Source organism: Pelmatolapia mariae, linkage group LG10_11 (genome assembly GCF_036321145.2).
Source record: "Pelmatolapia mariae isolate MD_Pm_ZW linkage group LG10_11, Pm_UMD_F_2, whole genome shotgun sequence".
In the NCBI taxonomy this organism is placed as follows: domain Eukaryota; kingdom Metazoa; phylum Chordata; class Actinopteri; order Cichliformes; family Cichlidae; genus Pelmatolapia; species Pelmatolapia mariae.
Window position 1 is genome coordinate 35,226,217 of NC_086236.1, and position 144,179 is coordinate 35,370,395.

The 144,179-nt window shown below is 42.1% G+C and overlaps 4 protein-coding genes and 1 long non-coding RNA gene across 5 annotated transcripts; 4 read left to right on the top strand and 1 right to left on the bottom strand.

Annotated features, from left to right (window-relative positions):
* The first annotated feature begins 235 nt into the window (after positions 1-235).
* Positions 236-8,804, top strand: LOC134635384 (matrix metalloproteinase-18-like). Its single transcript, XM_063484770.1, has 11 exons — positions 236-334; positions 433-680; positions 769-917; positions 1,186-1,314; positions 1,405-1,458; positions 7,249-7,356; positions 7,459-7,588; positions 7,686-7,819; positions 7,902-8,061; positions 8,155-8,258; positions 8,695-8,804. The coding sequence occupies exons 1-11, from the start codon at positions 236-238 to the stop codon at positions 8,802-8,804; spliced, it is 1,425 nt and encodes a 474-aa protein (XP_063340840.1).
* Positions 8,805-65,048: 56,244 nt separating this feature from the next.
* LOC134635385 (collagenase 3-like) lies at positions 65,049-74,666 on the top strand. The gene is made up of 11 exons (XM_063484771.1): positions 65,049-65,077; positions 71,834-71,900; positions 71,999-72,240; positions 72,329-72,477; positions 72,779-72,907; positions 73,028-73,189; positions 73,292-73,421; positions 73,519-73,652; positions 73,735-73,894; positions 73,988-74,091; positions 74,557-74,666. The coding sequence occupies exons 1-11, from the start codon at positions 65,049-65,051 to the stop codon at positions 74,664-74,666; spliced, it is 1,416 nt and encodes a 471-aa protein (XP_063340841.1).
* Positions 74,667-78,831: 4,165 nt separating this feature from the next.
* On the top strand, positions 78,832-88,044 carry acat1 (acetyl-CoA acetyltransferase 1). The gene is made up of 12 exons (XM_063487331.1): positions 78,832-78,960; positions 82,024-82,071; positions 82,157-82,274; positions 82,456-82,551; positions 82,810-82,910; positions 83,127-83,270; positions 83,355-83,505; positions 83,597-83,692; positions 84,086-84,199; positions 84,928-84,992; positions 85,963-86,120; positions 87,650-88,044. Exons 1-12 carry the CDS (start codon positions 78,910-78,912, stop codon positions 87,768-87,770), a joined length of 1,263 nt encoding a protein of 420 aa, XP_063343401.1. The 5' UTR covers positions 78,832-78,909; the 3' UTR covers positions 87,771-88,044.
* A 2,268-nt stretch (positions 88,045-90,312) lies between these two features.
* On the top strand, positions 90,313-101,821 carry tmprss2 (transmembrane serine protease 2). Its single transcript, XM_065471708.1, has 14 exons — positions 90,313-90,327; positions 90,530-90,683; positions 93,379-93,495; positions 96,328-96,420; positions 96,547-96,663; positions 96,749-96,878; positions 97,419-97,535; positions 97,627-97,667; positions 97,971-98,139; positions 98,800-98,963; positions 99,064-99,159; positions 100,819-100,961; positions 101,047-101,199; positions 101,780-101,821. Exons 1-14 carry the CDS (start codon positions 90,313-90,315, stop codon positions 101,819-101,821), a joined length of 1,551 nt encoding a protein of 516 aa, XP_065327780.1.
* Positions 101,822-119,090: 17,269 nt separating this feature from the next.
* LOC134637016 (uncharacterized) lies at positions 119,091-121,135 on the bottom strand. The gene is made up of 3 exons (XR_010095046.1): positions 120,988-121,135; positions 120,573-120,649; positions 119,091-119,295 (listed from the first exon to the last, which is right to left on the bottom strand). It is a non-coding gene; the product is annotated as an uncharacterized LOC134637016 (long non-coding RNA).
* Positions 121,136-144,179: the final 23,044 nt, after the last annotated feature.

The window sequence follows — 144,179 nt, forward strand, 5'->3', positions numbered from 1 at the left end:
AACAGGAAACAAGAACACTACACAAAGACGCAGACTCGACACTGAGAGACAGACAGAAAAAGACACCTAAACCCACACATGAGAACACAAATCCTTATCACCAATAAACAGAAACTCTAATAATAGACATCATCATAACCACAACAAGAGAACAATAAAACAATCCCAGATGCAAAATAAACCAAAGCATAATAAACTCAAAATACTGGGTCCAACGGACCCAGAACCGTGACATATGAGGTCTCTCACTGGGTATATTCTGTTCAGTCTGGCGACTGCAGTTCTCTCTGTGCCGCTTTCTGAAGTTTCTGTGGAAGATGAAAGTTTTGCAAAGGTATGCATATGTTTCCTTTGCTTGTCCTATAATTGTAACACAAGTCCTACGACTATGGAGTATTAAGTATATCATTCAGATCTCATGTTCTTTGACAGAACTACCTGAAGAAATTCTTCAACCTCACAGAGGAGGAGGGTCCAGCTGTCAGAAGGGGCATCAGCCCGTTGAACAAGAAGCTGGCTGAGATGCAGAGATTCTTTGGTCTCCAGATCACTGGGTCTCTGGATGCTGACACTTTGGCCATGATGAAGAAGCCCCGCTGTGGGGTTCCCGATGAACAGGTCGCTCGTTTCTCCACTTTTGGTAACAACCCTAAATGGCAGAAACGCAGCCTCACATACAGGTGAATGATCTAAAGGCACAACATAACACACAACATGAGAAAATGTGACCACATTAATGATTTTCTTGAATATTTCTTTATCCTGCAGGATAGAGAACTACACACCTGACATGTCTGTGGCAGAGGTGGATGACTCCATAGAAAAAGCTCTGCAGGTGTGGGCTAAAGTCACTCCACTGAGGTTCACAAGGATCTACAGCGGCATTGCTGATATTAGGATCTCCTTTGCTCGCCGGGGTGAGTGCAAATTAATTTCAGCAATTGAAGATGCTCTCAGATAACATCAGTATTAAAAATATATGTCTAAAACAATAGAAAATAGAGTATAGATAGGTTACTCAGAATCAGAATACTTGGATAATCCCATTATAGTTTATTACATAGAGTTGTTTTAGTTTGATTGTTTGGTTATAATCCGCTTGGAGACAACTAATTACCAAATATTTCATGTCAATGTATACGCAAAATGGTTCGTCAAATTTGTCTCATTTGTCTTATTTAATAGCACATGGTGATTTTTCCCCCTTTGATGGGCCCGGTAAGACTCTCGCCCACGCCTTTGCTCCCGGTACTGGCATTGGAGGTGATGCCCATTTTGACGAGGATGAAACTTTCACGTTCCGCTCAAACAGAGGTGGGCTGGACATGCTGTGATTTTACAAAATAACTGCATTATCATACTGAGTCCTGTAACCAACCTGTCATTCCATGTTTTCAGCTTCAGGCGTCGTCCTCTTCATTGTCGCCGCCCATGAGTTTGGTCACTCTCTGGGCTTAGGTCTGTCATGATCCTGGGTCCTTTTGACCCAGCGTTTTGTGTTTTTCTATTGTGATTTTGGTTCTGTTCTTCCTCTGTTTAGTGTTTATTCAGTTCTGCCCATGTGTTCCTGTGTTTAGTCCGCGTTTCTTAGTCTGTGTCCTTGCTTGTGTAGTTCCTGTTTTATTGTGAAGGTCTGTGTCTGATGTCAGTGTGTTCTGTTTACGTTTTCCCCTGTCTCGTCAGTCCTGATTTCTCCCAGCTGTGTCTCCCTTCTGTTGTCCATTCCCTGATTACTTCCCTGTGTATATTAGCCCTGTGTTTGCCCCTGCTCAGTGTCGCGTCGTACCCTCAACTAGCTGTGTGTTTTGCCTCTGTGTTTCCAGTGTTTTGGTCTCCAGCTCCAGTTTAGTATTTCTGTTCTCTAGGGTTTTTGTTTGCTTTTTGGTGAGTTTAGTTAATTCAAGGTTTTTTCCCAGCAATAAAGCTGCGCTTTAAGTTGAACCCCCGTGTCTGAGTCCTGCATTTTGGATCCACCTCTCCTGCCTGCCTGCCACACAGCCAACCATGACAGAACGACGCGACCATCAAATGGATCCAGCAGACTCACTGTTCCTCGCGCAGCTGTGGAATTATTGCCGGGACGTTATCCACGCTGAGAACACCCCCAAGAGACTCATTCAGGTTGTTTTTTTTGACAACTTTCTGTCTTCCACCCTTTGTACAGCCAGCTTTTTGGACATTAAAAGACTAACTCAAATAATAGCAGCTCTGCGAGCCAGGTGTTGCTTTGAGCTGTTTGGCATGGGTGGTCCAGGCAAGGAAGATTCCACGGCCCTTCTGGACGCCCTCGCAGCCTGGTATTCTCAGCGTCAGCATCTTTTCCAATCAAGACTAACCAAATCCTTCGATCCTCCCGTCAGTAAGAGACTGCATCCTCACTGTCCTACGCAGCCACTCTCCACTCAGTCTCCAGTGCCTCCAGTGTCACCTGTAGTTCAGTCTCCAGTGCCTCCAGTGTCGCCTGTAGTTCAGTCTCCAGTGCCTCCAGTGTCGCCTGTAGTTCAGTCTCCAGTGCCTCCAGTGTCGCCTGTAGTTCAGTCTCCAGTGCCTCCAGTGTCGCCTGTAGTTCAGTCTCCAGTGCCTCCAGTGTCGCCTGTAGTTCAGTCTCCAGTGCCTCCAGTGTCGCCTGTAGTTCAGTCTCCAGTGCCTCCAGTGTCGCCTGTAGTTCAGTCTCCAGTGCCTCCAGTGTCGCCTGTAGTTCAGTCTCCAGTGCCTCCAGTGTCGCCTGTAGTTCAGTCTCCAGTGCCTCCAGTGTCGCCTGTAGTTCAGTCTCCAGTGCCTCCAGTGTCGCCTGTAGTTCAGTCTCCAGTGCCTCCAGTGTCGCCTGTAGTTCAGTCTCCAGTGCCTCCAGTGTCGCCTGTAGTTCAGTCTCCAGTGCCTCCAGTGTCGCCTGTAGTTCAGTCTCCAGTGCCTCCAGTGTCGCCTGTAGTTCAGTCTCCAGTGCCTCCAGTGTCGCCTGTAGTTCAGTCTCCAGTGCCTCCAGTGCCGCCTGTAGTCCAGGCCCCAGGGCCACCAGGTTCACCCGTTCACTCCACGCAGGGAGGAAGTCTTACGTCTTCTCAGTGTACTTTTCAGGGTTTAGCCGCCGTTGGTACAGTTTGCCACTCCAGGGCTTCCCCAGAGGCTAGGTGTCAGGCCCCAGCTAATTCTGGACCCCTGCAGTTTAAGCAGCCCCCTGAGTACCACCTCATGTCAGCGTTGCCTGGGCGGAGCCAGTGCTCAGTGCATTGTCAGTCGCCACTGTGTCAGCTAGTGGCCTCCATGACTGCTGGCTTGGTCATGGCTTCTGCTGGAGGGTCCGAGGGACCGCTCCGGCCTTCGTCTCTAGTCTCCGCTGGAGGGTCCGAGGGACCGCTCCAGCTTTCGTCTCTAGTCTCCGCTGGAGGGTCCGAGGGACCGCCCCGGCCTTCGTTTCGTGTCTCCGCTGGAGGGTCCGAGGGACCGCCCCGGCCTTCGTTTCGTGTCTCCGCTGGAGGGTCCGAGGGACCGCCCCGGCCTTCGTTTCGTGTCTCCGCTGGAGGGTCCGAGGGACCGCTCCGGCCTTTGCCTCGTGTCTCCGCTGGAGGGTCCGAGGGACCGCTCCGGCCTTTGCCTCGTGTCTCCGCTGGAGGGTCCGAGGGACCGCTCCGGCCTTTGCCTCGTGTCTCCGCTGGAGGGTCCGAGGGATCCGTCCGGCCTTTGCTTCCTGTCGTCGCTGGAGGGTCCGAGGGATCCGTCCGGCCTTTGCTTCCTGTCGTCGCTGGAGGGTCCAAGGGATCCGTCCGGCCTTTGCTTCCTGTCGTCGCTGGAGGGTCCAAGGGATCCGTCCAGCCTGCAGCGCCTCCGTCTCCGACGTCCACGCCGCCGCCAGCTGCAGCGCCTCCGTCTCCGGCGTCCACGCCGCTGCCAGCTGCAGCGCCTCCGTCTCCGGCTTCCACGCCAGCTGCAGCCTCTTCATTCACGCCAGCTGCAGCCCCTCAATCTCCGGCTTCCACGCTGCCGCCTGCAGCGCCTCCGTCTCCGGCTTCCACGCCAGCTGCAGCCTCTTCATTCACGCCAGCTGCAGCCTCTTCGTTCACGCCAGCTGCAGCGCCGCCGCCTCCGGCTTCCACGCCGCCGCCTGCAGCGCTTCCGTCTCCGGCTTCCACGCCAGCTGCAGCCTCACCGCCTCCGGCTTCCACGCCGCCGCCAGCTGCAGCCTCACCGCCTCCGGCTTCCACACCGTCGCCGCCTGCAGCGTCTCCGGCTTCCACGCCGCCGCCAGCTGCAGCCTCACCATCCTCGCCTGCTGCAGCGCCTCCGTCTCCGGCTTCCACGCCGTCGCCTGCTGCAGCGCCTCCGTCTCCGGCTTCCACGCCGTCGCCTGCTGCAGCGCCTCCGTCTCCGGCTTCCACGCCGTCGTCAGCTGCAGCCTCATCATCCACGCCAGCTGCAGCCTCATCATCCACGCCAGCTGCAGCCTCATCATCCACGCCAGCTGCAGCCTCATCATCCACGCCAGCTGCAGCCTCATCATCCACGCCGTCGCCTGCTGCAGCGCCTCCGTCTCCGGCTTCCACGCCATCGCCTGCTGCAGCGCCTCCGTCTCCGGCTTCCACGCCGTCGCCTGCTGCAGCGCCTCCGTCTCCGGCTTCCACGCCGTCGCCTGCTGCAGCGCCTCCGTCTCCGGCTTCCACGCCGTCGCCTGCTGCAGCGCCTCCGTCTCCGGCTTCCACGCCGTCGCCTGCTGCAGCGCCTCCGTCTCCGGCTTCCACGCCGTCGTCAGCTGCAGCCTCATCATCCACGCCAGCTGCAGCCTCATCATCCACGCCAGCTGCAGCCTCATCATCCACGCCAGCTGCAGCCTCATCATCCACGCCAGCTGCAGCCTCATCATCCACGCCAGCTGCAGCCTCGTCTGGTCCAGCCTCAGAGTCTCCATCCTCGTCTGGTCCAGCCTCAGAGTCTCCATCCTCGTCTGGTCCAGCCTCAGAGTCTCCATCCTCGTCTGGTCCAGCCTCAGAGTCTCCATCCTCGTCTGGTCCAGCCTCAGAGTCTCCATCCTCGTCTGGTCCAGCCTCAGAGTCTCCATCCTCGTCTGGTCCAGCCTCAGAGTCTCCATCCTCGTCTGGTCCAGCCTCAGAGTCTCCATCCTCGTCTGGTCCAGCCTCAGAGTCTCCATCCTCGTCTGGTCCAGCCTCAGAGTCTCCTTCCTCGTCTGGTCCAGCCTCAGAGTCTCCTTCCTCGTCTGGTCCAGCCTCAGAGTCTCCTTCCTCGTCTGGTCCAGCCTCAGAGTCTCCTTCCTCGTCTGGTCCAGCCTCAGAGTCTCCTTCCTCGTCTGGTCCAGCCTCAGAGTCTCCTTCCTCGTCTGGTCCAGCCTCAGAGTCTCCTTCCTCGTCTGGTCCAGCCTCAGAGTCTCCTTCCTCGTCTGGTCCAGCCTCAGAGTCTCCTTCCTCGTCTGGTCCAGCCTCAGAGTCTCCTTCCTCGTCTGGTCCAGCCTCAGAGTCTCCTCTTCCTCGTCTGGTCCAGCCTCAGAGTCTCCTCTTCCTCGTCTGGTCCAGCCTCAGAGTCTCCTCTTCCTCGTCTGGTCCAGCCTCAGAGTCTCCTCTTCCTCGTCTGGTCCAGCCTCAGAGTCTCCTCTTCCTCGTCTGGTCCAGCCTCCGTCTCCTCTTCCTCGTCTGGTCCAGCCTCCGTCTCCTCTTCCTCGTCTGGTCCAGCCTCCGTCTCCTCTTCCTCGTCTGGTCCAGCCTCCGTGTCCTCTTCCTCGTCTGGTCCAGCCTCCGTGTCCTCTTCCTCGTCTGGTCCAGCCTCCGTGTCCTCTTCCTCGTCTGGTCCAGCCTCCGTGTCCTCTTCCTCGTCTGGTCCAGCCTCCGTGTCCTCTTCCTCGTCTGGTCCAGCCTCCGTGTCCTCTTCCTCGTCTGGTCCAGCATCAGCTTCATCCGCGCCTGCAGCGTCAGCATCAGCTTCATCCGCGCCTGCAGCGTCAGCATCAGCTTCATCCGCGCCTGCAGCGTCAGCATCAGCTTCTTTGGCTTCCGCAGCTGCCACGCGGCCGCCCGGTCCTGCCTTGCCTGGTCCGGCCTTGCCTGGTCCGGCCTCAGCCTCGCCTGGTCCTGCTGTGGCAACTCTGCTGTCAGAGCCAGCTCGACCTGCGCCTCCTCGCCTTTGTTGGCCGCTTTTCAAGCCTCCGAGTCGGCATCATGGCCGTCGAGGGCGGCCCCCTGAACTGTTTGCCCGGCGCCGCCGTTGCCGTGCGCACGGTCGGCCGCCTGAACTGCTTTCCCCTTGGCTCCTGTGTTGCCGGCCCCCGGGCCGGCCCCCTGAACTGTGCCCACGTCGCCGCCGCTGCCGTCCTCACGGCCGACCCCCTGAACTGTGCCCACGTCGCCGCCGCTGCCGTCCTCACGGCCGACCCCCTGAACTGTCTGGGCTCCGGTGCTGTCGGCCCCCTGGCCGTCCCCCTGAACTGTGTCCACGTTGCCGTCCTCACGGCCGGCCCCCTGAGGTGTTCTGATTTGGACTGTTTTCTTGAGCGCTGGTGTGTTTCTTTTCTTTTGGTTTTGGGACTCGTGTTTTGTTTTTTGCTGTCTAGTGCACCTGTTTTGTTTTGCTCCGAGCCCTCCGTCCTGGACCCCCGCCGCCCGCCCTGGTCGGGTTTTCTGTTTTTCGGGCGGTTTTGTTTTTCTTGTTGGGCTGTCTGGGGCCAGCCTTCGAGGGGGGGGTACTGTCATGATCCTGGGTCCTTTTGACCCAGCGTTTTGTGTTTTTCTATTGTGATTTTGGTTCTGTTCTTCCTCTGTTTAGTGTTTATTCAGTTCTGCCCATGTGTTCCTGTGTTTAGTCCGCGTTTCTTAGTCTGTGTCCTTGCTTGTGTAGTTCCTGTTTTATTGTGAAGGTCTGTGTCTGATGTCAGTGTGTTCTGTTTACGTTTTCCCCTGTCTCGTCAGTCCTGATTTCTCCCAGCTGTGTCTCCCTTCTGTTGTCCATTCCCTGATTACTTCCCTGTGTATATTAGCCCTGTGTTTGCCCCTGCTCAGTGTCGCGTCGTACCCTCAACTAGCTGTGTGTTTTGCCTCTGTGTTTCCAGTGTTTTGGTCTCCAGCTCCAGTTTAGTATTTCTGTTCTAGTGTTTTAGTTCTCTAGGGTTTTTGTTTGCTTTTTGGTGAGTTTAGTTAATTCAAGGTTTTTTCCCAGCAATAAAGCTGCGCTTTAAGTTGAACCCCCGTGTCTGAGTCCTGCATTTTGGATCCACCTCTCCTGCCTGCCTGCCACACAGCCAACCATGACAAGGTCATTCCAATGTCCCTGGTGCTCTAATGTACCCAACATACTCATACAGAAACCCTGACACCTTTGTTCTGCCTCAGGATGATGTTAAGGGTATTGAATACCTCTATGGTGAGTACTGAGGGTCTGAATATTGCTTTGGTATTGCTGCTCGTTTTGACCTTTGGTGGATTGTGAAGCAGGGGTTCCCAAAACGTATCTTTTAAATTTTAGGTTCAAACCCTGGTAACGATCCCTCTGTGGTTGATCCCACACCTCCCACTACTCCTGATGCCTGTGATTCTACCATGGTATTGGATGCTGTCACAACCCTCAGAGGAGAGATTATCTTCTTCAAAGACAGGTTTCAGATATGCTCCACAGCAGAGTGCTAAAACATCTAAATCCACAGCTTAGTAATGATTGTTTGATGGCTTATGTCTGCTTCTATGTATTATCAGCTTCTTGTGGCGTAGACTCCCTGGGAGCAGGACTCCTCAGCAAAGCCTCATCAGAAGCTTGTGGCCTAGTGCCCCTGTGGACATCGATGCTGCGTATGAGAGCCAACAGTTAGACACAGTGTTTCTGTTCAAAGGTATTGGTTTGTCCTTATCTATCTAAGAAACACATTCCATATTTTAGAATCTAACTTAAGCTTTTTTACTCATTTTCTACAGGTCGTAAAGTGTGGGCCTTCACTGGCAACCAGCCCGTGCGGGGCTACCCTAAAACACTTACTGCTTTTGGTCTGCCAAAAGGAGTGAGGAAAATCGATGCTGCCCTTCATGATGTAAACTCTGGCAAAACTCTCTTCTTTGTAGGCAATAATTACTTCAGGTGAGTTGAAAGTTTACCAGTTCCCATTTTCACTGTGAGCTACTCTATACTATTAAGGTTAACTGGATCAATCTATTTTCTGTTTTTCTTCAGTTATGATGAGGCCAGAAAGACTATGGAGCAGGGATATCCCAGACTGGTGAATCAGGCCTTTACAGGCCTGACCAGCAATGTTACGGCAGCTTTCCAGTACAGAGGTGAGTGGTCCTCACTGCTAACCTGAAATTAGAGATTTTAAAAAAATGTCTTGCCAAACTGAAAGGCATTTTCGCACTTTTAACATGACAGCAGACCAGAAGCAGCTTTAAAACTCTTTAACATTTTTTAAACTATGCGCTCAAGTGGAAAACTGAAAAGTGACACCTAATTCATAACGAGTCTAATAACATAACCTCCCTGAAACTACAGTTAAGTATTAAGTACTGAGCTTAGAGACAGTAGTAAGTGGAATTTTTTGGCAAAGACTGCTGGCTGTATTTATGCTTTAAGCTAAGCTAACCTTCTTTTAGTTTAGTATAACCAACACATGAAAGCAGTGGCCTCATGTACATCGTTGAATTAAGACAATGTATTATTTTCGTGAACCATTTCTTTAACTAGTATTTAGACTAACACTAAGCCATTGTTCTGCAGGTTTCACTTACCTCCACAGTGGACCCTACATGTCTGAGTACGACCTGGGGACTGGGAAATTGAATCGTGTGTTGAGGAACAGTTACTTCCTGCACTGCACGAACCTCTAGACCAGTCGGTCTTTGTTTTTACAGTATGTAGTAACTGTGCAAACTAAGACAAAAAGCTGTGAAATCTCTAAACAAAGCGTATAGTATTATTCAAGTACTTCATTGACATTTTTTAAAGTGCACTTTTCTCAATTTCTTTTTAAATATATAATAAAAGTGGGGCTTAAGGAGTCGGTACTGTGTTCTATAAATATATGATCTACACATCCTTGCCTCTGCTAAATTATTTTGATCCCAGATGGACACAAAATCTTTGCCCTTGCCCGAGTAATTCATGGTACTTTGCCAATAATTAGAGCTAACATGAGATTATTTTAGTGCTGCAATTTTTGCTGAAACAAAACTTTTTATACTGGAAACAACTAAATTAAAAACTGATATTGGTATCCTGATATGACTGAACACCCTCTAAAAATGTTGAGAATATTAAAGAGAAATTGAACCACTGACCAAATCTTATTATGTTAAAGGGGGATTTAATACTGGCAGATTAGTAGCATTGTGCTATAACTGCAGAAGGTATGAGATTGATGAGCACTGCATTAACTAATTAATTTTTAACAATATTTTATTGACCTTCTAAATGCAGCTTCAAACTTGTTTTATAAACTTGTTTTGCTGTAATTGCTCTAATGACTTCATTTTGAGAGCAGCAGTCACTAATAGACACACTAACTGACTTCCTTGTCTGTAGACTGTTGTTTCTTAACTATGATATGAAAACTGACTGTATGAATTTTAAATAACTGATGGTTACATGTCTTATTTATATAAAAACTGAACTTTATTAAAACATCTCATACTGTTTGGTTATTATATCCAATATAAATGATACACACGCACACAATATTATAAGTACATAACATGGCTTCTTGGCATAACAATACATACAGAGCAGAATATCATGGTCCTGGTCGTTGATCCAGTGCTTTGTGTTTATGGACTTCTTTACTAATCATTATGATGTTTCCAGGGTGAATCATATTTATTTAGTTTTTCATGTATTTATTTGATTTTCTTGTTGGAAAAAGAAAAAACAACCTTTGCTTACCACACAGCCAGACCCTGACACAGAAATGCTGAAATGTTGACAAAGTGTGTACATAGACATAGACTTTTTCCAGACTGAAATCAGCATGTTCTTGTTGATGAAGTGAACATGCATGAACATGACGTAAATTCTTTTACACGCAGATCTAAGGAATATATCTCCCCCTATAGACACACACACACTAACACGTTCCTGTTGTTCTGAATAGGCCTGTTCAGACACTTGCAGGAATGCTTTATTGTAATGGTGGTCTTATTCACAACACTGACACTGAATATTTCCATAAAAAATATGCAACTAGCTCATTATAAGCATTTAAAGTCTTTTCCACAGCATGAAAACATAGCTGCTAATAATTTTTTTTTTTTTTTTATTGCCACTGTACAAGTTTATTTACATTGCCACTCTGTACATTTCAGACATATCAGGCAGGGGTTTACATTAAAGGCATAGTTTCATCCAACAATATTCATTTTGTCGCAAAAATGTGGAATAGAAATAACTGTTTACATTGTTTAACAAAGCTTTATGTCCTAGAAACAAACACCCTGCAAAAAAACCCCCCCCCCCAAAAAAACCACACAGCCTGGCTGTTCAGTTCAGGAAACAAATGCTGTATAACACATATGTTTTGGAAAACACATGCACTGAATACATGCTTCGGCCAAAGAAAATAAATTTTTATCTATCATGGAACATTGATGTTGATCTCATTACAGAGATGTGAAGTTTTTGTTTTTTTTCTTTTGTTTGTTTTTTTCTTTTTCCCTTCTTTCTTCTTCCCCCTTCCTTCCCTTCCTTTCCCTTCCCAAATCAGACAACAAAGTATATATCTCATTTACAGTGACAATTTTTTTTTCTTCTTTTCTCTCCTTCCCCCTCCTTCCCCTTCCCCTCCTTCCTCTCCCCATCCTTTTTACATAAAATATAATTACCATTATATAAACAATCATATATTTATGTCTGTACATATACATTTAGATGCCTAAATAAGTATATACAAAGGAGGGGAGAGAAGAAAAAAAAAACTAAAACAAAAAAAAACAAACAAAAAAACAAAAAACAAAAAAAACAAAACAAAAAGAACAATACACCTGCCCAAACCAATATATATAATCTTAGAGCTGATATGGGAGGAGGCCATCCCTCCCAGTTTTACTTATTAAAGTAATCTATAAAGGGTTGCCATATTAGGTAAAACTGTTTAACATTATCTCTCAGTGAAAATGTAATTTTCTCCAACTGTAAATGATACATTGTGTCTCTTAACAAAGCAGAGTGAGTTGGGGGGGCTTTATTTTTCCAGTTTAGAAGTATAAGGCGTCTTGCAAGCAATGTTATAAAACTCAAAACACAAACTTGTTTATTATTTAAGTATTTAACTGTAGCTACACCAAAAAGTGCCATTACTGGGTCTGGGGGGAGCTGTTTTTTACAAATATCAGACAAAGTTTTAAATATTTTAGACCAGTAGATGGCAATATTAGGACATGTCCAAAACATATGTGACAATGAGGCAGAATTCTGGCCACATCGATCACATCTTGAGTCCGCTCCTGGAAACATCTTTGAAACCTTCAATTTAGACAGATGGAGCCTATGTAGGACCTTAAATTGTAGTAATCCGTGCCTGCAGCAAATGGAAGTGGAGTGAACCAGTTCTTGTGCCTTAGTCCATTGTTCTTCAGTGATGTTAATACCCAGTTCTTCACTCCAAGCGTTTCTCAAGTGGTCCAATGTAGTTGTACTGTCTATTTGCAAAAGTTGGTTATAGATCTTAGAAATAGCTCCTTTCTTTAGCGGGTTCATTAGGAACAGATCATCTGAAACTAGCTTTTGTGGTTCATTGGGAAAAGATGGAAACGTTTCTTTAATAAAATGACGTATTTGTAAATACTTGAAAAAATCTCTGTTTTCTATGGAAAAATTTTTCTGAAGTTGTTGAAACGAAGGAAAAAGGTTGTCAATAAACAAATCCTTGATTGTGTGTATCCCTTTAGAAGTCCATAGCTGGAATGTTGATCCTGAGAGCAATGTATATGCTTGATTATGAATTAATGGTGTAAAAATTGAACATTGACGCCAATGGAAATACCTTCTAATTTGAGACCAAATTTTTAGTGAGTTAGATACTACCGAATTTTTATATTTATGTTTACTCATATCTGAGTTTGAATGAACCAACGATTTAAGAGTATTAGGGGAAAAAAGTCATACTTTCCATCTGTTCCCAATCAGGTCTATTTTCCCCGCCCCAGAATGACATACAACGTATATTACAGGCCCAATAATAAAACTGAAAGCAAGGCAACCCCATCCCTCCTGTAATCTTAGATCTTTGGAGAAAAATCTTTTTTATTCTGGGTGTCTTCTTGTTCCAGATAAACTGGGAAATTAACTGATCTATTTTCTTAAAAAAAGTTTTTGTGATCAATATTGGGATACATTGAAACAAAAATAAGAATTTGGGTAAAGTGCTCATCCTAATGATATTTATTCGGCCAGCAAGTGAAATGGGCAGTTTAGACAGTCTTTCCAGGTTCTGTTCAGTTTGATGGAATAAATTAATAAAATTATGTTTGAAAAGGCCAGAGAATTCACGGGTTACAGTTATTCCAAGATATTTGAAGGTATTTGAGATTGTAAAAGGAAACGAGGTCAATGTGGCGCTGTCTAATTTTTTTAAAGAACTAATAGGAAACAATATGCTTTTTGTTAAGTTGATTTTGTATCCAGAAATTTTCCCAAATTCAGTTAAAACTGTCATAATTTTTGGCAATGATTTAGTAGGGTCAGCAATATATAACAACAAATCGTCTGCATAGAGAGATACCTTATGTTCTACACCAAATCTCCTTATTCCTTTATAATCCTTTGTAGAGCGTAATTGAATGGCGCGAGGTTCTATAACAAGTGCAAATAGCAATGGGGACAAAGGGCACCCTTGTCTTGTAGAGCGGTGAAGGAGGAAGGGGCTAGAAATTATATTATTTGTGTTAACCGAGGCTTGAGGTTTTGTATAAAGCAGTTTAACAAAGGAGATATAATTAGGGCCTATGCCATACTTTGATAGGGTCGAGAAGAGGAAATCCCACTCAACCCTGTCAAAGGCCTTCTCTGCATCTAGTGAGAGTAGTATTTCAGATTCAGATTCAGATTGATCATGAGTATTCTGTGTATATATAATATTGAATAGCCTTCTAATATTAAAAAATAACTGTCTATTTTTTACAAAACCCGTTTGGTCCTCTGACACAACTGTTGGGAGAACTATCTCTAATCGCATAGCCAAAATTTTTGCCAATATTTTATTATCTATGTTCAATAGGCTTATTGGTCTGTACGAACCAGGTTCCAAAGGATCCTTACCAGGCTTGTGAATTAGAGAGATAGTGCTATCATACATGGTTAGGGGTAAGCATCCTTTAGTTAAAGCTTCGTTATATACCTCCAAAAGAACGGGTGAAATCTGTTCGCTAAAGGTCTTATAGAATTCAATACTATACCCATCTGGACCGGGGCTTTTTGAGCACTGCATACTTTGAATGGCCTGATTTATCTCCTTTAATGTTATTGGTTGTTCTAACAATAGTTTGTGTTCTATATTAATAGATGGAACTTGAATAGAATCGAAAAAACTTTCGATTATGTCTGGATCTTTTTTTAAGTCTGAAGAATAAAGTGCTTTATAATATTCTCGGAATACGTCATTAATTCTCTTTGGGTCAGTTGTTAATTGTCCTGCACTAGTTCTTATTTCTGTAATCAGTCTTGATGCTGCAACTTCTTTAATTTGCCTTGCTAGTAAACTACCTGTTTTTTCCCCGTGTTCATAGTACTTATGTCGAAGTTGTGTAAGTAATCTTATTGTGTCATTTGTATAAAGCAATTTAAGTTCTGTCTGCAATGAGACCTTCTTTTTATAAAGTTTGGATGAAGGAGAAATGGCATATTCATTATCTATTTCTAAAAGTTCCGTTGTTATATTTAACTCTCTTTCTTTTCGTTGCTTATTCCTATAGCTACTCATTGAGATAATTTGGCCTCTCAAGTAGGCTTTTAATGTGTCCCATAGTGTGGATCTCGTAACTTCAAGTGTGTCATTTATTGAAATAAATAGCTTAATTTGATCCTTTATTTCATTTACTAAAATGTTATCTAACAGCAAGCCATTATTAAATCACCATTTTGATGCAGTAGGTCTATCTCCTATTGCTAATTGTAGCAATACTGGACTATGGTCAGATAAAACTATTGCCTTATAGTCACAGCTTTGGGTCTGTGTAAGAAATCTATAATCTATTAAGAAAAAGTCTATTCTGGAATAAGTATGATGAACAGAAGAGAAAAATGAAAATTGCTTAGAGTTTGGGGAAATAGCTCTAAATGGATCTATCAGTTTATATGTCTTCATAAATTCCTGGATAGTTTTCGCAGATTTTGATTTAGATGCTGATCTTTGTGATGATCTATCAAGACTAGGTTCCAAAACAAAATTAAAATCGCCGCCAATTATCAATTTATGGGTATCCATATTAGGTAAAGAGGATATAAATGATTTAATAAATTCTGCATCATCAACATTAGGGGCATAAATATTTGCTAGTGTAACCTGATTGTTATAAAGTTTCCCTGTAACTATGATATAACGTCCACAAGGGTCTGATAATACTTTTGACATTATGAAGGGGATCCCTTTTTTGATAATTATGGCGGCACCTCTATTCTTAGCTGTAAAGTTAGAATGAAATACCTGCCCAATCCATCCTCCGCGTAGCTTCTGATGATCCTGATTTCTCAAATGGGTTTCCTGCAAATATCCTATATCTGTCCCCAGTTTTTTAAGGTGTGCTAAAATGTTGCCCCGCTTAACAACACCATTGAGTCCTTTACAATTCCATGACACAAAATTTACTAGGTTTTTATAATTATCAATAACCATTATTTAACTTGTAAATAAAGATTTGCAACCCAATTAAACCCTTTTTTCTCTCCTTTTTTAATAAGATGGCCTCCAAACAAAATACAAACAAAAGTGCAGGTGAGAACCCAAACAAAAAACCCCACTGAAACAGTCCCTGCTCCCTCTCTGCTCCTCCCTGACCAAAACGGTCCAACAGAACTTGGACAGAGAGGGGACTCCATACAACAAAAGTATTTAAGTCTCAATTCAGAGAGAGATATGAACATCTGACTTACCACTAAGCTCCAAAAAAAAAAAAAAATTATATTATTCATATCCAGTTTAATTTTGATAAATTTTTGATAAAGTACACTCACAGTAATAATAATATTAATTATAATAATAATAATAATAATAATAATAATAAAATAGATAAATAAAAGGAAAAAAAAAGTAGTTCAGGCTCTGCCATTGACCTTAATCCCTCTTATGATGGTTTGCATACAAGGAAAGATTACATTGGTAAGAGAGTAAACATCATCTTATAACTTAAATTGCCTTTATGTTAATCAATTTAAATATTAACTATAAATTTACTTGCGAACACATACTAACTCTTTTTCCTTCTATAGACGTATGCGTTCTCTCAAAACAGAACAAAGAAAGGAAAAAGTTATAAGAATATCCTCAACAGTCTAATAACATATTTTACCTGAATGAAAGTTTATCAACTCAGTCAGTGAGTGTTACCATCCAGTAATGTCTTTCTCGATCAGCTGGTCAGCACCTCCTATTCAGTTTCATCTTCCGATGTGATCAGCTTGTTGGACAAGACAAATTTCTCCACCGCTTGTGCATCGGTAAACGTGTGTCTGGAGCCATTTGCCATAATCACCAATTTGGCTGGATAATACAGGCTATATTGGATGTCGGCGCTGCGGAGTTTCTGCTTCAGTTGATTGAAGGTTGCTCGCATCCGCCCAACCTCAGGACTTATGTTGGGGAAAATATGAACTGGAGACCCGTCGAAGTGTAGGTTTCCTTTATTACGAGATAATCTCAGGATCTTCTCCTTGTCTGTGAAGTAATGCAGTCGGATGATAATGGGCCTCGGTCGTTCCCCGCTACGTGGTTTGGGGATAAGGCTTCTGTGAGCTCGATCAATAACAATAGGGGAATCAAAGTTGTCTGCTCCGAGGACCTCCGCCAGAAACTTTGCAGCAAAATCGGTGATGTTATTTGCTTCTGCGCCTTCTGCAACACCAACTATTCTGATATTCTGTCTGCGACTTCTATCTTCTAAGTCAGTGCATTTTTCTTGTAGCTTCTTATGGTCTGCCTTTAGAGACATATAGGACTTTTCCAATGTTGTCAGCCTGTCAGTCGTATCACTCAGGGACTTCTCCATCTCTTTCTGTGTGCTCGCTGCCTCTGCTTGCATAGTGAACAGCTGTTCAACTTTTCCCATAAGTTCGTCTCGGGTGGCTTTAATGTCTGCTTTAGCTTCTTCTCGCAGCACAGATATGTCACTGCTGATTCCTTTATGCATACTAGCCAACTGGATTTTAATGCTGTCCAAGCTATCTTCATACGGTTTCAGTCCTGCACGTATTTCTGCACGCAGCGTTCCCACAGATATAGGCATTTCTTCCCCTGTTTCCACGCTAGCATTAGCTTTAGCTTTAGTTGCTTCACCATATTCCCCGCTCGAGATGGTCGAATCGATATCTATGGTCTTTTGTGTGTATTTTCTGGTCTTCTTAGTATCCATGTTAGCGTGGCTTCAGCTAACCAAGAATTAAATAGTCTGGAAAATGCAATATTTAGAATTAATAAGCGGAGCTGAACGCACTCACTACTTCACTCCATGCGGCCGGAAGCGGAAGTCACATAGCTGCTAATAATGATAACAATCTGACCTTTGCTGAAGGTAAGCTTGTGCTCCATATTATAGTGAATACTTGCATTATAATTCTTTAAATGATCAGATAATGATCAGCTTGCAGTGCAGGGGATTATATGCCATTTTGCATGAAAATACTTTTGCATATTTTCAAATATGCTGACAACGTATTAACGGACTCATTGCACTCTCTAACCTAGTCTGAAATAGTTAGTACCAGCAATTAAACTATATGTTTTAAAATGTTATTATTTTAAGGGAAACATTAACCTAACCAAAGACACAATGGCATAAATTAGACCTCCCTCTTCTTTGATTTCTTCTTTGTACTTTCCTGCCAGACAAAAAAATGCATACTGGAAGCAAGGAAACAAAACATAAGGAGTGAGGGGATGAGTGAAAACACAACAAAGAGCAGGATAAAGCGATATCAATTCATTAAAATCCTGAATTGATATTTAAATATAAATGCATTTCACCAGAAATGCCAGAATCTCAGACTAAACCTCACAAAACTATTTCAACAACCGCCAAACAGTAAATGAGAGAAGGTAAATGGATTCCGCAAAAAGACGTAAACACAAAGTGTGGACTCGATGCATCAGAATCAGTGAGATGTCGGCTTTCTCACCCGACGGCACGTACACAGACATGCCATCGGGGCTGAAAGCCGACACCTCACAGATTCTGATGCTGTAGGTTTTGTCTCTCCAACCAAATTTGACTGAACCAGCAGCAAAAGTGTGTTGATATGTAGATGTTCATGTAATGATAAGGTTTACCAACAGGGGGCACTGTATTTAAGAAAGCTCATGAATGCCTCCAGGGGAGCACATAAAAGAAGACTGGTCTGTGGTGTGACAGAAGAATGGTGTTAATAAAATGTTTGGAGCAGTAGCTCGCAAAGCATAAGTGGATGCTGTGTTATTTTTAACAAGCTCTACGAAGACAACACATGGTACCAGGAGTAAAAGTGAAAGAGTGGAAGCGATAGCAGTTCAAAGTTCTGTTTGAGATGGAAAGTTTGAAGCCACCGGAAGGACTGAAACTGGTGGGGAATGTGGACAGCAACTGGCAGTGTTTTAAGCAGCAGTTTGAGCTGTACATGGCTGCCATGGGACTGGACTCTAAACCCGATGCCAGGAAAATTGCATTGCTGTTCACGGTAGCTGGTCCTCAAGCCATTGAAGTCTTCAACACGTTTGAGTTTGGGGAAGTTGGTGAAGTTGGAAGTTGCTGCTTATGGCAAAAGATGTTTAAAATGCAATGGAAAAAATCATTTTGCCAAACAGTGTCTGTCGAAAGCCAAACCCAAATCGGTGCATTTAGTTGAAGAGACTGACTTAAGCGAGACTTTCTTTGTGGGCATGGTGTCACTTGGGGATGTAAAAAGTGAGCATAACGAAGCAGAAGACAGTGAGAGACGCTCAGATTATGAAGACACGTGGATTGTTTCACTCCCAATACAAGGAACTTTGGTGATACTAAGGATTGATACAGGTGCACAGGCAAACCTAATCAGCATGACAGAGATCATTGCTATGAAACCAAAGCCCAAAAGAATAAAGAAAAGAGTACCTCTGAAAGACTACAGTGGGAAGAATATTGAGAGCAGTGGTCAATGCAGACTTAAAGTGAAAATAAAACACAAAGATTATGATGTATTGTTTAATGTTGTACCAGAGGGTCGTGAATCACTGCTGGGTGGCGTGACATCCAAAAGATTAAACCTAGTAGAAAGAGTGTACCACATCAGCTGTGCAGAAGCAGCAAGTGGACAGCGAGGAGCAGTTGACTCCATTGTACAGCATTATGAGGATGTCTTCAAAGGTTTGGGTTGTCTACCATGCACTTACAGTATCCAGCTGAAAGAGGATGCAAAGCCAGTGATCCATTCACCACGTAGAGTCCCAGCTCCACTGAAGGACCGTTTAAAGAAAGAACTGAACAGGATGTCGCACTTGCAGGTCATTACAAAAGTGGAAGAACCAACTGAGTGGGTAAACTCAATGGTGTGTGTGGATAAAAGGAATAAAAACAATGATTTGAGAATATGCATGGACCCTGGCAATTTAAATCAAGCCATAAAACGTGAGCACTACCAGATACCAAAGCGTGAAGAGATTGCAAGTGAAATGGCAGGCGCCAAATACTTCTCAAAGCTAGATGCAGCACAGGGATTTTGGCAAATAAAGCTAGATGAGAAAAGTTCAAAATACTGTACTTTCAATACACCTTTTGGCAGGTACAGATTCCTCAGAATGCCATTTGGCATAATCTCAGCATCTGAGATTTTTCATCGTGCCATGGACAACATGTTAGAGGGATTACAAGGTGTTCGCTGTTATGTTGATGATGTGGTTATTTGGGGCTCCACCCTACAAGAACATAATGAAAGACTAGTGAAGGTGCTGCAACGGATGAGGGAGAATGGATTAAAGTTAAATCGTGATAAGTGTCATTTTGGTGTAAAGGAAATAACATTTTTGGGAGACAAATTCTCTGCTGGAGGTATTGAGCCAGATGAAAGAAAAATAAAAGCCATTGCAACCATGCCACGCCCAACAGATAAGAGAGGTGTGCTCAGAGTGATGGGAATGATAAACTTTGTTGGAAAATTCATACCTAACTTGTCAGTGAGAACATCAGCACTAAGGGAGTTACTTCGTGATTCCATAGAATTTAAATGGACAGCGAGGCATGAACAAGAATGGAATGATTTAAAAACCACACTGACAACGCGCCCAGTGCTTGCATATTATGATCCAACTAAGTGTCTGAAAATCTCAACAGATGCCTCCAAGGATGGGCTTGGAGCTGTTTTACTTCAATCTGAAGAGGGGAGCTGGAAACCAGTTGCTTATGCTTCTAGATCCATGACTAAGTCTGAAACCAGATATGCTCAGATTGAGAAAGAATGTCTTGGGCTGGCATATGGACTTGATATTTTTCACTGTTATGTTTATGGTCTTCCTACTTTTACAGTTGAGACAGATCATCGTCCTCTTGTGTCAATCATTAAGAAAAATCTAAATGAGATGTCGCCGAGGATTCAACGTCTCGTGATGAAAATGCAGAGGTACAGCTTTGACTTGATATACACACCAGGCAAGCATTTAGCTTTAGCAGATGCACTGTCACGAGCATCACAGGTGTGTCACGCAAGCTCCACTGAGAAAGAAGTAGATGATCATGTTAATATGATAGTGGAGTCTCTGCCAGTGTCTGACGCAAAGATAAAACAAGTATGTGAGGAGACAGCTGCAGACAGGGAGCTGCAAATGGTGATGGAAAATATCCAAGGAGACTGGCCCAAAGGGTCTTGTTCAAAGTATTATCATGCTAGCTCAATGTGGTAAATGGACTGCTGTTGAGAGGCAATAGGATTGTGATACCACATAGTCTGAGACAGCTGATACTTCAAATAATACATGAGGGACACCTGGGAATAGAAAAGTGTAAAAGAAGGGCTAGAGACACAGTGTACTGGCCTGGTATTAATAAAGACATTGAGAACATGATCGGAAAGTGTGAAACATGTAACAAGTTTCAGAGCAGACAGGCAAGAGAACCCATGATGATTCCTGATCTTCCTACAGCGCCTTGGAGGAAAGTAGGAACAGATTTATTTCATTTTAATGGGAAAGACTATCTGTTGGTGATAGATTATTACTCTAACTTTCCTGAGATTGCTCTGCTTACAAGTACAACTGCTAATAATGTGATCACACATGTGAAGTCCATCTTTTCCAGGCATGGAATACCAGAAACTGTCATTAGTGACAATGGTCCTTGCTATAATTGCAAAGAATGGCAGAATTTTGCAAGAGAATTGTCATGATCCTGGGTCCGGTTGACCCAGCGTTTTGTGTTTCTCTTTTAGTGTGATTTTGGCTCTGCTTTTCCTTTGTTTAGTGTTTACTCTGTTCAGCCCGTGTGTGTCCTTGTATGTGTAGTTCCTGTTTTATTGTGAAAGTCTCTGTCTTATCTCAGTGTGTTCAGTTTACTTTCCCCTGTCTCGTCAGGTCTGATTACTCCCAGCTGTGCCCTCCTTTTGTGTCTCATTCCCTCGTTATCCTTCTGTGTATTTAAACCTCGTGTCTGCCTCTGTTAGTTGCTGGTTCGTCTGTGTTGCTCCCCTCCGTGTTCTCGTGTTTTTCTCCCTGCATCTCCGTTTCTCGACCCAAGGTTTCAGGTTTGTTTGTTAGCTCTTCCCAGTTTAGGTTTTTCAGTTCTTGTTCACCTGCCTTTGTTGTTTGTGCCCACGCGTGTAAATAAAGACTCACCTGCACCAGAGCTGCCGCCTTTTGGGTCCTCTCTATAATCTCCACACGCCTGCCACACCGGGCGTGACAGCACGAACCAGCCACCATGGACCCTGCGGCATTCAATCCGTCCGAGGAGCTCCAAGATGACATCACCTATAATGTGGAGATCCTCCTCGGGAAATGGCTGGAGAACCCTCCGTATGACCTTCGCCGCGCTGTTGAAAGCCGGCTTCAACGGCTCTTTTCTGGCCTGCCATGGCTTTTGGAATCTCTTCCTCCGACCATGAAGGCTTTTCTCCGGCGCACACCTCACCTTCTCTCAGCCACTCCTGCCTCGCTGCCCGGCCCGTCGGAGCCGTCTGCGGGGAGGAAACGCCGATCGCGCCGCCGGCGCGCCACCCCACAGCCGGACGTCCGGACTTCTAATTCGCCGGCTGTGGTGAGTGAGGACTCCTTTCTGTTTTCGGACTGCGTGACTGTTCATTCTGGGGCTGTCTTTTGTGTGGCAGATGATTTTGGGAACAGTTCATTGCCTGCCCCGCAGCCACTCTCTGCGCAGTTAGCTGCCCCGCAGCCACCCTCTGCTCAGTTAGCTGCCCCGCAGCCACCCTCTGCTCAGTTAGCTGCCCCGCAGCCACCCTCTGCTCAGTTAGCTGCCCCGCAGCCACCCTCTGCTCAGTTAGCTGCCCCGCAGCCACCCTCTGCTCAGTTAGCTGCCCCGCAGCCACCCTCTGCTCAGTTAGCTGCCCCGCAGCCACCCTCTGCTCAGTTAGCTGCCCCGCAGCCACCCTCTGCTCAGTTAGCTGCCCCGCAGCCACCCTCTGCTCAGTTAGCTGCCCCGCAGCCACCCTCTGCTCAGTTAGCTGCCCCGCAGCCACCCTCTGCTCAGTTAGCTGCCCCGCAGCCACCCTCTGCTCAGTTAGCTGCCCCGCAGCCACCCTCTGCTCAGTTAGCTGCCCCGCAGCCACCCTCTGCTCAGTTAGCTGCCCCGCAGCCACCCTCTGCTCAGTTAGCTGCCCCGCAGCCACCCTCTGCTCAGTTAGCTGCCCCGCAGCCACCCTCAGTGCAGTCTCCAGCGCCCCCAGCGTCACCCTCAGTCCAGGCCCCTGTGCCGCCTGTAGCCCAGGCCCCTGTGCCGCCCGTAGCTCCAGTGCCGCCCGTAGCTCCAGTGTCCCCCGTAGCTCCAGTGTCCCCCGTAGCTCCAGTGTCCCCCGTAGCTCCAGTGTCCCCCGTAGCTCCAGTGTCCCCCGTAGCTCCAGTGTCCCCCGTAGCTCCAGTGTCCCCCGTAGCTCCGCCGCTCATTCTGTCGCCAGCCTCACACACTCACCTTTTGCAGGGAAAAAGTTTGTGTTCCACCCAGGGAGTTTCTCGCACCGTAGCTGCTTCAAGCACCGTAATGCACTCCAGGGCCTCCCCAGAAGCTAAGTTTCACCCCCCAGCTAGTACTGGACCCCTGAGGTTTAAGCAGCCCCCTGAGAACCACACCACGTCAGCGTTGCCAGGGCAGAACCAGTGCTCAGCGCATTGCCAGCTGCCTTTATGTCAGCTGGTGGACTCTCTCCTTCGTGTCTCCGCTGGAGGGTCCGAGGGACCGCTCCGGCCTTTTCGTGTCTCCGCTGGAGGGTCCGAAGGACTGCTCCGGCCTTCGTTTCCTGTCGTCGCTGGAGGGTCCAAGGGGCCCGTCCGGCCTTTGCTTCCTGTCGTCGCTGGAGGGTCCGAGGGACCGCTCCGGCCTTTGCTTCCTGTCGTCGCTGGAGGGTCCGAGGGACCGCTCCGGCCTTTGCTTCCTGTCGTCGCTGGAGGGTCCGAGGGATCCGTCCGGCCTTTGCTTCCTGTCGTCGCTGGAGGGTCCGAGGGACCGCTCCGGCCTTTGCCTCCTGTCGTCGCTGGAGGGTCCAAGGGATCCGTCCAGCCTGCGGCCTCTTCGTCTCCGGCTTCCTCGCCGTCACCTGCGGCCTCTTCGTCTCCGGCTTCCTCGCCGTCACCTGCGGCCTCTTCGTCTCCGGCTTCCTCGCCGTCACCTGCGGCCTCTTCGTCTCCGGCTTCCTCGCCGTCACCTGCGGCCTCTTCGTCTCCGGCTTCCTCGCCGTCACCTGCGGCCTCATCAGCTTCGTCTCCGGCTTCCTCGCCGTCACCTGCGGCCTCATCAGCTTCGTCTCCGGCTTCCTCGCCGTCACCTGCGGCCTCATCAGCTTCGTCTCCGGCTTCCTCGCCGTCACCTGCGGCCTCATCAGCTTCGTCTCCGGCTTCCTCGCCGTCACCTGCGGCCTCATCAGCCTCGTCTCCGGCTTCCTCGCCGTCACCTGCGGCCTCATCAGCCTCGCCTGGTCCAGCCTCCGAGTCTTCAGCGGCCTCATCAGCCTCGCCTGGTCCAGCCTCCGAGTCTTCAGCGGCCTCATCAGCCTCGCCTGGTCCAGCCTCCGAGTCTTCAGCGGCCTCATCAGCCTCGCCTGGTCCAGCCTCCGAGTCTTCAGCGGCCTCATCAGCCTCGCCTGGTCCAGCCTCCGAGTCTTCAGCGGCCTCATCAGCGTCGCCTGGTCCAGCCTCCGAGTCTTCAGCGGCCTCATCAGCGTCGCCTGGTCCAGCCTCCGAGTCTTCAGCGGCCTCATCAGCGTCGCCTGGTCCAGCCTCCGAGTCTTCAGCGTCGCCTGGTCCAGCCTCCGAGTCTTCAGCGTCGCCTGGTCCTACCCCGTCGGGGTCCGCAGCTGACCGGCCACCTTCCAGGCCACTGGCCAGGCGACATCGCCGTCGTGGGCGGCCCCCGGACCGCCTCCGCCTGGGTCGCCGCCGCTGCCGTCCTCACGGCCGACCCCCTGAACTGTGCCCACGTCGGCGCCGCTGCCGTCCTCACGGCCGGCCCCCTGAACTGTCCGGGCTCCTGGGTTGTCGGCCCCCGGGCCGGCCCCCTGACCTGGGTCCACATCGCCACCGTGGCCTTCCGCACGGCCGGCCCCCGGACGCCTTTCGCCTGAGTCGCCGCCGCAGCCTTCCGCACGGCCGGCCTCCTGAACTGCTTCCACGTGGCCCCCGCTGCCTTCCGCACGGCCGGCCCCCTGAACTGTTTGGGCTCCGGTGCTGTCGGCCCCCTGGCCGTCCCCCTGAACTGTGTCCACGTCGCCGTCCTCACGGCCGGCCCCCTGAGGTGTTCTGTTTTGGACTGTTTTCCTGTGCTCTGGTGTGTTTCCTTTTTGTCTTCTTTTGGTTTTGGGCTCGTGTTGTGTTTTCTGGTGCTCCTGTTTTGTTTTGGCTTCGGGCCCTCCTTCCTGGGCCCCCGCCGCCCGCCCTGGTCGGGTTGTTTTCTGTTTTTGGGCGTTTCTTGGTTTTCTTGTTTTGGGCTGTCTGGGGCCAGCCTTTGAGGGGGGGGTACTGCCCAGCCAACATTTATATGTGGGGCCCATATGGTTTGGAAATGGGCTGAAAAATGGGCCCCATATAGGATTGTCCGCGGGTTCCGTAATGGCCCCATATTAAATGCCCATATAGGTGTTATATTGGTAAAATCTGGGATCTAAATGGGCCCCAACTGGGCAAAGTACACAGAAACCCACCTGGGCCCCATCTTTCAGGTTTTTGTGGGTACCATGTGGGTACCACAAAGGCTAAAAAGTGGGTTTTAAGTGGGATTGTCCGCGGGTTCCATAATGGCCCCATTTTATAAGCCCATCTCGGTGTTATATTGGTAAAATCTGGGAACTAATTGGGCCCCAACTGGGCAAAGTACACAGAAACCCACCCGGGCCCCATCTTTCAAGTTTTTGTGGGTACCATGTGGTTACCACATAGGCTAAAAAGTGGGTTTTAAGTGGGATTGTCCGCGGGTTCCATAATGGCCCCATTTTATAAGCCCATCTCGGTGTTATATTGGTAAAATCTGGGACCTAAATGGGCCCCAACTGGGCAAAGTACACAGAAACCCACCTGGGCCCCATCTTTCAAGTTTTTGTGGGTACCATGTGGGTACCACAAAGGCTAAAAAGTGGGTTTTAAGTGGGATTGTCCGCGGGTTCCATAATGGCCCCATTTTAAAAGCCCATCTCGGTGTTATATTGGTAAAATCTGGGAACTAAATGGGCCCCAACTGAGCAAAGTACACAGAAACCCACCTGGGCCCCATCTTTCAAGTTTTTGTGGGTACCATGTGGGTACCACAAAGGCTAAAAAGTGGGTTTTAAGTGGGATTGTCCGCGGGTTCCATAATGGCCCCATTTTAAAAGCCCATCTCGGTGTTATATTGGTAAAATCTGGGAACTAAATGGGCCCCAACTAGGCAAAGTACACAGAAACCCACCCGGGCCCCACCTTTCAAGTTCTTAGTGGGTACAACATGAGGAAAACATGAGCTAAAAAGTTGGAATGGCATTATCAGTGGGTTCTGTAGTTGCATCTTACTTCTAGTTTGAATTGGCTAATTTCTGGCACTGAGTGGGCCCCATGTAGTAAAACACTCACAAAATCAATTTTTCAGACAGCTAATACGGGTTCTGTGACACAAAGACACCAAATGTATTAAAGCTGACCACAAACAAAAACTAGTTTGTAAATAAAACCATTTCAAAAATCACGAGGGTACACAAAACAACATTTTTCACATTTATTTTATCCAACAACTGTGATTTTACGTAACTGTATTCCAAAGTGCGTAAACTTTTAAAAAACTAGAAATGTCAAACTACATCAAAATTCCTTAGATATTTGGAACTGTTGCAACAGTGAGAAAAAGTCAGATGGAAAACTCAAAAGCTTATCTTGAATCAGCAGGGTTTCTTTTTTTGTTTTTTTACAGAGCCGTAAGTCTATTTTGTACCCTTGCAGCCCTCGGTCCTCCTCTGTCTTTAGCTCCAGTGAACCACTTGGAGAGAGCCTTCTCTGCTTCTTGCAAGTTGACTTTTGATGTTAAATAATTCTTCAGTGCCTCTGCAAATGAAGAAGAAAAATGGGCAAGCCAAAGTAAAGTTAATCTTAGCTTACTTAATTTGGTGATGATTTGCAAAGAACAATGTTTATTTCACTTTATTGCCTCAAAATATATATACAAATTGCATGATAACCAATCTCAGTTACACTTTCAAACACTTTATTAAAAAAGTTTAGTTTTCTAAAGTTCAAATGTCTCAAGTGAAACTAACTTACCATACACAACATTAAAAAGACGTAAATCTCTGAACTTTTTTTTCCCATGTCGGCCAAGCATGTTGTACTCCACAGCCAGCTCAGGTCATATGAGGAATTTCATCATCCTTCTTGTGGCATCGTCTACACTTGTTCCCCCTGTATCTGCTACCATGGCAACCTGAGGGGAACATACAAAAAGGACAGATTAGATAATGGCATCTGGTTAGGATGCCTCCCTGGTGAGGTGTTTTGGGCATGTCCCACCAGGAAGAGACCCAGAACACCCAGGACATGCTGGAGGGACAATGTTTTTCGGCTGGCCTGGGACTGCCTTGGGCCAAGTGCCTGGAGAGAGCGAAGTCTGGGCCTCTCTACTTAGTACCGGATTGGGTTGAGGGGCAGCAGCCTAAGCTTAAGATAATGGACCGGAATGGAGGATAAATGGACGCTTTACATATTACTTAATGTTCACTGTGTGGTGATAAAAAAAATATGGTAGTAAACACAAGCTAAACTAAAAAAATTAATTGCGGTTCCTTAACCCTTTATCCCCAATAATGTTACGCAGGATAACCGGAATTATATATTGTTTTAGCTGTAAAAGTGTCATAAAATCAGCTGTGACTGTGTGTGCTTTTGTCCCTTTTTTCAGTATTACTACTACTTTACACATCTGGTAGGTTTTTTTCCTCTACTGTATACTATATGAATGTAATCAAGGATTAATAACAGAAAAATTTTTTTTTGAAATTTTGCCATTTTTACTGAAGGCAATCAAAATGTACATGAATAAAATATTTAAATTAGTCAATTCAAATTAATAACTCTAAAACACTGAACAAAATCAAGTATTTGACCCTGTGGTTTATTTTTGGACATCTCTTTTCTTCTAAAAGTCCAGGCGTGTTGGGCCCCTGGTAGAGCTCAGGTTTGGAAAAACCTGTCGCTGGCGACTTTTTGGGGGCTGAGGGTTAAAATAAATATGAATTGGCCAAAATTTGTATAAACTATCATAGCAGAACAAAAGTAAAAAAAAACTTTATCTGTTATCAGAATCAAATATTTGATTAGAATAAAAAATTTAACTTTCTGGAAGATTTCTCGTTACATCTGTCACAAAAGTAACAACATCTCAGAAAAGAAACATGATAGCAACAGAAAAATATAATAGCAGTGTGATGTGATGGTCCCTGGCCAGATTTATACACATATTATAAGCCCTGTGACACAAAAACCACTGAACTCTGACACGCACAGACTGTTTTCCTTCTTGGTAATGAAGAAAAATGCTGGTCTGGTATGTAAAAGGGAATTTATTCTTCCAGGACCTGAAGCTCCGTAATGCAGCCCTCCAACAGCCAAACCTATCTGTTGTCTGATTGTCTTGATGCATGCTCAATCATCCAGGTAAGTAAATCTCCAAAAGTTGATTCTGTTCATCTGGACGTAGCACTTTCAGCATTTTCTCCCACTGAAAACGCTACGTCCAGATGAACAGAATCAACTTCTGGAGATGTTCTCTGATTGGATTGTTTAATTGGTGATTGACATGAAATTGACCAATCAGCTGAAAGGAAGAAAAATAGGGTCAAAATTTGGATGTGTAAGTATAAATCCACACACAGCCAGGAAAGCCGAGCGCAGAGTTGTTTGTAGCACCAATTCAGCCAGAGTGGAGCCAGATGGATTTTCCATCCATCCACACTGTAAAGTCTATAGACCAGCAAGTGATAAATTAACAGTGTTGTTGGTATTTTCTAAAACAGTTGTATGCAATAGGAATTGCTGTTTATAGTCCTCCTGTATATCTGCATGTTGCCTCCCAATTAAAACCTGTGATAATGGAGATTCAAATTCATGTCATACTTACACCAACAGTTATCAAGTATCCGGAACGACCTTTACTGATGTGCTTAAAGGAAAATTGTTATTTCCATGTATTTTCCTGTTCTGCCTTCAATTTTGAGGACTTCCCCCCACATTTCTAGTTGTGACAGTGCACTACAACAAAAAAATCTGCTGTGATTTACATTTGTTGAATGAGCAATTTTGTAAAATAGTCTATTTTTGTATGCACAGTTTACAAATCTGTCCTGTACAGCATGGACTAATTGCATGCTAAAAAGTTGTTGCTTAAAAATAAAACAATACATTTTTAATTAATAACATCAGCAGAAAGCCTTGTTATTAATTAGATGTACAATTTCTATAGAATACGAAACAACTCAGTTCATTTTTGATCATATCAATACCAGCATATTACACAACTAGTGATGGATTTCCGGCTCTTTTTAGAGAACCGGCTCTTTCGGCTCGGCTCACTAAAAAGAGCCGGCTCTTTGGGCTCCCAACCAGCTCTTCAGGTTGTTTTGTTGCTTTAATTAATTTATTATAACCAACAATATAAAATTATGCACAAAAGGAATTACTAATGTAAAAAAAGAAACGTGGTTGTATTTATATATGTTTATATATAAATATATACGGTGGCTCCTTGAGACAAAACACGTACAAACCCTAAAACACATTTCTAGCGTTAACTGAACTTCCAAAACAGAGCTACCTAGATCACTTAAATTACACAATTGAAAGCATATGTGTATTGTTTGTGTATTTATACACAAGCACTCAAATATATTCAAATAATTCCAAAAACTGTTCATTTACCTGTTACTACCACACACCAAATCCGGTCGTTGGTACTTCCTGGCTTGTGTAGCCACTAGGTAACAAAAGCTCAACACTGTGCCTAGCATCCTGGAGCACTTCTGTTGTGTTTTGTAAGTGCTTCGGAGTTTGTACGTGCTATGGAGTTTTTACGTGTTTTGGAATTTTTTTACATGTTTTGGGGTTTGTACGTGCTTTGTCTCTAGCGGGCACCGTAAATATACTTTTATTTATTCTCTCCACATAAAATGTAATAAATAAATCATATAATACAAAAAACAACTATTTACATTTCAACTTTTAACTATTTACATTTTCAGCTTTTTCCTTTTAAACAAATTTAAAGTGAAACAACTGCAAACCACAACACAAATATAAATTAAAATATGAAAACAAAAAGAAGATGCACATTCTCTGTCATATGGGCCTGCATGAATAAACTTTCTGAATCCTTTATCATCCGCAATTGAAAATAGTTGTGGATGATTACTATACCTTTCTAACGTGACATTGTTGTCCCTGGCTCTCTTTCTCTCTCTCTCCCTCCCGCTCTGTTCCTGTGCTACTGCTAGTGTAACTACCGCCCCTCCCCCCTCTTCCCAGCGCAAAGCACAAGGCTCGGGTGCGGAGTGAAGCGGAAAAAAGTGCGAGAGAGAGGGTGAGAGAAAGAAAAAAAAAAACACGCTCGCGCTGTTCACTTCAAAGAGTCGGCTCTATTTGCCCTTTCGTTTCGACCAACACATCACCAACAACTATGATGAAAAACGCTCATCTGCTTCCATCACGATCAGCTGATTAACATTGAGCTGCTGCAGTCAACACCATCAAACTAACTTAGTGTTTAATGTTATGTTATTTAATGCTTTTATTTTTAAATCTTTACCAGAGCTTAAAGACTGTAGATGTTCACACCTGGTGTTAGAAAACCGAGCTCACAGCAGTATTTTTTTTTTTATAACAGGAAATTTAAATTTTTATTGGTTACCGTGTTTATTACCACTTTTATCAGTAATGTACTTCCTATAAAATATAGATTTGATAAGTTACCGGTTTATTGAAATCAGCTAGTGAACACATCGATCACTTTATTGAACTACATGCCTTGCACTCTTGTGAGCTCTGGTTACTAGCAACAGGTGTGAATATTTGTAGTCCAAAACGCAGATAAAGATTAGAATAACAAGGCAATGCAAAATCAGTTTAATGCAGTTTGCAGTAGCAGCTCAGATGGAAATCAGCCAATTGTGAGGAGAGCAGAAGACCAAAACTGTCAGAGTTGTGGGACAAGTGAAGAGAACACTGTTGGCATTATTGTTAGCATAAAAGATGGAAATTTAAATAAATGTTAAATTAAATTTTAAAATTGATCATTGCCTCCTGTGCATATGCATATATATATATATATATATATATATATATATATATATATATATATATATATATATATATATATATATATGTAGTGAATACCAGTAAAAAAAAAAATGAAGTAATGCACCCCTTTCAAGGATGCACCAAAGACCATCACTTTTCAAAAATAATAATAATAAGTAATACAAATAATATGAAAGTTACTTACATGTTAAAGATGGTGCTTGTGATCTTGAAGAATCTAAACGTGATAAGGAAATGAAAGAAAGTGCATGAGAAAAAAAAATACAAACATTTTCGTTTTTTCCCAGGATAATTCAATATAAAAGATTCTCTTACTAATACACAAAATGAACAGTGTAATTAAAAGTTTGAAAGGCACTGCATGTGGTTATATGGTAAACTGACTAATTCAAGCAGCAAACACTAGCAGTGCAAAAATGTATCTAACTAGCTGACAGACTTTAAAGTCACAGGAAGATATATCAAAATGGTGACTTATGCCAGAACAAATGTCTTGACAGACATAATTCCTAAATTCCTTTAAGTAAAAAATTGATGACATAGTAATAAGTGGTCCCTAGTGGTTTTCAAATTATTACATGGCTTGTTAATTTTTTATTAAATTATTAAGAAGCCAGATGACTTCAAAACATTTACAAATTACTATAAAGCACTATCCAAACTTCAAAACAAGTGGCAAAATCTCCAAATTAAAAGTACTCGCAAACTATAAAAATTTGATTATACTTAAAAATATCCAAAAACTAATTTAGTGGATTTTTTACCTGCTCAAGAATACATTAAACATGCACTATTTAATTGAAAAGAACAAATTTTTTGTACTTTTAGAAAGAATTATTAAATATTTGGGGATACTAGCCATAAAGAGGGTCTCGTACATTTACGGGCATCTAATTTCCTGGATTTAATGGTTTAAAAGTTTAATAGGTCTTTGAACTTGATAATAAAATTGAGTCCATTATTAACAAAAAGAATTAAAAAAGAGCAAAAAAAAAAATGCTTAATATATAATAATTGTTTTAAACTTAAGCTTTGTAAGTGTAGCAGATTTCATTATGTCTGTAATTTTTTATTTAGCCCCACAGTAGTAAAAGCCATAAATGGGAGTTAGATTTATTACTAGTATTTTTACACAGCATTCAGCTATAGTAACATGTTCTGCATTTTCCTACTTCACCATCTGATCTGAACAGCTGCACTCTCTTAATTAATTAATAACCTAACATTTCTCAGTAACCAATAACTAGATGGAACAGCACAGTATCTAAGAGATCAGACAGTGTTTGAGCTAAAGAAGCTGTGTGTTTCTTTTGGGGGCTTTTTGCACACTGATCCACCACCGTTTTCCTATAGTACAATGCATATCTGGTAACATTACCGTAAACGTGACCAGTAGGTTCACGTTCAGATCAGAAAACTGTTTCAGCTGCAGGCATCTACTCCTGTAATTTAAACAATCACCTCATACACCTCATGTTTTACACCCCTATAAGGTGAGCTTGCTACACTGCACATGAATATTACGTGACATGGTATGACTAGCTCATGTTCAAACATTTAAGATACTGTTCAGCCATTTTGTTTACTGGGTAGTGCATAATGGCCAAGTTAGCTGAGCGGGAATCCACTAAAGCCAAAAAAATAATATATATATTTTTTAATTAATTACAAAGACCTTATAGGAAAGCCTAAGAAACAGTTGCAGAAGCACAGAAAAAAAAACTGCCGTGTATGTTATAATATGTAAATTCAAAAACTGTATAGAGAGAATGGCAATGAAAACAGAATAAGATAAGATGAACTTTTTCGAGTAGAATATAGGCAGTAAGAGTTTTGTAATTAACTTTAAATTATGTTTGCCAAAGACAATGCAGTAAATTAACCCAGTTCTACCTGCTAGCTAAAGATGTTATGCTTCTCCCCCTTATACCGTTTAGGACGACTATAGAAAGTTACTAAAATAACCATTGATGAAAACGTAGAAAACTTTAAGTATTTACCTTTGTCATAGTTTTCGATTCTTTGGTATCCTTTTGTCCTCCACGTTCTCAAACACCAGGCAGAGAAAACGCCAACTGACGAAAGACCGCGAAGACTAGACGCTAGGCGGTGCAATCTGCTCCTCCCTCTTTTTAAACGAGCCAATAGGAGCTGCTCACATTAAAAACAACTTTATTTAAAAAGTCATTTTACACCTGATACAAAAATTTTCATTCAAGTCAAACAATGCACAAGTTTAAAAGAACAATTTTATTTATTTAAGCATAGGGATGGTTAATATGTTTAAAAAATTAATACATAATATTTATCAAATAATTGTCACCCAAATCAACATCATAATAAAAATATAATTAATAAAATATATAATAATGATAAGAAGAATAATAACAGTTTACCTAAAAGCTCTTCTAACATTAGACTGCTTTTGAAAAGTTTCAATAGTGTCAATACACCATAAGGACAAAGGAGTTTCACAGTTGAAGTGTGACTGCTTTAAAGACCCCATTCCCTCTCCTTTCCACTAGTTCAAAGAAAATATAAATTATTTCTGGTTATATAATTTGAGATCACAAGTTTGAAGAGTAACATTTTAACAGATCGGTAATATACTTCAGGAGCTTTACTGGATCTGATTAACCAAAACTTCCAACTTCCATGTAGCTAACTGTCTTTTCTCTAATACAGTAGAGTGTCTCTGATCTACTAAAAATCCTCAATTGCATGTTTGCTCAAGTAAATAGTCTTAATTGTTTGAACAACCAGTAGTCCTTAATTTGCAAATGCCAAATCTGGATTTTGTCTGTGTAATTCACTTTTATCTTAGGTTTTTTAGTTGTATTTTTTGCTTTTCTTTTTTTCTACTCTTGTGTCCGTTTTAATCACTTATTATTGCTGCTGTGCCAAGTGAATTTACCTAAGAAGAATCATGAAGTCCTTATTTTATCTTATCTGAGCCTCACCATGCAGAGCGCTGAAAGTTCAAATTAAGTACTTAAAATGAAATCTAAAATTAAAAAGTAACCAGTTTCAAACCAGTTATTTGGAATAGTGTGCAGAGTGTTTTGAGTAACATTGAATGTTCAAAAACATCAAAGTTCCTATAGTCTCACTTGACAGCTGGGTTGTAGTGTCTGATAACACATAACATCTTGAGGTCTCAACGTGGACTTTAAGTACATTCGTTAGCCAAGGCTAAATACTGAGAGGGTCAAAAATGAAGGGTAAAGAACATCTGACTGTACGTAAGGATAGCAAAAGTGATGGACTGAGGTTGTGCCAAATATGTTAAAATTAGGGTGATTCGTTAGAGAATGGTACCCCATGGGTGCCGTCTGCAGGTTATAAAAGAAAGTTATGTTCATACTTTCTTTTGAGATTCTTTTTACAATTTGACTTTCAGAACTCCCTGGGTTGTGTGCAATCTGTGATGGGCTTGTTTGGAATAAATCCTCCTTTATTCAAATAACACTTTCTCAGGCTCTTCACAGAAGAAGAATCCTCACATAAGCATGTGCTACCATTTTGAACCAATGTACACATTTACCATCACTGACCCAACTAGGACCTACATTGGATGCCCACCCATATGGATTTAATGTTAGAAACCCATGTGGGTCCCATATATACTAAACAATCTTGAGCCCATGTAAAATATATGCCCATATTAACTTAACATAACCCATTTGGGGCCCACATAGACATGTTTTCAGGGTCTGACTTGCATTTGCCCATGTGTGACACATATAGTTTGACCAGGTGGGCCCCACCTATGTCATCAGTACCAAAAAATATATACTGATTACCTAACTTTGCCCCACCTGGGGCACACAGCAAATGCTTTTCTTTAAATGACTGTGTTTGCCCATGTCTAACCCAGGTGAAAAACCCAAGTGGGTCCTACGTGTGTTTCCCATTTTGAACCAAGTGAAGTGTTTCCCATGTTTGACCCAGCCAGGACCTACTATATGTTTCCACTTGGTTTTGCCCATATGACTTTCATGTGAGAAACCCAAGTGGGTCCCATATATACTAAACAATCTTGAGCCCACGTAAAATATATGCCCATATTAACTTAACATAACCCATATGGGGCCCACATAGACATGTTTTCAGGGTCTGACTTGCATTTGCCCATGTGCGACCCATATAGTTTGACCAGGTGGGCCCCACCTGTGTCATCAGTGCTAAAAAATATATTGACTATCTCACCTTTGCCCCACCTGGGACCCACATAGACATGTTTTCAGGGTCTGACTTGCATTTGCCCATGTGTGACCCATATAGTTTGACCAGGTAGGCCCCACCTGTGTTTTCAGTGCTAAAAAATATATTGACTATCTCACCTTTGCCCCACCTGGGACCCACATAGACATGTTTTCAGGGTCTGACTTGCATTTGCCCATGTGTGACACATATAGTTTGACCAGGTAGGCCCCACCTGTGTTTTCAGTGCTAAAAAATATATTGACTACCTCACCTTTGCCCCACCTGGGGCCCACATAGACATGTTTTCAGGGTCTGACTTGCATTTGCCCATGTGTGACCCGTATAGTTTGACCAGGTGGGCCCCACCTGTGTCATCAATACTAAAACATATATTGATTACCTCACTTTGCCCCACCTGGGGCACACAACAAAAGCCTATCCTTAAATGACTGTGTTTGCCCATGTCTATCCCAGGTGGAAAACCCAAGTGGGTCCTACATGTGTTTCCCATTTTGGACCAAGTTAAGTGTTTCCCATGTTTGACCCAGCTAGGACCTACTAAAAGTGCCCACTTGGGATTGCCCATATGGGTTTAATGTGAAGAACCCAAGTAGGCCCCATACAAAAAGCCCAGTTTGAGCCCATGCCCACATGGAACCCATCCAGCCCGAGCAAAAACCAGGTGGGGCCCATATATACATGTTGGCTGGGTGTCATGATCCTGGGTCCGGTTGACCCAGCGTTTTGTGTTTCTCTTTTAGTGTGATTTTGGCTCTGCTTTTCCTTTGTTTAGTGTTTACTCTGTTCAGCCCGTGTGTGTCCTTGTATGTGTAGTTCCTGTTTTATTGTGAAAGTCTCTGTCTTATCTCAGTGTGTTCAGTTTACTTTCCCCTGTCTCGTCAGGTCTGATTACTCCCAGCTGTGCCCTCCTTTTGTGTCTCATTCCCTCGTTATCCTTCTGTGTATTTAAACCTCGTGTCTGCCTCTGTTAGTTGCTGGTTCGTCTGTGTTGCTCCCCTCCGTGTTCTCGTGTTTTTCTCCCTGCATCTCCGTTTCTCGACCCAAGGTTTCAGGTTTGTTTGTTAGCTCTTCCCAGTTTAGGTTTTTCAGTTCTTGTTCACCTGCCTTTGTTGTTTGTGCCCACGCGTGTAAATAAAGACTCACCTGCACCAGAGCTGCCGCCTTTTGGGTCCTCTCTATAATCTCCACACGCCTGCCACACCGGGCGTGACAAGAATATAGCTTTAAACATGTCACATCAAGTCCTCAACATCCACAGGCAAATGGCAAGGCTGAAAAAGGAGTGCATATCATCAAGCAGCTTCTGAAGAAGGCTACAGACAGTCAATCAGATCCTTATTTAGCTCTGCTGAGCTACAGGACTGCTCCTCTTGACTGTGGTTTATCCCCTGCAGAACTGCTGATGAGTCGTAAGCTACACACAACTTTGCCCTGCTATGCAGAAAGCAAGCAGAGTGAAGAAATTATAAAAAAGCAAGAGCATCTGAAATGGCAACAAAAACAGCAATACGACAAGGGAACAAGAGCACTAGGATTGCTTGCAAAGGACGATGTAGTGAGAATCCAAGATCAGAATGCATGGAGCAGGAAAGCCATTGTTCTTCAGGAAGCAGGTCCGAGATCATATGACGTAAGAACTGAAGAAGGTCATGTGTTCAGAAGTGACAATCAACAATACAAATCCAACATTCTCCCCTTTCGGCAGTTATGCTAGAAAAGTCCCTAGTTATGAATACCTCATGTCTGACAGTGTTAATGCAACCATTTTTATACGTACACAGTTTGACAAATGTATTAGCAGTTATCCAATTTCTCATTAATCTCATTCAATGGTAAACTGCATCCTACAAGTGAACAAATGAATTGTCAATGATTAAAGTAAAAAATTAACATTTTCAAGATCACTCCAGCTTGGTGGTGCTCCTCTGCAAGACATGTAAATCGCATGTCTCTCTGCAGAGTGGTTTAAGTTCTGCAGGGCGTCATAAATGTCTCTTCCAGTTGTTTCCATCACTGTCCATAGGACCAGAGTCCAAATGTATGTAGAATAGAAATTCAAACATACCAGTTGGTTTTGTTGTTTGTCAACGTGGGTCTCAGTTATCTTGAAAGCTGCAGGCCTCGTCAGCACACAAGTTTTATGGCCTCTGTCCTGTGGGGGATATTTATGACTCCTCCATTGTCCATCCTCTGCAGGAAAACCCTCTGTGGAAAGGGTGCTGGATCCAGTTATCTTACTGCTGTTATGATCCCAGCAGTCTTCAGAGTGTCATCGTATGCACAGTACAGTGACACAGCATTAGGTGATGTTCATAGAAAACTGCTGTCATCACCACCATAGCTTCTGGTTCCTGTGCTTTTCACAGAATCATGATGCCATCCTTGGACTCCCTCTGTCGATGTCGATGGATGGCACCAATGTTCCCTCTAATTTTTCACGTGTCTGAGCGAACACACAAACTCCCTGAGCGATCCCTTGGACCACTGTGAGCGACATCAGACGTGTGCACTGTGGTCGCGCCGGCATCTAATCCATCCAAGTTACATGGTTTATTAAACTAATCAAATTACAGCATTTACATTTATGTTAGACTACTTTTAATTAACTGCTTTAGCCCACTTACAATGAAAATGTAAAAAAAATCTAGTCATTGACCTGTGCAGTATGTTAACATTGTTGGAAGTAAAAAGAACTTGAACTCCAATTTTGAAAACACAACTTTCTTTCTTTCTTTTTTTTAAAAAAGCTCTGACTTGTATTATGAGTATGAGTCTGTGGTCTGGGAGAGAGTCCTGTAACTCTCTGTCTGCAAAATACAGGATACAATGACCAATGTTGGGCAATTAATTATATAGTTACTTCTTCAAAAAAGTAACTCAGTTTGGCAAACAACAAAGATTTTTGCAGCTATTTTTTTTAAATGCAGCCAAGGCGTTTTTAAATAAACATTTCAAACTATTTACAGAACAATCAGCTGTTCTGCATCAAATTTGATGCCACACAAATTATTTGTGCCACTCCAAAAAATAATTTCTGTCCCCTGTGAGATAAAGGAGAACAACAGCCTGATACCTGCAGGCCTGACAACAGGAGATGTATCACTCCTGTAACACCTGTAACATTCAGTACTCGCCTCATTGTTCTGACACACACAGCAAAACTACACTACACACTAACTACACAAAATATGCGCTAAACGTCGCAAATCTCTCACATATCAAAGCACTCCTAAAACTTCCCCCCGTTTCTTAACAACTAGATGCGACGTTGCCATATCATTTTTTGATTGGTCGACATGGTACTTTTTTGGACGAATAGGAAAGGGAGAGGGGGTGGAGTTTGTTTTTGCTCACAGGCGGAGAGCGCTTTCGAGGCTTTTTTCTTATAAAACGCCGTTTTTACCGTTTATTCCCGCAGTAAATATAAACAACGATAGTATTCAGGAAGAAAACCAAACATTGCATATATATTTCTTTTATCATAACTCTGGTTTTATGTGGCCTATCAACACAATTTAAAAACTGGTATAAAGTCCACACTTTTTCCGTCAATTGTTCCGTCTGTCCTGCTCACATCTCCAATGGTTGTACACGTTGTCATTAACGTGGCTTCACTCCACATCAGCCACGCCGCTTTGCTAGCTAAAACACCGGTGTCAGCACATAAGGACACTGTCATAGCCTGTCAACCACGTTGATTAGCTGCGTATATACGAATGTAAATCGCATTATTGGCTGGACTATGGGATAAGGTGGCATCGTTCTAATACAATATGGGAGCAGCCAGTCACTCACTGACTAACACTGCAAAACAGAATTGTTAAAGTATTAATTTTAATTTCAATTCAGGTTAATTTTTTTTGTGCGCAACACAGATTTTCTGTGCGCAGAGACCGTGCCAGCAGTGCGCAATTGCGCACGTGCGCAGCTTAGAGGGAACATTGGATGGCACGCTCCCCTCATCCTTCAGGTGCCCGTCTGTCATCCACAATCTCCTCTGTTGGCCTCTGGAAATCCCCCTTGGCAAGCTCTCATTTCAACGCAGCTTCGTGGTCCTTGCTGTGGCTCTGAAGTCTGATCTCATGACAGGCCCCAAACAGCTCGACCTTTGACCTCAACCACTGCCTGGGCTGTCAGCTATGCCTGGAATGGTTCTTGCTTCTCACTGGGCCTCTGAAGATTTCTCAGGAGATTCCTTTCAGCAATACTCTGACTGCTGCACCTGTATTTCCTTGCTAGGAGGAAAAACTTATATCTGGAAAGCATGTCAATCATCATCAAACCACATTCTTTAGTTCAGTGAACTTCACTTATAGGCCATTAAAGCCTCATCTAAACATGGATGCACCACTTGTATAGGTTTAATACCTGTAAAAGAACTGTTAATCACACAAATCACTGCAACAATCATAAAAACATAGTTTAGAAAACATAGAAAACATAATTTCATGTAATTCATGTAATTCTGGAATTCATGTAATTCTGGACCACTCCTCTTGATGCATGGACACTCCCATGAGTCAACTCATCAAAACCAGATTCCTGTCTGAAAGAAAAAAGTTAGCTAGATCACGTCCCAGGCAACATCAGGGTGTCACCTCCTCTTGAGCAGCACCCTTCGGACCTACAACCCTGCAATAAAACATGTTAGTGTGTTTTGCATATTAAGTTTGCTTAAAACCTGGCTCCGCCTGGAGCCTGCATACACACCATCATGGCCTAGAAAACAAGATCTGGAAGTAAAATCAACCTTCACACTTGTAAACAATTGTATCATAAGAGTAATAAAGCACTCAGCATCAACAGGACAAGTATCATGTGCAGGTTTTCTCAAATCAGTAAACTACAATTATTGCCATAATTTGCCTCAGACATGGATCATCCCATGTACTCAGTTAACATAAATGTAATCGGTGACTTCTCTTAAGCAAAGTCACTCCACTCATCTATAACTAGGAGCTCAATAGTGGCCAGCTAAGAAGCCCCATACTAAACTATTCCATAAACACTGCGTCTCTTATTTGCTTTCTCATGTCACTTGTCTGTTTCTGCTGAATCCTCTACATGCACTCTTAGAAAAACAAACATTAGCAACACACATAGACAATCCTGGTGGTCAGACACAAGTTGACAGGTTCCAGAGGTGCTGTAAAAAGACCATAAAGTTAACCCTGCTGTAAAAAGAATGACACTGGTTTCAACACAGGATGTGTTTCACACTATTTTCACATTTTCCCAAGGACACAGTGTAATAGCATAATCAACTCATAACCTATAAACACAGTTTCTTCACACATAAACCCAGAAATCCTGTAGTAGAAAAACATTAACTAGTTGTCCTGTTATAAATCACATGATCAAATCACATGAAGAACTGTAATGCTGTAGAGAAGAAAATGCAAATGTTAGTGTTGCGCAGGTGTATACACACTTTGTCACAGTTACCTCTGTGAGCAACACAAGGTAGTGAATAACACCCCCTGGTAAATTCACAGACACAGAAAGTGGCATTTAAAGGGTTAAATCATCACACAACCTCGAATGTTGCTGTCATCTTTCTGCTCCTGTAAAAAGAAACACAAATAGATTCATCTGCACCTTTGTCAGGTGGGGGTTAACTTCGCACAGTGATGTCAGTCAGTCTGTAAGCTTCTGTCAGCTTTTACCAGTCAGTCAGTTTTTTCTCTTTCACTCATTCATTCATTCTTTCTTTGCTGATAGTGGAAACTATCGTCGTATTTTGTTTCTACTATCAGCAAAATGACGTCATTTCAAAAAGAAAAAGAAGCTTAGATCGGATTACCTCGCTGAATCCTTTTGGACAGGAACTTACTTTCTAATTGTCCCAGATAAGTGGCTTTCTCCCAAGCCCATTTTAATGTGGAGAAACTCACTTGTAACAATTTTCTCGACGACGTGTCGTATAGCGCTTCTGTTCTAATCGTGCAGATCTGCTCAAACAGAGATTATCAAACAAAACTTTCAGTGCACTGTGAAAGTATCAAAATAAAAAAGGCCTCGTTCAGTCATGACACATGCTCCTCATCTCAGGAGGGTAAATCATACTATTGGCATGATTTATCATACCATCATACTAATTGGCAGGCTCAACTTCACAACAAAAGAAAAATCATCAGCTAGATTAATTCCAAACCATCCATCAGCCACACACCACACAACATAACCCTAATATGTTATTAGATATGAGTTTAATCCCCAGGTCTGTGCTTTTCACTCATTTAGGCCACAGATCCATTTTATCCAGTTTTTCTTTTTTTTTTCCGTCATCATAAATAAATATATTTATTATATTTTAAATTTATTGTCTGATCACTGGTTGTTCAAACCAGAATCTTTTTCCCACAAAAGTTAAACTGTTGTCCTGTAACCTAGAGAGTTAGTTGTCAGCATTGGATACACTCAGCATTTAATAACAAGTGTCTGTTAAATTTACACTGTTTTAACACTGATGAGAGATAACAAGCTGATCTTCATTGCATGTGTGTTTGTGTTAATAGGCAGGTTTAATCAATGTCTGTGGAGCTGCATCTCCAGCAGGGCATGTTCTTAAAGCTGCCTTTCCTACACACTTCTCTGCTATTATTTGATCATTTTGTAACTAATGTGCTATGAGTCCACTGATCTTTGCATCACTTCTCATCACACTAAGTGACTTGGACAAGATGATAAACAGACTCACATGCTCAAGATGTTGTCTAATCTTCATGGGCTCTCTTGTGTTTGTGTTAGTAGGGTTAATGCATATTCTGCTTGTGTGTGTGATTTTGTATATGTTTCTTTTTTGCAGTGTTTCAGATTCCTTCTCAATTTTCCAACTTAAGCAGTCAGTTTTCTTTTCCCCAGGTTTGCTAACCCAATTTTGATTTCCCACATTAAACAACAACCTTCCTCTGTGTTCTCACCTGTTGTTTTCTACGGTGGCCCTGAAGTGCAAACCACAAAAATAAATCACAAAACGCACAACAAATTGAAAAGCGCAAAAACAAATTGAAAAGCGCAACAACAAATCACTTAACGCAAAAACAAATCACTTAACGCAAAAACAAATCACAAAACGCACAACAAATTGAAAAGCGCAAAAACAAAGTGAAAAGCGCAACAACAAATCACTTAACGCAAAAACAAATTGAAAAGTGCAACAACAAATTGAAAAGCGCAACAACAAAAACCAAACCGGAAGAGGTAGGTACCAATGCTGCAACAACAGGCATCACTGATTGGATGATGGATCCGGTAGCCTTTTGAACCGGAAGTTGTTCTGTTCGGAAGTTTGGTGACTGCTCTACCAACTTTTTTCCACAACTTGGACAAAACATGTTGGCTGTATCCCAATTCAGGGTCTGCAGCCTTAAAGGCCGCATTTTAAGGCCGATTACGTCACAGCGGCGCGCCGAAGGCTGTCCCAATTCAAAGGATGCTCGAAATGCGGCCCTGAAATGCGGCCTTCATTTCCCTGAATTTTAAGGCTGTGGCGATGTAGACTTCGTGGCCCAACATATCCCACAATTCATAGCGCGGCAGTCACTGTGGATAATTTTGCCGCAGACGGCAGAAGCGTAGCGGCCGAAGAGTAAACTGTTGAACGTAAGTACTGAATATTATGTCACTTTTTTATGTGCAAATGTTTAATAATGAGGAACATTAAAACATTACTGTTGGCCACATGTCGGCAAAGTTATTTGCCATTAGAGATGTTTGTACTTTCAGCGTTTACTTGGTTTTAAAGCCTTTAAAATATAATAATACAATAGCTGACCTTAATCTTACAGAGAATGTGATGATTTTATGGATAATTAAAGTCAGTCATATATCCACAAACACAACAAGCTGAAAGTCAGTGATGCTGCTCGGTTTGCAGTCCTGATCACGGCACAAGCAGGATTCACTGCACTGTTAATGTTAGCTATGTTATATTGCTGCCTCTGTTCGGTGGTGTCGAGCCAAACGGACTTTAACGTGTGTTTGAACGAGCTGACGGTTCACTCGTTAAGCTGAAAGAAAGATGCTTTAATCACAGGAGTCACACATGTGTCCACTGTACCATCTGGGAACTCTTCTTGTTTAGCACCTGTAATAACACAAACACTAAATCCTCCTTCTCTTGTGCTGTTTTGTAGCAGTGTATACACCTGAGACTGTCACCTGTCTGTCTGTCCTGCACTCTCTCTCTGTTTCTTTCTCTCTGATTGTGGAATAAAAGTATGAACATGTATTTATAAGTGACACTTGTGTTTGAATCCTGCAGCTTATCACACATTTGATTTCCATGTGTGACGACTGCAAGTGTCCAGAGTGAGGACAGACTGAGGGACCCACTGCTGCACATCATCTGTGAGGCTTTGCACCCCTGATGATCCACCAGGACAAACTCAGCAGTGTGTGAGGAAGAGGAGGAGGAAGAGCCAGCAGCAGCTGACAGATGGAGAGAATAGACAGACTGTTCCCTGTTTGTCAAGGACTGCTCGAAAAATTTAAAATAACTAATTATCTGTCCTGAATCATTATTAGGTAATGTTCAGATAATTTGATCATTCCAGTGTTTTCAGTGTGGGAGAAAGTACTCAGGGCCTTCAAGTTACACACTATGAAAGGCAGCAACAAGTTTAATATTCAGAAACCTAAAGTATGTATCAGCAGCAGAATGGAGCTAAAAATAAATGTTTGTTTCAGTTCTATGAAGCTTTGAGTATTTTGGATTAGTAGCACTGCTGTGTTTGTTGCATCATATTGCTGTAATTGTTTATATGCTTTATATATTCTGAGCTAAGTTGATCTATAGTGTTACATCATATTCTATAAGGATGTTATGTGTTTGTATACTTTCTGCCCAGTTTGACCCATTTAGCAGAAGTCAGCCTGTTTAAGGCTCTGATATCTATTCTGTATGACTTAAAGCAGTTATGACATGGTCTGATTTTCTCACCCAATAAAGGAATATTTAATATATCAGTCTACTCTTCATTCTATCAGAAACAGTTATCACAGCTCGTACATTTTCTTTTTACACATATATGTAAGCATTGAGCCAAATGTAATAATGCCAACATATCAGACGAACAATATTTGTCTCTTATATATAATACATCTAAATATACACTGTCAAAGATACTTGTCTTTGAGTGAAGATTTAAGGTGATAGGACATATAAATAACTGCAACTTGAATCTTTACTGAAGCTCAGTATTAGACACAGAGTTCACTCACATGAATTTCACTCACATGTGCTGTACCAGTGTACCTGCACATGTGATGTGACAATAGAAGTGATTTGATTTGAGAGTTCAAACTCACTGCTGTAATAACTTCTGATTAATATAATAACTATAATATTGGCCATATCATATTTACACTGACTTTAGTCTCATGAACAACATTAGCTAATTGTTATTTACTAGCTAATCTCAAATGACTGTTCAGTACAGAAATGAAGGCCAACAATCATGTTTTACAGTCCTGTGGTCTCAGCCTCAGATACTTATTAAATCACACAAAGCTCATGTAGAAACAAACACACGAACGAAATATGTTCTCCTTCATTTCTGTCAAAGCTGTATGAAACGTTTCCAGCGGTTGGTGTTATGGTTGCTAGGCAACCTGGGCAGCGCGACGGAGGCTAGACCGTCCCATTTCACAAGCCTCGCACTTCGGCCTTAGCGGTCTTTGAGTACGCGGCCCTTGAGGATCGTTGAGGCTGCGTACTTTAAGGCTGCAGACCCTGAATTGGGATACAGCCGTTGACTGCTCTTTCTCATAACCACGTTCGGCAGAACAACTTCCGGTTCAAAAGGCTACCGGATCCATCATCCAATCAGTGATGCCTGTTGTTGCAGCATTGGTACCTATCTCTTCCGGTTTGGTTTTTGTTGTTGCGCTTTTCACTTTGTTTTTGCGCTTTTCAATTTGTTGTGTGTTTTGTGATTTGTTTTTGCGTTAAGTGAATTTGTTTTTGCGCTTTTCAATTTGTTTTTGCGTTAAGTGATTTGTTTTTGCGCTTTTCAATTTGTTTTTGCGTTAAGTGATTTGTTGTTGCGCTTTGTGATTTGTTTTTGCGCTTTTCAATTTGTTGTGCGTTTTGTGATTTGTTTTTGCGCTTTTCAATTTGTTTTTGCGCTTTTCAATTTGTTTTTGCGTTAAGTGATTTGTTGTTGCGCTTTTCAATTTGTTTTTGCGCTTTTCAATTTGTTGTGCGTTTTGTGATTTGTTTTTGTGGTTTGCACTTCAGGGCCACCGTAGTTTTCTCCCACTTCAACAGTCCAATAGCCGGCAGTTCTTCTTCAGCTTTGTCCTGTGTTCCACTGTCTCTTCTTGCCATTTTACTCCGAAAGTGGCAAATGTCAAACTCCAACAGTCTCCTCAGTTCTCCTCAAACATTCTTTTCACAAGCACAGTGAATTTGCAGCTTGTTGGAAACACAGTGCCATTCATCCAATCAGTCAGGTTGATGGGTTTGTTTTTCTTCTCCGATGCTGTTTGTCCACACTGCTGCTGCTTGCTGGGACTCTTTGCTCAGGACTTTGCTGCTGTCTCTTTATCTGCCATGTTATTGCTCTTTGGAGCTGCATTCCTTGTCTTCAGGGAGGAGTGAGATCTCGCTTGTGAGGTTGAGGGACACATGGTGCTGTAAATAAGTCAGCCAGAAATTGGCCTGAACGTTTCCAATGATGTTAGACTATAACTTTCTTCTGACAGCTGCATGTGGAAAATTGATTCAGGTCTGCTTTACACCTGAAAGTGACAAACTAAGACATTTTCATTATTATTAACCAACACACATCTCTCTCTCTCTCTCTCTTTTTTTGAACTCTCCTTTCTTAAAAGCAGAAAATGAGATTGTAGTTGTTCTTGGCTGATAAACACAAAACCTTTTCCCTATGATTATTTTTCATCTACAATGTAGATTTTTTCTCTTTTTTTACTTTTTTTTTTTTTTTTTTTTTGCATGGTGACCTGCTGAATCACCGCTCTCACAATTGGAGGCTTAAAAGTTACTTTTACACAGCGCACACACACACTGCGGCGTCAGGCACATTCACACTCACTTTTTCATCTGCATAAATAAATCACATGGCTGATGATATGTGCCATGGTGATCCATAAGTATGATCACAAGTTTATTTAATTATTTTTCAACCCAACGAAACAAATAAACAAGAACATGATGCTGATGCTATGAACACTCCACACACATGAGTCAAGATACAGGAAAACTACATATATACATATATGCTGCATACAGAAATGCTGCATACTCCACTTATCATAGTTATCATAGTTCTGTTTCTCTCTCTTTGATGAGTTCCCAGCCAGCTCCTGATCTGATAATGTGTAGCTTGCTCATCAGCTCAGAAGAGACCGCAACGCAAGGTATTCCCTTTCCCATGCTCCTAGGATGTGGGGGTGAATGCCAGAACACTCTAAAGAGGAGTGAACGCACCCCCCTCTTCATGCAACACAGACCTCCTAGGATGAGACATTCTTTCAACATGCCATCAACTACATACTTCTAAACACAAATGATTACATGCAGCATTCTACCATAAGTAAACTTATATTATTAAAAGATTATACTGACCACTAAGTACAATTTTATATTGACAAGAAGGAACCGTCGCAACTTGCTGAAGAAAAGTGAAGTGGTTTCAGAACCTGTATTGAGGAGGTCAGAGCGTAAGGTCAAAAGACCAGTTAGGCTTAATCTGTAAAACTAATGAACTGGATTTGTTTTTATCTTATATTCTGATGGTGTTAAAAAAACAAAAAGCTGAAAAAATATTAATGAAAAAAAAATTATTATGTGTATATGTTAGTTTATAAGACCTATGTTGTATATAATTCAGAGAAAAGGGGATGTGTTGATATGTAGATGTTCATGTAATGATAAGGTTTACCAACAGGGGGCACTGTATTTAAGAAAGCTCATGAATGCCTCCAGGGGAGCACATAAAAGAAGACTGGTCTGTGGTGTGACAGAAGAATGGTGTTAATAAAATGTTTGGAGCAGTAGCTCGCAAAGCATAAGTGGATGCTGTGTTATTTTTAACAAGCTCTATGAAGACAACACAAAAAGAAGATCCAAACTACCCTTTACATTTCGCTTCACATAAACATTGTCATGAATTCCCTCTTTCTTTTGCTGTTTTGCTTCCACAAAATCACACTTCCTGCACAGCTCTCTCTCTCTCTCTCTCAGTGTACTTCAAGAACAGTTTTCCATCTCAAATCTCTGTTTTCTGCATTATTCGCTTGCTTATTACCCACCAGTCTACTGTTGTTTACAGCGCTGTTGGCCGCTGTTTTTTTTGTTTTTTTTTAATGACTGCCGACAAGAAAGGCTCATTTCTGCTGTTCAATACCGAAGAAATTTAAACTTTTTTAAAATTATGCCAAATTTTGTTCTGCTGCAGAATATTTTTAAGGTTATCTGCTATAAAAAGTCAGGTCAGGAAAATCTCCTTCATGATTTTTTTTGGTTTTATCCTCAGTTACTTTGATACAAAGCCATCTGCTGTAATGCTTACACCTCTGATGAAGTGTCGGTACTGATAAATGATCAGAATTATAATATTTCTGACTATCTGAGTCAAAATTGAAACGAATTGAATCGAATTAAATCGAATCGTTGACTGCTGCAGCAGTCCCAGCATCCTCGCCTGCAGCAGCAGCTTCCTCACCCACAGCAGCAGCTTCCTCACCCGCAGCAGCAGCTTCCTCACCCGCAGCAGCAGCTTCCTCACCCATGCCTGCAGCGTCATCATCATCATCAGCCTCATCCATGCCTGGTCCAGCTCCGGCTCCATCCTCGCCTGGTCCAGCCACCTCATCGGCTTCAGCGCCGCCTGGCCCAGCCTCCTCATCGGCACCCGCTTCGCCGGGTCCGGCCTCCGCTTCAGCTTCAGCCTCGCCTGGTCCGGCCTCCGCATCGGCACCCGCTTCGCCGGGTCCGGCCTCCGCTTCAGCTTCAGCCTCGCCTGGCCCGGCCTCCGCATCAGCTTCAGCCTCGCCTGGCCCGGCCTCCGCATCAGCTTCAGCTTCGCCTGGCCCGGCCTCCGCATCTGCTCCAGCCTCGCCTGGTTCAGCTTCGGCAGCAGCTTCGGCCTCACCCTTCTCCTCGTCCTTGCCTGGTTCTGCTGGCACGCCGCCATCCAGTCCACGTCTGGCACCTCATCTTCACTGGCCGTTTTTTAGGCCGCTGGCTGGTCGTCATCGCCGTCGTGGACGCCCTCCTGAATGCCCTCCTGAACGAGGTTGTCGCCGCCACCGCCTTCCGCGTGGTCGGCCTCCGGACTTCTGTGGCCGCCACCGCCTTCCGCGTGGACGGCCTCCTGAACTGTTTGCACGCCACCACGGCCTTCTTCGTGGACGGCCTCCTGAACTGTTTGCGCGCCACCACGGCCTTCTTCATGGCCGGCCTCCTGAACTGTCCCATCCTGGCCTTCTGTGCTATCGGGCCCCAGGCCGGCCACCTGAACTATGTTTCGGACTCTGCTCCCCTGTGAGTTTTGTGAACGTTTTGTTTGGGACTCTAGGGCCTCCATTTTGGCCCGGTCCCTCCGTCCGGGACCCCCTACCGCCCACCCGGGTCTGGTGGTGTGTTTCTGTGGCTGTCGGGAGCCAGCCCTTGAGGGGGGGGTACTGTCATGATCCTGAGTCTGTGACTCAGTGATTTTGTGTTTGGTGTATTTATTGTTATTATTTGTGGGCTGTTTTGGGATGGTTTGTGTTTTGGATACTGGGTTTCTGGGTTTGTGCTCCCTCTGTTGGTCCCTGGTGTTAGTGTTCCCCTGTCTCGTCAGGTTAATCAGGTCCAGCTGTGTCTCCCACCTGTGTGTGATTTCCCAGTGTCCCTCTGTGTATTTATAGTGTGTGCCTGCCTGTGTTCCTTGTCGCGTCGTCTGTGTTCATCCTCTGTGTCACCCTGCGTGCTCTCCCTGCTGTCCTCCCTGCTGTCCTCCCTTCATATTCAGGTTTGCTGCTCTTTGGTTTAGGTTCTCCCAGTTTAGTTCATCCTTAGTTCTGTTTTGCCATCTCCACTTTATGTTTGGTATTCTTAATAAATCACCCTCACATCTGAATAAGTACTGCATTTGAGTCCTCCTTTCCTCACTTCACACGGCCGCTGCCCCGAGCCGTGACACATAACCTCCCACAAATAATTCCAACAAAAACATAACAAATGTAAGCTTACACTGGGAATGAACTTGTTTTAATTTGATTTCATTGCTATGAAAAATTTACAATTTACAGTGATAACACGGATCTTGACAAGAAAAAGAAATAATCCACATTATATACAATGTCATCATGCCAACAGCTACACTCCCACCAAATCACACAAATCTTTACGTGGGATTTTCCTAATGAAATAGTCTCTGCAAACAAGAATTTCTACTTATCAACAAAGAATGTCTCGTTATCACCTCTTTGTCAGGTAACTTCTAGCAAACAACCATTTAGTCTGCTTCTAAGAGTAACCACTCTTTCAACAGGTCTCTCAAGAAAAACTGTTTTAGCTGTGGGGCTCCCTCAGTGGCGGTCCTAGACTGTTTGGCGCCCCGTGCAAACACAGTATGCATTGTATGGACATAGCAACCAAACAGCCATCATAATTCGTCATACAATGAGAACAGGACAAATCAACAATTGACAATGACTAATTAATATTAAAATCTGTAACATAATGTATTGTTTGGAGTTTAGTCTGTTACTGTTACTATTTTTACCATTTCTTTTTGGAGCAACTGTAACCCACATAATTTCCTTAGGGATTAATAAAGTATTCTGATTCTGATTCTGATTGTTTCAGGATGACCTGCCATTGTCCAATGACACATCTGCTTACCTCGATCTTTTGCTCGTTTCTCCTCCTCTTCTTTTCTATTTTTTCTAGACTGAGCACCTGATGGTTTTGAACTTTTCTTGTCCATCTTCCATTGGTTTTAATTTTGCACTCCAGTATGAACACAAATCCCCCAACCCGAGGATCGCCACAACATAACCTAATAGACCTACACCTTAGTTCACAGATTGACTTTGTCTAAGGTGTATTTCTGGGATTTCACACAACCCAAGATTCAAATCATAAATACATAATGGGCTTGGATTTACATCATATGAATGAAATGTGCTCTATTTGGAAGCAGCCGGGCCCCTCCCCTTTCGACGGGTTGTGTGTGAGACTTGAAATCATCAAACTGTAAATTATAAATTTTAAATTGTTATTGATCCCTTTACCCCTGGTCCTAAAGTGTATATTTATTTTCTTACTCTTCTTATATTTATTGTTTGTTTACTTGCACTGCTGTAACTGGAGCCTCGTCGTCTCGTCTCTCTATATACTGGACTGTATGTAGCGGAGATGACAGTAAAGTTTACTTTGACTTCAGCAGCAAGCAGGAGCACCGAGGGCTCTCGCGCTCACTTTTCGCGTATAGAATTTCGAAAAAACATCAGTGCAAATTATAAGTCTGTATCATGATGTCTGGTGTTTTCGTGTTTGTTGGTTTATTTTTATTTTGTTTTATTTTGCGAGTTGGTTATTAGATGCCGCTCCAGCCAGCCAGAGAATCCCCCGCCGCCCTGCCCTCTCCTCCCTGTGCCGCAAGCAGCAGGCGCACCTCGCAAACGGAGGGCACCCTTACTCCCAGCAAATGGGCGATAGAAAACCGATCGGTGCCCATGCCATTCCCAATATGCGCTGGCTGATGTCGGGGCAGCATGAGTACGAGCAATTTTTTTTTTTTTTTTTTTTTGCCGATGCCTGTGATGCCGCCCCCCCAACACGATGCCGCCCCGGGCAACCGCCTGTGTCGCCCGTATCAAAAACCGCTACTGGGCTCCCTCCTTTGTCATCAGTGTATTATCACTGACGAGCAACTTTATTCTCCTCACTTGATTATCTGATCCTGGATAAACTTCTGTGACTCTAGCCATCTTGCACTCATTGCGTGGTGCCAGATCATTTTGTAGAAGGACAATGTCGTCAACCTTGATGTTCTTTCTGTTCTTCCGCCACTTTTGTCGCTCTTGTAAATTTAGACAGGTAAACAAAAGACCATATCTTTTGAGAGTCTTTCTTTCTTCCTTAACATAGATTGGACCAAAGGAGTCCATGCCAACGTAAGTAAAAGTCAGTGTTGTTTCTGTCCTATCTTGTGGCAAGTCACCCATTTTTTGCTCTTCAGTGGATCTTCTGTACTTCCTGCAGGTCACACAATAACAAACAACAAAAATATGTGATGAAACTGCACTGCTGCATCCCAGGATCCACCAACCATTTGCTCGCAGTTCGTTCATTGTCATTCCACGTCCTTGATGATGGATTCTTTTGTGAAAATGCTTGATTAGTAAAGCTGCTACGTGGCTATTCTTTGTCAGAATTGCTGGGTGCTTCACATGAGGGTGCAATGTGGCTTGACTTAAATGTCCTGCCACTCTTAAGATCCACTTAATACCGGCGAAGGTAGTAGATTTTCTCCGGTCTTGAATGTTCTTCTGGTCAATCAGCGTTTCAAAGGAGATTTTCCAGTCACTGTATTTCAATGGATCCCCACTGAATACTGTAGGTTCAGGAATTGGAATTCGGTTGGCACTTAATGCTCCTGCCAGCACTTTGACGAGTTCTGCAGTACTGTCATTTGAAGAAGTGGTCACAACTTGTGGTGCAGGAGGCATACACTGGGGCAAAGAGCCTGTGGCAGCACAGACTTTATTATCCACTACAATCTCAGGTTGCAGTATGTCCTTTTGCTCTTCCTCTTTGTCATTCTTTTGATCGTACACCAGCATTCTCGCCCTTGCTGCACTGAGATCCTTCATTGCCTCCAGATGCTGTAATTTCCTCTGTTTTTCCTCCAGAGTCCTTTGTAGAGCTACGTGCTCTTCCTCTAGTTGAGCCTTAATTTTAGCTTCCTCTTCCTCTCTCTGTATTCTTTGTTTCACCTCTTCTCCCTCTCTTTCTAACCAACGTTTTACTGCTGCTACCTCCTGCTCAGCTATCTTCTTCTTAGCTTCAGCTTCTAGATGCTCGATTTCTAACTGTTCTTTTTATTGTTCTTGTAATTTGTTTTGTGATTTGTTTTTGCGCTTTTCAATTTGTTTTTGCGCTTTTCAATTTGTTGTGCGTTTTGTGATTTGTTTTTGCGTTAAGTGAATTTGTTTTTGCGCTTTTCAATTTGTTTTTGCGTTAAGTGATTTGTTGTTGCGCTTTTCAATTTGTTTTTGCGCTTTTCAATTTGTTGTGCGTTTTGTGATTTGTTTTTGTGGTTTGCACTTCAGGGCCACCGTAGTTTTCTCCCACTTCAACAGTCCAATAGCCGGCAGTTCTTCTTCAGCTTTGTCCTGTGTTCCACTGTCTCTTCTTGCCATTTTACTCCGAAAGTGGCAAATGTCAAACTCCAACAGTCTCCTCAGTTCTCCTCAAACATTCTTTTCACAAGCACAGTGAATTTGCAGCTTGTTGGAAACACAGTGCCATTCATCCAATCAGTCAGGTTGATGGGTTTGTTTTTCTTCTCCGATGCTGTTTGTCCACACTGCTGCTGCTTGCTGGGACTCTTTGCTCAGGACTTTGCTGCTGTCTCTTTATCTGCCATGTTATTGCTCTTTGGAGCTGCATTCCTTGTCTTCAGGGAGGAGTGAGATCTCGCTTGTGAGGTTGAGGGACACATGGTGCTGTAAATAAGTCAGCCAGAAATTGGCCTGAACGTTTCCAATGATGTTAGACTATAACTTTCTTCTGACAGCTGCATGTGGAAAATTGATTCAGGTCTGCTTTTCACCTGAAAGTGACAAACTAAGACATTTTCATTATTATTAACCAACACACATCTCTCTCTCTCTCTCTCTCTCTTTTTTTGAACTCTCCTTTCTTAAAAGCAGAAAATGAGATTGTAGTTGTTCTTGGCTGATAAACACAAAACCTTTTCCCTATGATTATTTTTCATCTACAATGTAGATTTTTTCTCTTTTTTTACTTTTTTTTTTTTTTTTTTTTTTGCATGGTGACCTGCTGAATCACCGCTCTCACAATTGGAGGCTTAAAAGTTACTTTTACACAGCGCACACACACACTGCGGCGTCAGGCACATTCACACTCACTTTTTCATCTGCATAAATAAATCACATGGCTGATGATATGTGCCATGGTGATCCATAAGTATGATCACAAGTTTATTTAATTATTTTTCAACCCAACGAAACAAATAAACAAGAACATGATGCTGATGCTATGAACACTCCACACACATGAGTCAAGATACAGGAAAACTACATATATACATATATGCTGCATACAGAAATGCTGCATACTCCACTTATCATAGTTATCATAGTTCTGTTTCTCTCTCTTTGATGAGTTCCCAGCCAGCTCCTGATCTGATAATGTGTAGCTTGCTCATCAGCTCAGAAGAGACCGCAACGCAAGGTATTCCCTTTCCCATGCTCCTAGGATGTGGGGGTGAATGCCAGAACACTCTAAAGAGGAGTGAACGCACCCCCCTCTTCATGCAACACAGACCTCCTAGGATGAGACATTCTTTCAACATGCCATCAACTACATACTTCTAAACACAAATGATTACATGCAGCATTCTACCATAAGTAAACTTATATTATTAAAAGATTATACTGACCACTAAGTACAATTTTATATTGACAAGAAGGAACCGTCGCAACTTGCTGAAGAAAAGTGAAGTGGTTTCAGAACCTGTATTGAGGAGGTCAGAGCGTAAGGTCAAAAGACCAGTTAGGCTTAATCTGTAAAACTAATGAACTGGATTTGTTTTTATCTTATATTCTGATGGTGTTAAAAAAACAAAAAGCTGAAAAAATATTAATGAAAAAAAAATTATTATGTGTATATGTTAGTTTATAAGACCTATGTTGTATATAATTCAGAGAAAAGGGGATGTGTTGATATGTAGATGTTCATGTAATGATAAGGTTTACCAACAGGGGGCACTGTATTTAAGAAAGCTCATGAATGCCTCCAGGGGAGCACATAAAAGAAGACTGGTCTGTGGTGTGACAGAAGAATGGTGTTAATAAAATGTTTGGAGCAGTAGCTCACAAAGCATAAGTGGATGCTGTGTTATTTTTAACAAGCTCTATGAAGACAACACAAAAAGAAGATCCAAACTACCCTTTACATTTCGCTTCACATAAACATTGTCATGAATTCCCTCTTTCTTTTGCTGTTTTGCTTCCACAAAATCACACTTCCTGCACAGCTCTCTCTCTCTCTCTCTCAGTGTACTTCAAGAACAGTTTTCCATCTCAAATCTCTGTTTTCTGCATTATTCGCTTGCTTATTACCCACCAGTCTACTGTTGTTTACAGCGCTGTTGGCCGCTGTTTTTTTTGTTTTTTTTTAATGACTGCCGACAAGAAAGGCTCATTTCTGCTGTTCAATACCGAAGAAATTTAAACTTTTTTAAAATTATGCCAAATTTTGTTCTGCTGCAGAATATTTTTAAGGTTATCTGCTATAAAAAGTCAGGTCAGGAAAATCTCCTTCATGATTTTTTTTGGTTTTATCCTCAGTTACTTTGATACAAAGCCATCTGCTGTAATGCTTACACCTCTGATGAAGTGTCGGTACTGATAAATGATCAGAATTATAATATTTCTGACTATCTGAGTCAAAATTGAAACGAATTGAATCGAATTAAATCGAATCGTTGACTGCTGCAGCAGTCCCAGCATCCTCGCCTGCAGCAGCAGCTTCCTCACCCACAGCAGCAGCTTCCTCACCTGCAGCAGCAGCTTCCTCACCCGCAGCAGCAGCTTCCTCACCCACGCCTGCAGCGTCATCATCATCATCAGCCTCATCCATGCCTGGTCCAGCTCCGGCTCCATCCTCGCCTGGTCCAGCCACCTCATCGGCTTCAGCGCCGCCTGGCCCAGCCTCCTCATCGGCACCCGCTTCGTCGGGTCCGGCCTCCGCTTCAGCTTCAGCCTCGCCTGGTCCGGCCTCCGCATCGGCACCCGCTTCGCCGGGTCCGGCCTCCGCTTCAGCTTCAGCCTCGCCTGGCCCGGCCTCCGCATCAGCTTCAGCCTCGCCTGGCCCGGCCTCCGCATCTGCTCCAGCCTCGCCTGGTTCAGCTTCGGCAGCAGCTTCGGCCTCACCCTTCTCCTCGTCCTTGCCTGGTTCTGCTGGCACGCCGCCATCCAGTCCACGTCTGGCACCTCATCTTCACTGGCCGTTTTTTAGGCCGCTGGCTGGTCGTCATCGCCGTCGTGGACGCCCTCCTGAATGCCCTCCTGAACGAGGTTGTCGCCGCCACCGCCTTCCGCGTGGCCGGCCTCCGGACTTCTGTGGCCGCCACCGCCTTCCGCGTGGACGGCCTCCTGAACTGTTTGCACGCCACCACGGCCTTCTTCGTGGACGGCCTCCTGAACTGTTTGCGCGCCACCACGGCCTTCTTCATGGCCGGCCTCCTGAACTGTCCCATCCTGGCCTTCTGTGCTATCGGGCCCCAGGCCGGCCACCTGAACTATGTTTCGGACTCTGCTCCCCTGTGAGTTTTGTGAACGTTTTGTTTGGGACTCTAGGGCCTCCATTTTGGCCCGGTCCCTCCGTCCGGGACCCCCTACCGCCCACCCGGGTCTGGTGGTGTGTTTCTGTGGCTGTCGGGAGCCAGCCCTTGAGGGGGGGGTACTGTCATGATCCTGAGTCTGTGACTCAGTGATTTTGTGTTTGGTGTATTTATTGTTATTATTTGTGGGCTGTTTTGGGATGGTTTGTGTTTTGGATACTGGGTTTCTGGGTTTGTGCTCCCTCTGTTGGTCCCTGGTGTTAGTGTTCCCCTGTCTCGTCAGGTTAATCAGGTCCAGCTGTGTCTCCCACCTGTGTGTGATTTCCCAGTGTCCCTCTGTGTATTTATAGTGTGTGCCTGCCTGTGTTCCTTGTCGCGTCGTCTGTGTTCATCCTCTGTGTCACCCTGCGTGCTCTCCCTGCTGTCCTCCCTTCATATTCAGGTTTGCTGCTCTTTGGTTTAGGTTCTCCCAGTTTAGTTCATCCTTAGTTCTGTTTTGCCATCTCCACTTTATGTTTGGTATTCTTAATAAATCACCCTCACATCTGAATAAGTACTGCATTTGAGTCCTCCTTTCCTCACTTCACACGGCCGCTGCCCCGAGCCGTGACACATAACCTCCCACAAATAATTCCAACAAAAACATAACAAATGTAAGCTTACACTGGGAATGAACTTGTTTTAATTTGATTTCATTGCTATGAAAAATTTACAATTTACAATGATAACACGGATCTTGACAAGAAAAAGAAATAATCCACATTATATACAATGTCATCATGCCAACAGCTACACTCCCACCAAATCACACAAATCTTTACGTGGGATTTTCCTAATGAAATAGTCTCTGCAAACAAGAATTTCTACTTATCAACAAAGAATGTCTCGTTATCACCTCTTTGTCAGGTAACTTCTAGCAAACAACCATTTAGTCTGCTTCTAAGAGTAACCACTCTTTCAATAGGTCTCTCAAGAAAAACTGTTTTAGCTGTGGGGCTCCCTCAGTGGCGGTCCTAGACTGTTTGGCGCCCCGTGCAAACACAGTATGCATTGTATGGACATAGCAACCAAACAGCCATCATAATTCGTCATACAATGAGAACAGGACAAATCAACAATTGACAATGACTAATTAATATTAAAATCTGTAACATAATGTATTGTTTGGAGTTTAGTCTGTTACTGTTACTATTTTTACCATTTCTTTTTGGAGCAACTGTAACCCACATAATTTCCTTAGGGATTAATAAAGTATTCTGATTCTGATTCTGATTGTTTCAGGATGACCTGCCATTGTCCAATGACACATCTGCTTACCTCGATCTTTTGCTCGTTTCTCCTCCTCTTCTTTTCTATTTTTTCTAGACTGAGCACCTGATGGTTTTGAACTTTTCTTGTCCATCTTCCATTGGTTTTAATTTTGCACTCCAGTATGAACACAAATCCCCCAACCCGAGGATCGCCACAACATAACCTAATAGACCTACACCTTAGTTCACAGATTGACTTTGTCTAAGGTGTATTTCTGGGATTTCACACAACCCAAGATTCAAATCATAAATACATAATGGGCTTGGATTTACATCATATGAATGAAATGTGCTCTATTTGGAAGCAGCCGGGCCCCTCCCCTTTCGACGGGTTGTGTGTGAGACTTGAAATCATCAAACTGTAAATTATAAATTTTAAATTGTTATTGATCCCTTTACCCCTGGTCCTAAAGTGTATATTTATTTTCTTACTCTTCTTATATTTATTGTTTGTTTACTTGCACTGCTGTAACTGGAGCCTCGTCGTCTCGTCTCTCTATATACTGGACTGTATGTAGCGGAGATGACAGTAAAGTTTACTTTGACTTCAGCAGCAAGCAGGAGCACCGAGGGCTCTCGCGCTCACTTTTCGCGTATAGAATTTCGAAAAAACATCAGTGCAAATTATAAGTCTGTATCATGATGTCTGGTGTTTTCGTGTTTGTTGGTTTATTTTTATTTTGTTTTATTTTGCGAGTTGGTTATTAGATGCCGCTCCAGCCAGCCAGAGAATCCCCCGCCGCCCTGCCCTCTCCTCCCTGTGCCGCAAGCAGCAGGCGCACCTCGCAAACGGAGGGCACCCTTACTCCCAGCAAATGGGCGATAGAAAACCGATCGGTGCCCATGCCATTCCCAATATGCGCTGGCTGATGTCGGGGCAGCATGAGTACGAGCAATTTTTTTTTTTTTTTTTTTTGCCGATGCCTGTGATGCCGCCCCCCCAACACGATGCCGCCCCGGGCAACCGCCTGTGTCGCCCGTATCAAAAACCGCTACTGGGCTCCCTCCTTTGTCATCAGTGTATTATCACTGACGAGCAACTTTATTCTCCTCACTTGATTATCTGATCCTGGATAAACTTCTGTGACTCTAGCCATCTTGCACTCATTGCGTGGTGCCAGATCATTTTGTAGAAGGACAATGTCGTCAACCTTGATGTTCTTTCTGTTCTTCCGCCACTTTTGTCGCTCTTGTAAATTTAGACAGGTAAACAAAAGACCATATCTTTTGAGAGTCTTTCTTTCTTCCTTAACATAGATTGGACCAAAGGAGTCCATGCCAACGTAAGTAAAAGTCAGTGTTGTTTCTGTCCTATCTTGTGGCAAGTCACCCATTTTTTGCTCTTCAGTGGATCTTCTGTACTTCCTGCAGGTCACACAATAACAAACAACAAAAATATGTGATGAAACTGCACTGCTGCATCCCAGGATCCACCAACCATTTGCTCGCAGTTCGTTCATTGTCATTCCACGTCCTTGATGATGGATTCTTTTGTGAAAATGCTTGATTAGTAAAGCTGCTACGTGGCTATTCTTTGTCAGAATTGCTGGGTGCTTCACATGAGGGTGCAATGTGGCTTGACTTAAATGTCCTGCCACTCTTAAGATCCACTTAATACCGGCGAAGGTAGTAGATTTTCTCCGGTCTTGAATGTTCTTCTGGTCAATCAGCGTTTCAAAGGAGATTTTCCAGTCACTGTATTTCAATGGATCCCCACTGAATACTGTAGGTTCAGGAATTGGAATTCGGTTGGCACTTAATGCTCCTGCCAGCACTTTGACGAGTTCTGCAGTACTGTCATTTGAAGAAGTGGTCACAACTTGTGGTGCAGGAGGCATACACTGGGGCAAAGAGCCTGTGGCAGCACAAACTTTATTATCCACTACAATCTCAGGTTGCAGTACGTCCTTTTGCTCTTCCTCTTTGTCATTCTTTTGATCGTACACCAGCATTCTCGCCCTTGCTGCACTGAGATCCTTCATTGCCTCCAGATGCTGTAATTTCCTCTGTTTTTCCTCCAGAGTCCTTTGTAGAGCTACGTGCTCTTCCTCTAGTTGAGCCTTAATTTTAGCTTCCTCTTCCTCTCTCTGTATTCTTTGTTTCACCTCTTCTCCCTCTCTTTCTAACCAACATTTTACTGCTGCTGCCTCCTGCTCAGCTATCTTCTTCTTAGCTTCAGCTTCTAGATGCTCGATTTCTAACTGTTCTTTTTATTGTTCTTGTAATACTTTAAGAACAGCTTGACTTGCAGCAACATCAGCAGCAGCATCTTGTCATCTTGCAGAAGACCTGCTTGAATGTACTGAGGTGCCTTTCAAAATGGAAGCAACAGAACCTGAGTTGCAGGTGCTTGAATTAAAGAGAGAGCCTGCTTCTGGCCAGTCTTGCTCCTCCTTTTCTGGAGACCTTCCATACAACCTACTTGAGGCTCTGGATACAACAACTGCAGAAATCTCTACACAACGATCCACTCTACGGCGCGTGACCTGGTCTGGAGCAGAGATCTTTCGTAGCTCTTCATAGACACGCTGGACATCTGCAGAAAGACCTGTGACATCACTTATAATATCATTAAGCAAGTCCTCAGATAAGGTCTCTTTTGTCTGTGATAAGGGTTGTCTTGCAGATTTAACTCGTGTTTTCCATTTGTCATATATATAGTTAAACCTTTGCTGGAGTGCTTTAATTTTCTCATCTTGCATTTCTTTGCCTTTTTCTGTTAGAGTTCTGATTCTTTTGCTTGGTCTTGGCTGCTGCACTTCCTCTTGCTGAGCTTCAGCACCATACACTTGACGCTCTTCAGGCTGATCTTGAAAGTCTGCACTGTCACTAAACTGAACTGTAGGCTCGCTTGGTTCTGACATTTTACAGCACTTCTTAATCAACCCACTTAGAAATAAGAAATGTAGATGATTAACCAATCCTCAGTGTTTAACACTTACTCATATGTAAATGGCAAAAACATAACACAGTTCAAATGGAAATGCTATCTTACAAAAATACACCTGATAATAAACTTCAAAACAGTTCAAAAATTTCCATCCAAAACCTTCACTTATTGCTTCCCAAATACACTTTTACCTTAAAATCTTCAAAATAAAAAGAACTGTAACTTACACACCAAAACAAAATGTACTATACACCACAGAAGTTATCAATCACAGTATTCTTCAGCAATGTTCGCAAAAGTCCCGCACTTAACTTAAAGACTTTCCTTAAAACACTGCCCTTTAATACTTGTGCATGTGTTATATCACCATATGCATATAGTACTTTCTAGCTTATCTGCCAGTTCTTGTCAGCTCCGCTGCGCTGTAGACACGTAGCAACAAGCCCGCTGATGCTTTGAAGTTGCCGCATCGTCAATTAGTGGCCGCTTGCGTCGACAAACAGTTCAATTTTTCATAATTCCCTCGAAGCACAGGCAGACGCAAGTGGTTTTCTGTCACTGGTTTATTTGAAGACTCTCCAAATATACAATGTCACTGTGGTGAACACAAATGTGCTACCACATTTTGGTAAATTTTATTATTTTTAAGGAAAATATACGCCAGTAATTAAGACAATTATTATTTTACATTCATTACGTGTAGTCCATAAAAATTGAGGAGAGTAAAAGTGATAAATGATAAGCGGAACTTTTGACACTGTAGTCGTTCGCCCGCGGTTGCCTAGAGCGGACCAACTTCCTGTCCTCTCAGACGCAATTCAGGAAAAGGACAAACGACAAGGTAGCCAAAGAACAATCCTCACTAACAATCAAACAACTTGCCGCCCAAGTAGAGACTCTAACTAACATGGTCGCCAGCCTAATTAAACAACAGGAGGCAAAGCCTTGCCAGCTGTCCCCACAACCACCTCCCAACCCGCTGTTCCAGACCCCAGCCAACCCCAACAGACCTCCTCAAAAGAAAGCGTTCCTTTGTCCAAAGTGTACTGAACAGAACTTGCAGGACTGTAGCCATTGCTTTGTATGCTGCGAGTCAGGACACCGAGCAGTGGGATGTTTAAAGTGGACCAAAACTCAGGGAAACTGGAATCGGTCTCTGTCGAGGGACAGCCAGAGGCCGGCGCAGAGTCACAGTCCCAGCCAGTAAGGTCCTCCTCTGCACAGCTCACCACTGAGTGTGCAAGACGTCGTAGTAAGCTAAAAAGAAAGCAGTCAAAGCGAGACCAGAGAAAGCAACAGGTAACCTCTTGCCAAAGTTTTACACCAAACAGCTGTAAAGCCCCCCTAGTTGGAAAGAAAAGCCTCCTCAAGTGTTTGATTGGTGGCTATCCAGTGACAGTGTTATTTGATTCTGGCTCACAAGTGAGTTTAGTGGACAGACAGTGGGTTCAGCGGTTTATTCCTAACTATCAGGTACGACCACTCCAAGAGCTGTTAAATGATGGACTTGACGTTTATGTGGTTAACGGACAAGCAGTTCCTTATGATGGGTGGGTCGAGCTTACAGTCACTCTCGCTGGTCACGAAGATCCCAATCTTACTGTGCAAGCTCCATTCCTTGTCAGTAAGCTGTCACTCCCTCAGCCCCTCTTGGGAGCGAGCGTGCTTGGCGCCATTATCCAAACACAAGAGTCAGACCGAGAGGCCAGTGCTTTATTGTATAGTCTCCTACGCAAAGCTTTTGGTACAGATGAAGAGCAAGTGATGGCTATGGTAAACTTCATACAAGCACCACAAAGAGCAGGATGTGATCCAGCCGCAGTGAGAATTGGGAAGAGCAATGTGACCATTCCTGCTGGAAAAGCAGTCCAAGTGTGGTGCAGAGTACCCCAAAGTTTTGACATTTGTGACCCCCTGGTGCTGTACGAACCCGACGAGAACATTGCCTTGAGACACCTGAGTGTTGGGGAAGGGCTCCTTGAGATCAACAACCCTCAAAGGCCATTTGTTAAGGTCCCCATCTCTAACCACTCCAAACACGAAATAATTCTACCGAAGAGAACAACCCTGGGTACTATCCAACATGTCGCTAAAGTTATTGAGACAGACCGACCCACAAACACAATCAGAGCTGACTCAACCCACACAAAGCCCCATCACCACAGCTGAGGTAAGCGCAGCCACCTCTGTTTCTGAACTGTCCACTGAGTCATGGCTGCCACCAGTTGATCTTAGCCACCTGAGTCCGGACCAACAGAAGTCAGTTGAAAAGGTGCTAAGGGAAGAGTGTGAGGCGTTCTCTCGTAGCAGCACAGACATTGGCTGTATCCCTTCACTACAAATGGAAATCAGGCTCAAAGATGATACACCAGTCCAGAGAGCCTATGCTTCTATCCCTAAACCCCTCTACAGGGAAGTGAAGGAGTATATTCAAGAGCTGATTGTCAAGGGATGGGTAGTGAAGTCACAGTCGCCGTATGCTGCTCCAGTCATTTGCGTAAGGAAGAAGGATGGGTCTTTACGTTTGTGCATCGATTATCGTCTCTTAAACAACAAGACTGTGCCAGACAGGCACCCACTTCCCTGGATCCAGGATCTCACAGACTCGCTAGGTGGTTACAGCTGGTTGTCGATCCTGGATCAGGGTAAAGCTTATCATCAAGGTTTCATCGCAGAAGGCTCAAGGTACCTGACGGCATTCACTACCCCGTGGGGCCTCTACGAATGGGTGAGGATACCCTTTGGACTGTCGAATGCCCCAGCAGCCTTCCAACGGAGCATGGAAGAAATGCTTGACACCCTCCGAGACGAGTGCTGTATCCCTTACCTTGATGATGTGCTTTGTTTTTCCAAGTCGTTCGACGAACATGTCCAAGTGTTACAGAAAGTCCTCCAAGCCCTACAACGGCATGGTGTAAAGCTAAAACCCGAGAAGTGTGAGCTGTTTGGTAAAGAGGTTCGCTATGTCGGCCGATTGGTATCTGCAGATGGAGTAAAGGTGGACCCCAAAGATACTGAGGCAGTACAGGCACTCAAACACAAAAGGCCACAGACCGTCGGAGAAGTCAGGCAGCTTTTGGGATTCCTAAGCTATTATCGGACGTATGTGCAGGACTTCTCACGCATAGCCGAACCGTTGTATGACTTGCTCCAAGTCCCGTCCAACACACTGCCACCAAAGCCAACTAGAGGCAGAGCAAAACACACTCAGCAGCCTTCTCGAGCCCTGATACAGTGGAACAAAGAACACCAAGAAATCCTCCAGCGCTTGATCGACATGCTCACTCAGCCACCAGTGTTAGCATACCCTGACTTCACCCGCCCTTTTATATTGCACACGGACGCATCCCAGAGAGGCCTTGGTGCTGTCCTATATCAGAACCAACAAGACAAGATGAGAGTGATTGGGTACGGGTCTCGCACGCTCACACCTGCTGAACAAAACTACCACTTGCACAGCGGAAAACTAGAGTTTCTCGCCCTCAAGTGGGCAGTTTGTGACAAGTTTAAGGATTACCTCTACTATGCTCCACATTTCACCATTTTTACAGATAACAATCCCTTGACATATGTCCTCAGCACAGCAAAGTTCAACGCAGTCGGGCACCGTTGGGTCGGACAATTGGCAGATTTCCACTTCGACATCAAATACCGGCCAGGAAAAGTAAACATTGATGCAGATGTGCTGTCACGTTGCCCACTTGACATTGAGAGGTTCATGGAAGAGTGCTCAGAGGAACTGTCGGAGGAAGCCGTATGTGCAGTTTGGGAAGGGAGCAGAAAAGCGAAGCAAGGAGACGTAGCATGGATTGCAGCCCTTAGCCTCGCCACACCAAACCTACCCATCAAAGAACCCCTACAGTCAATCAGTCATGACCAACTTGTACAATCGCAGAGAGCAGATCCAGCAATCGCTAAAGTCATTGACATGGTAGAGAAGGACATAAGACCAACGGAAGATGACAAGGCTGACGCTAACACAAAGAGACTGTTGAGAGAGTGGAGTCGGCTGCACATGGAGCGAATATATACTGGTTGTTGTAGACCATTTTACCAGGTTCGCACAAGCATATCCCACCAAGAATAAGGCCACAAAGACCGCAGCAGACCGCCTCTTCAACGACTACATTCCCAAATTCGGCTACCCCTCCAAGCTCCACCACGACCAGGGTCGCGAGTTTGAGAATGAGTTATTCAAGTCCCTAAGAGAACTCGCAGGCGTTGGTCATTCAAGGACATCCCCCTACCATCCCCAATGCAACCCTACTGAAAGACTGAATCGCACCCTGTTACAGATGCTGCGTACACTGGGAGAAAAGGAGAAACAAAATTGGAAGGAACATCTACCCCATGTTATACATGCTTACAACTGTACCAAGCATGAATCTACTGGCTTCTCTCCGTACTACCTCTTGTATGGTCGACACCCTCGTCTTCCAGTGGACCTTCTCTTTGGTCTCATGGCAGAAAACAACACTGAGACACCACATGGGTATGCAGGAAGATGGAAAGGGAAGATGACAGAAGCATACCGCATTGCAAATGCAAACAGTCAACAGTCAAGTTCCAAAGGCAAAGCAAACTATGACAAAAGGTGCAAAGGAGTAATGCTACAGACAGGAGACCGAGTACTGGTACGAAACCTGAGTGAAAGGGGGGGCCCTGGCAAACTGAGACCCTACTGGGAGCAAACGGTCTACATCATGAGGGAGCAAGTGGGCGACAACCCCGTCTACAAAGTGAGTCCAGAGGCGGGAGGCCGTCCTGTTTGCACCTTGCACAGGAACTTGTTGTTGCAAGTAAACGACTTGCCAGTGGACATTATCCAAAGTCAGGCTACAAGACCACACAAGAGAAACAAGAAGTCCTCCGGAAGACCAATGACACCAGAGCCGAACCCTGACACAACTGACTCGGAAGAGGGTGAGCCACTCTACTGGCTTGGTGTACCCAGATATCCTCGAGAGAGCCATTCTCCAGTCACACCAGTTCCAAGTGGAGCGCAACGGAGCTCCGGTCCAAGTGAACTAAGACAAGTCTTAAGGGCTCGTGTCCAACCTGGAAAAAAAAGTGGCATGGTTCTGGAAGAGGATCTAATCGTGTTAAGAGACCCAGACCTACCTCAGCTAAGTGACGATCAGGAGATGCCTCAGGTTCAAGAAGAAGTTGACGTCACTGAGTCCAGCCCTGATCCAGTAGAGGTTCCTGACCCAGAGCCGGAACCCAGGGTGGAGCCAGGGGATGACATCCATCCAGAGCCACCGCCTCATCTTAGGCAGTCCAACAGGCAGAGGCGTCCCACCACATTCTTCACCTACCCGTCCTTGGGTCAACCAGCCTATCAGGCTCATCCTGCGGTGAACACCATCAACGTCCAGCCTTCGCCATATCCCTCCCTGTACTACCCTCCTCTCTACTCTCAGCCCCTCTACCCCTCTCCCCTTACCCCTAGCCCTTACTTACCTGTTTCATATGTTGTTCCTTGCTATTGAATCGAACAGAAATCTCAAGAAAAAGGATGCCTGAAGGTTAAGGACACCTGGGCAAGAGGAATATTCCAGGGACTTCTGTAAAGAGACTTTGTTAAGTTTAAAGGTTTTTTTTATAATTCAAGTTAAGTGTCAGGAGCCACTTTTGCTGTTGGGGAGCGTGTGGTGAACACAAATGTGCTACCACATTTTGGTAAATTTTATTATTTTTAAGGAAAATATATGCCAGTAATTAAGACAATTATTATTTTACATTCATTAAGTGTAGTCCATAAAAATTGAGGAGAGTAAAAGTGATAAATGATAAGCGGAACTTTTGACACTGTAGTCGTTCGCCCGCGGTTGCCTAGAGCGGACCAACTTCCTGTCCTCTCAGACGCAATTCGGGAAAAGATACGAGTGCTCCTGTGATTCTTTCTCTGAGACTCTACCTTTATTTTTACAGGTCAGTATCGTCTTAAAAAAATACAGTGTATGAGGGCTTTGTGCCTCGTTCTACTTCGGTGTTTACTGAGAGTTATGCTGACACCGCCGATGTAACCTTAAGTGGGGTTTAGTTGAAAGTTACTGAAGCACGGCACCGCAGCGGCGGTAAAGCCGAGCCGCGCAGCCCCAAGTCTCGCGAGAGTTACCGCGAGAGTTCGCCAGCCCGCGGGATGTATTTAAACCTAGTAAACTTCATTTAACAATCAAATATGTGTGTGTGGTGCTCCAATTTAACTGTAAAGGCCCTGACATCAGATTATTGGAGTTTAAAGTATCTCATATACACTTTATGGTTCAAGTAATGTGGAAATGTTAGGAATAAGCTAAGATTGCATGTACATTTATGTTGTTACATTGCAAAGTAATACATTCAGGTGTGTTTTGTCTAATTTAGTAAGATTTATGCATTTATATCAGATTTGTGGATAAGCTATTTTGAGTTTGCCCTATATGTGAGAAAGAGCAATAAGACGTTTAAGGCATTGTATGATATCTGCACTGCTGATGTAAATGAGTGAAGGAATAGTGTAATTAACAGTGTAAACTGGAGAAGTGTAATAACCATAGATACATATATTTGCCAAATGCCTTTTATTTACCTTTTACAGTTATTGAGCATATCTGACAAGTGAATGCACTGAATGTAAATTATATTTGTTGATCTGAAATAAGAGACGCAATTCGGGAAAAGATACGAGTGCTCCTGTGATTCTTTCTCTGAGACTCTACCTTTATTTTTACAGATTTGTATTCTTTTTGTTATTGTGGTCTTCACACCTGGGACCCATAACATCATCATGCCAACAGCTACATTATTAGTCAGATTACATTCAGCTGTGTGCTCACCGGTCTCTCATTATCGTCCTCATTAGTCTGTGTATTAAAGTCATCAGTTATTTTCAGCTCATTGTCTTGTCATTGATGTTGTCACTGACATCGTTCCCATGTGTGTTTTCAATTCAGCCAGCCATTAAGTCATCCAGCCAGTCAGCGTTCGTTCATGTTCTGTTCATGCACTCACTACAGTAAACTTCCATATCCTGCATTGTAAGTCCTGCATTTGGGTCATCTCTTCCTCGCATCCACACACGACCCCTAACAGAAACTGTCAAATATGAATCTGAAAATTGGGGAATGTGTTAAAAATGGCTGTTGCTGCCTCTCAAGCCTCCAGAGTGGTCTACCAATGCCTGAAGTGGGAAGAGCATCAAGATAGATAGATAGATAGAACTTTATTAATCCCTCAGGGAAATTCAGTAGGGACAGTAGGTTCAGTAGGTAGGGACAAACAGTTTTGAAATTGTACCCAAATCTGTCTTTTGAAGAGTTTGTTAATAAGTTTCTGAGTATGTTTAATAATGGTTCTCGACACAATGGTTCAGATTATTTACAACTTTTTTCATTAACTTTCTCTGGCAACCACGTAGAGCAAATCAGCCTTTTCCTATTCGAAGCACCTTAAACACCCCTGGTTCTCGGTCCTCACAGACTTAGTACTCATAATCCCAATATCTATTGTTCTAAGGATTGTATCTCCAGGCAACACATTTTCCCTCCCAAAAGCATAACATTTTGTGCTAGGTGACAAATCGTCAGTATATTACGCCTTTGGCCACCCAACACGTCCCTATATTAAAATGAGGAAACATGAGAACTGTTTGGAATGAATCTACACATGTACATTTATTTTACTTAAAGCGCTTTGGAAAACACTATCTAACACAATTAAGGTGGTGGTTAAAATTAAGGATAAGGTTAGGGTAGAGCTGGGCGATAAAACGATAACGATATGTATTGCGAAATAACTTTTTCTCGATAGAAAAATTTAACTATTGCGATAGACCTCATCTCTCTCTTGCTCTCTTAAAAAAAGAAAAGAAGAACAGCCAATCCAAATTAAGAAGCGCAGAGCCGAACCAATCACAGCCGCAGCGTCACGTCACGTGACTTGTTACGTACAGCACAAGTGCCAAGCCGCACATTATTATTATTAGTAGTAGTAGTAGTAGTATTTCGTAGTGATGTGTTGGTTGCGAACGAAATGGCTCTTAGAGCCGGATCTTTGACGTGAACGACGCGAGCCGGCTCCTTATCGCGACCCGTGGGGTTTTTTTTTCTTTCTTTCTCTCACCCTCTCTCTCTCTCGTACTTTTTTTCTGCTTCACTCCGCACATGAGCCTTGCGCTTTGCGCTGGGAAGAGGGGGGAGAGGCGGTAGTTACACTCGCAGTAGCACAGGAACAGAGCGGGAGGGAGAGAGAGAAAAAGAGAGCCAGGGACAACAACGTCACATTAGAAAGGTATAGTAATCATCCACAACTATTTTCAGTTGCGGATGATAAAGGATTCAGAAAGTTCAGAAAGCTATACAACAAGGAGAGATTGAAAATTTCCTTTTAGTTCTCAGTTTATTTGATATTGACAAAAGTTAGTCAATTTTGTCTGTTCTTCTGTAAAACGAACTAAGATTTATTTTTAGAATTAATATTTTGTTTCTAAGTGGAATTGACAATTTAGTAGTCTGTTTTGTTTGTTCTATTTTGAAACTTAAACGCTTTAGCGGCTGCCTTTTGTGTAGTTTGCAATATTTGCCTTTATTTATCTGAAAAAGTCTCATGTTCCTTAAGTACATCTACCCTGTTGAACTTATTATGGGAAATAAATAGTAAAATCAAGACAAGCTGCTGATTATTTCACATTTTACTTGTGAGCAACGGCACATTTAAATCTTACAAATATAGTTATTTGGCTTATATCGTGATATATATCGTTATCGCCTGAAATGAAAAAAACATATCGTGATATGAAAAAATCTTATATCGCCCAGCTCTAGGTTAGGGTTAGGCCTGGAATACACGGCTGGAACGTGTGTTACTGCGGGAGTGTCATTCAATTAGATTTCATCCACAATCCGGCACATTACATAGGAAGGCGGAAGGTCACCTTTCGCATTCCCTGGAATGCCTCGGGACGTGACAAATCGTCTGTATATTACACATCGGGAGTGAGAGCGGGCTGCCCTAGGTGGAGTATACATTACCATCTACTTTTCCTCAGATCCACCACTCCTTTGGTCAATTCCTCCATTAGAGCCAAAACACCTGAACCCCGTCCCTCCATGCCTCAAGTGTAGCACAATCTTGCAGAAGTGTTTGACAAAGCTTGGTGCTGGGCTCTTTTTCATGGCAAAGAAAAAATCCCGGTGACAAACAAGTACCCCTCACCCCTCCTGTAAACTGAATTGGAACCCCAAGGCAACACCATTTTCACTAAACTGGACCTTCGTAATGCCTATTACTTGGTAAGGATTAAAGAGGGAGACAAATGGAAAACAGCATTCAAACACATCTTGCGCACTTTGAATACCTTGTTATAGCATTTTGTTTAACCAGTGCTCTGGCAGTTTCCCATTCCCTTGGAAATAATGTGCTTCAAGACTTCATTAATCACTTTGTCTTTGTTTAGTTTGATGATATTCTCATTTCCTCTAAGACCCTCCATGATCATTAAAGCCATGGCTGTTTGGTCCTCTAGCACCATCTTAAGAACTGGCTCTATGTTAGCGGTGAGAAATGTGAGTTTCACGCAGACTCTGTTTCATTCCTTGTTTTCATTGTGGTAAGGACAACTCAAATCTGACCCTGTAAAACACCAACTTTCTGTAGTGCAGTTTTGAGATTCCTTTCCAGGCGCCTCAACTCCCACCCACACTGTCAAGTAACCTCAATAGGTCGCCTAATAGGGTGATGCAAAGTCTCACAATGGTTTCACCTGAAACCTGTGGTGATAATGACCCACGCCTTTTTTCACACATTGGTTCAAAAGGGTTGGCTGTGTACAAAAAACATTTGTTTACAAACTGAGAAACTGGGATCGAATTATACTGGTCCCTTTGAGTTGACTCTATCATTACTCCTGTCTCTGTCCGGTTGAAATGACCACAGAACAGGAAAATTCACCATGTTTTCCATGTCTTGCAGTCTGGACCAGTCCATTGGCTCCTCACAATTTTGAAAGTTTCTTTGCCTTGCCTGCAAAATAGTATGTTACCTGCTTTTCCTGTGCTCAGATTTGATTGGCAGACCCATGGATACAGATTTGTGAGCAGCCTGTTGTCTGTATGTAAACGTTTGGAATTGAAATGGTTTGGATTCCAAGGAGAACCCAGAGGGTGACTAGAACTCTCACTCCTGTTGTTCATTTGGATATTGTAGTTGAAAATTAACTTTAAATAAATACATGGAACTATGACCTGGAGCCATTTGAGTCCTGCCTGTTGCTAGAACCTCGATGCAAAGTGGTGAGTTGTTCAACTGGCTAGTGTCGATGGAAGGAAAGAGCATTTTTTCTGATATGATGAATGGTGAAATGTTGAATGGTGATGGTGAAATTTGAAAGATAATTTTCACACTTTGGTTTTTATTTATTGCCAAATCCATGCCACATCTTTGTTATGTCTGAGATATAGCCTATTTTTAGCCATTTTGACATCTATCATTCCAGGAACTAACATCTGTGAAAATTGTTGATAAGCTGCCAAAATGGAAATGTCTGGATTTGTTGTCTCACTGTCTCACATGCACACTGTTCTGTTTAAGGGTGTGGATCTCTGTTTATCATTATAGACTGCCTTTTGTTAAACCTGCTGAGTCATTGAAGAGTAAATGAACTATTTGATGGCACACCTGCCCACATACACCTGACTGTGAAGATAGACCCGATGTTTGAATCATAATCTCTGTTTGGAGGGAAAATATGATGACTACTCATATAACGATGTGGTTATCAGCATTGTTTTTACACACTGTACTGCAAAGTTACCAAAGCAAAAGCCAAAAGGGTGTATAACAATGAGCATCAGCTTTTGATGTCCATTCAGTCGTCTCAGCATGGTCTGGAATTTTTTCTTTTTTTTGAATACTTCATTACCTCATTACTTTAAAAGGCAGCAGATAGAGAGTACTATTCTTGAGAAGGAGGAAGAGTCCCTGAAGTGTTTGGGTAATTTCAGTCATGACAACTCAACATTCAGTAGTAAAAGATCTTCTGCCTGCAACAACCTCTGTGATTCAGTCTCTGTGATTCATGCATCAGATCATCAAGCTGCAGTAACAAGTCATAGGTTGAGTTATCAGTTCCCATCAGGTTCAGCTGCAATCACAGTGGACAAACTGGCTTTTTAATGAGGTTTTCTGACTTCTCGAACAGAAGCATAAACATTGTAAGAATGCTGGAAATAGGTACTGTTACTACAGTAGGGTAGTGTATTTTGAAGCCTGTTTCTAAATATGAGAAATTTAAAAAAAGTGACAATTTCAGTTTCTAATAGTAAAAGCATGAACACTTCAGTGGTATAGAATTACCACTGAAGTATGATTCACAAAATACTTATGACGTTTAATGAATTTGCCCCAAATAAGGTTAAAAAAAACTCTGGTACTTTTTTTCTTGCTGTCATGCAGTCAAAATCCTGACGAGTCTCTGATTCATGTCACAACAGCACCAATATATATATATATAATAATGAAAATGCATACTTTCTTTTTTTGGTTCTGTTGATGCATTATAAACTCTTTTGTTTTCCAAGACAGTCATCATGCCCCACTACCGGTGGACCTTATACAAGACTTCTTGTAATCCTTATACAAGATGATTACAGATGACTGACGCAGTCGGTGTTAAAATCTGTTAACATCAGCTCATTGTGTAATGGAGTGTTGTAATATTGACCCATATAATTGCCCCAAAATAGATACTCATATATGCAGTCATGGAGACACAACAGAAATGATCATCTTGTGGTGCATATTTAAGCCATAAAAAAAATTTTCAGAAGTGTTTCATTTTATGTTTTCTGAAAAAATAAAAGAAGAAAAGAAGAAGGACCTAATAGATACTTAATAGATACTTTTTCATAACAGGCATTAACTGGTCATAGTTTACACATGTACTAGCTGGGGTTTTTTTTTAGCATTGTTCTACCATTGTTCAGTATATCTAAGACACAATGAAAACGATACTACCATTAGTGTCCAATACTGAAAAGAATGGCAGCACTGTTGTGCACCACATGCAAAATTGAGAGTAAACAGAGGGTTTGTTGACAGCACGATATATCTTGTTTGGGTTTGGCCTCAAGGCACATTGCTCATTTATCACTAGAAAAAATAATCTAGGGGCTGCCTTTTGTGATGATAACAACAAATAACTTTTGACTCGTGCTAAACCGCCTTAAGCAAAATTGACAGTGTCTCTTGTAATATAACTTCGAACAACATGCAAAATTAGGAAACATATTCAAAGTAAAATGACAAATATGCAATAAATGTTTCATCTCCCTCCTGTTTAAATACATAGAGACAATATTGTCTGAATGAGTATCAGCAAAACACTGATGAAGAAATACACTAGCATGATCCTACAATGATATGCACAACAGTCAAAACGCACTGGTTTTATTATCCCTTACTGTTTCACTATTAACATAATATTTGGTTTAAAAATCTGTAGTTTTGGTATGTAATGCTTTGTAATGTGTCATATCATAATCACAGAGTTGATTTGGGAATTTTCTATCTGTGTTGATCTTCTCCTCAGTCATGTCATCCTAAATATAACTATTACTGAGTCATCAGCTCAAGGAAGTAGTTGCTCAACACACCCACTCTACGTTACTTCCACTCCACAGCCTATATAACACCAGACTTCAGTGTACACACACAAGTCAAAACAGTGAAGAAGTATGAGGTCTCTCACTGGGTATATTCTGTTCAGTCTGGCGACTGCAGTTCTCTCTGTGCCGCTTTCTGAAGTTTCTGTGGAAGATGAAAGTTTTGCAAAGGTATGCATATGTTTCCTTTGCTTGTCCTATAATTGTAACACAAGTCCTACGACTATGGAGTATTAAGTATATCATTCAGATCTCATGTTCTTTGACAGAACTACCTGAAGAAATTCTTCAACCTCACAGAGGAGGAGGGTCCAGCTGTCAGAAGGGGCATCAGCCCGTTGAACAAGAAGCTGGCTGAGATGCAGAGATCCTTTGGTCTCCAGATCACTGGGTCTCTGGATGCTGACACTTTGGCCATGATGAAGAAGCCCCGCTGTGGGGTTCCCGATGAACAGGTCGCTCGTTTCTCCATTTATGGAAACAAATGGCAGAAACGCAGCCTCACATACAGGTGAATGATCTAAAGACACAACATAGCACACAACATGAGAAAATGTGACCACATTAATGATTTTCTTGAATATTTCTTTATCCTGCAGGATAGAGAACTACACACCTGACATGTCTGTGGCAGAGGTGGATGACTCCATAGGCAAAGCTCTGCAGGTGTGGGCCAAAGTCACTCCACTGAGGTTCACAAGGATCTACAGGGGCATTGCTGATATTAGGATCTCCTTTGCTCGCCGGGGTGAGTGCAAATTTTTTTCAGCAATGGAAGATGCACTCAGATAACATCATTATTAAAAATATGAGTCTAAAACAATAGAAAATAGAGTATAGATAGGTTACTCAGAATCAGAATACCCTAAAGAAATGATATACTTATACACACAATACCTCTAATCGGCATTATATTGTATTACATAGAGTTATATATGTTTTAGATTGACTGTTTGAATCCACTTTGAGATAACTATTTACCAAATGTTTCATGTCAATGTATGCGCAAAATGGTTTGTAAATTTTGGCTTGTTTACCTTATTTAATAGCACATGGTGATTATAATTCCTTTGATGGACCCGGTAACATTCTCGCCCACGCCTTTGCTCCCGGTGATGGTTTTGGAGGGGATGCCCATTTTGACGATGATGAATATTTTACGTTCCGCTCAAACCGTGGTGAGGTTTTCACTTATCATTTTTTCCTTTTTGATCTTTACGTGCTGTGATTTTAGAAAATAACTGCATTGTCGCACTGAGTCCTGTAACCGACCTGCCATTATGTGTTTTCGGCTTCAGGCGTCGTCCTCTTCATTGTCGCCGCCCATGAGTTTGGTCACTCTCTGGGCTTAGGTCATTCCAATGTCCCTGGTGCCCTAATGTACCCAACGTACTCATACAGAAACCCTGACACCTTTGTTCTGCCTCAGGATGATGTTCGGGGCATTCAGTACCTCTATGGTGAGTACTGAGGGTCTGAATATTGCTTTGGTATTGCTGCTCGTTTTGACCTTTGGTGGATTGTGAAGCAGGGGTTCCCAAAACGTATCTTTTAAATTCTAGGTTCAAACTCTAGGAAGGATCCCTCTGTGGTTGATCCCACACCTCCCACTACTCCTGATGCCTGTGATTCTACCATGGTATTGGATGCTGTCACAACCCACAGAGGAGAGATTATCTTCTTCAAAGACAGGTTTCAGATATGCTCCACAGCAGAGTGCTAAAACATCTAAATCCACAGCTTAGTAATGATTGTTTGATGGCTCATGTTTGTCTCTATTTATTATCAGCTTCTTGTGGCGTAGCTACCCTCAAAGCCAGACTCCACAGCAAAGCCTCATCAGAAGCTTGTGGCCTAGTGCCCCTGTGGACATCGATGCTGCGTATGAGAGCCGACAGTTAGACACAGTGTTTCTGTTCAAAGGTATTGGTTTCTCCTTATCTATGTAAGAAACACATTCCATATTTTAGAATCTAACTTAAGCGTTTTCAATCATTTTCTACAGGTCGCAAAGTGTGGGCCTTCACTGGCAACCAGCCCGTGCGGGGCTACCCTAAAACACTTACTGCTTTTGGTCTGCCAAAAGGAGTGAGGAAAATCGATGCTGCCCTTCATGATGTAAACTCTGGCAAAACTCTCTTCTTTGTAGGCAATAATTACTTCAGGTGAGTTGAAAGTTTACCAGTTCCCATTTTCACTGTGAGCTACTCTATACTATTAACGTTAACTGGATCAATCTATTTTCTGGTTTTCTTCAGTTATGATGAGTCCAGAAAGACTATGGAGCAGGGATATCCCAGACTGGTGAATCAGGCCTTTACAGGCCTGACCAGCAATGTTACGGCAGCTTTCCAGTACAGAGGTGAGTGGTCCTCACTGCTAACCTGAAATTAGAGATTTTAAAAAAATGTCTTGCCAGACTAAAAGTCATGCCACTGTCATTCTAATTTCCACACTTTTAACATAACAGCAGAACCAGAAGCAGCTTTAAAACTCTTTAAAACTCTTTAACAGTTGCTTAAACTATACGCTCCAGTGTAAAACTGAAAAGTGACACCTACTTCATAATGAGTCTAAAAACATAACCTCCCCGAAACTACAGTTAAGTATTAAGTACTGAGCTTAGAGACAGTAGTAAGTGGAATTTTTTGGCAAAGACTGCTGGCTGTATTTATGCTTTAAGCTAAGCTAACCTTCTTTTAGTTTAGTATAACCAACACATGAAAGCAGTGGCCTCATGTACATCGTTGAATTAAGACAATGTATTATTTTCGTGAACCATTTCTTTAACTAGTATTTAGACTAACACTAAGCCATTGTTCTGCAGGTTACACTTACATTTACAGTGGACCCTACATGTTTGAGTACGACCTGGGGACTGGGACACTGCACCGTGTGTTGAGGAACAGTTACTTCCTGCACTGCACAAACTCCTAGACGATTCGGTCTTTGTTTTTACAGTATGCAGTAATTGTGCAAACTAAGACAAAAATCTGTAAAATCTGTAAACAAATCGTACAGTATTATTCAAGTACTTCACTGAAAATTTTTAAACTGCACTTTTCTCAATTTCTTTTTAAATATATAATAAAAGTGGGGCTTAAGGAGTCAGTACTATGATCTATAAATATATGATCTACACATCCTTGCTTTTGCTAAATTATTTTGATCCCAGATGGACACAAAATCTTTGCCCTTGCCTGAGTAATTCATTGTACTTTAACAACAGTTACAGCTCACATAAGATAATTTTATTGATGCAAGTTTTGCTGAAACAAAACAAAACTAGTTTATAGTGGAAACAACTAAATTAAAAACTGATATTGGTATCCTGATATGTCTGAACACCCTCTAAAAATTTTGAGAATATTAAAGAGAAATTGAACCACTGACCAAGTATGTTAAAGGGGGATTTAATACTGGTAGGTTAGTAGCATTGTGCTATAGCTGCAGAAGGTATGAGATTGATGAGCACTGCATTAAGTAATTAATTTTGAGAATATTTTATTGACCTTCTAAATGCAGCTTCAAATGTATTTTCTCAACGTGTTTTGTTGTAATTGCTCAAATGACTTCATTTTAAAAGGAGCATTCACTAATAAATACACTAAATGACTTCCTTGTCTTTAGACTGTCGTTTCTGAATTTTAAATAACTGATGGTTACATGCAATGTTCCCTCTAATTTTTCATGTGTCTGAGCGAACACACAAACTCCCTGAGCGGTCCCTTGGACCACTGTGAGCGACAGCAGACGTGTGCACTGTGGTCACACCAGCATCAATCCATCCAAGTTACATGGTTTATTAAAATAATCAAATTACAGCATTTACATTTATGTTAGAATACTTTTAATTAACTGCTTTAGCCCACTTACAATGAAAATTTAAAAAATCGTGTTCATGACCTGTGTAGTATGTCAACACCATTGGAAGTAAAAATAACTTGAACTCCAATTTTGAAAACACAACTTTCTTTCTTTCTTTCTTTCTTTTTTTCATAAAACTCTGATTTGTAGTATGAGTCTGTGGTCTGGGAGAGAGTCCTGTAACTCTCTGTGTGCAAAATACAGTACATAATGACCAATGTTGGGCAATTAATTATATAGTTACTTCTTCAAAAAAGTAACTCAGTTTGGCAAACAACAAAGTTTTTTGCAGCTATTTTTTTTAATGCAGCCAAGGCGTTTTTAAATAAACATTTCAAACTATTTACAGAACAATCAGCTGTTCTGCATCAAATTTGATGCCACACAAATTATTTGTGCCACTCCAAAAAATAATTTCTGTCCACTATGAGATAAAGGAGAACAACAGCCTGATTCCTGCAGGCCTGACAACAGGAGATGTATCACTCCTGTAACACCTGTAACATTCAGCAGTCGCCTCACTGTTCTGACACACACAACAAAACTATTGACTACACTACACACTAACTACACAAGATTTGCGCTAAACGTCGCAAATCTCTCACATCTCAAAACACCGCCATCACTCCTAAAACTTCCCCCCGTTTCTTAACAACTAGATGCCACGTTGCTATATCAGTTTTGATTGGTCGACATGGTACTTTTTTCGACCAATAGGAAAGGGGAGGTGGGGGGTGGTTTTGTCTTTGCTCACAGGTGGAGAGTGCTTTCGAGCGTTTTCCTTATAAAACGCTGTTTTTACCGTTTCTTCCCGCAGTAAATATAAACAACGATAGTATTCAGGAAGAAGACCAAACATTGCATATTTTTTTATCATAACTCTGGTTTTACGTGGCCTATCAACACAATTTAAAAACTGGTATAAAGTACACTTTTTTTCCGTCAGTTGTTCTGTCTGTCCTGCTCACATCGCCAATGGTTGTACACGTTGTCATTAACGTGGCTTCACTCCACATCAGCCACGCCGCTTTGCTAGCTAAACACCGGTGTCGGCATATAAGGACGCTGTCATAGCCTGTCAACCACGTTGATTGGCTGCGTATATACGAATATGAATCGCATCATTGGCTGGACTATGGGATAAGGAGGCATCGTTCTAATCCCATACGGGAGCAGCCAGTCACTTACTGACTAACACTGCAAACAGAATTGTTAAAGTTTTAATTTTAATTTCAATTCAGGTTAGATTTTTTTTTTTGTGCGCAACGCAGATTTTCTGTGCTCAGAGACCGTGCCAGCAGTGCGCAATTGCGCACGTGCGCAGCTTAGAGGGAGCATTGGACATGTCTTATTTATATAAAAGCTGAACTGTTTAAAAACATCTGATACTTTTTGGTTATTATATCCAATATAAATAATACATTCTCACACAATATTATAAATACATAACATGGCTTCTTGGCATAACAATACATCTGTACGGAGCAGAATGTCATGGTCCTGGGTCATTGATTCAGTGCTTTGTGTTTATGGACTTTTTGACTAATCATTATGTTTCTAGAGTGACTCATATTTATTAGTTTAGTTTTTCTTGGAAAAAGAAGAAAAAACAACCTCTGCTTACCACACAGCCAGACCCTGACACAGAAATGCTGAAATGTTGACAAACTGTGTACATAGACACCCACCCACCCACACACCCACACACACACACACACACACACACACACACACACACACACACACACACACACACACACACACACACCTGCTACCTGCTGATGAAATACCCTGATGTCCTGCTTCAAGGCTTTTCAGACTGAAATCAGCATGTTCTTGTTGATGAAGTGAACATGCATGAACATGACGTAAATTCTTTTACACGCAGATCTAAGGAATATATCTCCCCCTATAGACACACACACACTAACACATTCCTGTTGTTCTGAATAGTCCTGTTCAGAAACTTGCAGGAATGCTTTAGTGTAATGCTGGTTTTATTCACAACGCTGGCACTGCATATTTCCATAAAAAATATGCAACTAGCTCATTATAAGCATTTAAAGTCTTTTGCACAGCATGAAAACATAGCTGCTAATCATGTTAATAATCTGACCTATGCTGAAGGTAAGCTTGTGCTCCATATTATAGTGAATACTTGCATTATAATTCTTTAAATGATCAGATAATGATCAGCTTGCAGTGCAGGGGATTATATGCCATTTTGCATGAAAATACTTTTGCATATTTCCAGATATGCTGACAACGTATTAACGGACTCATTGCACTCTCTAACCTAGTCTGAAATAGTTAGTACCAGCAATTAAACTATATGTTTTAAATTGTTATTATTTAAAGGGAAACATTAACCTAACCAAAGATACAATGGCATAAAGTAGACCTCCCTCTTCTTTCATTTCTTCTTCGTGCTTTCCTGCCAGACAAAAAATGCATACTGGAAGCAAGGAAACAAAACATAAGGAGTGAGGGGATGAGTGAAAACACAACAAAGAACAGAGAGGGAGAAAGATGCAGACAATATATACAGGTACCAGATAAGGATGGAAGAAGGAACAGGTGGGAAAACATCTGACACTAATCATAGGGGACGTATATGGGAAGTGAAACTGAACGTAATACATATGATGAGGGACTATCAAAATAAAACAGAAAACCAACACCGAGACACAGACTCAGACATACCAACTTGACACAGACAAAAAGGAAGACAGAGACAGGATACAGAGGGACCAGTCAGACATGGGGACATGATTGGGGAAACAGAAGATAAATAGACTACAGAGGACAAAATATATGACGAGAGAAAATAGCAATGCACTTGTAATACACACACCCCAGACTTAAATACAAGAACCCAAACCTCACACAAAACTCAAAATACTGACTCAAAGTCCCTGGACCATGAGAGAATCAATTTATATTCTACAGCCATTATGTTGTACGATCAACATTTTCTTCATTAAGCAGAAAAGTTTCCTATTGGCACTTAAATGAATAAACAATAAACAGTGGAACTGGAACCTGTGAAATACTGTAAAATAAAATATTTATTTATATTTTTTAAAAATTATCAAAGTACATGTGATTATTGTTTGTTGATCTTAAAAAATATATATAACCCAATATATTTTATTTAAGCAATACACGTTGGATGTTGTGGATGAAACTACAATAACTACAATGCTTAGCCAATGATGACGTAGGAAGCACACCTCCTCCTGTGATTGGCTGATGCGTTTATTCGTGCGCTGCTGAAGGTGAAGCGTTAGTCAGTTCTGTGTCTCAGTCCAAAATGTCATCCAGTGGACTTTTAACCATGCACGCTCAAATCTGTAAACGTCTGGTAAGTGATGGGATGTAAAACTGTCGGCTTAGGTTTGTGGTCACGTTGTTGTAAGGCACAGGAAGGCTAGGCTGGCAGCACAGGGCCCTGGTTAACTTCATGTAGCTGTGCTAACCTTGCTCTCTGTGTGTGAGTAGCGTCCTTGGCAAGTTAAAGTAATGCAAACACCTGAAAACGTACTGTACTTGTAGCTGGTTGGTCAGAGCACTTTAAAGAAGCAGTAGTAGTATGCTTTACTGGCTTCAATACAGTCGACGGTGTACCAGAAAGGACTAGTTGACACCAAAACAGGCTAGCTACAGCAGCAGCTGCAGCTAGCTTAGTTAGAACTCAAAGCGCCCACAAAGAGTACCATTGAAACTCTAGCTCCTGTCACTTCATTAGGCAGCTGATATTACCTGAATACCTGCCTTTGTTATCATATCCAACATATTTTTCACGGTGACAGTTTTATTCTAGAGCTTGATTCTAACGTGTGATGTTCGGGTCTGTGGGACACCTTTTCATTGTTTAGTAGACGTAAAGTTATTCAGATTTATCATTATTTCAACAACGGCTAATTTTCTGTGAAGAACATATAAAATAACCCATTTTTAATGATCTCGCACTGTAATCGTGCTTGACACGTTTCGCCCCAGTTATGACAGATGGCTTAGCTGCTGCTTCTGGACAGGTGAAGCGGCAGGATTTGGGTTTTTTTGTTTTTTTTAAATTTGTTTGTTTTTTCCCCGGGACGGAGTCATGTGCGCTGGTGCTTGTAATTATTAAGTGAATGTTTTTAATCAAGACAAACGGGCACGTGCACATGTAAGAAAATTAATACGAGATCTGTCATTGTTATTTATGCTGTGGATTGAGAAGACTAATATAGAGTATTCATTCACTAAAACACCAGAAAGTGCAATTGAATAAATATGATTTTACTGGAATTATTACTTGCTTATGCAAGTTTTTCTACTTTTAACAGAAAATTATATTTGCTGCATCAAGTGCCTTCACACAGTCTAACATCCTGCGCATTCAGAAACTCATTATTTTGACTGTAGTAATGAAACCAATAAAAATTAAAGAATTGTTGTGCTATTACTATAAAATGATATTATTTGTTACTATTTGTTAATAATTGTCATTACAAATGAGTCCCTGCCATCAACAAACAAAGAAAAACTTCTTTCTTTTTTATTCCCACTAATACTCTTGGTGTAAATGTGTCATAACAAACAGGAGAGCTGCATGCAGATGCAATTTCAGTGTAATTAAAACCACAGACTCAGACTGACACGTTGCAAAAGTTCAGGAGCAACCTCTTAACTGTGTGGTGTTTGCTTAGATTCAAAAAGGTATCTAAAACATCAGAGCTGCTTCTAGCTTTGTTTGGCAGTGTGGAACAAACCTGATGATGGAAAGTGTCAGACGACTAAAACATAAACTAAACACATCCAAACTCTTTTTTTACAAAGCTGAGGAGGTGACTTGGAGGGAAAAAACCAGGCCAACTCAGTCTGAAAGCTGAAAACCTGTGTGGCTGTCACAATCAATATAGCCCTCGTTTGTCTGTATGTTTAATTCTATAAATTGGTTTAAGTAAGTACTCTGCTCTTTACAGTCACAGCTTTTTGTCTGTAACAGTCTCAGTGTTTTTCTTTCCCTGTTTGTGTGGGATTTAGCCACTATAACACATGCTGTTATCATAACTATCAATAGCCTGATATAACAAGTGCCCTTATTTAGACTTGTGCAGCACCTGCCTGCGTTATTGTTTCACAGAATAGGATTATGAGACTGTGACAATAGTTAAAAGTGGCCAGCAGATGTCACGGTGGAGACAGGTGTCAGAAAGTTTTAAAGCCTCGATACATTTGAACGTTTTAGTGTTTCACAAAACCTCACCTTGCCCGTTTCTACTACGTGGTGTTCTTTTATTGTGTGTCTGTGTATGTGTGCGTACATGTGTGTTTTGTGTTTCTGCTCCTGCTTTGTCCAAACAAGGTTCAAACATTTCAGTCACCTTCATCTGTCTGTTCCTGCGTTCTTGTAATTCTCCATATCGTTGAAAGGATTCTCTGATTGGGGAATTTCAGGACTTTTAGACAAGAGACAAAATTTGGAAGATAACAGAGAGGAAGAGTTTTCAGAACATGAGTCATTTTGCCTTTATTGGATAGAACAGTGCAGAAAGTAGACATCAGGGCAGGGCGAGAGTGAAGGGGGATAACACACAATAAATGATCTGGGGCTCTAAATTCCGTACATTGGTCACTTCCTCAGCCAGGTGAGCTAAAGCAGCACCATCAGTTTAGAGTCTGAAAGTGAGCACGAATACAGGATTTGACACTGAACACTTGCTCCAAAGCAAACCTTTGGATATCAAAAATTATGAGACTGAATAGTGTCCTCGCCCAAGAATGAGCCATTCAGCTTGGCTGGTAGCATGGTGCAACCAGGGCCAAGACAAATGGTGGTCCATTTGTGGAGGGCACCAAAGCTGATTTTTACTCTTCATCCTAGATCCCATCTACAAATGTACCAATGTCAGTTGATGTTCCCTGATTTGATCCGTAGCAACAGAAAGACGAGCTGCAATGTGTGTGTCAGAGATGGACAGCAAGTAGTACATATGTAACACACACTGTTGTATAGGCTAGCACAAAAAGGCTGCTTGTAGATGAAATGTCAATCTTTTGAAAGATATAAATGTCAGTAGTGATGACAGTTTGCTGCCTTTATATTTGATTCATTTTTCTATTTCTATTACATATTATGACCAAAAATCAAACAGCATTTTATTCATAAATGGGCTTCAAAAGAAGTAAATGACCAAATATTAACCATATATATGGTCTATATTACTTGGACTTGGGGTAAAATAAACATCTGTTAAGTACTTTTAGATACATTGTTATGGTTGTATTGGATAAAAAAAAATCCCCTAAATGTGCTGGGTCCATCAGACCCACAAATTCTTTTGGACTAACAAAGGTCAGACACCTGTCATAGGCATTATATCAGCTGAATACTTATGTTCACTTATTATTTATAACATTTATGATCTTGTCACTGTAGGCTCACAAGTATCTGTCAAGAACCTACACATCTCATCCTTCCCTCAATGTAAGTACTATCACTGAGAGCCTGCACGGACAGTTAATCATCTGTAGAGCACAATAACATATATACACTAAATGTATTGTCTTAGGAAGTCGTCATTGTCAGCGCAGTCCGCACTCCAATGGGATCCTTCAAAGGCAGCCTAGCTTCAGTTCCAGCCACCAAACTGGGCTCTATTGTTATCAAGGGGGCCATTGACAAAGCAGGTATGTTCGGCCACTTCCCATTCACTGCTTGGAGGGATCCACTTTCCTCTGTTGCTAGATCAACATCAGCTGGTGCTGTGTCCAAACAATAGGTTGAGTTATCTGTCTCTCACGAGTGGGAACAGGGCTGCATCAAAACTGAGGCAGCTGTGCATGTTCAGTACGTTGCCTTTGTGTTTAGGAATTGCTCCAGAAGAAGTGAAGGAAGTCTACATGGGCAATGTGCTTCAGGCTGGCGAAGGACAGGCCCCCACACGACAGGCCTTGCTTGGAGCAGGTATGACCACTCGGTTATATTTAACCCACAATATTGATACATCTGTGCTGCCTTGAAGGATATTTTTGAGTCTGCAATATGAAGTTTTCCCAGTTTCCTGAGCTAAACACTGTTTTTTGAGTATTATCTGTTGTTGACACTGGAGGCAAATTTGCTGCAGTTTCAAATGTGCATCCAAGCAGAATCCAGAGCTGGTGAGAAGATGTCTTCATCTAATTTCTGTTTTAGTAAGAATGATGTCTCTGATTGCCTCTACAGGATTGACCCTCAGCACACCAGCAACAACCATCAACAAAGTCTGTGCCTCTGGAATGAAGTCCATCATGATGGCAGCTCAGAGTCTAATGTGTGGACATCAGGTATTATCAGCATTAAATCTGCAAGGTGTAACAAAACAGATTCTTCTCAAATATTGCATCTTTTGCTATCATGCTAGTACTCGATCACAGATGTGATCCTGATAAATGCATAAATGCATGTGTTTATCAGGACTGAAAGAAACTTTTGTTTATAATGGGCTATTCTGGCTTTGTAATGCAAATTACTCTGACTATAGTTCTATATGTGTGACTTAGGATGTGATGGTGGCAGGAGGCATGGAGAGCATGTCCAATGTACCTTATGTGATGGCAAGAGAGACCCCATCCTACGGAGGAGTGAGGATGGAAGACCTCATTGTGAAGGACGGACTCACTGATGTCTACAACAAATTCCACATGGTGATCCTCATGTTCTACTTAATATTGGAAAATTATAAGGCCTATATGCATTTATAGCATTATAATATTGTTGCTCTCTTACAGGGTAACTGTGCAGAAAATACAGCCAAGAACTGCAAAATCAGCAGAGAGGAGCAGGATGCGTACGCCATCAACTCTTATAGCCGCAGCAGAGCAGCGCACGAGGCCGGTGTGCTGGCAAAGGAGATAGTACCTGTTACTATTCCCCAGAAAGGTACAGGAAGATGGGAATACCATGCTTGTCTTGGCCCAGTGACTTTAATTAGTGTTATTGCAATGCTAATGTTGTTGATGGGGTTTTGCAGGCAAACCTGATGTGGTGGTGTCTGAGGATGAGGAGTGGAGACGGGTCGACTTCAGCAAAGTCCCCAAACTGAGGGCTGTGTTCCAGAAAGAGAACGGTAACGATGAGTTATAGAGCAACCTGAAGCTGTGTGAAGCAGCCACATTTTTCTTGCGCTTTAACACTAATCAAAATAAAACAAAAAGATTAAAAATTAGATTTTCTTTATTGTTTTTAAATAAGAAGTGTAACATCAGACAAATACAGTGTGTACTGGGCGTGATCAAAATGCTGTGGGAATCAGGTGTGTTTTATAGATTTTTTTTTTTTTTTTTTAACAGACACACACATAAATATGTTTTTATTAAAATAACTTAAAAAAAATTGTACAAGTTGTTCTGCTGCTACAAGAAATGTTAATAACAGTAATGTGGTTGCTCATCTGTGCGTTATTAAAGGTGTAATTTATTTTGATGCGTCTCTTGTTGTTTTTTTATTTTGCTGTTTTCAGGTACGGTGACAGCAGCCAATGCCAGCACACTGAACGACGGAGCTGCAGCTCTTGTTTTAATGACAGCAGATGCAGCAAAAAGACTCAATGTGACTCCACTGGCCAGAGTTGTTTGTAAGTTTTTCGTGGACGCTTGCTTCATGGAGAGCTTTACTGTTGGCTTGTTCTTGGTTCGCACTCCGAAGGTGAAGAAGGAGGCAGTGCCAGTCGATACTGCTGGAAAAAACAAAAAGACAGTGTAAAACCTAACCCCAATAATTACCTGACACCATATGATCAAGTACTTGGTGTCAGTGGGAAAGAAAAACATTTAACAGGAAGAAACCTCTGGCAGAACCACATTGACTGCTCTTTTTTTTTTTTTTTATGCTTTTCTCAGAGCATTTAGAATCACAAGAAAACAGCAAATAAGTTTAAGCACTGATATTCGTTAGAGGCATCTTTAAAAGAGAGTTATTGCAAACCCAAAGGCCAAATGGCTCCAAATAGTTGGACCTATATAAAGTGAAAAGAACTGGGTGGATGCTGACTTGATACATTTGACCATCATTTGTTCCAGTGGTATCTGTCCAACTATCTTCATTAAAGTAGCAAAAATCTGTCATAAAAAAATCTTCTGTTGTAAAACCGTTAGCTGGCTTTGTTGAGTTGATGTTTTTCAATGCAGCCATTTGAATCTGACACCAGTTCTTCAGCATTTGTGTATATCAAGTCACCGTGGTAAAATGAACTACTTCTGAAATGAAACTGTCTCTTGTTTCCTGCTTAGAATATCTTTGGATGACTTTTGGTTGCCAAACAGTTCATATATATCTGTACATTCTCTGATTTGTTTTACACAGCTTTTGCCGATGCTGCAGTTGCACCCATTGATTTCCCCATTGCTCCTGCATTTGCTGTACCAAAGGTGGGTTATGAGCATGTAGTCTGGCACTTACATTTTCTAATAATGTTGCAACAATGACACAACCCCCAAAAACATGGTTTTACAGATGGAGGCCACCAACAGTTTTTCCCTCCTCTTCTTTTGTTTTTTCACTAGTTTGATGAGACTAGTCCTCTATTAGGCCAGTCTCTGTATCACCTTATGCTTTTAGTAGTATGAGGCAATACTTGGACTTGGACAGGTAGACCAACTCTGACAGGATGACACATCGACATCTGCCATTGACAGAAGGCTTTCTGTGTCTCCCAGCACAATTTCAAGAGCATGGAGATTCGAACAGACAGACAGTTGCTTTAGGATAGCTGGACTGGGCCATAGAAGGTCCTTAAAGCATCATCAGGACTGGTATCTGCCCCTGTGTGCAAGGAGGAATAAGATGAGCACTGCCAGAGCACATCAACAACTCGTGTAGGAGGTCACTAAAGAACCCAGAATAGCATCTAAAGAACTGCAGGCCTCACTTGTTCCAGTCAAGATTACATAATATAGGAATAAGCCTGAACAAAAATGGGAGAGTTCCAAGGAGGAAACCACTGCTGACCAAAATGAACACAAACTCCCATTTTTCAAAAAACTATCTTGATGATTTTGGTAAATACCCCAAAACCTTTGGGAAAATATTCTGTGGACTTGGGAGACAAAAGGTGAACAAAGAATTCCTCCCAGTCCAATCTGAAAGGCTCATCGTCAGTTTTCACAAATGCTTGATTGTGCTTCTTGCTGCAAAGGGTGACACAACAACACAATGACATTATCATTTAGAAACTGCATGTCGTATTTACCTGGGTTATATTTGTTTTGTGATTACTAAAGATTGTTCATATTTATATTTTTAGGTTAAATTAAAAGTATGTACAAAAGCATAATATAATAATTATTTAGACCTATATATGTGTATGACTAGACCCGTGTGTGTGTGTGTGTCTGTCAGGTGCTGGATGCAGCGGGGCTGAAGAAGGATGATATTGCCATGTGGGAGATCAATGAGGCCTTTAGCGTGGTTGTGCTGGCTAACATCAAGATGCTGAACATCGACCCAGCAAAAGTCAACATTAACGGGGGAGCTGTGTCACTGGGACACCCCATTGGGTAGGTGGCGCAACAAAATGTTACAACTTGGCTTTAACTCATCTGGTTCTTCTCAAAAGTATTTTTTTCTAGTAAATGTGTTTACATTTGTCTGAAATATTCAGACGTGGCCCATAATATTGCAAACAATACATCATAACTGTTTCTCTTTGCAAACAAGAAACCTGGCAAGTAAGACGTGTGACAGCCCTGCTAACCTTTTTGGCTTTGTCAGAGTTAATTATTTAACTGGAGCAATGCTTAACCACAGGTGTGTGGATATTCTCTAAGCACTGACCTTAGCAATTGAGACTTTGTTGACTATGCTTAAAAAGCCAGCTCTGTGCCAACAAACCACTTAATTTAAATTAACTCTGCGAAAAAGTGTGCTCAAATGTCCAGCCTGAATTATTCTAGAAGCTTGTCAATGGCTACCAAAAGTGCCATGGCTGAGATTAACTTGCTAAGAGACAATAGGTGTGTATGTATATATTTGAGCCTGTGTGTGTGTGTGTGTGTGTGTGTGTGTGTGTGTGTGTGTGTGTGTGTGTGTATGTATGTATGTATGTATGTATGTATATATATATATATATATATATATATATATATATATATATATATATATATATATATATATATATATATATATATATATATATATATATTAGTTTTAAACATGTATAGATGAGAGAAAATCCAAAATAAATTCAAACCTGTTTACCCAATTTATTGAAAGTCATTAAAGAAAAATCATTAAAGAAAATCTTAGAAAAATCATTCCACTCTGGAAAAAGAACAGTCCAAATTAATCATTCCCAAAATGACTATTTATGTCAGGCTCAGCCTACGCTTAAAGCCGCCGAGGTGTTCGATGGCAAGGCTGACGTGATGCCACTGTTATGAATGAAATTTGCCACAGTCCAATAACTCCAGCCGTACTTATCTTGTCCGTTTAACATCTTTATTGCATTCCATTGGTTGTATTTATTGTTCAACAGTTTTCTTTATCCAACCTCATTTATCATAAATCACATCAGCGCGGCAGTCACAAACTGTTTGCTTTTTCCGATCAAACAACATCTGACACTAATTACGTGTGCCTACCTTAAATACAGTCCCATGAACACACCATACTGTAAAACACAAAATGTGACCCCGAGCGGCACACATAAGGTAACAACACAAAACATGGCTCCTACACCACGAATGAAACGAGAAAGAAAATAAATTCTATTAATCTTGTAATCTACAAACATATGCTTTATTTGAATGTATATTGTGCGTTTGAATTTGTTAAATTCTTTTACTGTTTCTGGTGACATGAGTCTAATCATGACATACAAACATGTAGGCCTCACCTGTAACCGCCAGATCTTCTGGAATCGGCGTTGCTTTGTTAGTCAGCATGTGTATCACTCAAAGCACTGAGACGGCAGGCACTGTGAGAATGTTTGATTTCTGTGCACTTCTGTAGTACGCCATGGCTTTTTAAACTTAGAGTAGAAAAGAAAGTGAATAATATCGCCCTCCATTTCTCTTTCCTCTGTCAGGATGTCTGGTGCAAGAATTGTGGGTCACATGGTGCACAACCTGAAGTCTGGTCAGTACGGGCTGGCGGGCATCTGCAATGGAGGTGGTGGCGCTTCTTCTATTCTGATCCAGAAGCTGTAAGAAGACCTGGCAAGAAGCTTCTGTTGCTTTAAGAGTGTTGAACTGTGCAGTGACTGTCTGCTGGTTCCAAAGGACTCTCACATCTATAAGCTCCTGTTAATTGTGAAGAAAGAATCTGTTACGTTAATGTCAGCGGCCTTAGCAAACAGCAACACGGGATTCCTTTGATATCATGACTCCAGTGTATAAAACACTCCTCTTGTTTGAGAACACGTCTTGTGCAAAAAATAGAATAACATTTAACTCTGGTTAAATAAATAGTTTTTTGAAAGCACTGTCTTGTTATTGGTCTGTTGTGAGCGTGTGTATTTACGGGGTAATACTACAATTACCAGTTTGTGTTGTTTTTCAAACTGGCCACTAGATGCCGCAACTACCTTTCTTAAGTTAAGTTGTTCTTACACTAGATACATAATGTGCCAGAGGTAAGCGATAACATTGACTGTGCTCTGTTAGCTGTTGCAGATAATACAGCCAATGTCTTTTTAACCTTTTGAAATTGGGGATTAAAGGATCAGTTTGCCTCTTATTATAAGAACTGCACTTTTCCCCCTTCTTAAATATCCCCTGCTCAATCTTTAAAAAGTTCTGAAGGTGGGAAACAAACAGTAATGATAAAACATGAATTAATGTAAAATTGGCCACATGAAAAGGGACCGTCCAGAAGGAATCTGAATGCATTGTGGTGCCAAAGAAGTTTTGCCTTTCCAAGAACAGCATTAGAATCTTTATAGGCTCCTCTTGTTTCTATTTATTTAATCATTTCTTTTTGTGTTATTTTCAGATATTACGTTATATGTGGAATAGTATGACAAAAAAGCTGCTTGACAGATACCATTTTTGATGGCTAAAACATATGTAAATATTCATAAGGTAATCCATAGGTTCAAATAGACAGAATTTCACCCACAGAGTTTAGTGGACTCATGTTTGTGGGGTGCGGTTTAAGTGTAGTGTTGCTGGAAAATGTATCATGTTTTACCCCTGTGGGTGAACACCTAGTCAGGATATGTTGCTCAGTAAAGGTAAGTTTCATCAAAACCGGAGGAAGGAGAGTGCAATGAGTGGTTAGCTTTATGCAGGATGTTTTGTTTCCTTTAATTAGCTTGTACTTGATGATCCCTCATTATCCTCACACCCTTTCAAAGTCGGTTTAAGGTTGTGAGTGTGTCATTTAGACATTATGTACCACCACCGTGTCCTTCATGACCGCCATCTTTCTTTCTCTAGTTTGCATTCCTGACAGTTGGCACATTCATACAGAGTTACATATTAACAGGGTCTGAAAGTCCTTTGTCCATTGCTTTTTAAAGTCCACTTATTTAGACGTCACAAATCAAACTCAGGGAACTCTTTGCTTTGACAGGACCGAGATTTACACTTGATGTAAGTGCATATATTACATCTTTTCACTCCATTTTAAATCTTCATGTTATGGTTAATAGAATAGAAAATAGACTGGTAGGAGAGGGAGCTTTGATTACCAAAACACGTCCCTTATGCAAAAGAACTTAAGCTTGTATGAGATGCACAGGATTGTTACACCAATCTGCAAACCTCGCAGAAATATATATAGAACACTGTCTTTCATCCGTACTGAAGTATGGCGCTTTCTAATGGGACTGGTATTGTATCAAAAGCATTGTTTGCATTTGTCTCAATCCGAACGTGTGTATTTCAATCTGTGTGGAGATTTGTGTTTGTAGCAAAAGCTATATGTGAAAAAGTAAAACTGGATGACTGTAACTTATGATTTGTATGTTGTTGTTGGGTTTTTTTTAACCCTAGAAAACCAATGGGGTCGGCTCTGACCCCATGGGTTCTCCAGGGTTAAGAGATTCGAGCTTTAATACTTTTGAACCATTCATACTCACAGAACAGACATGAATCGGAAACACACACACAGATATTTGTACGCACACAAAAATCTCCTCACAGATTGGCATACACTAATCTGATTACACACACAAGGATTGGAATATGCACATGTGAATTAAGATATGCCCAATTGTGTGTAGAGCACCACATGCTGGGTGCGCACACAGTGGGAAAGGGCGTGACTCTGGTTGTTGATTACATTCGAGGCAAGAAATAAAATGAGACAGAGAGAGAGAGAGAAACAAACGAGTGCGGTAACAGAGTCAGAGAACTGAAGGAAACTTTCAAGGTGAGAACTAGTAAATAATTCTAAGTAATTTAGCTGTCCTGGATCACATGATACCTTCATACCAAAGTAAGATGAGCAAGTATTCATTCAAAAATATTCTCTATTCAGTTTAAATCTTATATGTGAATAACAGAAAAGTGTAAACGAGTATTTGTTTCATTTTAATATGTGTGTGTTATTTTTTTAGCTTCTTATTGTGGGGCCAAGCTGTTCAGTTTAATGGAAAAAAAAACAAATCTGCAAAGATGTTTGAATGTTTTGTTCTAATACCTGTGTGGCACCTAACAACTAGTATTTAAATGTTTTAAACTTTTACACATCACTTTTCAGGTTTGACAGAGTTCCTCTTCTTCAGGCAGTAAAACTAGTTTCACTATGAATAATAATCAGGTAAGGTCAGTTTCACAGTAGAAAGGTAACATTTTTGAAACACCTCAGGCGTTATTGTCAGGTTGTTATTTGACTGAACAACATATACAAACATATGCTCTCAATTTTATAATAATCTAACAAACCGATGCTGATGAAATGATTACCTCAGTGATAGGTAGAGCAAATAAATTCATCTTTTTTTTTGTCTGTATATCTCCAGGTGAATGGTCCCATGTATGACAACCAAGTGTTTAAACATGAAGAATATAGTCCTCCTCCATATTCTGTAACACAGCAGATCCCCAGCCATTCCTCCATCAACCAGTATTATACTTCAACACCCGGAATACCAGCTAATCCAAGGCAAACAAAAGGTATTGGAATATTTGATTTGACCAAGGTTGTCACTTGGCAAATATCCATCTGGAAATATGTATTGCACATTCACAGAATCATTAACTTATTTTTTGTTCCACATTTTAAATCCACACATATTAAATAAACCTAAATAATTAAAATTATTTCCCTGATCAAATGAATACAGTTTCAATAGAGTCTTTTCTAGAGACACAAGACAACGTGGCTAAAATAGTTTTAAACTGTTGTTGTCTAAAAGTTGGCAGGCAAAAAAGCCGTGGCGACTGTTACACCAACTGATGAATTTATTGATTAACTGTTTTTTTTTTTTTGTTTGTTTTTTGTTTTTTTTTAAACCTGTCCCGTTTGGTTCTTTTGCCATCAGAATTATTGTCTAAAGGCGAAGAAAGATGCCCAACGGATTTACTTTACCAAATGGACCATCCCAGCCTTGCCGTAATGGTCCATTTGATTTACCTTTTATTGTTTATTTTATTTTATTTTATTTTATTTTTTTACTTGCTAGATACGGGACAGGGGAAAAGAAAAGGGAGAAAGAAAGAGGGGGGAAAAAACAAAACAAAACAAAACAAAAAAAAACAGCGGAGAAGAGGGACGGGGATAAAGGGCAAAAAACAAAAACCAACAAAATAAGCAGACAAAAAATACATATATCGATCACCTGGATCACCTGTTGAGAAAGAAAAAAGAAAACAAGCAGAAGAAAACGAGAGTAATAGAATAAACAACATCACAATGATATATGGGAATATAACGCTAAATACTTAATATTAAACATTATTGTGCAGCACGTAAGATCGACAGCGCACAGTGTGCTTTGAGGTAGGAGCCAAAAAGGGTGTAGTTTGTGTGTGTGATCACCTGTGTGTACACCTGTGAGCATGAGCGCGCTTGTATTTAAAAGGTTCCTTAATGTAATGATCTGCTAGAGGGTGTGGGGGGCCACAGTCCCATCCTCCAGGGCATGAAGCAGGTATGGAGGAGATCAAAACTCCAGACATCCAGAGGCCCCCAGAACACAAGAGACCAAGGAAGACCAACAGAGGGGCAGCCGCGCCACTGTCCCAGAAAGAGCTGAGGAGAGTCCCAGATGAGGGATCACTCAGCAGCCGCGGAGCAGAAGCCAGGGGGGGTTGCAGTGACGTGCCCGTGAGCTCCGCCGGCAGCCAGCTGTGCCTGAGTGACCGAGCCCCAGGCCGAGAGGCCGAGGGCACCCCACCCCCGAAGTGGCCCGAGCGAGCCCCAGGTTCCAGGCCCGGATAAGCAGCCACCAAGGAGTGAGCCGGTGTGTACCCGGACGCCCACCCCCGGACACAAAGAACCACCAACGCATCGATGTCTGAGGGCGTCTGCCACCGGCAGGGGAAGTGGTGGGGGGAGATAGGCCTCCAAACCTTGGAGGGCCTGAGATGTCCCCAGAGAGGTGGCGTCTGATACCCAACCTGACATATAGACACAGACATACAGGCACACTCAAATACAAACATCCATTCCCACCCTCATGCTCTCATAGGCAATTACTCCACACTCAACCAACGTGAAGACAGACATAAAGAGACGCTGTACACACAATCACACTCCCCAAGCGTACTCTAAGAACCGGGTCTAGGTACCCTTGCCCCTGGAGGGGGAAACTGCACCCAGACCCAGGTGGTGTTACCCTTTTCCCTGCAGTGGGGAGAAGCAGACTGCCCCGACTCCGCAGCAGCAGGGAGGCCCCACACACCAGACCCCAGTCGGACGGCCAACTCCTCCTCCTAGCCCCCCCGCTCCAGCAGGCCGCAGAGACCGGGGGTGTGAGAAGACTCCAAACCTCCCTCTACCCGCTCATATGTAGTGTTGATGTATATGTGTTCTAAGGTGCAATTAAAACCCAGGAGGGCATGGAGCTACCTGCCAGAGAGCAGCAGGTAAGCGCACAGCCCCTCCTGATAGCCCTCAATGTCTACGTGTATTTAAAATTGAGAGGTGGGCAACGACGCCAGGGGTGAGGTGTACACCCTGATGGTAATTTGGAGTCCGTGTTGTGAGCCCACCCCCAAGATCCTATATGTATGTGTTATGAGAGTGTGAGTAATGTGAATGTCTAAGTTGTGAGATAAAATTGAGGCAGAGGCAGCCAGAAGGGGACAGAGGGGGGGATGCCTCCTCTGCACCCTGGTGACACACCCCTACCCCAAGGCCCTGCATGTGTGGGTGATTGTGGTGGAGCGGGAAGAGGGAGGCAGCTGGAAATGGGGAGGGAAGAAAGGGAGGGGCAAGTGACCCCTCCCTGGGGCCAGCTCCCCCGCTGACCCCAGTAGGCACCCCCATGCTCTGCGACCCGCCAGGGAAAGGGGGCCCAGGCCCATCCGGACCAGGGCCCAGTGCAGCAGCGCCGCCCGGCCCCACAGAGCCCGGGACAGCCCACCCGACCCCACTACAGAGAAAACTGCACCCACCCCATCATCCACTCATCTTCCAGACTACACAAGACAATAGACGCCCAGGCTGAGATCTTCCTCCACCTCTCCTATATCTCCCCCTCCTGCAGAGAGAATTCCTGAGGAGAGGAAAGCTCCTGCAAGATGTGACAACCTCCCCCACCAGTTGAAGAGTCCCCCAGGTGGCTCGATGCACTGGCGGCGCCCTGCGCCAGGACTGGGCCCCCATATACCCACCCGCCCACAACCCCAGCAACACACCAACCAGGACCCGAGCCCCCGAGGCCCGGCCAGGGTCCCAGCCCAGAGACGGAGCGCCCCCAGAACCTCACGCCCGTCCCTGACCCCCCTCAGGGGCAGCCAGGCTACCAGGTCAGTAACCCACGTTCGTCAGCACAGACCCTCCCCTAGCCCCGCTGCACGCAGCCACGAGGAAACCGTCACCTAAGAGCCAACAGAGCCCTTAATTGGCCATGACCGCTACCCCGGGTTGAGCCCCCCAAGGAAGATGCTCCTGGGGAACCCCCCGACGCCCTAAGCCTGTCCCTACCCCCACACCAATCACAACAGTGAAGGTGGGACCAAACTATGACCCCCCACCCCCACTAGGTGATGGAGCTGATCAAAGGAGCCCAGAGCAATTGATCTGATGTGGTGGCAGAGGCTGTATCAAGACTAATGTAATCTAATAGATAATTTCTATACTGGTTAGAATTAAGATTATTTTTATTTTTCCAGTTCATGAGGACTGTTTTCTTGGCTATGCATAGGGCAGTGAAAACCATGTGGGCTATATTCTTTTCTGAAGTGACATTATCTAAGCTGCCCAACAAACACACTAAAGGAGAAGTTGGAATGTTACATTTCAGACACTTCGATAAGTCTTCACATATCTCACGCCAAAATTTCTGAACTGGTGGACAGAACCAAAGAGCGTGGATATAATTGTCCGGTGAATTGGTTTGGCAGTGTGAGCAGTTGTTGGTAGACGTAAAGCCCATCTTGAACATCCGATGACCTGTATAGTGCACTCTATGTAGTATTTTGTATTGAATTAATTGAAGACTGGGATTTCTAATTAGATGAAAGGTTTTTAAGCAAATCTGAGACCAGAAGTTTTGGTCTAAGTTAACTGATAAATCCGCTTCCCATTTTGCAATAGGAAGTGATATTGATTCATCTATTTTAGAAAGCATTCTGTATATTTTGGATAGTAATTTGGGGGTTTTAAGAGTAAGAAATTGAACCACACTTGGTGGTGTTTGTAGTTCAACTTGACCCGGTTTAAATTTCTTCTTTACTATGGATTTAATTTGTTGATATTCTAAAAATCTTTTCTTGTTGATCCCATATTGTGTAACTAGTCTGTCAAATGAAATAAATTCTGTTCCTTCTAGTATATGTTCTAAATATTTGATTCCTTTACCACTCCAATCTGAAAAGTTTATCATATTATTGTTTTGTAATATGTCAGGGTTGTTCCAGATAGGTGTACGTTTGCATGGGATTAATGAAGACTCTGTCAACTTCAGAAACTCCCACCATGCTGTCAGAGAGGAGCTAATGTTGACGCTTTTGAAGCATTCATGTCGTTGAATGTTTGAGCTGATAAATGGTAGATCTGAAATCTCTAGATTATTGAAAAATGCTTGTTCTACATCTAGCCAAGGTTCATCTAAGAGGGTATGTTTTAGCCATCCTGAGATAAATTGGAGCCTGTTGGCTAAGAAGTAGTGCTGAAAGTTAGGTAGTTCTAATCCTCCTTTATCCTTGGTTTTTTGTAGTGTTTTTAAGCTTATACGTGGGGGCTTATTTTTCCAAAGGAATTTGGACATATATGAATCTAGAGATCTGAACCAATCTTGTGGCGGTTTAGTTGGGATCATTGAGAATAAATAATTTATTTTTGGTAAGACCATCATTTTTATAGCGGCAACCCTTCCCATGAGTGATATGGGTAGACATTTCCACCTAGCCAGATCGCCTTCTACTTTCTTTAAAAGATTAACTGATTTTGAAGTCGAACTTGAAGACTTTTACAGTGTTTCCACAAGTTAAATATTGTGCCAATTTTAATATGCAGCATAAAATAGGTAACTGTAACTTCCTCTTAACCACTAGATACTCAAATTTCAGAAAGCGGACACTGAACTTTCCAGACACACCTTTCTGAATATGAGTGCATTCATAGAGAGTTGCAAACTATAAAAGACATGCAAAACAAAACAAAAAAACATACAGAGTGGAGTTATACTTTTGCATAAAGTTTACTTATATAGTGCAATGCAGAAACTATTCATATTAATTGAAATGTTTTAGTTTCATAAGCTCAATAAAACTAAACTCTAAATATTAAAGTTAGAAGATGTTAAAAGCAAAAGAAAAGAAAAAGTAAATGATGTGTTTATTTACTTCAAGAATTTTGGTTTACAATGTTTATATGAGCCTCAAAGTAAGTTAGCTATGTTTATGACTCTTCTTTGGTAGAGGTTTATTGCTTCTTGTTGACTGTTTTATGGTTTACATTATTATAATATCACAATTGTCATCTGTCGTCACAGTGGCTGTTTAGATTTCTAAAGCATGGGCAAAGTGCAGTTGTGTCTTGTTTGTGACTGCACATTAATGATTGGGATAATTATACATTTATACAGCTCCAAATCACAACAACAGTCGCCTCAAGGTGCTTTATATTGTAAGGTAGACCCTACATTAACACATACAGAGAAAAACCCAACAATCATTTGACCCCCTATGAGCAAGCACTTTGACGACAGTGAGAAGGAAAAACTCCCTTTTAACAGGAAGAAACCTCCGACAGAACCAGGCTCAGGGAGGAGCGGGGCCATCTGCTGCGACCGGTTGGGGAAAGAGAAGGAAGACAGGATAAAGACATGCTGTGGAAGAACGACAGAGATTAATACCAAGTATTATTCAGTGTAGAGAGGTCTATTAACACATAGTGAGTGAGAAAGGTGACTGAAGAAGAAATACTCAATGCATCATGGGAATCCCCCAGCAACCTACGTCTATTGCAGCATAACTAAGGGAGGATTCAGGGTCACCTGGTCCAGCCCTAACTATATGCTTTATCAAAAAGGAAAGTTTGAAGCCTAATCTTAAAAGTAGAGATAGTGTCTGTCTCCCAAATCAACAGTTTTTCCATGAATTTTTACAAATTGATACAGGATTGTCTTTTTTTAATCTTGGCCTTCAGGAAGAAAGAAATGTCACTGGAAGTACATCCTGGGTGCATTTCTGTGTGTGACTGTTATCCTGGCAGTGCTCGGACTCTTGCTGTGGTACTTCGGTAAGCTGATTTGAAGACTGTGCAGCTGCATAAAATTATTTTTATAATTTAAGTATTGTAATGTGGTATGATTCTGCATGCTCTTGTATATATGAGGTACACAGTAGTAAATGCATGTGCTCACAGTATACTACCAGTGTCTACTGGGGAAGTCGTGTGGAAAAGGTGGGATGTGTCTGAGCCAGACCCGGTGGTGTGATGGAATCATTGACTGTCCAGATGGAGAGGATGAATCTCAGTGCTGTAAGGCATTCAAATCAGTGTCTCAGTCTTCCACACAGTTATTTAGTGTACGAATCTATTTTTTAATAGACTTGATGTTTCACAGTTCGCCTCCAAGGGGCCAACTCCATGTTGGAGAGTTATTCATCAAGCAGCCAGACCTGGATGCCCGTGTGTGCTGACAACTGGGATGATAACTATGGAAGAACTGTGTGCAGACAGATTGGTTACAGCAGGTGCTCATTGTCCTTTCCCACTGACACACTTTTGCAATGTGTGGTGTAAAAAGCTCACTCATATTACATGACTCGTGATTTGTATTGCTGCTGGACCTTGAATAATTTCCAAACTAAAGCATTTTTTAAAAATTACATACAAAAATATTTTCTTGGATTAGATATTATAGATATTATTTTGATATAATAATGTGTGCGTCACATTACTGTAACTCCTCAGCCCTTTGACAAAAATGATAAGGATCATTTTGTAATTTTACACCTGGTGGCCAGTATGATACTTGGGTGATAAAGTGTTTGTTTTTTTTAGTTGCACAGAGCTACTGCTTACCTGTGGAAACAATGGATGTACTTAGTTTTTCCACCCACTGAGACAACAACTAATATTCTTTTGAAATGACAAACATGCAGTATTGATTAGTACATATTTTTCAAAGTTCTAACTCAGAGGGAGTGTCCTTGCGTGACATGCATGTATGTGTGAGTACAGTCTGCTGGTCTCATCTCCCTGTCACATGTGTCTCTGTATGTGTCCCACAGAGATGATTATTTTGCCTACAGCCAAACCAGTGCAAGTTCTTTGGCCTCCAATGGATATATGAGGCTGAAGTCCGGAAGTAATAGTGGCTCACTAATACAGTCACAGCTCACTCACAGGTATACACAACCACATATCACTGAGTGATCACTTCATACACACCACAGCATTTATAAAATGTGCTGTTTTTTTCATCCTTTCACTTTGCAGCTTACTGTGCTTCTCCAATGCTGTCACACTTCAGTGTATTGGTAAGCTACTGTGTTCACTGTGACATATGTGAAATAATAACGTAAATCCCCAAAACTTGGTTCTATTTATCTGGACGTCGTGTTTCAGTGCAAGAAGCGTTTCGTCACTTGGATGAGTGATGAAACGTTTCTCACGCTACGTCCAGATGAACAGAATCAAGTTTTGGAGATTTCCTTACTTGGATGAACAATCATACATCAATGTAATCATTTAGTCTGTCCATTTGTCTGGTGCTACAATGTCTGAATTGGTTCAAAAGCTTGAAAGTCAGTGAAAGTAACATTGAGCTCCTCGGTCTTCAGAATGTGGCAAGAGTTCAGCAGCTCCGAGCAGTCGTATTGTGGGTGGCACAGAGGCTGTAAATGGAGCCTGGCCATGGCAGGTCAGCCTCCAGGTTTTGGGTCAACACAGCTGCGGAGGCTCCATTATCAGCCGACACTGGATCCTGTCTGCTGCACACTGCTTTAAATAGTGAGAGCTTCTATTCTCTACTTTCTTTCACCCGAACATGTCATTGTGCTGTGAAACAATAGCAAAAACATAATCCCTTTGACGGAAGTAATCCTGATTCAAAGAACTACCTGTGTGTGTCATATTTACAGCTTAATGACCTAGGTGTGCCTTCAAAGACAAAGTACACAGGATATATGGGAATTTTACTTTATTGCAATATATTTATTCACATGTTGGTAGAAAGGTTACTGTGTCACTGATAGCAGTGAAGCGCGTGACATATTATGCAAGTTTAGTAGGTTTGTCTCCTTTTCGACAACAGGTTCACTTACTGTGTTTCTCCCATAGAAGACATTAACATTAACTATCTTATTTCAAGTAGGCCTAAGGTTTGGCCACGCAGCTTTGACAACCATACATTCAATTAGATGATAAAACTGTGTAAGACTGGAACTGCCAAATTGTTATCATACAGTGTCCTCAATTTCTCAGTAAGAGCCACCTTTACTTTTTATGTCGAGTCTCCAACTATCAGTTGTCGAGTTCTCCACTCAAGTGGAGGATTCATAATGGATCAATAGTGACCTCGTGTTCATCTTTTATCTACAGTGTTATCCACTTTTGACTAATATTTAATAAATCCACCATGCCCATTTCACCTTGTCTTTTCCTTGGCAGTTACTCTTCTCCTTCATTGTGGAGGGTATACTATGGGGACGTGAACTTGGAAAACATGTTTAATAGCAGAGTTCAGAAAATCATCAACCATAAAGATTTTGACACAAGAACTAATAATTATGACATTGCTCTCCTAAAGCTTGATACACCTCTGACTTTTAACAGTGAGTACTTGGAAGTTAATTTCACATGTTGATTTCAATGATACTGTGATTATGTTATTGCAAATCCAGCACTCTAAGGTGATACATGCTTATGCCTCAGATAAAGTTCGGCCGGTGTGTCTCCCCAATGTTGACCTGAACCTTTCTGCTAATCGTCAAGCATGGATCACAGGATGGGGAGCATTGCAGTCAACAGGTGAGGCAAAACCATAACTGAATATGTCAAACCTTCAGTGTGTAGTTTAATGAAGAGGTATTCTGAAGAAGAATTTAACCCTCTTCACACAATACCCGGTAATGACAAAGTCCAAAAAAGGTTTTCTTGAATTTCTTGTCAAGTTATTAAACATAAAAACCAAAAACATAACATATACATAGGTACTAACAGCCTTTACCATAACACCCAAAATGTAATTCCATTGTATTTATTTATATCATTTATTTATTTACATTTATTTATTTAAACCATTTATATAGCACCAAATGTTTAATATTGTAAGGAAAATACTCTACAATAATGCAACAATGGAGCAATCACATGGCCCCCTGTAAGCAAGCACTTTGGTGACAGTGGGAAGGAAAAACTCCTTTTTAACAGGAAGAAACCTCCAGCAGACTCATGTTCAGGGAGGGGCGGGGCCATCTGCTATGACCAGACCAAGCAGAGGACTTAAATACATGGAACGGCAATGAGGAAAGTGGAAACACATGGGGAACACAGCTGATACAAAGTGACACCACAGGGGAAGCAAAACTAAACACACCAAACATGGACCATGAGACTATAAAACAGGAAACACTGAGACATAGACTGACACATGAGTTGACAGGAGGCAAGGCAGATGAGAGAGGGAGCAAAGAAACCACAAAACACCATTAATTCCAATAGGCTGGCTCAAATGACCCAAGTCACTGGAAATTAGTTGATTCCGGTCCTGGCCAATTGATCGATGCATCTCTAATTGTAAGTTCTTATATAATCATGTAACACTGACTAGCATTTTCAAAAAAGGCAGACATAATCACTGTTTAGACTATTACAATATGTGAATGAATGTCATTGATTGATTAACATCTGTTTCATTAACTTCAGATAAATTTATTCAAGCTGTTTTTAGCAATACCAGGAATATGGAGTCAGTATTAGGATATCAAAACTGATCTGATGTTTACTGTCACGTTTTCTTTTCTTCTTTACAATAAATGCTACCACCAGTTCATTATTATATTTTCACTAATAGCTACCACTACATTTTTTCCATGAAAAAGTAAAACAGTTATGCATGTCCTGTCCATGTTAAACAAGACTTGTTAATGACTGTTAAACTAGTAATGGTGATATCCTCAGCTAATAGGAACATAAATGGATATTAAATGAAGCTAGTGAGTAGAACAGACTCTTTCCAACTGAGAATGAAAAGAAATACAAAGTTCAGTGTGTGACCCAGAGCAGAAGAGTAAAAACTACTACCGCTGTTTTGGATTTTTGTTACTTGTTATTAACAATATACATTGTGTTTATGGCCTTGGATTTGGGATTAAAGTGCTAGTGACAGGACCTTTGAGCCAGCTTCAGGCTTCTCAGAAGTATTCAGACCTGAGTGGGTCTATTCCAGCAGCTGTCAATGTAGTTTGTGTCCACGTTGACACAAACACAAGAACACAAGACAAATTTAGGGGTTGAATACTTTTTCACAGCACTGTCTAATATAAACTACGTTGAGTGAGAAACCTGTAACGCTCCTTTTCATTTTTCATTGTCGATTATTTCAGATGGGATAGCTTCAACGCCAACTTAGCAAGCACTGCCTTTCATGTTTGTCTGAGTTAACAGTGTGAATAATCCTTTTTCCAGGGCCAACCCCCAAAATAATGAATCAAGCCAAGGTGACCATTTACAGCAGGGCCACTTGTAATGCACCTGAAGTATTAAATGGTGAAGTCACCAAGACCATGTTCTGTGCAGGTAACCTGCAGGGAGGAGTTGACTCCTGTCAGGTCAGTCTGATCTCCCTGTCACACACTCTGAGATGTAGCAATACATGTATAACCTGAGATATGTCTGTGGTTCTGTGTGCTGCAGGGTGACAGTGGAGGTCCCCTGGTCGTGAAAGAAGGAGATCGATGGTGGCTGGCAGGAGCTACTAGCTGGGGTTATGGATGTGCTTTGAAGAACAAGCCAGGAGTCTATGCCAATGTACCATTCTTTATTGACTGGATATTCGAAAAAATACAGGTACATATGCAATGGGAAGAGAATAGAGAATAAAGGTCCTGTGAAATTATCTGTTGATTAATCAATGGTGTCAAATGTTTATCCCATATTTTCTCTGCCACATCAAATATACATTTATATTTGTAATTTTAGCTAGAAAGTCATCCCACATAGCAAGCAGGTCTGGCTCGGATCTGGTATCAAGCCGGCACTGCTGGCTGACTTCTGGCATGATAAGACGTATGTCATTCAGATATATGCCAGGCCTGGCATAGATGGCACTGTGTATGTGATGGCATGCAATATCTGGCTCTATTGTAGTGGGTTATGTGGCCCAGGCTCATAGAAAACAGGTCTGGCCCGGGTCCGGCATCAAGCTGGCACTTCTGACTGACCGGTGTCATGGCAGGGTGTATGTCAATCAGATGTGGACCAGGTCTGGTAATGATGGCACTATTTATGTTCCTATTTTCCTATTTTAGTTAGAAGACACAAATTCCATGTTGCAATACTGCTATGGTATGGTTTCAAATGCAGGTTTGAAGGTTTGTGAGTGTACACTTTATCCAAAACCTAGTGATGGTTTACTCATTTTTGCCAGTGGGTAGCTGTAGCTCAGGAGGTAGAGCAGGTCCCCTACTGATCGGAAGGTTAGTGTTTAGATCCCTGGCTCCTCCAGTCTACATGTCAAGAGTGTGAATGTATATTAATGTAGTTAGGAAGCACTCAGTTTAGAGAAAGTGTGTGATTAGGTGAATGTGGCATGTTGTATAGAGCACTTTGAGTATCCAGCGCCGGATGGTGCATTGGGCAGCAAGGGATCGCCAACGAGCTCGGTTTGCAGCCACCTCTTCAGCCTCGTCCTATGAAAGATCAACCGCTTTCAGGTCCTCAATGAATGACCGTCTGTTTTAGTCGTCCGCGGCTCTGTGACCCCCGGGCGGGTCTCCACGACATGGCTATCTTCAGTAATCGTTCCAGATGTTGGCGAAGAACGTGACCGGCGAAACAAAATCGTCGCTCCAATACCACATCCGCTAGCGGTCGTGAGGCAGTGCGCTGAAGGACCTCCTCGTTGGTAACATGATCTCGATATGAAATCTTGAGAATCCGTCGGAGGCCACGCTGTTGGAAAACATTCAGTCGCCGGGTTTGCCAGAGGTAATCCACACATGGGCCACCACAGGACCACCAGTGTGTCTGCAACTGCCCTTGTGCTGGCCCATGTGTGGGCCACCTCTGGAAAACCAGATCTGGGCCACCAAAGGGCCGTCATTCTTTGCGGTATGTGGGCCATGTGTAAGCACATTGTGTGTGCCAGATCCGGGCCATTCCAATTTTGCTATGTGGGATAGCAGTGCTTTATTTGTGCGTACTGTGCTCTTCTGTGCACTTTTCACATGACTTTGAATGTTTGTTTCAGGTTGTGTAAAAGTTTGTCTTTAATTACTGATAAGAATTAAGGATCATACATCTCTGATACATAATTGGGTGATTAATAATCATCCAAGAGAACAAAAGAGAATCTGCTCTTCCCCCTAAATCTAATTCATACTTTTTCTTCTTTACCTCCATAGAATAACTGAGACATTGGTGAATTTTTGAAAGGAACTCCTTCAGTTACTTGCAAAACAAAAATCAACCAACAAAATAATTGATCAGCATTTTTATATTCTTGTTTATAGCATGCACTGAATGTCTTGCATTTGGACGAAATAAAGCTATTATTTGGTCCAATAAAACTAATTTTCAGCAAAGAGTTGTTTTTTGTAAATTCACATTGTGTGATAGATGTGCTACAGAAAAATGTGGCTTTGCTTTTCTTACTTCTGCCTGGCTAACGAAGCTTGCCATGCCATGCCTGATACAATGAAATGAATTCATACATGTGCCTTTTGGCTCCCACCTTAACTAAGTATAATATCCTTGAAGTGGAACAGCAAGGTCAATTGTATAAATTTTGACTGTGTATATTATGACTGTGTAATATTATGTAATAAATTGCATTAGAGTTGTATCTAATAACTGTTTCAAAATAAAATATGACCAATGTGAAACTTTCTGAAATAGTTGTTTCCCCCCCCCAATTTTCCCCCTATTGGCTTCTCACTGAGAGTACCCCACACCTCTCAGAGAAGATGCTGTTGCTGTTAATGTCGTGGTGTGTGGAAGAAGCGGACTCGAGCGCAGATCTCCTTGCAATGAGACAGTGAATTTATTTACAGAGTGAAAAAATTACAGTCCAGTGAAATCCCTCGGCCGTGGCTCCCCGTGGTCCATTCACCCAGCTCCCGTGTTCTCCTCTCCACCTCCTGGTGCGAAAGACAAAAAGAGTTAATAGCAATCCGAAAGCGAGTTGGAAAGAGCACACAATCGAGACACTACTAACGGGCTTAGTCTAATGATCCAGCGCTGACTGAAGCCTGGTCACTGTGTTAAATACACCGGCGTCTGATGGTGGATAATTCACGGCAGCTGGTGAATGTTAATTAATCGGCGGTGTGCCGAGCTCTGAACGGAGCTACTTCCGGGTCGGCGGACCTGCCTCCGGGGAAGCGCGGCTCCATCAAAATAAACCCAAACATAGATGATCAGGTCGCCCAGCTGCGCTGGCCAGACCATGACAGTACCCCCCCCTCAACGGGAGCCTCCCGGCGACCCACCAAACTTGTCCGGGTGCCGACGGCGGAATTCTCTCACCATGCCATCATCAAGAATCGCGGACCGCGGCACCCAAGAGCGCTCTTCCGGACCATACCCTTCCCAATCCACCAAAAATTGAAAGCCCCTACCGCGACGCCTAGCATCCATAATACGAGTTATGGAGTAAGCAGGTGCGCCGTCGATAATCCGGGCTGGTGGCGGGGCCCCGGAAGGTGGGCATAGTGGGCTGGTCCGGACCGGTTTCATCTGAGACACATGAAACACATTGTGAACACGCATAGTGCGAGGGAGGGTCAAACGCACAGTCACAGGATTGAGGACCTCTTGCACAGGAAACGGACCGATGAATCTAGGAGCCAGTTTCTTAGACTCAGTCCGTAGCGGGATGTGTTTAGAGGAGAGCCATACCTGCTGCCCGACACGGTAAACAGGGGCCGGAACGCGACGACGGTCCGCCAGCTTCTTATTCTGCTCTGCTGTCCTGAGTAATGCTGCTCTGGTAGTCCGCCACGCCCGTCGGCAACGCCGCATGTGATGTTGTACTGAAGGAACCGCCAACTCACCCTCAGTGACGGAAAGGAGCGGGGGTTGGTATCCCAAGGACGCCTCGAAGGGAGACACCCCTGTGGCCGTCGAGGTGCTAGCGTTGTGGGCATACTCCACCCAGGCCAACTGCTCGCTCCAGGAGGACTGGTTGGAGGAGGCAACGCACCGCAACATCGCTTCCAGCTCCTGGTTAGCTCTTTCAGCCTGGCCATTAGTCTGAGGGTGAAAACCAGAAGACAAACTGACACGGGCCCCCAGCTCAGAACAAAATTCCCTCTACACCTGGGAGGTGAACTGGGGACCCCGATCAGAGACAACATCTTGAGGAATGCCATGTAGCCGGAACACATGTTGTGTGAGCAGCTGAGCCGTCTCCAAGGCAGATGGAAGTTTGGGGATGGCCACAAAATGCGCCGCCTTGGAGAAGCGGTCAATGATGGTGAGTATGGTAGTATTACCTGCTGACGGCGGCAGTCCCGTGACGAAATCCACGGCAATGTGCGACCATGGGCGTTTAGGGACGGGGAGCGGTCGCAGGTGGCCCGACGGTGGAGAGCTTGGCACCTTGTTTTGAGCACAAATAGGGCAGGCAGCCACATATTCCCGGACGTCCTTGGTGAGGGAGGGCCACCAAAACAGGCGCTGGAGGAAGCGAAGGGTGCGATGTCGACCCGGATGGCAGGAGAATTTTGCCGTATGTGCCCAATGGATCACCTTGCCCCGAACAGCCACAGGGACATACTGTCGGCCCGCCGGGCCAGACCCAGGGTCCGGGTCCTGCTGCAGGGCGTTCCTGATCAGCCTCTCGATTTCCCAGGTGACTGCCCCGACGATACAGGAAGCAGGGAGGATGGGTTTGTCTCTGTCCTCCGCATCCCCCACCGGTGAGAATTGACGTGAGAGGGCGTCGGGTTTAGTGTTGCGCGAGCCTGGCCTGTAAGTGATGACAAGGTCGAAACGGGTGAAAAACAAGGCCCACCTGGCTTGTCTGGCGTTGAGGCGTTTAGCCGCTTGAAGGTAGGCCAGGTTCTTGTGATCCGTCCAAACGAGAACTGGGTGCTCGCTCCCCTCCAGCCAGTGACGCCACTCCTCAAGGGCCAGTTTGATAGCAAGCAGCTCTCGGTCCCCCACGTCATAGTTGCGCTCGGCCTGAGACAGACGACGTGAGAAGAAGGCACACGGATGTAATTTACCGTCCAATCGCTGCGAAAGCACCGCCCCCACACCAGAGTCCGACGCATCCACCCCCACCACGAACGGTTGAGTAAGGTCCGCCTGGACGAGAACAGGCGCAGAAGAAAACAGGCGTTTCAGCTGGTCGAAGGCCTGCTGTGCCACCGGCGACCACAGGAACTGCTGTTTGGGAGAGGTGAGGCGGGTTAAAGGGGACACTACTTTACTGAAGTTGCGGATAAACCGTCGGTAAAAGTTGGCAAACCCCAGGAACTTCTGGACCGCTTTCCGGTTCTTGGGTTCCGGCCGCTCCACCACTGCCTTAACCTTCGCAGGATCTGCCCTCAGTCGCCCCTGTTCCACAATAAAGCCCAAAAAAGAGACAGACTGCACATGGAATTCACACTTCTCGCCCTTCACAAACAATCTATTTTCTAGTAGCCGCTGCAGCACCAGACGCACGTGTTTGATGTGTTCTGCATGGGATTTGGAGAAAATGAGGATGTCATCCAGATAGACAAAAGCAAAATGATTAATGAAGTCCCGAAGGACATCGTTCACCATGGCCTGAAAAACCGCTGGAGCGTTGGTGAGGCCAAATGGCATGACGAGATACTCAAAATGCCCCAGGTGAGTGTTAAACGCAGTCTTCCACTCATCCCCCTCCCGAATGCGGACCAGATGGTAGGCGTTGCGGAGGTCGAGTTTAGAAAAAATAACGGCACCCTGCAGGAGCTCAAACGCGGACGCCAGCAGTGGGAGGGGGTACTTGTTCTTGACAGTTATGTTATTTAACCCCCGAAAGTCAATGCAGGGCCGCAGGGACTTATCTTTCTTCTCAACAAAAAAGAATCCCGCCCCGAGGGGAGACGTGGAGGGCCGAATAACACCTGACGCGAGGGAATCTGTGATGTAACGCTCCATGGCCTCGCGTTCAGGCTTAGAAATGCTGTACAAACGGCTGGTAGGCAGGGATGCTCCAGGAAGAAGATCAATACAGCAGTCATAGGGGCGGTGGGGTGGGAGCGACAGTGCTCTGTCCTTACAAAACACTGGGGCAAGGTCCTGATAATCACTGGGAACGTTGGAGAGGTCAGGGGTCATGGAAACCTCTGCTGGGATATTATCTGTGATGTTAGGTACTGCCGACTTTAAACATTGCTCGTGGCATTTAACACTCCATCCTGTCACGCAGCTGTGAGACCAGTCTATTTGGGGGTTGTGCTGCTGTAGCCATGGGTAACCTAATACCAGAGGTGTTTCAGGGGCTTTAAATAAAAACAGACTGATCTTCTCAACATGGTTGCCGGAGAGTACCAATTGGATCTCCTGAGTACAGTGAGTCACTTCAGCAAGTAATTTCCCATTCAAGGCTGACACTCTTAAAGGTTCCCGTAATGCAATTAATGGGATCTCTAACTCCCTAGCAAGTGCTTCATCAATAAAGCTTTGCTCAGCCCCAGAGTCTATTAAGGCTTCGCACGGGTGAGTGCGTGAGAGGAAAATAAGCTTCGCGGGGCAACTGAGATGGGGCAACATGATTTTAGTAGCACCAGATAATACTCTCACAGACACCGAGGATCCAGGTTCTTTAGACCGGACGGGACAACTATCAACAACCTGTCCCTTTCTCTCACACAAAACACACTCACCCGTTTGGCGTTTCTTCCTCCATCTAGTAGTCCTGAAGCTCGCTCGCCCCAACTGCATAGGCTGTTCCTCATCATCTCTAGGTTCCTGTTCAGCCTTTCTCCATTCAGAGGGAATAGGATGCCCCCATGCGTTCGAGGACCCCATGGGGCGACGAAACTCCTCCGACCGCCCCCCGAACTCCCGCATGTGATCGTCCAACCTGATGCACATATCAACAAGGGCACTCAAAGTTGTGGGCATGTCTTTGGTGGCCAACTCACGTTTTATCCTTTCGTTGAGGCCATTCAGAAAAGCTCCTCTCAGCGCCTTCTCCTCCCAGCCCGCCTCCTCTGCCAGGTTCCAAAACTCTACAGAGAAATCAGCCACGCTCCTTCTGCCCTGCTTCAGGGAGAACATACGGTGGGCAGCCGTCTCCGGGCTGGAACCTTTATCAAAAACACACTTAAACTTGGCCAAAAAATCTGGGTAGGAAACATTTGGATTGGTGCTTAAGACAGCTTGAGCCCACTTCAAAGCCCGGCCCGTCAATAACTGAACAATTAAAGTGATCTTGGCACAGTCTGTAGCATAAGCATGTGTCTGCTGCCGGAAAATGAGGGCACACTGTGTCAAAAAACCCCCACATTTGTCCAAATCTCCAGAAAACTTTTCAGGCATAGGCAGAGTGTGTTCACGTACCAGTGGAGGAGGAGAGGGAGGCAGCGGGCAGGCAGCTGCCACACTTAGCGGAGGCAAGGTAGGTGGAATATTGGCCGCCGCTGCAGGTGTAGGTTGCAACATACCTTTAATCTCTGAGACAGCCTGGAGCAGAGTGTTCTGTTCTTTCACCAGGTGATGCAACATTTTCTCATGGCGATCCAAAAGGTCTGCTTGGACACATAACTCCCGTTTAACAAGATCGGAGTCTGCCGAGTCCGTGGGTGGCTGGATCATTCTGTCGTGGTGTGTGGAAGAAGCGGACTCGAGCGCAGATCTCCTTGCAATGAGACAGTGAATTTATTTACAGAGTGAAAAAATTACAGTCCAGTGAAATCCCTCGGCCGTGGCTCCCCGTGGTCCATTCACCCAGCTCCCGTGTTCTCCTCTCCACCTCCTGGTGCGAAAGACAAAAAGAGTTAATAGCAATCCGAAAGCGAGTTGGAAAGAGCACACAATCGAGACACTACTAACGGGCTTAGTCTAATGATCCAGCGCTGACTGAAGCCTGGTCACTGTGTTAAATACACCGGCGTCTGATGGTGGATAATTCACGGCAGCTGGTGAATGTTAATTAATCGGCGGTGTGCCGAGCTCTGAACGGAGCTACTTCCGGGTCGGCGGACCTGCCTCCGGGGAAGCGCGGCTCCATCAAAATAAACCCAAACATAGATGATCAGGTCGCCCAGCTGCGCTGGCCAGACCATGACAGTTAAACTGTCTGATTTTAGCAGGGACTGAAACTAATTTTACTTTAAGTTGAACATTGTGTTCTGTGTGGATGACCGCTTTGCTCACCCCGCAATCTGTTTCCACATATTATCAGAACAATCAGCCAGGAATTCAGTTCTGCCCAGTAATAAGTGACAAATTAGTTAACTAATGATAGTTAATGTTTTATATATTACTGTCACATGTTCTAAGGCAACTGTCTACAGACAGGTTTTTTTTCAGCTACTAGCTGTTATTTTCCATTTTACTGTCTTTATTTGATACTTGCATAATGGGTTTTTTTCCAAGTCCTATACTAAAGAATGGTTTCACATACACACACATAATGTGTGTATGTGAAACATTTGACACCACAATAATGCACACATTATGTGTGCATTATTGTGAGACAAGTGCTTAAAGTACATACAATAAAAAATGGCGTAAAAAATGGCGTATTAAAATGTTATTGTGGATAATAGCTTAAAGCAGTGTTCATTAAGACTAGCAAAGTTTAAATAAATACTACTGTATTCCCACTTGAATAAGTGAATGAGGCTCTCGCTCCATTATGATGTACTTCCAACCTTCATATCAAATTCTTACTTATTCTTTAATTGCTTCTTTTCTCTTAGCAAATGTGTAGGAGCTGCTTAAATGCACACATTGTGGACCTTTTAGGAAGACTAGTACTTTTACTAGCCTAATGACTTATCTGCTAGTTTTTTTAATGACTTTACCAAATGCAACTGTTATATCACTGGTTACGCAGACCCCAATTCAATCAGACCCCATTTAAAATGTAAATAAATAAATAATAATGATGATACAGAATGTAATGGTTCATAAATTTATATTTTATTCACAACAGATCATATAAAATGTATCAGATGTATTAGCATATTTATAATTTGGTGGCAGCAATTTGTCTCAAAAAAGTTGGGACATGTGCAAGAAGAGATCATGTTTGATGATGGCATTACCAGTAAACAGTCAGTGATGAGTCATTTACTGACAAGCAGACGCTGCTTTTGAAAAAAGTGTGTCACTGTATACAAGGCAAATTTCCTGTTTCCTGTTTCCTGATCCTTCCTGGAACCTGTTTGTTTCCTTCACTTGATGTTTTGCAAAACTGTGTGACATTTCTGAAATGGTTTTTCAGTAGTTTAGATATTTAGAAGGGTTTGTTTAAAAATGAACATGTTTTAGCGTCAACTTCTCTCTTAAAGGCAAATATCTTCAGATGAGTGATTTTAGGGTAAAACTATTGCAAATCTATTTTCGGTATTATATTCTACAGTAATAAGTATAACATATGATTATAATTATATTGAGCGATTTTTAAATAATAGTTTATTTGTTATATATCACTACATCTTTCATGTTGAAATTACAAGCAGAATTCAGTGTGAATAAAGAAAGGACAACAAAAGAGCCCCAAAACAAACACAGTTAATGAATGCTATAGCGCCCTCTCCTGGCAGCCACAGTCACTCTCACATATGTCACTCTACATCTTTTTGTGCTCTTTTACGATACGATTCTTTTTATTTCTGTTCTAAGAGTACATTTTAATGGAATTTGACTCGAAATGTTCTTATTAATGTCAGACAGATAAAACGCATAAAATGCTGTGTGGCTAAATACATTCCAAATGAAATACTCACCACATCCCCTCCTGTGCGTCCAGCCTTCACATCAAATTATTCCTTGATCTTTACCAACTAGATTTTTTTTTTTCCTTTGTGCCTCATATTTGAAATTATAATGACATGACCAATTCAACACTTTGAATTCAACTTTGAATCAACTTCAGATATTACAGCTGCTTAATTTGTTATGGAATAATGAAGGAAACAGGAGCTGTTTTCCAGTCAATTATCCAGTTAACTTAGAGTATATGAAAATAAGGGACTATTAGACATAAACATTACTGTAATTCTAATTAATGCAAAATGTTTGAAGTCTGCACTTCACAAATCTTTCTTGACTGGTGCACAGAGGCAAAATAAATTAATTTAAAAAAAAAAACATATAACAAGAAACGTGTCCTTGTGCAACAAATTAACCTCCTAGGACCTGGCGTCCACATATGTGGACAATAATGACAATGGATTGCATTTATATAGCGCTTTTCTAGACACTCAAAGCGTTTTACAATTCCACCATTCATTCACTCTCACATTCACACACTGGTGGAGGCAAACCAGAGTTGTAGCCACAGCTGCCCTGGGGCAGACTGACAGAAGCGAGGCTGCCATATCGCGCCGTCGGCCCCTCTGGCCAACACCAGTAGGCGGTAGGGTGAAGTGTCTTGCCCAAGGACACAACGACCAGGACAGAGAGAGCTGTCTAGACCAAATGCTAAATTTTGCTATACAAGTGCCTGATATCCACTTAGAGGACATTATACTGCCACTGTTCTATCGGAATTTAAAGCGAATGTCCACATATGTGGATCTCATTTTTATCAGAAACAAAAATTAGGTAAAAGAAAGAAAAACAAATCCGGTAATTCTTTGTTTTTACCATCAGCCCAAATATCAAAGACAAATTTAAAATGCATGCCATGAAAGAGTTCGGATCTTAGGAGGTTAATGTTGTACACAGAGTAAACATTTTGTCATTAATGCTCTGATATAACAATAATGATTCAGAAAATGTTCCGGTTCTAGTGATAACAGAGAAGAATTCACTTAATTTCATTTATCTGGGTGGCAGGCATTTAGATTTAGAAGGAATTAATATTCTTGTGACTTGTACAGACTAACAGAAGTAGCAATCTATCACTACATTTAACAGTGTGCATACACTAAAGTTTCATATATTTCATATTTCATAAAGTTTCATATATTTGTAATATATGTGGTTTATTAACTTTATCAAATAAATATTTTAAAAAGTTCAAATACAGCGCCTCTGGTTACTCTTCAAGGTGAGAGAGCTGCAGCGCACATTTACACACCTGAGCTAACAGCTGACACGATCTGAGGAGAAACAATTTTCTGTTTGTCCACATCGCAGCATGGCGAGTTTTCATACGCAGATTTCCACACAGGTTCTCAGAGTCACCTCCATCATCAGTTATACTGTATACTGTATTGTATACTGTGGAAAAGTCTGACATGGGAAGTCAAATGTCTTTTAGCTCCTTTCAAGTTCACTAATTATAGTATTTTAAACTACAAAGTCTTGCAGAACATGCAGTCGTGTCATTAGCTGATAATTTAGATGAACTGTCAGTTTATTACAGTTTATTATGAGCTAATGAGTATATCAACTGATGTGATAACTTCTAGTGGTGTTTTCCCATCATTCAGTTGATTTATTGTAGGCTCGTACTAATAAAATGTGAGCTCTATTTTCAGCAACAGTGCTCAGAACAACAGATCCCAGTAGCAAAGAAATGCTTTTTTAATCTGCAGAAAACTGGGTTTGTGTCTCAACTTGTACTGGACGAAGTCTGAGTGCATCAAAGGATCGTTTTGGGTTTTTTTTTGGGGGGGGGGGGGGGTTGTATTGATGAATACATATTACAGATCCATTCATTTATGTAGGTAGCATTTTTCATGTTTTTCATGTTGTAGCAAATACTGTTACCATTTTTAAACTACAACATATGTTGCATGAGTTGATCACACACTTTTCATGCAGAAATCTAAATTCAAGTGATTTTTCAGGTGTGTAAATGTGACATTTCATAAATGAGAAATACGTAACCAATTATTAAATCTATAAAAACTGAGTTAAGTACCTTTCTTACACTGCGTGTGCCTATGGTCACGTGCTACACTACCGGTAAGTCCAGCAGGTGTCAGTGTGGATCGAGCAGAGGCTGTGAAAAGGGGAGAGAAACGTTTTCAAACGACAAGATTTTCAGGTAAGGGCTGACTTTGCGGTTTTAGTTTTATCTCCTTTGCTAAAGTATTGGTTGCCTCAGTTTTTTCTGCATTTTATCTTTGTTTGCCTGTATAAGTGATGTTTAAAACGTTTTGTAATAAAAATGTAGCATGCTAGCAAATAATACAAGTCCTGCCTCCACAGATTCACAGTAAAGGAGCAAAAGCTCAGGTGTTATTAATAAAGTCAAGACAGAACAGTTCAGTACAGGAACACAAACATACATTTGTTTCTCCTGCTATCATATGTAACAATCCAAAAAGTAGCAGGGACTAGCATGTACCCATGGCAACAACTGTCTTTTTTTTTTTTTTTAACAACCTGTCCTGGTGGCAGTTGCTTTGTTGTGCCAAACACAAGGAGGACTATCTCCTCTCGTTAATCTATTTTGTTTTATTTATTTTATTTTATTTTCTTATTGGCATTATTATCTGTGTGGGTATGGAGCGGACAGGAGGTGAAGGCCAGTTTGGTGGAAGGAGAAGAAGGTGGAGGAATAGAAAAAGAAATAGAAAAAATAGAAAAGAAAAGTTCAAGATTCTACACCGCATTCATTACTCCAAGGCAAGACTGGCCAAAATATTTCCAAACATAGATGCAAGCTGTGAGAGATGTAGAAATCCCTCTGCAGATTTAACACATATGTTTTGGTCATGTCCAACTTTAAAAGCCTACTGGTCAACAATTTTCAAAACATTGTCTGAAGCATTGAATGTTGAGCTTCAACCCAATGCAGCTATGGTATATTTGGTGTCACAGATAGAGGACATAGAACATTAAGGAAGAGTCATAAAAATATAATCGCTTTCACTACACTGCTTGCACGCAGAAGGATATTGTTGTATTGGAAGTCAAAAAAGCCACCCAAAGCAGCTTTGTGGTTTAGTGACCTGACACAATTTATACAGTTGGAAAAAATAAAGTACGCTCTCAAGGGGTCAAAGGAGAGATTCTTTGCTGTTTGGGATACATTGCTAAAACATTTAGAGAAAATTAAAACCATACCCACCTGAAAGACGCTTGACAGCTGCCGTAAATCCTTTTTCTGAGTGATTGGGGTTAATTTTGTGCAAACTATTCCCCTTTAAGTGCACATCTTCAAATATGGTGAATTTCCTTGTGTCTCATTTAAATTCACTTGATTCATTTATTTATTTAAATTTTTCCCCCCTCTGGATCGGTGTCCAATATGTTCTTGGGGTGGGGTAAATATATGAAAAGGAGCATTGTGGCCTTGCTATATGTATATCTTTGTACTACATTGTTGATGCTCAATAAAAAAAAAGAAAAAAGAAAAAGAACAAAAAAAGAAAAAGAAAAGGGACAGAAAGAAAGAGAGAAAAGAAGGCGTGGCGTGGGTGGGGTTTCCAACTGCTGCATCTGTAACAAAACGTACTCAAACCATACACCTGAAAGGCAAAGCTAAGGGGGGTACATGGACAAACATACAATTTTGCTGTGTGTGTGAGAGAGAGTGGGACAAAAAGAAAGCCAGGGAGAGAATGTGAGTGTCTGTGTATGAGCATTTCTCATGAAACATAACAGAAAATGAGGGTGAGAGAGACTGCAACAATGGCAGCAATTGGTAGGGGTTTTTAATATCAGACTCCTTTTTCACCAGTGGTAAATGCTGTGCAGAGGGTTGTCCTTCCATGATGGTTCCTCTCCTTGCTCCTCTTCTTTCTCGAGTTTCTGCTGCCTGAGGTATTTACTAAGCATGTGGTCAGTTGTGGCTGTCTTTCCGATTCTTTGTTTTTTCATCCTGGACAGTGGTTCTGACACTCAATAGTCCTTGGTCTCCTTCATTGTGCTTAGCGAACAGTCTCAGGGGGCTGGCTCCATTCATGGTATGGAGCGTTCTTGCCTTGATGTTAGTGGCTTCTATGGCAGTTTATTATCCCAGCAGGGTATCTGATGACTGTCAGGGTGTAGGTGATGATTGCCTACATCTTGTTCTTCTCAGCGGGCTCCTCAGGACTTGCCTTACTCTCTGCAGGTATTCGGTGGTTGCGGCTTTCCTAGCTATCCTCAATGTCTGCAATGAGGATATATCGTTCAAAGTCAGGAAAAAAAAGCAGATAATTCATTTTTCCTCTTCAATCTATTTAAAACAAGAATCGCTTTTTAAATATCCCACTTACATACACAGTAAGAACCAGAACCAGAACATGATATTATATTTCTCATTATATCAGTCAAATAACTACATAAATTCTCTATGAAATGTTCTCCTATTACAGAACTGCAGGTATGATTTGATGTTTTAAAACTTGTATAAATGCCAGACGTTTGTTGATCAAAGTAGAGTGAAAACTGCTGTAAAATTCAAGCAAAACATGAAACTGTAAACAGAGTTTTTCATTCAAGGTTAGAGAGATTGTTGTCCACTTATCTACCACCATCTGCTGGTAAAACGCAACATGACAGGCCCATTCATGGTGGGAACTCTGAAATGGGTTTATATTTGACTCTTCAACAATTTGTTATTAGAATCAATCATACACTGGACACTATGAGTTTACTAGTGAACAGTTAATAAAGGGAAATTTTCAATTGTCTCTGGTTATAAGTAGATAAATAAATACATAACATTAAATAAAAACGTGGAACTAGATGCACTGTCAATAATGAACATATTCACTGGTTTGTCCTGGGCTTTGATCTCCTTCCATCAGCTTGGCTGTATAATCACTGTTCATGGAGGTTGGCTCGCTGGTTGGCATATGCTCAATCCCAGAGCCTGCATCTGCTACCTGTTTGTACCAATTAACAGGCCCATGATACTGCACTGACACCTCTTCAACGGGTTAACAGATGCCACAATTAGCTACTCATTTGAATAGCTGCCTGCTTAGCGTGAGGACCCTTGTTGCATCATCTCCAACTGTGGGGACCGCCTTTCATCTATTTGCCTTTTTTCTTGTTGCCTCTCAAATGAGGCGTGGGAAGGCCAGGGAACCCCAGTGTGTTGAGCAGTCTTTTTATTATATCCCTAAATTAGCTCTCCAGTCCCACTGCTCCAGCTGATGGTGACACACTGCTGGATGGCAAAATTCACTGCATACAGTATATTATAGATGGATGGGCGGATTTTCAGATGCTCATATTTGTGGTACTTGTGACAAACAAGTACCCAGCTCAGAAAATGTTACTTATTGTGTGTTCCAGGAAACTTCAGAGTACAGCTTATCATGACCTATTCTCCCGAGCATTAGGGGTGAGGAATGAGTTTAAGTTTAGAACTACTTTGAAATTGTCCAATAATCTGAATTACATGCCTCCAAGCTAGCTCATTAGTTCCCTTTATCAATGCTGGCATGTTGTTCTGATAGTTGCTGATTACAAAACAGTGCAACTCAGTATTGTTCTGAAATAGTCACAGTCTTTTTATTTTATTTTATTTTATTTTAACATGTAAATTTAATTTGAGTGTTTCTCATGACAAATTGCCCAACATTATTTTGTGTTGGTGGACATGACGTTTCATCTGTCTGTTCTCATATGTACTGACTTGTTTCCATGTGCAGAAAATACTTTTTTTTTTCAGAAAAAAAAAAATATGTCAGTAATTAAAAATATGTTGGTGGTTTTGTCTGGCAACAGTAGCCATGTATTTTAAAGATTTCTTTAGTTCCACAAGCCAGTTTTGGGAGCCAGGGATTGGACCAGGGATCTCCACCTGTGACCGCTGCTCGACCCATAAAGCACTGAAACCTTATGGCTGTGTTTCCCATCCACTGTGTGCCGTGGAAGATTATCTGGTTTCACCTGATTAGTGCTCTAAATGATCAGTTTGAGTAACAGGCAGAAAAATTACATTCTCTTCCACTAGAGGGCAGTACAACTACCTGCTCTAATTAAATGGGTTGCCAACTGGCAGTAAAACAGAAGAACATGAAGAAGAAATTAGTTAATGGTCTTGCTGTGAGACGACGCAGCGCAATAGATAAATATCTGAAAAGAAAAAGTAGTCAGTCTGACCTGGGTCCTGGAGAAAATTCCGACTCAGATAAAGGTCCTAACATGAGTAGTTGTCAGAAGAAAGCAAAAAAGGAGCCAATTCCACTATCCATGGTGTGCAGGGAAAAATGATCAATATGCTTTTTGTGACATTTTTGTTTGGTGGTGTGCCGTGTGATTTTTCCAATATGAAATATGTGCTGTGGCTCCAAAAGGTTGGGAAACATTGCCTTATGGCCCCTCCTGTGGGAGGAGGGCCCATAGAAGGATTATTTGAACTATTTGAACCACGGCTAAATTTTTAAGTTTGCCCACTAACAAAGAAATGATCAGTCTATAATTTTGATGGTAGGTTTATTTGAACAGAGAGAGACAGAACAATAGCCAAAAAATCCAGAGAAATGCATTTTTAAAAAGTTATAAATTAATTTACATTTTCATGGAGGAAATAAGTATTCGATCCCTTTGTTGGCAATCACAGAGGTCAGACATGTCCTGTAGCTGGCCACAGGTTTTGCACACATCTCTGGGGGGATTTTGTCCCACTCCTATCACACCTATTTTGTGTGGGTTTTGTTTATAGAAAACTTTAAATTGTTCAAAAATGTGTTTCAGACATTTAAAGTACATTGCTTTGATTTTTCTCCCTCAAGAAGTTAAATAAGCTGCAACTAGCTGCATATATGGTCCATGACTATGCAAATAATTTACAGTAGTTTAACAATGTCACCTCTGGTGTTACACATAAATATGATTAAATATACTAAATATAGTATTTACACCATATGTTAAAAAAATCTTAAAAAGTCTTAAAATCTACCTTCAGTTAATCTATGAACTCTTTGTGTAGGTTTTATACAAATCAAAAAGGTGATTTTTCAACCACAATCAGCCCTTTTTCATGTCCTGTTTCTAATTAGAAAGACCAACTGGCCATTTTCACATCAAAGTAATGTTCTTAATTAAAGGGGTAAACTATGTGCTACTACAAAAAGAAGCCAGTGATGGAAGAGGAAACAGTGTTGACATCAAGTACACTGTAAAATATAACTTGTTGTTTCAACTTAAAAATATGAGGTAAAGGGCTGCCTTAAAATTTTAAGTTAAGTCAAGAAATAGAGTTTGTTCTTATAACACAACCAATTGTTATCTTAATAAAAAATCACATGTTGTCTAAACTTTCATCTTAGTTTAGTTGACTGAGATTTATTAGTCAGTTCAACTCCTTTAATTGTCATCTTTACTTGGGAAAACCCTTTCAGCTAAATTAAAATAATCTATTGTTTAAACTCTTGTCCTAGTTCAGTTGACTTGGGTTTTTTAGTTAATTCAAATACTTTAGTAGTTCTTTTAACTTAGGAATCTATTTTAGCTTAACTAACATAATCTGTTAGCTAAGTTGATTTAAGTTTATTAATTAACTGAGCTCCTTAAGGTAGCTGAGTGAACTTGTAAATCAGTTTCATTTTAATTATCAGAGTTGATTGACTGGATGTAAAGAAAAATGTGTATTAAACATCTTAAGTTTTGTTTTGTTTTTTTTTGGCTTTCTAACATCCATTTCAGCAAAACTACCTGTTAGGTTTATCTTAGATCTCAGGTTTAAATATCTACATTCCTTTAAATTAATTTTCTGTTGTTTACAGAAAAAAAATAAAACCCCACAGATTCCATTAAAGTCTATCTGATCATTTCATACAGAAAGTTTGTTTTAAGAACATGACAAGACAATTACTCATGAGCACCCAACATTCACCATTTATTGTGCCATCTTAGTCATCTGAGAAACAGAAAAATCAGTGACGTAGCTCATCAGGCTCACAATCCATCAAAACTCAAAGGCTGCTCCCTGTGAAACAATAAATTTGAACTTGGTCTTGAGCCCAGTTTGGGTGAAGATGAAATTCTGACCAATACTCTAGGAGCAGTAGTGATTCTTGTGAAGTAACAACATAAAGTCTGCATTAATGTAATGTATCAACGGGACACTTGCTATTTTAGAAAAGTTATTCTTTACATTTACAAAATTTTTAAACTTCATTGTGCTCAGTCACACCTGTTAGCATAAAACTTGAAATATTAAAATAGTACAAAACCTTTGATAAGTGACAGTAAAGATCAGTTTATAACAACTAAGACATCAAACTCTTGTATTTGTCTTCGTTTACAATTGCAACAAATTCCACAGAACCAATATCTCTGAAAATGACTGCATGCTTCTGAAACATTTGATAATATGGATATTTCAGAAACATTAGTTTGAGTCTGCTCAATTGCAAAACAAAGGAAAAACTACTGACTTGCATGAGATAAGCATCTGCAAAGTCCAGCATTATATTGTTGTTCACGTAAGTTTCTTAAACCATGAACAAATGAGTAATTGTCTAATCTGGAATGTAAAGTGTAGTCATTTAGTGACATACAAAAGTGAGAATGAGAACTTGCAAGAATAAAAAAACAAACAGTAAAATAAAAACTGTCCTTAACACTAAGGATCATACAATTACAGTTCTGCATGGCTTTCTGCAAGAGTCTGTTTCTTAGACCATGCACTAGTGAGATGCACTGCCTTCCACCAATGTTCATTAGGATGTTCTGAATGACTTCAAAGATGTCCTTAAGTTCCTTTGGATAGTGTATGTTGAGGGCAAAAAGAAGGCCCATCAGCATGGAAATGGCACTTGAGACATCCCTCAGATTAGACAGGATTACTGCCGCCTCAAGGACAACCAACACATCGATGATGTCTTCTTCTTTCACCATCGCAATGCCAACTTTCATCCTCTTAGAAAACGTGTCTTCAATACCTGTCGGCTATAAAAGGGTTCAAAGACAAAAAAAAAAAAAAAATTACACAATTACAATTACACAATATCCCGTGTGCTTAACAATTCATGTCTTTCCAAAGAAGAGCCATACTGATGCTTTGGATGATGGTGATTGGCTTTGGGTAACACTTATTAGTTGTTAAAGTTTTTTCAGAATGAGATATGCACCCCCATGTTACAAATCCATTTCTTGCTTTAAACAAAGACCATGTTCATAAATAACTGAGCATGTCTTCAATTGCAGAATTCAAACAAAATTTTCAATTTAAATGGTAAATGGCCTGTATTTGTATAGTGCTTTACTAGTCCCCTAAGGACTCCAAAGTGCTTTACACATTCAGTCATTCACACACATGGGTGGATGACTGAATCGTGACTCAAGAGTTGACAGTTCGTCTTATAATCGGAAGGTTGCCGGTTCGAGCCCTGGCTCCGACAGTTTCAGTCGTTGTGTCCTTGGGCAAGACACTTCACCTGTTGCCTACTGGTGGTGGTCAGAGGGCCCGGTGGTGCCAGTGTCCGGCAGCCTCGCCTCTGTGAGTGCGCCCCAGGGTGGCTGTGGCTACAATGTAGCTTGCCATCACCAGTGTGTGAATTTAAATCTACTTATGCTAAATATTGGCTGTGCTCTAAACCAAATCTGGCTGAGAATACATGAAATGTGCAAACTGCAGCTACACTACAGGATCAGATTATGGCTCCATAGACAATGCTTCTTTAATCAGTTTATTGATTAAAGTTTATTTTTTCCCCCTATATTAACAGCATGAAAAAAGAGCATATAGACATGGCTGAACAGGTTGCATAATTGGCACTGAATATCAACATCCACCTTTACCCAGCTGCCCAATGACTCTCGGCCAGTAACCTTTAATTGCTTACCCAGTCTACACAGTCTCTTTTCCAGGGTCCAGGACATTTCACCAAAGTATTGCCCCCCACAGCTGTAGCAGCCACTGCAGCCCCTTAAATATCCTAATATCTCTGCCATTACAATATACAATGTGAGAAATCAAACGTAAAGCTGAAGTGAACAGTACAGCAGCGAAATGTCAAAGACCCTGGTGAAGACATGAATAAACACAAGACACTAATAATATCAATGCTAGCTTGCCAGTTAGTTTCTCTGAAACCCAGACCAAATCCAGTGTCAAAGATCTTGTAATAATACATTTGGTGAGGAAAAAGTACACATGTACTTTTTAATTTAAAATCCACTGTGGTGCTGTCATTATTAAATTTACTAAAAGAAACAATGCTAACCTTCACAGTCTTGAAAGTGTGTGAGGGATCTTCCTTTAGAAAATGAGGTCCTCTGTCCTCTTCCTTTGTGTAGGGCTCTGGTCAAAGAAGTCAAAAAGAAAACAAAAACACTTTTTAAACAGTGTTTATGAAGCATGTAGACAGCTCCAAATTCACAGCATTTTGCTACATAATTCCATCAATATATGATTATCATTGAAAATTTTGAATCAGGCTTATCAGGACATTCAAGTAGAATATGATATCCAACCTACCACCAATATACATAGATTCTGTAAAAGTTACCACACTAAATGTCCAGTTGTGAAATATGATGACAGACTTTACTTATCAGCTTTCTTTCAATGAGTTCATCAGTTGAACTGGATAACCTAAAACTTAAACAAAGGATTAGATTTCGCAGTTGAACACTTACATCATCTCCGAAGCATCTTATGAGCCTAGTTAGCCTTTCTATGCCGCTCTTGATTTTGTACAGCTCCACGAACCTCTCCATAATGGTCAAGCACAGCAAAAAGGAACCCTTTCAGGTCAACAGATGTAAGACGGGCAAATTCTGCTTCAACCTGAGCAATAGAAGAAGAGGGGTGGAGAGTACAGGCAGAATTAAAAAAAGATTCTTTGAGACCCAAATTTAAGCAAACAGTCATCTGAGGCCCATTAGAGAAAACACAAACACACAAAAGCAAACAAACAAAAAGATGCACTTTACCTGCCGTTCAGCAAACAAGGAAGTTCAGAGAACAATAAGCTCTGTCTTGAAATCTTTTAAAGTAGAATGATTGTGAAAATGACTTATGTGATGTAAAACTTTAGTAAACGTGCGATTAAAAGAACACTGAGTAAAAGGACAAGTAACAGTTTCCTTATTCCTCAGATGTTTACCTTGATGAGCAATACTGTTTTAGTCCAACTGCCTCATTAAAGTTACACAACAGGCTTTTTACATTAAAGCCAGCAAGTCCATTACATACTCCCTTTTTAGATCTGAAATACTGTGCAGATTCTGTGTATATGTAGTGGACAGCAATTTACCCCAAAGAGCGCAAAGTTTGCAAGTCCACCTCATTTAAATGACAAAGTCAAATGTGATCATCTAGACCTGTGAAAATAAATTAATGACAAACTTGCAGTTATGGATGTTATTACAACCACAAGAACCTAAACAGTCTGCTCCATTGCTTTTGTTAATGAATTATTTGTTGGTAGCACGTCTGAATATTTAGTTTATGCCACCTGCATGTGATCATCAATAGTGCCATATTACTTCTTAAGAAGTACCCTGACACTACAATCTTTATATCATTTGTTCTACAGAGCTATTAAATTACAATATAATCTGAGGTGTTTCCAGTATGACAAAATGCACAAATTGTAACTTACCATTTGACTCCACTGACAAAAATAAATCCCCAGCATCAAGTTTGGCTTCACAGACCTAAAATAAGTAAAATAAAAATATATGTTATAATTATATTGTTTTCGCCATTTATTCATGTTTGCTAATTTTCTGACATATAAACAATGTTAGTTTTGTTACAATACAGAGAATGCAGTTTAATTAAAAGGTAAATTATGCAAAAAAAAAAAAACTTCTGCAGTATACCATGCCAAAAATCAGTGTCTCTGATGCCAATTATTTTATCACTACAGCTCGTTTAGTATGGAAACTCACACAATCTAGTCATACTGATCACAAGAGTTCAAAAATAAGTCAAAATAGTGAACTGTTGTTAAGCATAAAGCATTTCAGGGTAACAAATAACTGCACAATATAATTAAAGCAAAAAATAAGCACACTGGAGGACTATCTGATAAAAACTAATATAATGCTGGTTTGTAGACCATATTTTGTCTCTGTCCTCAGTGCACTCTTGCAGCTTAGCATGCAGCAGTTAATAACACCTTAAGTGATTACATAGGGATAAACAGATGACAACAAGCATCCGAGTCCTGCCAAAAAGGTCTTTTTGAACCCAGCCAGTTATTGGAAATATTGCCAAAATGAACTTCCACCAAAATACAACAGCCTGTGAACTTGAAAGGAATTTACAAGTACAGAGACAATATGAAATAAGCTTTATTAATTAGCTGAGTTAGCTTGCTAATATCGCAACAGTGGTTGAGTGCACAACCTTAAAGCTAGCGGCACAATACTTGTGATTTGCTCAGCGCCACATTAAACCCATAAAAAAGGCCATATGTCAGTTTATTAGGTCAAGTTTGGTCATGACACACAAGCTGGACCTTGTCGGCTAAAGTTACATTAGCTAAAGCAAACATTTCGGTAAAAGAGAAAAACACACGTCATGCCATAAATTCAAAACATGTTCCAACTTTTGTAGCTCTCTTTCCTTATAGTTATAACCAATGTTACTCACCTTGAAAGCATATTCCAAAGAAGACGATTAGAAAACGTCCAAGTAAAGTGAGCATGTCATTAACCGCCAATTCCCCATGATGCACCTCGGTAGCAGTCACGTGAGGCAGTTTTGAATCCTGCTGTGCTCAACTTACCCGCATTGTCAAGTTCACATAAGTTTCTGATTTAGCTGGACATGAGTTTTCAAGTTAGCTTTTTTTGGTGTAATTGGGACGTTTTTAACTTGTAATTCTATGTTATAACAACAACTTCAGTCATCTATCGTCAAACTGATATAGAATAATATGTTGAAATAACAAACAGCTAGAATTACATTTTACAGTGTATGAATGATGGTGGATGATGTGTAACAACAAAACGACAACACTGTTACTAGGGGCGAAGTGCTAATCTTGGGTTGGGGGGTGGCGGGGGCTCAAATCTCAGAGGAAATGTAACTAAAAAAAGAGTCTTGCTGGTGTGATTCTGCCCTAGTTCTCACCAACACTTTGCTGATAAGTGTAATTGTGTGACGCAGAGTACGTATGTTCATGCACATCCAAGCTTCCAAGTGCTGATGTGCACACACGAGCTGCATGTTACCGTAATCCTGCCTGCGTGCGCACGACTGAAAACCCCATGTGTCATTTTTGCACAAAGAGTATGATCAATGCAACATCCTTCTGCAGCCAATGAGGAGCAAGCCCTTGTTACTGGGCAGTTATGTGTTTATTCTCCCTCTCCTGTTCTTTCGTGAGGTCGATGTCACGCGTCAAGCCTCATAGACTCTCAGATCAGCATGAGTCTTTACGACACACCGGGGTCCTGCGGTTGTGATGAACATCAGCACTCTTACTGGTTTTGTAGGTCAACCAGTATTCAGCTACGGGTGCAGCTCAACTTACAGCACATGTGCTTGTGTGCAGTAGGTAGACCAAAGGTCATATAGGAATTTATATATATGTAGAGAGAGAAACATAGATAATAAAAAAGAAACTAAATGATTGGCTAGAGCTGAGTGAGCAAGTGTCATATTCTAATTTTTACAGTTACAAACAGATTTAACTTACCTTTTTTAACTGATGTAATAATATCACGTTTATTAAGCAAAGAAGGCATTTTCAGTTGTTTTGTAATTTTTGTGTAATACTTCGATTTAGGAATTTTAATCCTGACTGAATGTTAAAAATAAAAAAAATTGAACATGTAAATATAACTAAAATAACAAGAGACAAGAAAAACTTAAAAACAAGTTTTCATGAATATCTCTATGTCTACACAGTGTTTATGCTCAAAAAGCATAGAATGATGTTTGCACTGTAATTTCATTACATAAAGCAGTGGTGCAGATTTAAAACATACTACATAAAATATTAGCAAGCAAAAGTGCTGATGTTACTGCTGTGGCTCATCTGGTTGTGTATGTTTGTTTGCTAAATGGTGTCATAAGCGTTAGCTAACGTGGGTTAGATCAGAGATTATTAGCTTATTTTAGCTTTCGGCGCTAGTTGCCAGCAAAGCAGCTGACGTCCTTCATTATTTCAGTTTCTTAAAGTTTCCTATTCTAGTCAGATTTTCAAATTGGACTTGATTGTTTAATAAAAGTGCTTTCATGGACAGTCTGAAAGGGTTAGGGTGCGAAAGAAACGCTGACTTATTGGAAAAGACATTTTTTACCAAATGGATAGATGATTTCACATAACTTAGCTATCAATGATACTGTTATCACATGTGGATTCTCCTCACCTTCAGTGTGTATTCTGAGACACTGCAACCGGCCATCCAAATAAATGGGCTTCTTTTGAAAGAAACGTAATGTGTACCCAACAGAACTGAGGGTGGAGTCATAAAGGGCTCAATACTTTTGCAAACAGTATGTGCCATTAGACATTTCCTTACAAGAATATCTTGTGGCATGAAACTCATTATACTAAAAACAAATTATACACTTCTTGTGTGCAAGGCAATATGTAAAAAACACAGGTTTGATCGTAGCATTGTCCCGCATCTTAGTAGTCATTATGAGTAGTACTAGCAGGTGTAATATTTCCATCTGAAATGTAAAGAAGGTACTCTAGTGAAATACTACCTTCCAGAATGCACTGTATAAAAGTATGCGCCATTAACAGACCAAACAAACCTAGAGCCTCCATTCTGCAGTAAATTAATCCAACTTCATTTTAAGCTACACGTGAAATTTTTATGAGCATTAAATGCTAAGCTAGTTAAAATGAGGAGGTTTTACGCCGTACTCTTGGACTTGTTCTGTTGTGATTCAGTGTTTCTGTTCCATATAAGATAAACAGAGCATTTTAAGAGGCATTCAAAGCTTTGTCCAGTCCTTCAGACCAGGTTAATATTTAACATTAACATTTACATCACTGTTCAACCTCATATTCAGCATTATTATTATTATTAAAGCACACTTCTTACTTTTGTCTAACAGTAATTGTGTTTTTCTAAATCACCAAAACTTTGTGTAAATCATCCAAATTTTTAAAAGTACTGTTTATCATTAACACACATACAGAGGCAGACAAGCCATCTAATGACTACATGTTGTATTAGGATAAAATAACCAGAACATGCATACAGGCTGGTTGAGTTCATCCACAACATCAGCCTTGACCACACGGTGGCATCAGTCCTCACTGACTCGCCTCATGAATGCAGCATTACTGTTGAGCTGAGTGTTGATAAATCCTCTTTACTGGGAAGGTTCAACTTTAATCTTAACAGTGTTTTTTAACCCTTTCTGTGAAAACCATATGCCAATAACTGTAAGCCAGAAACATCTGTCCAAACCTCTCAGATATATAAACAAGAGGAATAACAAAAGGATTTTCTTGTAAGACGGCTAGTTACAGATGAAAAGATCTACTCGCAGATTAAAAACATGTCTTATTTCCTTAGGATGGAAATGTGGGTGTTACAGAAAATCTTCTTTTGTGTACTCTACTGGTGACATTTTCTTATGAAACATTAAGTCTGCCTTCCATTCTATAGATTCCCAGTTGTGGTATCTTTACCGGTGCTGTTTTTGCACAGTTAAACGTTTGTTTCCCCAGTGTTCTTGTTTGGTTGGTGAGTGTATTATTGCTGTTGACTATTTTGTATTTAGGTCAGTGTGGCCCCCTCAGGCTCTGACAAACCACTTTCTCCCCGAGTCCCTATGATTGACACATTTTCTTATGGCAAATGAAATCGTGCTCCTCCAGTTTTAAATTCTTGATGAGTAACATGTTATAAAATACAACACTAAATGCTGCTGTTGGTGGACTCCCATTTAGATATCCCTCAATACCGTTTAGTTATTCCCTGAATACCTCTAATAATACTATTAATAATGAAGAGTACAAGAATATAATTATTTTGACGTCTGTTTGTTTATTACTCGGATCTTGTTCCCATCTCTCCATAATACACAACAAACAGACGTGTGTCCCCTCTGGGTGTGTAAGATCTTGTTTTGCATAGACTGTTGCATCACGTGACCAGGCATCAGAGATGGCTACCTGTTGTCCTCTCTTGCCCCTCATCCTTACCACTTCTAGACAACATGATAATAATCAGCAGCCTGGCAAAAACCAGAATTACCAGGACATCCTCTAAGAACATAATGCCCGTCTTAGACACTGGGCATCTGGTGGCATTTCCTCGCAGTATGTTAGATACAGGAGGGGGTGGGGCGTGGGGGGTGAGGTGAGATGGAGGAGGGAGAGGGAGGTAAAGGAAAGAGGATGGGAGGGAGGAAGCTTTAAGGCTGGGATTAAGCAGGGTGAAGAGGGGGTGGGGAGATGTGTGTGTGTCTGTGTGTGTGGGGTGGGGTGACCTGACCACATGCTCTGTCCGTAAAGCGCTTTTCTTCTGCACTGGCCCGCTGCCCTGGGCAACCGTTCCAGGTCAAACCCAGAGCCCCCACTGAGTGATGCACTGTGCTGCCGTCAACAGCCATTGTGATCTGCATATCTGCTCAGTCAGCCTCTCCTGTGTGATTTTTCATTGTGGGCACAGTTCTTCACTCAGCAGCAAAATATTTATCTGAGAACTACAAGGCAGGAGCTCAAAACAAACAAACAAACAAACAAACAAAAAAAGTAAATATATGGCGAGATGAATTAGAAGACGTGAACATGATTACTTGGGATATAGAATTCAGTTAAGCTATCTAGTGATTAGACTCTGATGACCCATCATTGCAGAGGGGAATCTCAGCAGAATTAGGAACCTGGAGTCCAGACACTGGTGGTGGTGAAGGTAAAAATGAAGGCTTGGGTGGAGCCTGCATGAACACGGTGAGGCGGAGATGGGGAGGCGGTGCGTTGCATGAATGAGAGCCTGAAAGGCAGAATGACAGATTACCGAGACTTAAAGTACACAGAATGGAGATTGGTGAGGAGAAGGCGGGCAAGAAGATGATTGGACTAGAACAATTGTGTCAGCATTGAGTTTTACGTGGTGGGAAAGTGGACGTGATGTAAAGAATAGGCGAACAGCTGAACACCCAGGAAAGCAAACAGATGAGTAATTATAGATGTTCCTCATTCAACTTATGCATAAGCTTTATTTTAAGGAGAGACAATTTGGAAGAACTGAGTATAAGTTATTGAGATTTCAGTTAAGTTGTTCTACTGTTGTGACCCATAATAGTAGAATGTAATCTCAGCAGTGATAGGAATTATGACAGGGCACCCCACAACCCTCACCCTGATGAGAGCAATCTTAATGTAGCAGGGAAATTCAGCTCTATAAAAATATAAATGTTAGAAGCAGCATTAACAAAGACACAGAATATATGTATAAAAATAACGGAAATGAAGAGGTGCAGCGTCCAGGCACCAAAGGGGAAAGAGTGACAAAAACAACAGAATGAGCCTCTAAGGCTCAATGGTCTAAAGTTAAGGCTCAATGGTTGTCTAAGGCCAAGAGAGAGCGAGCCTGCAATAAGGCTCAAAGGCCATTGGAGGCCTGGAGAGAGGTGTAGGAGAGAGACTGCAATAATGCTGGAAGACCACTGAGGTCAAGAGAGAGCAGAGAGACTGCATTAAGGCACGAGAGTTGATAAAGGCCAGGATAAAAAAGATAACCTACAAACGAGATTGGACGCCTTCAGTCTCTCTGACCGATCATAGCAGAATGTAATCTTGGCACTATATTTGTCATATGGTGATGCATGCAGGATGGGAAACAGCAGAAACTCTTGTGGTCCATGTTAGAGCCAATCTATTGCAAAATATTTTTGATACTGTTTCAGTTATTATATTACATGTTTGATTTTGTATAATATGTTGTTAGAGAATAAATGCTGCGCGTTTAATTTGTGTCGGGTAAGAAAACATTACAGCGCACGTGTGGTAGCAGGTTAGAGTGAGCCAGGACAGCTATGGAAATGTGCGCTGTAGCAGCAAATAGTTTTTTGACCGTGACATCATCTGTTTGTATGTACGCGTCAGAAATAAATCTGGACAGCTCACATTAAGAAGTGGAAGAATTATTTTTTCAAAGCTTGGGACAGAAATTCGCCACTACATAAAAGTCAAAAAACTATCAAGTAACGGAGGAATGTTTTTCCGCGGTGGAGCCACGGACTGAGACATAGAAAAGTCACCGGATCGTCGGCATAAGGACGCCTACACACAACAACACGGCGAACAGCTAAGTAAAAAGTGTTTTGTCAGATGCATCTTACCTGTGGAAGTAGCATAAAGGAGTTTGTGCAGTACACCACCCGACAGCTGTGCCGAAGAAAAATCATTACGGAGTAGCGGTGTTATATAATTACAATGGCGGACGGCATTAATGACAGTGTGGGTGTAGTTACGCGTGATGACAGCCAGAGGGCGATGACAGACAAAGGTCTGGAGTTCAAACTGCATCAGCTCACAAAGGTGAGAAGAGGCAAATTAGGACAAGTGACAGCACAGGAAGATGAAACTGAGCGACTTTTGAGCCGTGAAATTCTGCCGGCTGTAAATGATGTGAAAGGGGCACTGAAGGCTTACAAGAAGTTGTATGAAGAGTTTCAAGAATGCAATTATGCAGTGTTGCTGTGTATTAAAGATGAGGAGGAAAAGGAGGCTGACCAACAACTTTGGTTTCAGCCATTGTCAGAACGATGTTTGCAGTTCATTAATAGAGTTAATACATGGATTGAAGCACAAACATGCGATCAAGAGATAACGCCCATGGACAGTGCATCCAGAGTGTCAAAAACATCTAGAGCGTCAACCACGTCTAAAGTATCCAACACGTCAAGGGTGTCGACAGCATCATCAGCGCGCATCAAGGAAGAAGCTAACAGAGCAGCTCTGATGGCACGAGCAGCGTCTCTGAAAGAAAAACAGGCTCTAGAGTTAAAAGAAGCAGAAATTAAAGCTGCAAAAGAAAGGCTGGATATTGAAACAGCCATTGCAGTGTCTACTGCCAAAGTGAAAGTGTATGAGGAATGTGAAGGTGTTAAGTCTCACGTGAGTGAAACCAGACTTACGGTAACGCCATGTCGTCACCTCCTGAAAATGAACAACGAAAATGGTCATGGCAACATAAAACACACACCAGGGAAGCCAACAGAGATAGAGAGGTCTGCCTCTCGGAGGAATCCTGGTGATCCAGGTGCTGCAGCAGGGGCCATACCTAAGACACATAGAACTCCACTGCAGGGGCCGAGCCAACGCCAAGAAGGTGTCTCACTTCAGGAGACCAGACCAAGTGAGCTTCATCAAGTTATGCAGAAACAGGCAGATATCACAGAGATGCTTGTAAAGAACCAACAGCTGGCTCAGTTACCACAAAGGGATGTGCCAGTGTTCCACGGAGATCCTTTGGAGTACAGGTCGTTTATGAGGGCATTCATGCACGCTATCGACACCAGAGCTGACAGCAATTCAGACAAGCTATATTTTCTGGAGCAGTATACTCGAGGCGAGCCTCGTGATCTTGTGAGGAGTTGTCAGCATATGCCTGAACATCGGGGGTATGAAAGGGCCCTGCAGCTGCTTCAAGATAAATATGGAAACGAGCTACAGATTGCTAGCACGCTAATCGAAAAGGCGTCAAAGTGGCCACAAATTAAGGCTGAAGATGGGAAGGCGTTGAGCGCATTCTCTGTATTCCTGGTGAGCTGTCGTAATGCCATGGAGGATGTCGACTATATGGAAGAGATGGACAACCCAGCAACTATGAGGGTCATCATTTCCAAGTTGCCATTTAAAATAAGAGAGCGCTGGAGAACCCATGCATATGACATCCAGGAGCGGCGCTGCAACAGAGCAAGATTCACAGAGCTGGTGGCCTTCGTTGAACGCCAAGCAAAGATCATGTCTGACCCACTCTTTGGCGATCTTGAAACAGCAGTGTCAGACAAGGTTATGAAAAAGCCACAGCAAGGAAATAAGTTGAAGAAAGACATTAGACATGGGAGCAGCTTTGCTATCAAGGTTAACCAAGGTTCAGAAATGGACAAAAGAAGCAGAGTGAGTAAGAACCAGAGTGACCTGTCACTCAACTGCGCCTTCACAAGACCTTGCATGTTCTGTGGGAAACTTCATACACTGCAAGAGTGTCACAAGATTAGAGAGGAGACTCATAAGGATAGAGTGGACTACTTGAAGAAAAACGGACTTTGCTTTGGATGCCTGCTAAGGGGTCACATGAGCAGAGATTGCAAAAAGAAGATGGTGTGCGAGGTTTGTTCATTCAAGCATCCAAGTTTGTTGCACTTCTCAAGTTGCGAGGAAGAGAAGGCTCCCGCTGAGGTCAATACGGGTAGCACTGCTAAAGGCCCAGCAAGGTTGTCTGAAGAAAAGGAGACAAGTGCCTGTACTGGGGCTGGAGGCAGCTGTGTGCTTGCCATTGTACCTGTAAGGGTGAAGTCCTGCAAGAGTGACAAGGCTGTGGAGGTTTACGCTTTCATTGACCCAGGTAGCTCTGCATCGTTCTGCACTGAAGCCTTGGCAAGGCAGTTGAAGGTGCAAGGCAGACGAACCGAGCTAACGTTGAGGACCATAAATTCCAAAAGTCGAGAGGAGAGTTATGTGCTCACAGAATTGGAAGTCAGCAGTCTGGCAGGCAACAACTTTATCGCACTGTCAAAGGTTTTCACACAGAAAAGTATTCCTGTTTCCAGAGAGAACATTCCACTCCAGAAAGAGGTTGACAAGTGGCCGTACCTCCGCGAGGTGAGGTTGCCTCATATTGACGCTGAAGTGGAGCTTCTCATTGGAACTAAAGAATACACCATATTGGAGCCATGGAAGGTGATCCCAAGTGAGGACAATGGTCCATATGCAGTAAAGACAGCACTTGGATGGATTCTGAATGGACCACTCAGAGAAACAGATACTGCAGCCAATGATGTACAACCATGTGCTACTGTGAACAGAATAGTCATGGACAATGTGGAACAACTGCTTGTACGACAGTATAACCACGACTTTCCAGAGCGTCACTGTGATGATACAGCAGGAATGTCTCAAGAGGACCACCACTTCATGGAGTCTGTGTCAAGCTCTACGCGTCTCATTGATGGACACTCTTCCATAAGTCTTCCTACGAAGAAGTTGTGTGTTCAGATGCCGAACAATCGAAGTGCAGTGTTACAGCGTGCACTGAGCCTTCAGCGCAAACTGAGAAGGAATCCTGTACTCCATGTCGAATACACTGCCTTCATGAGTGACATGTTGAGCAAGGGATATGCCGTTGAGGTTCCAACAACACAGTTAAACCGCAAGGATGGAAAACAGTGGTATATTCCCCACCATGGGGTATACCATCCACAAAAAAAGAAGCTGAGGGTGGTCTTTGACTGCGCTGCCAGCTACCAAGGAGTTTCACTGAATAGTGAACTTCTACAAGGGCCAGATTTAACAAACTCGCTGGTCGGAGTGCTGACACGGTTCAGGCAAGAGCCTATTGCCTTTACAGCAGATATCGAAGCAATGTACCATCAGGTGCGCGTGCCGGATGACGATGCTGACCTACAGCGCTTTCTGTGGTGGCCAGCAGGGGACCTCAATCGAGACATTGCTGAGTACAGGATGATGGTGCATATCTTCGGTGCGACTTCTTCTCCCAGTTGTGCCAACTATGCACTGCGAAGAACAGCAGAGGAGAACCGCAGCAAATCATCACCTGAAGCTGTAAGCACAGTTCTGGAAAATTTTTATGTTGACGACTGCTTGAAGTCTGTTGCCACGGAAACTCAAGGTATGGAGTTATACACAGACCTCACTGAATTGTGCTCTGGTGGAGGATTTCACCTAACGAAATGGACAAGCAACAGTCGTGCCTTGCTCTCATTCATCCCTGAGCATGAGAGAGCTAAAGATGTCAGAGACCTGAACTTGAACCATGACCTGCTGCCTATGGAACGTGCTTTAGGAGTTCTATGGTGCCCTGAGTCTGATGCATTCAAGTTCAGGATTAACGTCAAAGAAAGACCTGTGACGAGACGTGGAATACTTTCCGTCACCAGCTCCATCTACGACCCACTGGGATTCCTTTCCCCAGGAACGCTCCCTGCAAAAATGATCTTGCAGCAGTTATGCAGGGAGGGTCTTGCTTGGGATGATGAGATCCCCGAACAGCTCAGTCATAAGTGGAACAAGTGGTTACAAGAGCTGTGCCAGCTGTCAGAGGTAACCGTACCCAGGTGTGTGAGACCTTTGGACTTTGGTCCTGTAGCAACAGCACAGCTCCACCATTTTTCTGATGGGAGCGAAAGTGGATATGGAACAGCATCATACTTGAGGATGACCAGCAATGATGGACGTGTTCACTGTACGTTAATGATGGGAAAATCCCGTGTGGCGCCCCTGAAGCAAACCACTATTCCACGAATAGAGTTGACTGCAGCTATGGTTGCTGCAAAGACAGACAAAATGTTAAGAACAGAGCTTCAGATGAATCTTCTTGAATCTACATTCTGGACTGACAGCACAACTGTGTTGAAGTATATTGAAAATGAGAATCTTCGCTTTAAGACATTCGTGGCCAATCGCGTTGCAGTCATTAGAGAGCTAACAAATCCTCAGCAGTGGAGGTACGTTGGTACAGCAATCAATCCAGCTGATTGTGCATCCAGAGGGCTTGCACCATCTAAGCTCATGAAGAGTTTAAGCTGGTTCCACGGCCCAGCTTTCCTGAAAACTCCAGAAAGACGGTGGCCAGAAAGACCTGATAAGGAAAGGATTGATAAAGATGACAGCGAAGTGAGGCATGCAACCATGGTGCATCTCACAAATGCAGCTGAGAATGTTCACACGTTGAACAAGCTGATCAATCACTATTCCAGCTGGCATCGAGCGAAGAGAGCTGTGGCATGGATGATCAAACTCAAAGACTTACTGCTACGACGATGTGAAAAAAGGAAAGAGACATACGTCAAACAGAAAGAACAAGACAACGAATCAATGCAGACAACACTTACCCTGAAGGATCTGGTGCAAGCTGAGACAGAGATCATTAAGTTCTGTCAAACTCAACAATTCCCAGAAGAAATCACCATGTTAAAGAAAGGCAAGTGTGTGACGAAGACTAGTCACTTGAGGAAGCTTGATCCAGTGATGCAGGACGGAGTTTTGAGAGTTGGTGGTCGCCTCGCAGCAGCTGGGATGCCAGAACATGTGAAGCACCCAGTCATTATCCCAAAGGGCTCACATATCACCACACTGATCTTGCAGGACATACATGAGAAGATTGGGCACTGTGGAAGACTGTATATGCTTTCACGGCTGAGACAGAAGTATTGGATTCCATCCGCTAACTCAGAGGTGAGGAAGTTTCTGTCAAGGTGCGTAATCTGCAGGAAAACTAGAGGCAAACCACTGGAACAGAAGATGGCAGATTTGCCAGAGGATAGGCTTCTACCTGATGAACCCCCCTTTTCTAATGTTGGGGTGGATTACTTTGGACCGTTTAATGTGAAGCATGGCCGCAGCACAGTAAAAAGGTATGGTGTGTTGTTTACCTGCCTTACAACAAGAGCAGTGCACATTGAAATTGCGCATACTTTGGACACTGATTCATGTCTGAACGCCATCAGACGCTTTGTGTGCAGAAGAGGTCAGGTATCTGTCATGCGTTCAGATAATGGCACCAACCTAGTCGCTGCTGAACGGGAGTTACGCGAAGCCATTCAAGAGTGGAATCAGTCAAAGATTCTAGATTGTCTCATGCAAAAGGGAATCCAGTGGGTATTTAACCCACCCGCTGGTTCTCACTTTGGAGGGATATGGGAAAGGCAGATCAGAACCGTGAGGAAGGTCCTGAGGTCTATACTGAAGGAACAGTTGATCACTGATGAAAGTTGAATGTGTGAAGTGGAGTCAGTACTAAATGACAGACCGCTCACTACAGTAACAGATGATCCAACAGACCTGGAACCACTGACTCCTAACCACTTGCTACTGATGAAGAAAAAGCCGGTTTTGCCTCCTGGACTTTTCAGAAAGGAAGACTCATACTCCCGCCGCCGTTGGAAGCAAGTGCAATATCTTGCCGACTTGTTTTGGAAGAGGTGGGTGCGCGAGTACTTGCCTATGCTTCAAGAGCGTCAAAGGTGGACTCAGGTCAGAAAAAACTTAGCTGTGGGGGACGTTGTAATGGTGGTCGATGAGTCAGCGCCAAGAAGCTCGTGGGTGTTGGGGAGAGTTCTTCGTGTCATTCCAGATGCTAGGGGTCTGGTGCGGCGTGTGATCATCAAGACAAAGACTAACACCTTAGAAAGACCCATTGACAAGCTATGCTTGATCTGTGAGAATGTCATGTAACTTGGAATGAGAAAATACAGTATATGTTCTGATCGGTTACAGGGTTTGTGAAAGATAATTTGAATGACCATGTGTGATACAGAAAGTATTAATGTTATTTGGCTCTTTTGTAAGTGTTCGATAATTGTCAGTCTTCACGCCCTCCAATTATGGGGCTGGAAATGTTAGAGCCAATCTATTGCAAAATATTTTTGATACTGTTTCAGTTATTATATTACATGTTTGATTTTGTATAATATGTTGTTAGAGAATAAATGCTGCGCGTTTAATTTGTGTCGGGTAAGAAAACATTACAGCGCATGTGTGGTAGCAGGTTAGAGTGAGCCAGGACAGCTATGGAAATGTGCGCTGTAGCAGCAAATAGTTTTTTGACCGTGACATCATCTGTTTGTATGTACGCGTCAGAAATAAATCTGGACAGCTCACATTAAGAAGTGGAAGAATTATTTTTTCAAAGCTTGGGACAGAAATTCGCCACTACAGTCCACTACCGGCAGAGACTAGGATCAGCTGTTAGATTCTTGGGTGAATTCTGTGAAGCCTGGGGAACTAGGATGGCCCAGGAAAGAAGCGATTTTAAGGAGACCAAAGCAGCACTCCCAAGCTGGAATGCTGGCTGAATGAGAGATGTGTACGGGGAGCATGCTGCTTTTGCTCTCCAGAACTTGTAGGCAAATGGTAAAAGCTTGCAGATGCAAAGAAACTGAAGCAAAGTTGCAATTTGCACAACAGTGGAAATGGGTGCTAGATTGAAATAGCTAGAAACAGAAAACTACAGTGAGGAAGAATTACCCTGAAGTAATGCAGTGCAGGATCTGCTTGTCCTATTACTACACAAGAGCTCAACCTACACAGGACAAGAACATCATTATGGACTCAAAGATGACCCTTCCTGAATCAAAATGATTGAAAAGGCAACTAATGCAGCACTGAAAGACAATCTGAAAGGCAGAATGACAAAAGAGCATTGATATTTAAAGTAAGCAGAATGGAGGCTGATTGGCTTGGATAAGGCAAACAAGAAGATTATCAAGGCCTAGTCCAATGACCTCAGCACTGAGTTTGACATGATGGGAATATGGAAGTGATGTCAGCCTGGAAAGCACATTTGTGTCAAAGAAAAGCGCTACCATTCAGTACTTCAGGTCAGAGGAAACAAGATTATTTGAAAATTAGATTATTTTTACACCTACCTCTGTCCAACAATAGTGATTAATTTGTCAATCATTTCCATAACAGATGAATTACTTAATTTAGTTGGCATCCTAAAAAAATCTACAGATACTATTGATGGAAAGCCAAAACATCAAATACTCATATATAAGAACTGCAGACTGTATAAATGATGGCTGTAGCTACCAGTCAGTAAACGTTAAACCTGTATTCTTTTTTATGACCACCAGGGGGCTATAGCTGCAATTGCAAAAAGACTTTTGGTCTGTGGAAAAATGGCTCTTGGACTTGACTTCAGTAAAACTTTCCTGATGAGTTTATGCGCTCATTCACTCTTTTTGGGTCATATTGAATAAAAGATTGAGCCCATTTAAAACATTTTGGTCAAATTTTCAGATAGAAGGATTATGCAGTGTATGCTTATTAGGTAAAGACTAGGGATTGACAAGTCATTAGCATTAATGAGTGTGAAGTTTCACAGTCAGCTCGATCCGTTGGTCATCACATCCAGTTTAAAAATACCAACATAGCAACAGCAAAAACTCTCATCTTGAGGCTTCTAAATGGGACTTCATAAGCCATAAGTCATGTTTTAAGGACCCTGGAATGTACTGCATGCCTTCTTTTCTCACTAGCAACTTCTTGGCTTTAAATATATTATCTTCCCCTGCTGGTACTTACGGAAGAGGATTAGGGCCACTCGAAAAAAAAAAAAGTGGGCACGTCTTTTTTTTTCTTCTTTTCCTGAATGCTGAGAAAAAAAAGTCAGAATTCTGACTTTAATCTCAGAATTCTGAGAAAAAAGTCAGAACTCTGAGAAAAAAGTCAGAATTCTGAGATTAAAGTCAGAACTCTGAGAAAAAAGTCAGAATTCTGACTTTAATCTCAGAATTCTGAGAAAAAAGTCAGAATTCTGAGATTAAAGTCAGAATTCTGAGATTAAAGTCAGAACTCTGAGAAAAAAGTCAGAATTCTGACTTTAATCTCAGAGTTCTGAGAAAAAAGTCAGAATTCTGACTTTTTTCTCAGCATTCAGGAAAAGAAGAAAAAAAAGGACGTGCCCACTTTTTTTTTTCCAGTGGCCCTAATCCTCTTCCGTAGGTACTGCAAGTTCTGCAGGCGTGTGCATTTCAGTCTTTGGAGAGGCAAGTGGAAACGGTGGACCGGTGTGTTTATTACACGCTTTGCCGTGATATCGGGATCCATGGTAGCTTTTTATATGTCAGTCTAATACACATAGTTAATCACTACATCTAGTCTTTTTGTTTGTTTTTATCAGAAACTACATGAAGATTGTTGTGAAATGGGAAAAACAAAAAGTCATTTATTATCCGTCAGTCATGGAAAATGGCTTCTTTTTGCAGTACAGCCAGTGAGCCATTTTTCTGGGATGAGCAGGACTTCATTAGAACTAAAACCCTGCATTATTCTGGCAATTTGTCTGGCGATTTGTTGATAAAATTTGCTAGAACATATTAACTTGTCAGTTGGAATGTAGAAATATGACTAGTGTATAATTCTAAAGACCATTTTTATTTCAGCAGATTTATCATTTCTATCAATATACAGCATTAGTGCACCAGAACTGTTTTTTTTTCTTTAGTGTTTTGGGGGTGAGGAGGTGGGGGTTGTTTGGTTGGTTTTTTGTTTTATTTTGTTTGGTTGATGTACAACCAAGTACATTTTTATTAGGACTTTGTGTCTCAGTGAACTTAACTTTTAACAAAAACAATATAATCACAATTCCTTAAAACTTAAACTCGTTCTCTAGGCATCTGTGGGATTGACTCGCACATTTCCTTGCTAGATTGAAGGGAAGCGTGTGTGTTGCTAAGCTGGACAGATAAACCCAGGCCTTTATTTATAAATGAGAAGGTCAGAATACAGATACTGTATCATGCTAATCTTACACGTTAGAAGAATGGACACGGACAGCACCGAGGGAACACTGTACATCAGTTAAGTTTTAGCTACTAAAACTAAACCAAGCTGTCATATCAAAGCATTTGCACAACACATCCTGGAAAGACTTTATTGCAGTAATAGTAATGTAACAAGTTGTTGTTAACTGAGGTGAAGTTATCTTCACTTTGCCTGTCCAGTATGAAGATACTCAGCTGAAATACATGTGATCTTTTGTCTTCCACTTGTCAACTGTCCTGAATTTTTTAAGGACACACTGCACACCATACTGAGATATGCCAAGTTTTCAGCTAATACCTCTTTGGGAATTCACTTCTTGATGCAAAATACTATTTTATGCTTTTCACACAGTGTTATCATTTTTGTAGCTTCAACTGAAGAGCAAAATATGTGTTTTTGCAACAGGCCACCAGTAAAAAAGTGTTGAAAGATACAATTTGAAACTGAATTCTTGCTAAGTTGTCTGTGTTGTGTAGGCAACACTAGTTCATGCCTTAAGCTAGATGTCTGGGTTTTTTATGCTTGAATGATTCATAGATTGGTGTTCAGTGGCTTAACAAACAAACTGAAACGAGTGAAAAAGCAAAGAAAAAGTCCTTCAGAAAGCCTGGAAAACTATTGCTGACCTTAAAAATTACAACAAAGCCTAACCTTTTAGCAGAATTTAACCGATAAGGGATGGTTCAAGACTTCTGCACGTTACAGCAACTATCACCCCATGGCTCTTTTAAGTTTTCATCAGAGGCAGTCTTTAATATCAACAGACCTTGCTATCACGCCAAACATTTTCAAGTTTATTACTTAGTTCCCCTGTCTTTTCTTTTACTGCCTACTAAAATTAGTACAGACTGCAGCATGTGAAGCCCCTCCTGCACACCAGCTCCACTGAAACCTCCCAGAGAGTACATTTTGCGCAAGGTGACTTCCAACTCCTGACAGTTTTTCTGTCAAGGAAACATTGGAGATGCCCCAGGGCAGATCGCCAGCATCAAGGCCAGATGGGAGCCCCACAGTCTACCTGCCACCCCACCACCCCCCGTCCCTTTGCCAGTCCCCTGACACCCCCTCCTGCCATCTGTGCTGACCTGCCCCTAGCTGTCAACAGTTCAAGAGCGGGTTGCATCGTTTCAGTCGACAACACAGCTGTGCAGATGTTGTCAGGGTGAAAAGATGGTGATGGCGCCAACAGCAAGGCTAACATCTGCGGTCCCTGTGGGAACAGCAGAGCAGCACTTTGCAGGAAAGCCAGTCGCTGTGATACCGTGTCAATGAGCTGACAGACGTGGTGCTTAACGTCCTGCGTGGAATCATTAGCGTTGCTCCTGTTTCACAAAGGCCTCGGAAAACCTCACACAGCCTTACAGACCACCTCCGCAGCATAATACTTTGTCAGTTCAATAAATATGTTCTAGGGATTAAACCCAGATTAAGACACTGTAAACAAGACAGATTTACATCAACTAAGTAGATCACAGAGATTTGATACTGAAAGCACTCCAAGCATAATCCAAATATCATCAGTGTGTATGCTTCTTAAATCTGTATGATTTACATGTTGTTCTCACAAGTGGCTTAATAAAAATATATTAGCGGAACTCTTTCCCACACTCGCTTTTTCCAGTATATCTTGTGACTGCCGATGTTCCTGTCAATGGATGCTCTCCCCCACATATCCCTCCCTCCCTCTCTCCATTCTGCTTTATGCCCTCTGTGGCATGTGTCAGGTATAGCCGTTCATTACCCTAGTGTACTTGCGCTCTTACTCTCTCATGCTCTCTCCATTCAACAAACAGACAAAGAATACATTTCTGTTGTGTTCTTCTCCACTGTGTGTGTCTCTGAGGGTGTAAAAGAGAGAGAGGGCTCAGCAGAGAAGGGTAAATGAGTAAGGGGACTTCATACATTTTTATGACTGTACCGATAAGGTCAGTCATGTGCTGTGGTTACTAAGCAACGCTGCCACCCCATGTTGGACAGTTACAAAAAAAAAAAGAGTCAAACTCAGAGATGTTTACTATTACGCTAACTGACAGTCGCCCAGTATCTCTCAGACGTCTTAGCTCAGCCTCATGGTGCAGTTACTATAACACATCTCAATCTTGCATTGCATCACATTGTGGCACATTATGCACATTGGCTCTCTTCCACAGAGCCACAGAGTCTCTTCCTGTTAAAAGGGAGTTTTTCTTTCCCACTGTTTCCAAAGTGCTTGCTCATAGGGGGTCATGTGATTGTTGGGTTTTTCAATGTATGGATTATTGTAGGGTCTACCTTACAATATAAAGCAATATAAAGTGCCTTGAGGCGACTGTTGTTGTGATTTGGCGATGTATAAATAAAATTAAAATTGAATTGAATTATCACAGAGAAAGACATTTTGTTGTTCATCAAGCTGTAAGGCATAACAATATTTATTTTTTTAAATATTGTCTGCCAAATCTGTCTCCAGTAAAGTGGGAAAGTAAATAATTTTAATTAAAAACAATGATTATTAGTTTATTAGTTCTACATTGACTATGATTATATTTAAGGAATTCAAAATATCTCACAGAAAACCCCTTTTTCTGTGTTGCAGTATTAATTTCATGGCAGCGTTTATTCTGATGACGTCCATGTTCCAAGAGCAGATGTGAAGTAGGAAACTGGGGGTGAGTGACAGAATCTCTTCTGTCAAAGGCTGTTTATGTTTACATTTTAAGAAAATTACAAATATCAAAATGACAAATTACAAATATCTCTTTAACATTTGAAAAGTTTAGAAAGGTCTTTTTCTGACCTTATTTGAAAGCACGATCAGAATTTAAAAATGCAAATTCCCATTACATTCAGTAGTTTGTTGTTATGTGTGTTTGCCGTGAGCGGATAAAAGTAACCTGTCAATGAAATTATCTTTCTATTGTAAAAGTCCAATTTTAAATACCAATGACAGTAAAGATTTGGGAGCCAGAAAATTTCACTATTTCAAAAAATCACAGAACAGTTTAAACCATCAAAATCTACATTTCTCATGAGTACACATTTAGTATGTCAAAACCTCACTTCGTTATACACACTGCAACTAAAATTCCAAATGAAACAAAAATGAGATTTCTAGATTGAAATAAAATAAAATCTTGTGAATCAACACCTCACTATATTCGTTAACTCTCCTGCTTTAGTTTCAAAGACCTAAAACCCTTGAATTACCTCTGGATGACCCTACTGTCCACTTATATCTGATCAGAGCATTGAGCTGTGAGATGCAAAGTAGTCAATGAGTTAAATCAATGAATAGATCTGCAATAGTAGGCTGTCAAGGAGCTTTGCTCTGCACACCCAGTTGCTTACAAAGCAAGATAGTGAAATCAGTCAGGCAAATTTTGTGTTTTTTAACCTTGTTAATCAGGACTTGGCGTTTGTAGTTCCTCATTCTTTTAATTAATATACGAAGGATATAGGTTGTATTTCAATCCATAGTTAAATAGAGGAGCTTGTTAACACATTTCTGGTAGATTAGCAGTCCAGTTATGTATGACAGTAAAAATAAAATATTGTCTGCCATGGATAACTGGGAACCTGAGATCCTGATGTTACTGAATTCAATTAAAATACATTTGAAGCTTCCAGTTGTGAAATTCTAATACTAATTTAGTTACTACCCAGTATCAATAACATATCAATACCACAACTAATTCTTTTGTTTTTTGTTGGTATGTATTTCCTTTTAAGCCAAGAAAATGAGGAAATCTTCCTTATAAAAACAACTTTTGATGTTTTAAAGTCTTATAGCCCTTCACCATATTGTCTTTGAACGTCTCACTAGTGCAAAATTGATGTAACACAATAAAAAAAGTAATAATAAATATCAGCCACTAACATCTGTAACTGTCATCTCATTTTGTAATATGTTGATATAGGTCATTAAGACCGATTTTAACTGATACAGATGTGATGTTCAGGTATCGGAGCATCCGTAATTAAATATATAACATTTTTACATTACTTACTTATTAGTAATTCCTTTTAGTGTTCTTATTTCTTTATATTTCTTTTCCAGTTTCATATTTTTGAATTAGCAGTATTATTAGAAAAACATATTTCAGTTACAACAGATTATTTATATTAGCAGTTTACTATATATAAAATAAGGCCTGGATTTGATGTCTGCTGCTTTACCTTTGAGAATGTATTTTCTAGTGTAAAGCTGTGGTGTGGAAAGTGTGGCATGTAGCTAATTTTCAATCAGAGCGTGAATTGTGACTTTGTCTCTCATTCTTTTCAAAATGTCTGGGCTGAGACTAGGATTCATAGATTATCTAATGAAATGAGGGTCTCAGGATGTATGCTAGACTACTGTTCCTGCGTTTATGTCTCATAAGGTGGTTTAAATTATTCAGCAGTCTGACCCAAGCAGCGGAGCTCCTTCATTCCATATGAGTTACTTATTCAGATGAACCTGCCTTGGTCATCTTTAAAACAATATCAGAAATATGTTTAACAGGTTTGTTTAAATGTAGTCAAACATGAGACTATTTTATCAATACAACAATTAATATTTCCTTTGGGTCTATTTCTAGGTATAATTATCAAATAGATAACATAGCTATCATAGTTAGCCACACTGGACTTGCTTCTTGTTTAACTCATATACATATATTATTTTGTAAATAAGGTGCTAAACCTGTTTCATAAAGAAAAAATACACTATATGCAATACATTAACAATCAAAGATTTTAATTTACAGAGATATCAGAGGTTTGTGAGGGCCATTTGTAAATCTTTTCTTGTGTTTTTTTGGAATAATTCTTAGTGGATTTTAAGGGTCGTGAGATGCAATTGTTCACAGTTTCCCTGCAGTGTTTCCTTCCGCTGGTATCCACAGATCTTATTTTCATCAAACGCTTCTTCCATTTCTCTCCAAACGTACACTAGATGTACTGTACTAGACAGATGTACTTGGGTACCTGCCTATTATACCTACCAGAGCTGCACAACCATAGAAATCCATGCCATGAAACTCCCAGTGTACAGTCCCAGTGTTGATGACACACCTTGTATCTCAGTTCATGGGTACCTCGCTCTGTAACTTTGTATGGTCTGCCACATTGTAGCTGAGTTACTGTGGTTCCTAAACGCTTCCACTTTGCAATAACATCACACACACAGCTGATGCTAAAATATCTAGGAAGGAATACCTTTCATGAACTGACTGGTTGGAGCAGTGACATCGTATTACATTACCATGCTTGAATTCAGTGAGCTCTTTAGAAAGACCCATTGTTTCACAATTGTTTGTAGAGGCAGACCCCGAGATACTTAAAATCTTCCACTTGGGGCAGTAACTCATCCCTGACCTGGAGTGGGCACTCCACCCTTTTCCAGTTGAGGACCCTGGCCTCAGAATTGGAGGTGCTGATTCTCATTCCATAAAAATCTTGTCTATAAAAATGATAAACAGATTTGGTGAAAAAGGGCAGGCCTGACTGCTATTTAGATATAGCTGTTTATAAACTGTCTGTGAGCAGTGTAGGACAGTAGCTATACTATATTTCTACTATTTTTTTAATAGTACTTAATTTTCAAGAAACATTTGCAACAGAGTTAATTGAGCTAGAAACAGGTAATTTAGCCATTGTTAAAGATGTTTCTTTGTGGATAACAATGGTAGTCATTAATGACTGTCATTCTGCAGTACATGTTTACTTCTTATTCTTATTCCTCTGGCTGCCTCTTTTAGATCTCCTTCTATTTCACCCTATCCTTTTCTGTCACACCAACCCCCTGCATGTCCTCCTTCACTACATCCTCTGATGTCTTCCTCTTTTCCTCCTGCCTGGCACCTTTATTATCACCCTGACACTCATCTCCACCCACTCCACATTGCGCACACTCTCTTCTTTACCTCTCTTGTGCACCATTTGTTGTTTTAGATGGTTGAACCCTGGTATTTAAAAGCATTAGCTCGCACTATCTCAACTCCGGGCATATTCATATTTCCAACTGTCTTCCGCTCATTCCCACATACGTATTTTGTCTTGTGTCTATTCATTTTCATTCCCCTACTCTCCAGTGAATACCTCCACCTCGCCATAATCTCCTCCACCCGCTCCCTATTCTCAGTACAGATCACAGTGCTATCTGAAAACACCACAATCCACAGTCTCCCAACTGACCTGATCTGTCAGCCTGTCTCAGAGCAGATCCCTTTTTTTTTTCTTTTTTTTTTGATTCTCAGAGCAGATCCCTGATATAGTCCCATACCCACCTTGAACCCGTCTGTCACTTCTACTACACACCTCGCCACTGTCTCACTGTCCTCATACAAGTCTTGCGCCAGTTTCTTTACCACTTCTGACTTCATCATGCAGAGCCACAGTTCCTGTCTTGGCATCCTATCATGT

Coding starts and splice junctions, on each gene's coding strand:
- LOC134635384 (XM_063484770.1), top strand. CDS start 236: ATGAGGTCTCTCACTGGGTATATTCTGTTCAGTCTGGCGACTGCAGTT. Junction 7,589..7,685: donor ATTATCTTCTTCAAAGACAG/GTTTCAGATATG, acceptor ATGTATTATCAG/CTTCTTGTGGCGTAGACTCC. Junction 8,062..8,154: donor GTAGGCAATAATTACTTCAG/GTGAGTTGAAAG, acceptor GTTTTTCTTCAG/TTATGATGAGGCCAGAAAGA.
- LOC134635385 (XM_063484771.1), top strand. CDS start 65,049: ATGAGGGCTTTGTGCCTCGTTCTACTTCG. Junction 71,901..71,998: donor AAGATGAAAGTTTTGCAAAG/GTATGCATATGT, acceptor GTTCTTTGACAG/AACTACCTGAAGAAATTCTT. Junction 73,895..73,987: donor GTAGGCAATAATTACTTCAG/GTGAGTTGAAAG, acceptor GGTTTTCTTCAG/TTATGATGAGTCCAGAAAGA.
- acat1 (XM_063487331.1), top strand. CDS start 78,910: ATGTCATCCAGTGGACTTTTAACCATGCACGCTCAAATCTGTAAACGT. Junction 82,275..82,455: donor GGGGGCCATTGACAAAGCAG/GTATGTTCGGCC, acceptor CTTTGTGTTTAG/GAATTGCTCCAGAAGAAGTG. Junction 83,506..83,596: donor TGTTACTATTCCCCAGAAAG/GTACAGGAAGAT, acceptor GGGGTTTTGCAG/GCAAACCTGATGTGGTGGTG.
- tmprss2 (XM_065471708.1), top strand. Junction 93,496..96,327: donor CTACCAGGTCAGTAACCCAC/GTTCGTCAGCAC, acceptor CTTGGCCTTCAG/GAAGAAAGAAATGTCACTGG. Junction 96,421..96,546: donor ACTCTTGCTGTGGTACTTCG/GTAAGCTGATTT, acceptor ATGTGCTCACAG/TATACTACCAGTGTCTACTG.